At 40.9% G+C, this 144,179-nt stretch overlaps 3 protein-coding genes and 1 non-coding gene across 5 annotated transcripts; 1 reads left to right on the forward strand and 3 right to left on the reverse strand.

Annotated features, from left to right (window-relative positions):
* Positions 1–4,297: 4,297 nt before the first annotated feature.
* On the reverse strand, positions 4,298–4,418 carry LOC139760036 (U5 spliceosomal RNA). The gene has a single exon (XR_011715212.1). It is a non-coding gene; the product is annotated as a U5 spliceosomal RNA (small nuclear RNA).
* Positions 4,419–5,772: 1,354 nt separating this feature from the next.
* Positions 5,773–72,672, reverse strand: LOC139759794 (DGAT1/2-independent enzyme synthesizing storage lipids). Of its 2 annotated transcripts, XM_071682260.1 has the most exons (8): positions 72,540–72,672; positions 70,503–70,604; positions 40,602–40,740; positions 37,946–38,055; positions 37,390–37,557; positions 8,837–9,030; positions 7,915–8,049; positions 5,773–7,205 (listed from the first exon to the last, which is right to left on the reverse strand). In XM_071682260.1, the coding sequence occupies exons 2-8, from the start codon at positions 70,573–70,575 to the stop codon at positions 7,032–7,034; spliced, it is 993 nt and encodes a 330-aa protein (XP_071538361.1). In that variant the 5' UTR covers positions 70,576–70,604; positions 72,540–72,672; the 3' UTR covers positions 5,773–7,031. The 2 variants fall into 2 exon arrangements, with proteins under 2 accessions (XP_071538361.1, XP_071538362.1); XM_071682261.1 differs by lacking the exon at positions 72,540–72,672 and having other exon boundaries at positions 40,602–40,751.
* Positions 72,673–74,098: 1,426 nt separating this feature from the next.
* Dpck (Dephospho-CoA kinase) lies at positions 74,099–87,590 on the forward strand. The gene is made up of 6 exons (XM_071682262.1): positions 74,099–74,455; positions 76,291–76,362; positions 76,871–77,002; positions 79,078–79,165; positions 81,152–81,304; positions 86,866–87,590. Exons 1-6 carry the CDS (start codon positions 74,344–74,346, stop codon positions 86,999–87,001), a joined length of 693 nt encoding a protein of 230 aa, XP_071538363.1. The 5' UTR covers positions 74,099–74,343; the 3' UTR covers positions 87,002–87,590.
* A 6,331-nt stretch (positions 87,591–93,921) lies between these two features.
* On the reverse strand, positions 93,922–108,669 carry LOC139759796 (anamorsin homolog). Its single transcript, XM_071682263.1, has 3 exons — positions 108,560–108,669; positions 106,282–106,391; positions 93,922–102,751 (listed from the first exon to the last, which is right to left on the reverse strand). Exons 2-3 carry the CDS (start codon positions 106,372–106,374, stop codon positions 102,011–102,013), a joined length of 834 nt encoding a protein of 277 aa, XP_071538364.1. The 5' UTR covers positions 106,375–106,391; positions 108,560–108,669; the 3' UTR covers positions 93,922–102,010.
* Positions 108,670–144,179: the final 35,510 nt, after the last annotated feature.

A 144,179-nucleotide genomic window follows, 5' to 3' on the forward strand; every position in this document is an offset into this window, starting at 1 on the left:
TCAAACATACCCATTTTTGCTTTCCGAGATAATGTTCTCGACTTCCACACATTTTTCAAGGCTCCCAAAATTTTCGCCCCCTCCCCCACCCTATGATCCACTTCCGCTTCCATGGTTCCATCCGCTGACAGATCCACTCCCAAATATCTAAAACACTTCACTTCCTCCAGTTTTTCTCCATTCAAACTCACCTCCCAATTGACTTGACCCTCACCCCTACTGTACCTAATAACCTTGCTCTTATTCACATTTACTCTCAACTTTCTTCTTCCACACACTTTACCAAACTCAGTCACCAGCTTCTGCAGTTTCTCACATGAATCAGCCACCAGCGCTGTATCATCAGCGAACAACAACTGACTCACTTCCCAAGCTCTCTCATCCCCAACAGACTTCATACTTGCCCCTCTTTCCAGGACTCTTGCATTTACCTCCCTTACAACCCCATCCATAAACAAATTAAACAACCATGGAGACATCACACACCCCTGCCGCAAACCTACATTCACTGAGAACCAATCACTTTCCTCTCTTCCTACACGTACACATGCCTTACATCCTCGATAAAAACTTTTCACTGCTTCTAACAACTTGCCTCCCACACCATATATTCTTAATACCTTCCACAGAGCATCTCTATCAACTCTATCATATGCCTTCTCCAGATCCATAAATGCTACATACAAATCCATTTGCTTTTCTAAGTATTTCTCACATACATTCTTCAAAGCAAACACCTGATCCACACATCCTCTACCACTTCTGAAACCGCACTGCTCTTCCCCAATCTGATGCTCTGTACATGCCTTCACCCTCTCAATCAATACCCTCCCATATAATTTACCAGGAATACTCAACAAACTTATACCTCTGTAATTTGAGCACTCACTCTTATCCCCTTTGCCTTTGTACAATGGCACTATGCACGCATTCCGCCAATCCTCAGGCACCTCACCATGAGTCATACATACATTAAATAACCTTACCAACCAGTCAACAATACAGTCACCCCCTTTCTTAATAAATTCCACTGCAATACCATCCAAACCTGCTGCCTTGCCGGCTTTCATCTTCCGCAAAGCTTTTACTACCTCTTCTCTGTTTACCAAATCATTTTCCCTAACCCTCTCAGCCATATATACATATATATATATATATATATACATACACATACATACGCACATATACACACACACACACATATATATATATATACATATGAAAAATGTATTATTGACTGGTTGGTAAGGTTATTTAATGTATGTATGACTCATGGTGAGGTGCCTGAGGATTGGCGGAATGCGTGCATAGTGCCATTGTACAAAGGCAAAGGGGATAAGAGTGAGTGCTCAAATTACAGAAGTATAAGTCTGTTGAGTTTTGCTGGTAAATTATATGGGAGGGCATTGATTGAGAGGGTGAAGGCATGTACAGAGCATCAGATTGGGGAAGAGCAGTGTGGTTTCAGAAGTGGTAGAGGATGTGTGGATCAGGTGTTTGCTTTGAAGAATGTATGTGAGAAATACTTAGAAAAGCAAATGGATTTGTATGTAGCATTTATGGATCTGGAGAAGGCATATGATAGAGTTGATAGAGATGCTCTGTGGAAGGTATTAAGAATATATGGTGTGGGAGGCAAGTTGTTAGAAGCAGTGAAAAGTTTTTATCGAGGATGTAAGGCATGTGTACGTGTAGGAAGAGAGGAAAGTGATTGGTTCTCAGTGAATGTAGGTTTGCGGCAGGGGTGTGTGATGTCTCTATGGTTGTTTAATTTGTTTATGGATGGGGTTGTTAGGGAGGTGATTGCAAGAGTTTTGGAAAGAGGGGCAAGTATGAAGTCTGTTGGGGATGAGAGAGCTTGGGAAGTGAGTCAGTTGTTGTTCGCTGATGATACAGCGCTGGTGGCTGATTCATGTGAGAAACTGCAGAAGCTGGTGACTGAGTTTGGTAAAGTGTGTGGAAGAAGAAAGTTAAGAGTAAATGTGAATAAGAGCAAGGTTATTAGGTACAGTAGGGTTGAGGGTCAAGTCAATTGGGAGGTAAGTTTGAATGGAGAAAAACTGGAGGAAGTAAAGTGTTTTAGATATCTGGGAGTGGATCTGGCAGCAGATGGAACCATGGAAGTGGAAGTGGATCATAGGGTGGGGTAGGGGGCGAAAATCCTGGGAGCCTTGAAGAATGTGTGGAAGTCGAGAACATTATCTCGGAAAGCAAAAATGGGTATGTTTGAAGGAATAGTGGTTCCAACAATGTTGTATGGTTGTGAGGCGTGGGCTATGGATAGAGTTGTGCACAGGAGGATGGATGTGCTGGAAATGAGATGTTTGAGGACAATGTGTGGTGTGAGGTGGTTTGATTGAGTAAGTAACGTAAGGGTAAGAGAGATGTGTGGAAATAAAAAGAGCGTGGTTGAGAAAGCAGAAGAGGGTGTTTTGAAATGGTTTGGGCACATGGAGAGAATGAGTGAAGAAAGATTGACCAAGAGGATATATGTGTCGGAGGTGGAGGGAACGAGGAGAAGTGGGAGACCAAATTGGAGGTGGAAAGATGGAGTGAAAAAGATTTTGTGTGATCGGGGCCTGAATATGCAGGAGGGTGAAAGGAGGGCAAGGAATAGAGTGAATTGAATCGATGTGGTATACCGGGGTTGATGTGCTGTCAGTGGATTGAATCAGGGCATGTGAAGCGTCTGGGGGCAAACCATGGAAAGCTGTGTAGGTATGTATATTTGCGTGTGTGGACGTGTATGTATATACATGTGTATGGGGGTGGGTTGGGCCATTTCTTTCGTCTGTTTCCTTGCGCTACCTCGCAAATGCGGGAGACAGCGACAAAGGAAAAAAAAAATATATATATGGGCAACCATATATATATATATATATATATATATATATATATATATATATATATATATATATATATATATATATATATATATATTATCCCTGGGGATAGGGGAGAAAGAATACTTCCCACATATTCCTTGCGTGTCGTAGAAGGCGACTAAAAGGGAAGGGAGTCGGGGGCTGGAAATCCTCCCCTCACGTTTTTTTTTTTTAATTTTTCCAAAAGAAGGAACAGAGAAGGGGGCCAGGTGAGGATATGCCCTCAAAGGCCCAGCCCTTTGTTCTTAACGCTACCTCGCTAACACGGGAAATGGCGAATAGTACGAAAGAAAGAATATATATATAATTATATCCCTGGGGATAGGGGAAAAAGAATACCTCCCATGTATTCCCTGCGTGTCATAGAAGGTGACTAAAAGGGGTGGAAGTGGGGGGTTGGAAATCCTCCCCTCCAGTTTTTACCTTTCTAAGAGCAGGAACAGAGAAGGGGGCCAAGTGAGGATGTTTTCCTCTAAGGCTCAGTCCTCTATTCTTGACACTACCTCACTAATATGGATAATGGTGAATATGTATAAAAAAAATTTAATCATCTACCTAAAATTATCCCAGGATGAAAGCATGAGCTTGGTGTTACCTAAGACCATTCTAAAGGCTCCTGCAGCCCAAGTCTGCACCACTACCAGTAGTAAGAAATGTAGACTCCTGTCAAGTGAAAAGATCTTTAACATGACTGTACTCCTAATGGTACTGCCTTGCCAAAGGTGATTTTCACTCGCTGTACAACCCCGAGCAGGAAGAGTTTGGTAAAACACACACACAGAAATATATATATATATATATATATATATATTATCCCTGGGGATAGGGGAGAAAGAATACTTCCCACGTATTCCCTGCATGTCGTAGAAGGCGACTAAAAGGGGAGGGAGCGGGGGGCTGGAAATCCTCCCCTCTCGTTTTTTTTTTTTTTTTTTTTTTTTTTTTAATTTTCCAAAAGAAGGAACAGAGAATTGGGCCAGGTGAGGGTATTCCCTCAAGGCCCAGTCCTCTGTTCTTAACGCTACCTCGCTAATGCGGGAAATGGCGAATAGTTTGAAAGAAAAGAAAGAAAGATATATATATATATGGAGCTGTGGTTTCAGTACATTACATATGACAACTAGAAATGAGTGTGAAGAAATGTGGCCTTTTTTGCATGTTTTCCTAGCGCTACCTCATAGAAACAGAGGGTAGTGATACCGTTTCCTGTGTGATGGGGTAGCAACAGAAATGGATGAAGGCAAGCAAGTATGAATATGTACATGTGTATATATGTATAAGGACGTATTTGTGTTTATAATGATATGTATATGTATGTATATGTGCATGTATGGGCATTTATGGATATATGTATGTGTATATGAGTGGATGGGCTATGCTTCGTCTGTTTCCTGGCACTACTTTGCTGATGTGAGGAATAGTGATTAATTACAATAATATAATAAAATTATGAGTTGTTCACCTCCATGGAAATCTTTTGTAAAAGGCAAAAGATTTATGCATTTCTATCAATCCTATAAATGAAGCAAAGATCCTCCCAATATAGTCCCACCTCCATATCCATGGCATTCAGTTCTATGCAAAAGTAAAAGACCCCTCCCATCAAAACTGCTCTATAACTAACCACAAGCCCCGAGAAGAAATAAAAAGTTATCCCACCTCACACTGCCGTAACCTGTACTCATGCATACCCAACCCCAAATAAATCTAACAGTGACAGTACACATACATATTGAAATATCACAACAGGCACTAAACAACCACCTCTCAACACAGTCTTAAATTCCAATCCACCATACATACACCCATCAGAAACCACACTCCCGATACAAATATGAGTCAAACTTTCCCACTTACACTCCAGACATCACTCATCTTTACAACACTACAAACAAAAAGTTTCATTATATCCCCAGACACTTCATGTCCAATTATACAATTACCATAAAGATGGCAAAGAGCATTTAATACTAAATTGCCTAACACTGCATAAAGATGCACATACAATACCACAACACATGATGAACTGTGATCTCAACTGGTGGACATGGCCAGCTTCCTGAGTGCTGCAGGAGCCTTATTAGGATAGAAGGGACTCTTGGAACATGAAGTAAGTATATAGGTGTTATCAGACTCCACCTGCATGAGGTTGAACAGTGAAAAAAAAAGTCACCTTTGACAAGGCTGTATCACTGGGAGTAGAGACCTGTCAAAGAACTTCTCATTTCAAAGGAGTCATCATTTTCCTGAAAAAGGAAGTAGTGCACTGCAGAAGCCTCTGGAAAGGAAGTCCTGGATAACACTAGGACCCTTTCTAAGAGGAGGCCTGAACACATGAGCAGGCCAATATGTAGTTGGAAGGACAGTAGTGGGTGGGGAAAGCTAGTGTTCCCCATGAAAGAGACTGTGGGCTAGAAGGTCCTAAACCTGATATTCTACCTAGAAAATACATAGTTGCAAGCCAAACTGCAGTGGAGAAAAATAAACTTATACCAGCAAAATTTCTGAATTCTACAAGTCCAATATTAAGAAAAGGCTTGAACTCTATATTTACTAAGAAGAATTATTTCCCACATAAAACTGTTTTCATCATTCCTCCTTTAAACACAAATGAAGTCCTAAAATTACTTAACAGAAGTAGTAACTATTATAAACATTTCCATAAAATAGCAAAAACTAGCTTTGTAAGAATAAACATTAACATAGCACACCTTAACATTTGAAAATGGATTATGATCCAACTCTCCTTACCAAAAGAGGCTAAAATTTGTTCACTTATTTTTCAATTTTTCTCTAGTTATCATAAGGGAGATAAAATACATTCTCCTCTGAACTCTTAATTCTATAACTGGGTTCTTAAAAAAAACATATAATGAAACAACAGTAAATCCCTAGAAAGTTTTTATCCTGGTCCTAAGCTCTAAACATAAAAGATAAAAAATATGGTGCTCTATGGAATGATGCTTGGATTGTACACTTCTGTTACCCACTGTATCATGTAGGCCACAGCTCATGAAAGAAATGATCATATACAGCTTGATTAATTCTCATTCACCTCTTCAAGTACTATAATGATGAATATACAAAAAGCTCATTCACAGAATTAATCAACAGGATCTACCTGAAGCTATCCATAGAAAGTCACTCCCTCTATATCGCAGTTTCAAATTCCATTTACACCAATTTTCATACTGATAAGTAAAACATGAGCAGACACATAGATATGGCATAGTTTTAACAGTGAATTTCATAGTAAACCCCTCATAATAAAACCAGTCTGCTTCTGAACAAAACTTCTGGAAGGGCACACTATGCACCACATTTCTATAGGTATGACATGGAATTGCTCCCAGTGGAAAATGCATCTACTGATTTTTTGGCTGGAAGAAATTATTACATCATATGACAGTAAATTCATGAAAGTCTCATACTGTACACTTCTTACAAGTATGATTTATTGGTTTTCACAGGTGGGAACTTAGAAAACTTGACTCAATAATGTAACTGTGAAGTGCATTATGAGGATCAACTTGATTGCAAAGCCTAGCTAACATCCAAAGTTGCATCTTATGAATAATAACTTTTGAAGAGATAACTTTTTAAACACCACCATAAAGATAATGCAATTCAGTTCACCTATTCTCAATGTATTCTCAACATACCTATCATCCTAGAAAATATGAAATTCTTATGTCTGTCAAAACAGAAGGATAATACCCCAATAGTATAAGTGGCTCTTCCATCTTTGATCACATTCTGAACACCCATTGTGGAAAATTCTTAATGACAATTGATACTCAAAAAGTTTGCAATATTTACGCAGTGATAGCAATTCCAGACAAACTAAAGCTATGCACTCTGTGGAGAATACTGCACAAATAATGCATGATCAAAAGCAATTCATTTAAGAAAATTATTATACATCATCTTTTTCTTAAAATACATATTATGCTAAGTAGTACGGCACTTTTCTTGGAGAGATGAGGTATGTATTTGTTTAGTCAAGAGATGTAGTACTGGCAATTCTTTCATGCTATCAACTAAATATCCTTATAATGTATATCAAAACAAACTTCATGAGGAGAATTCAGAAGTTAACCATTTTATGATAATCCTTAACTTGCTCCAATATAAGACTCTTTGCTATCAGTCTCGTTTGGGGTTTTCATATACCCTAGCTAATAAAGCTCTAAATATATTACCTGGAAGTTTCTGGTTTTCCTGAATAAGTTTATCCAGTGCCTCCCGTACTCTTTCAGCTAGTTCTTCTGGTGTCTCCCCAGGTTTTTGGTATATTGGTTTTCCAAGATGAGTCCGCATCTGAGTAAAAAAGGCTGCTAAAAACATGGTTAATGATAGAGTAAATTATGATTTTTGTTCATTCCAAAGGAATAAATTCAGTTACAGCTGTAACCCAAATACACCAAAGTCAGCAGTCAGATATTTGAAAATCTGACTACACATCATCTAAACAGAAAAGGGTGATACTGCATCCTAATACAAAGTTCAAAACCATTACTCTACTAACAAGTTAGCATGATCACTCTCAGTATTCTGAAAAACTACTACACTTAAGATATCCGACTTATTAAGTTGTTCAACTTCAGGGAGTTCATAAAGACACTTTTACATTCATAAACTAAAACAGAGTTCATATGGGGGTCTTAGGTACTAGTTAGGACTAGGAAGTCCTTTCTCTTGAAACAAATGCATGTTTCTTGGAACTTTAAAATTGTGCCACTTTTTACTGTACCACTCTGACTATAAGCTGGAGAACATGTAATTATCTGTACATTCAAGAGTACCAAAGTGGTTTAAGCCAACCGGTGCATGAATTCTAGAAAAGTCAGTTTTCTAAAGATCTTACAGGTTACCTATTTATTCTGAAAGCATCGATACCCACCAAATATGCTTGTCTAAAATGCTAAATACTACAACACTAGAGAACTATCTCAAACAGAATGAAGGATAAGGAAAAGTTGTTGTTAATGAATCAAAAATGGTCAAGGTGCCCCAGTAATTTACTTACCTTCACGGGAAATCCTCCATATATTGGAGCACAAGGAAACCTCAACTTCTCATACAAGGCTATCCAGAGCTTTTGTGGCCAGGATACAGTGCGGAAGGCTTCTCGCAAGTTTTCGCTGAACATTGGAACAATAGGCTGGGAAAATAATGAGGGAAAAATCATTCATATTAGTGATACACAGCAGTTTTACAAATACTGTTTAAAGGGACCTCTGGGCTACACTCCCTGGAAAATTTTGCAAAAAGTACACTTGCCACTGCAAGATATGACCCATTACCATTGTGGACCATTTTCTCAACATTCAAAGGTAGTCAGGACATTATGTATAAATCTTTATACTGTTTTTACACAGAACCCTGTAAATACTGTTTATGTATATGTACATGCAGTCATCTGGGAAAGGACCAGTTCTGTACATATACATCTGCACATGTTCTGCCCATTTATAAATAGGCTGGCGCTTTTTAGCTACATTACAGTCATATAAAAACAATACAGTTTCTATGATAAGATAATGTCTCTCAAGAATATTAACGTGATAAGATAATGTCTCTCAAGAATATTAATGTGATTGGCACAGGAAACAAATGGAAAACTATTAGTTAGGAAATATGGACAACATGGGAGCAAAGATAAAAGTAGAGTGAACTAATTAAGCCCCTAATTAACAACCATATGACATGTCTGCGAAAGAAAATTTGACCTGGGGGCAGGGTAACTGTTCATTCTCAGCTTCATTTTTCATTCTAAGCCTTCTTATTACCCATATCCACAAAAATATTGACTTGGGCACTAGCTCATAATGGCTCATTAAGTTCTGAGAAAATGTATATACTTTCAGTAGATGAAACTGTTATTCTGAATCCTGTGCAGACCTACCATCTACTATATGCTTCCAAATGCAGATCTCCCCATAGCTTACCGAATTTGCCCCAATTGCCACTTTAGCAAATCCTGTTCGCTTGCCCCACATAAGCTGGTAGTTATGATCTGAGAATTGTGCCTCCCGCACACCTCCAGGAGAGATCGAGAGAATATGATCCTCTGACAGTGTTTGAATGCATGAACTAACAGTCCCTGGGGTGATGTCAAAGGCTTCAAGAATAACCCTCCAACCTGAAAATGATAGGGAAAACCTTTAAAACTTGATTAAAATTAAAAAATAAGTTAATGAGCCTAATACCTACTATATGATGGACTATCTCCATGATATCTCAGAACAGCTGGATTCAAGCATCTTCTCACATGACTGCCTTCTGAACTTCTGAACTGCTTATAATTCATTTACATTTTTTCTCCCTGATCTCCAAATAGTCTCGAATATTCCAATATCCATATCAACATTTGCTTTAATTAACCTCGTCCATTTCTGGAGAGAAGGGCAATCAATTTGACATACCATATTGTTTGGGGTTAGTTCAATGGCTTTAGTATGAATACCTGCAACTACATTTCATTCTAAAATAATCTCTATAGCAATACATCTAATCTTTTCCTTCCCTAACCCCTAGCACTGTATCATCAGTCTAATCATACATCAATAATCCATCTCCTACTTTAAAAACAAAGCACTTTGAGCAGAAAGCTTAAACACAAGACACAGATATACCCATATTACTTGTAACAATTTCCTGCACCTCACTTTTCACTTGGTCCTCCTACCTCATCTCAGGTCTATTCCAAATTCCACTCATCTTACTTCATTACACTTTAACTGTCAACAATGAAGCACCATAATGTTGTTAACCTTCCCACATCTACTTCCTTCTCCTCTGCAGTCCGTCCCATGAGCATGAGATTCTTCCAATCCTATTCATTTGGTGAGGAAGCACCTGCCTTCACACCACCCTTATGAATGACCCGAAGGTATTTGCGGCAGCCCACTCATTATACAAGCATACGCTATGCCAATCAGTATTCACCATCAGAATTAAGTCATCAACCCACTTCTTATGTGATGCTCAGGGTACAACATTTCTTTAGGATACCGTGTGCAGCCAGACATAACAGTCATTGAGTTCACAGATCAACATCCTTTTCTTACATTTTATTGATCATTCAGTTATTCTGATATTACTGTTAAGATAATTAAAAAGTTTCAGGGCCTATTTCTCAATGGATCCTGGGATGCAACCTCTTAAACATCTTCCAAACACTTGTATTCTTCCCTTGTAAGTACCACCCAAGCACCTCTCTTTTCTCTCGCTAAAAACTTTTCTTCTTCAACCACACTTCAACTAGGTTACATTCCATCACTGGACCTTTGGCATTAATGGACACCCCTTCCCCCCTACTAGTCCCTTAAACTGAGGATTTACTGTAAATACATAAATGTACGTATTTAGGGAAGCAGTGAAGGCTTGCACAAAAGATGCTTGTGGCATGAGAAGCATGGGAGGTGGGTTGATTACAAAGGGTAGTGAGTGGTGGGATGAAGAAGTAAGCTTATTAGTAAAAGAGAAGAGAGAGGCATTTAGATAAGTTTTGCAGGGAAATAGTGCAAATGACTGATAGATGTATAAAAGAAAGAGGTAAGAAGTCAAGAGAAAGCTGCAAGAGGTGAAAAAGAGGGCAAATGAGAGTTGGGGTAAGAGATTATCATTAAATTTTAGGGAGAATAAAAAGATGTTTTGGAAGGAGGTAAATAAAGTGCGTAAGACAAGAGAATAAAATGGGAACATCAGTGTAGGAGGCTAATGGGGAGGTAATAATGAGTGGTGGTGATGTGAGAAGGAGATGGAGAGTGTATTTTGAAGGTTTGTTGAATGTGTTAGATGATAGAGTTGCAGATATATAGGGTGCTTTGGTCGAGGTGGTGTGCAAAGTGAGAGGGTCAAAAAGAATGGTTTGGTAAACAGAGAAGAGGTAGTGAAAGCTTTGCGGAAGACGTAAGCCGGCAAGGCAACAAATTTGGATGGTATTGCAGTGGAATTTATCAAACAAGGGGGTGACTGTATTGTTGACTGGTTGGTGAAGATATTCAATGTATGTATGGCTCATGGTGAAGTGCCTGAGGATTGGCAGAATGCATGCATAGTGCCATTGTACAAAGGCAAAGGGGATAAAGGTGAGTGTTCAAATTGCAGAGGTATAAGTTTGTTGAGTATTCCTGAGAAATTATATGGAGAGTATTGATTCAGAGGGTGAAGGCATGTACAGAAGCATCAGAATGGGGAAGAGCAGTGTGGTTTCAGAAGTGGTAGAGGATGTGTGGATCAGGTGCTTGCTCTGAAGAAGGTATGTGAGAAATACTTAGAAAAACAAATGGATTTGTATGTAGCATTTATGGATCTGGAGAAGGCATATGATAGAGTTGATAGAAATGCTCTGTGGAAGGTATTAAGAGTATATGGTGAGGGAGGCAAGTTGCTAGAAGCAACGAAAAGTTTTTACAGAGGATGTAAGGCATGTGTACGAGTAGGAAGAGAGGAAAATGACTGGTTCTCCTCAGTAAATGTCAGTTTGCAGCAGCAGTGCGTGATGTCTCCATAGCTGTTTAATTTATTTATGGATGGGGTTGTTAGGGAGGTGAATGCAAGAGTTTTGGAGAGAGGGGCAAGCATGTAATCTGTTGTGGATGAGAGGGCTTAGGAAGTGAGTCAGTTGTTCGCTGATGATACAGCGCTGGTGGCTCATTCAGGTAAGAAACTGCAGAAGATGGTGACTGAGTTTGGTAAAGTGTGTGAAAGAAGAAAGCTAAGAGTAAATGTGAATAAGAGCAAGGTTATTAGGTACAATAGGGTTGAGAGACAAGTCAATTGGGAGGTAGGTTCAAATGGAGAAAAACTGGAGTAAGTGAAATTTTTTAGGTATCTGGGAGTGGATTTGGCAGTGGATGGAACCATGGAAGCGGAAGTGAGTCACAGGGTGGAGGAGGGGGCGAAGGTTCTGGGAGCATTGAAGAATGTGTGGAAGGTGAGAACATTATCTCGGAGCAAAAATGGGTATGTTTGAAGGAATAGTGGTTCCAACAATGTTATATGGTAGCAAGGCGTGGGCTATAGATAGGGTTGTGCGGATTTTGGTGGATGTGTTGGAAATGAGATGTCTGAGGACAATATGTGGTGTGAGGTGGCTTGATCAAATAAGTAATGAAAGGGTAAGAGAGATGTGTGGTAATAAAATGAGTGTGGTTGAGAAAGCAGAAGAGGGTGTATTGAAATGATTTGGTTACATGGAGAGAATGAGTGAAGAAAGATTGACAAAGAGGATATATGTGTCAGAGGTGGAGGGAAACAGGAGAAGTGGGAGACCAAATTGGAGGTGGAAGGATGGCGTGAAAAAGATTTTGAGTGATCGGGGCCTGAACATGCAAGAGGGCGAAAGGCGTGCATGGAATAGATGTGGTATACCAGGGTTGACTTGCTGTCAATGTATTGAACCAGGGCATGAGAAGCATCTGGGGTAATCATTGGAAAGTTTTGTGGGGCCTGGATGTGGAATGGAAGCTGTGGTTTTGGTGCATTACACATGACAGCTAGAGACTGAGAGTGAACAAATGTGGCCCTTGTCGTCTTTTCCTAGCGCTACCTCGCACATGTGCGGGGGAGGGGGGTGTCATTTAATGACTGGCATGGTGGCGATGGGAACGAATAAAGGCCGCAAGTATGAATTACGTACATGTGTATATATGTATATGTCTGTGTATGTATATATATGTATACGTTGAAATGTATAGGTATGTATATGTGTGCGTGTGGACGTGTATGTATACACATGTATGTGGGTGGGTTGGGCCATTCTTTCGTCTGTTTCCTTGCGCTACCTCGCTAACGCAGGAGACAGCGACAAAGTATAAATATAATATAATATATACATAAACATATATATATCTATTTATATATTTTGCTTTGTCGCTGTCTCCCGTGTTTGCGAGGTAGCGCAAGGAAACAGATGAAAGAAATGGCCCAACCCACCCCTATACATATGTATATACATACACGTCCACACACGCAAATATACATACCTATACATCTCAATGTACACATATATATATACACACACAGACACATACATATATACCCATGCACACAATTCACACTGTCTGCCTTTCTTCATTCCCATTGCCACCTCGCCACACATGGAATACCATCCCCCTCCCCCTCATGTGTGCGAGGTAGCGCTAGGAAAAGACAACAAAGGCCCCATTCGTTCACACTCAGGCTCTAGCTGTCATGCAATAATGCCCGAAACCACAGCTCCCTTTCCACATCCAGGCCCCACACAACTTTCCATGGTTTATCCCAGACGCTTCACATGCCCTGATTCAATCCACTGACAGCACGTCAACCCTGGTATACCACATCGATCCAATTCACTCTATTCCTTGCCCTCCTTTCACCCTCCTGCATGTTCAGGCCCCGATCACTCAAAATCTTTTTCTCTCCATCTTTCCACCTCCAATTTGGTCTCCCACTTCTCCTCGTTCCCTCCACCTCCGACACATATATCCTCTTGGTCAATCTTTCCTCACTCATTCTCTCCATGTGCTCAAACCATTTCAAAACACCCTCTTCTGCTCTCTCAACCACGCTCTTTTTATTTCCACACATCTCTCCTACCCTTACATTACTTACTCGATCAAACCACCTCACACCACATATTGTCCTCAAACATCTCAGTTCCAGCACATCCACCCTCCTGCGCACAACTCTATCCATAGCCCACGCCTTGCAACCATACAACATTGTTGGAACCACTATTCCTTCAAACATACCCATTTTTGCTTTCCGAGATAATGTTCTCGACTTCCACACATTCTTCAAGGCTCCCAGGATTTTTGCCCCCTCCCCCACCCTATGATTCACTTCCACTTCCATGGTTCCATCCACTGCCAGATCCACTCCCAGATATCTAAAACACTTTACTTCCTCCAGTTTTTCTCCATTCAAACTTACCTCCCAATTGACTTGACCCTCAACCCTACTGTACCTAATAACCTTGCTCTTATTCACATTTACTCTTAACTTTCTTCTTTCACACACTTTACCAAACTCAGTCACCAGCTTCTGCAGTTTCTCACATGAATCAGCCACCAGCGCTGTATCATCAGCGAACAACAACTGACTCACTTCCCAAGCTCTCTCATCCACAACAGACTGCATACTTGCCCCTCTTTCCAAAACTCTTGCATTCACCTCCCTAACAACCCTATCCATAAACAAATTAAACAATATATAAATATTCATACAAATTCATACTTATTTGCCGTCATCCATTCCCGATGCGACCCAGCAATACAAGAAAGAGCACAAGTGCATAAAAGAAAAGAAATATTGTAAAATATACATTTTCTTCTTCTCCTCCACATCTGACAGCTGCCTACATCAGCAATGTAGCACTAGGAAACAGATGACAAAAGGCCACATCCTATTATATCCATACTCGAGCTGTCATGTGTAATGCACCAAAACACCGCTCCCTATCCACATCCAGGCACCACACACCTTTCTATGTTTTACCCTAGATGTTTCACGTGCCCTGCTTCATTCCATTGACAGCACACTGAAGTCAACATGCTGATGTATATTACATCCGTATATCTATTTTTATCCGTATATTTAAAGGAGGTAAGGGAAGTGGGGGAGGAATGGGATGTATATAGGGAAGCAGTGATGGCTTGCGCAAAAGATGCTTGTGGCATGAGAAGCGTGGGAGGTGGGTTGATTAGAAAAGGTAGTGAGTGGTGGGATGAAGAAGTAAGATTATTAGTGAAAGAAAAGAGAGAGGCATTTGAACGATTTTTGCAGGGGAAAAATGCAGATGAATGGGAGAGGTATAAAAGAAAGAGGCAGGAGGTCAAGAGAAAGGTACAAGAGGTGAAAAAGAGGGCAAATGAGAGTTGGGGTGAGAGAGTATCATTAAATTTCAGGGAGAATAAAAAGATGTTTTGGAAGGAGGTAAATAAAGTGCGTAAGACAAGGGAGCAAATGGGAACTTCAGTGAAGGGGGCTAATGGGGAGGTGATAACAAGTAGTGGTGATGTGAGAAGGAGATGGAGTGAGTATTTTGAAGGTTTGTTGAATGTGTTTGATGATAGAGTGGCAGATGTGGGGTGTCTTGGTCGAGGTGGTGTGCAAAGTGAGAGGGTTAGGGAAAATGATTTGGTAAAGAGAGAAGAGGTAGTAAAAGCTTTACGGAAGATGAAAGCCGGCAAGGCAGCAGGTTTGGATGGCATTGCAGTGGAATTTATTAAAAAAGGGGGTGACTGTATTGTTGACTGGTTGGTAAGGTTATTTAACGTATGTATGATTAATGGTGAGGTGCCTGAGGATTGGCGGAATGCTTGCATAGTGCCATTGTACAAAGGCAAAAGGGATAAGAGTGAGTGCTCAAATTACAGAGGTATAAGTTTGTTGAGTATTCCTGGTAAATTATATGGGAGGGTGTTGATTGAGAGGGTGAAGACATGTACAGAGCATCAGATTGGGGAAGAGCAGTGTGGTTTCAGAAGTGGTAGAGGATGTGTGGATCAGGTGTTTGCTTTGAAGAATGTATGTGAGAAATACTTAGAAAAGGAAATGGATATGTATGTAGCATTTATGGATCAGGAGAAGGCATATGATAGAGTTGATAGAGATGCTCTGTGGAAGGTATTAAGAATATATGGTGTGGGAGGCAAGTTGTTAGAAGCAGTGAAAAGTTTTTATCGAGGATGTAAGGCATGTGTACGTGTAGGAAGAGAGGAAAGTGATTGGTTCTCAGTGAATGTAGGTTTGCGGCAGGGGTGTGTGATGTCTCCATGGTTGTTTAAATTGTTTATGGATGGGGTTTTTAGGGAGGTGAATGCAAGAGTTTTGGAAAGAGGGGCAAGTATGCAGTCTGTTGGGGATGAGAGAGCTTGGGAAGTGAGTCAGTTGTTGTTTGCTGATGATACAGCGCTGGTGGCTGATTCATGTGAGAATCTGCAGAAGCTGGTGACTGAGTTTGGTAAAGTGTGTGAAAGAAGAAAGTTAAGAGTAAATGTGAATAAGAGCAAGGTTATTAGGTACAGTAGGGTTGAGGGTCAAGTCAATTGGGAGGTAAGTTTGAATGGAGAAAAGCTGGAGGAAGTGAAGTGTTTTAGATATCTAGGAGTGGATCTGGCAGCGGATGGAACCATGGAAGCGGAAGTGAATCATAGGTTGGGGGAGGGGGCGAAAATTCTGGGAGCCTTGAAGAATGTTTGGAAGTCGAGAACATTATCTCGGAAAGCAAAAATGGGTATGTTTGAAGGAATAGTGGTTCCAACAATGTTGTATGGTTGCGAGGCGTGGGCTATGGATAGAGTTGTGCACAGGAGGGTGGATGTGCTGGAACTGAGATGTTTGAGGACAATATGTGGTGTGAGGTGGTTTGATCGAGTAAGTAATGTAAGGGTGAGAGAGATGTGTGGAAATAAAAAGAGTGTGGTTGAGAGAGCAGAAGAGGGTGTTTTGAAATGGTTTGGTCACATGGAGAGAATGAGTGGGGAAAGATTGACCAAGAGGATATATGTGTCAGAGGTGGAGGGAACGAGGAGAAGTGGGAGACCAAATTGGAGGTGGAAAGATGGAGTGAAAAAGATTTTGAGTGATCGGGGCCTGAACATGCAGGAGGGTGAAAGGCGTGCAAGGAATAGAGTGAATTGAAACGATGTGGTATACCGGGGTCGACGTGCTGTCAATGGATTGAACCAGGCATGTGAAGCGTCTGGGGTAAACCATGCAAAGCGTGTGGGGCCTGGATGTGGAAAGGGAGCTGTGGTTTCGGTGCATTATTACATGACAGCTAGAGACTGAGTGTGAACGAATGGGGCCTTTGGTGTTTTTCCTAGCGCTACCTCGCACACATGAGGGGGGAGGGGGTTGTTATTCCATGTGTGGCGAGGTGGCGATGGGAACAAATAAAGGCAGACAGTATGAATTATGTACATGTGTATATATGTATATGTCTGTGTGTATATATATGTATACATTGAGATGTATAGGTATGTATATTGTGCATGTGTGGACATGTATGTATATACATGTGTATGTGGGCGGGTTGGGCCATTCTTTCGTCTGTTTCCTTGCGCTACCTCGCTAACGCGGGAGACAGCGACAAAGTAAAATAAATAAATAAATAAAATATTTATTCTACTTAGAGAGAATGAGTTCGGAAAGAATGACAAAGAGGATATATGTGTCAGAGGTGGAGGGAACAAGGAGAAGCAGGACACCAAATTGGAGGTGGAAGGATGGAGTAAAAAAAAGACTTTGAGTGATCAGGGCCTAAACATACAGGAGGGTGAGAGGCGTGCAAGAAATAGAGTGAATTGGAATGATGTGGTATACCAGGGTCGACGTGCTGTCAATGGACTGAACCAGGGAAACAATGCTGCTTCCTGTGGGGTGGGGTAGCAACAGGAATGGTTGAAGGCAAGCAAGTATGTATATGTACACATCTGTGTATGTGTGTGTATATATATCATTTTCATCAACTTATTATACTTTGACACTGTCTCCCGTGTTAGCAAGGTAGCACAAGGAAACAGATGAAAGAATGGCCCAACCCACCCAAATACATATGTATATACATATACGTCCACACATGCACATATACATACCTATACATTTCAACGTATATATACACAAACATATACATATATACACATGTACACATTCATACATGCTGCCTTCATCCATTCCTGCCACCACCCTGCTACACATGAAATGATACCCACATCCCCCTGCATGTGTGTGAGGTAGCGCCAGGAAATGACAACAAAGGCCACATTCGTTCACACTCAGTCTCTAACTGTCCATGTGTAATGCACTGAAACCACAGCTCCCATCCCACATCCAGGCCCCACAAAACTTTCCATGGTTCACCCCATACGTTTCACATGCCCTGGTTCAATACATTGACAGCATGTCAACACCAGTATACCACATCATTCCAATTCACTCTATTCCTTGCACACCTTTCACCTTCCTGTATGTTCAAGCCTCGATCACTCAAAATCTTTTTCATTCCATCCTTCCACCTCCAATTTGCTCTCCCACTTCTCTTTCCCTCCACCTCTGACACATATATCCTCTTTGTCAATCTTTCCTCTCTCATTCTCTCCATGTCACCAAACCATTTCAAAACACCCTCTTCTACTCTCTCAACCACACTCTTTTTATTATCACACATCTCTCTTACCCTTTCATTATTTACTCGATCAAACCACCTCACACAACATATCGTCCTCAAACATCTCATTTCCAACACATCCACCAAAATCCGCACAACCCTATCTATCTCCAATGCCTCACAACCATACAACATTGTTGGAACCACTATTCCTTCAAACATACCCATTTTTGCTCTCTGAGATAACGTTCTCGCCTTCCACACATTCTTCAACGCTCCTAGAAACTCTGCCCCCTTCCCCACCCTGTGACACACTTCTGCTTCCATAGATCTATCTGCTGCCAAATCCACTCCTAGATATCTAAAACACTTCACTTCCTCCAGTTTTTCTCTATTTATACATATCTCCCAATTTACTTGTCCCTCAACCCTACTGAACCTAATAAAAATGCTCTTATTCAAATTTACTCTCAGCTTCCTTCTTTCACACACTTTACCAAACTCAGTTACCAACTTCTGCAGTTTCTCACCCGAATCAGCCACCAGTGCTGTATCATCAGCGAACAACAACTGACTCACTTCCCAAGCCCTCACATCCACAACGGACTGCATACTTGCCACTCTCTCTAAAACTCTTGCATTCACTTCCCTAACAACCCCATCCATAAACAAATTAAACAACCATGGAGACATCACACACCCCTGCCGCAAACTGACATTCAATGAGAACCACTCACTCCCCTCTCTTCCTACTCATAAACATGCCTTACATCCTCGATAAAAACTTTTCACTGCTTCTAGCAACTTACCTCCCACACCATATACTCTTAATACCTTCCACAGAGCACCTCTATCACTGAAAGCAAACACCTGATCCACACATCCTCTACCACTTCTGAAACCACACTGCTCCTCCCCAATCTGGTGCTCTGTACATGCCTTGACCCTCTCAATCAATACCCTTCCACATAATTTCCCAGGAATACTCAACACACTTATATCTCTGTAATTTGAACACTCACCTTTATCTCCTTTGCCTTTGTACAATGGCACTATGCATGCAGTCCGCCAATCCTCAGGCACTTCATTATGAACCATTCATATAGTGAATATCCTAACCAACCAGTCAACAACACAGTCACCCCCTTTTTTAATAAATTCCACAGCAATACCATCTAAACCCTCTGCCTTGCTGGCTTTCATCTTCTGCAAGACTTTAACTACCTCTTCTCCATTTACCAAATCATTCATTCTGACCCTCTCACTTCGCACACCACCTCCACCAAAACACCCTATATCTGCCAGTCTATTGTCAAACACATTCAACAAACCTTTTGTGGCCTTTTGTCCTTTCCTAGCATTACCTTGTGGAGGGAGGGGGATGCTATTTCATGTGTGGAGGGGTGGTGACGGGAATGATTAAAGGCAGCAAGTATGAATTATGTGCATGTGTATATATGTATATGTCTGTGTATGTATATGTATACGTTAAAATGGATAGGTATGTATATGTGCATGTGTGGGCGTATGTATATATATGTGTATGTGGGTGGGTTGGGCCATTCTTTCGTCTGTTTCCTTGCGCTACCTCACTAACGTGGGAAAAAACGACAAAGTATATAGTAAAAAAAAATTCATACATGCTGCCTTCATCCATTTCCGCCGCCACCTCGCCACACATGAAATGATGCCCCCTCCCCCCACATGCATGCGAGGTAGTGCTAGGAAAAGACACCAAAGGCCACGTTTGTTCATACTCAGTCTCTAGCTGTCATGTATAATGCACTGAAACCACAGCTCCCTTTCCACACCCAGGCCCCACAAAACTCTCCATGGTTTACCCCAGACACATCACATGCCCTGGTTCAATCCATTAACAGCATGTCCACCCCGGTATACCACATTGTTCCAATTCACTCTATTCCTTGAACGCCTTTCACCCTCCTGTATGTTCAGGGCCTGATCGCTTAAAATCTTTTTCACTCCATCCTTCCACCTCCAATTTGGTCTCCCACTTCTCTTTCCCTCCACCTCTGACACATATATCCTCTTTGTCAATCTTTCCTCACTCATTCTTTCCATGTGACCAAACCATTTCAATACATCCTCTTCTTTTTTTTTTTTTTTTTTTTAATACTTTGTCGCTGTCTCCCGCGTTTGCGAGGTAGCGCAAGGAAACAGACAAAAGAAATGGCCCAACCCCCCCCCCATACACATGTATATACATACATCCACACACGCAAATATACATACCTACACAGCTCTCCATGGTTTACCCCAGACGCTTCACATGCCTTGATTCAATCCACTGACAGCACGTCAACCCCGGTATACCACATCGCTCCAATTCACTCTATTCCTTGCCCTCCTTTCACCCTCCTGCATGTTCAGGCCCCGATCACACAAAATCTTTTTCACTCCATCTTTCCACCTCCAATTTGGTCTCCCTCTTCTCCTCGTTCCCTCCACCTCCGACACATATATCCTCTTGGTCAATCTTTCCTCACTCATTCTCTCCATGTGCCCAAACCACTTCAAAACACCCTCTTCTGCTCTCTCAACCACGCTCTTTTTATTTCCACACATCTCTCTTACCCTTACGTTACTTACTCGATCAAACCACCTCACACCACACATTGTCCTCAAACATCTCATTTCCAGCACATCCATCCTCCTGCGCACAACTCTATCCATAGCCCACGCCTCGCAACCATACAACATTGTTGGAACCACTATTCCTTCAAACATACCCATTTTTGCTTTCCGAGATAATGTTCTCGACTTCCACACATTCTTCAAGGCCCCCAGAATTTTCGCCCCCTCCCCCACCCTATGATCCACTTCCGCTTCCATGGTTCCATCCGCTGCCAGATCCACTCCCAGATATCTAAAACACTTCCTTTCCTCCAGTTTTTCTCCATTCAAACTCACCTCCCAATTGACTTGACCCTCAACCCTACTGTACCTAATAACCTTGCTCTTATTCACATTTACTCTTAACTTTCTTCTTCCACACACTTTACCAAACTCAGTCACCAGCTTCTGCAGTTTCTCACATGAATCAGCCACCAGCGCTGTATCATCAGCGAACAACAACTGACTCACTTCCCCAGCTCTCTCATCCCCAACAGACTTCATACTTGCCCCTCTTTCCAAAACTCTTGCATTTACCTCCCTAACAACCCCATCCATAAACAAATTAAACAACCATGGAGACATCACACACCCCTGCCGCAAACCTACATTCACTGAGAACCAATCACTTTCCTCTCTTCCTACACGTACACATGCCTTACATCCTCGATAAAAACTTTTCACTGCTTTTAACAACTTTCCTCCCACACCATATATTCTTAATACCTTCCACAGAGCATCTCTATCAACTCTATCATATGCCTTCTCCAGATCCATAAATGCTACATACAAATCCATTTCCTTTTCTAAGTATTTCTCACATACATTCTTCAAAGCAAACACCTGATCCACACATCCTCTACCACTTCTGAAACCACACTGCTCTTCCCCAATCTGATGCTCTGTACATGCCTTAACCCTCTCAATCAGTACCCTCCCATATAATTTACCAGGAATACTCAACAAACTTATACCTCTGTAATTTGAGCACTCACTTTTATCCCCTTTGCCTTTGTACAATGGCACTATGCACGCATTCCGCCAATCCTCAGGCACCTCACCATGAGTCATACATACATTAAATAACCTTACCAACCAGTCAACAATACAGTCACCCCCTTTTTTAATAAATTCCACTGCAATACCATCCAAACCTGCTGCCTTGCCGGCTTTCATCTTCCGCAAAGCTTTCACTACCTCTTCTCTGTTTACCAAGTTGTTAGAAGCAGTGAAAAGTTTTTATCGAGAATGTAAGGCATGTGTACATGTACGAAGAGAGGAAAGTGATTGGTTCTTAGTGTATTTTGGTTTGTGGCAGGAGTGTGTGATGTCTCCATGGTTGTTTAATTTGTTTATGGAAGGGGTTGTCAGGGAGGTGAATGCAAGAGTTTTGGAAAGAAGGGCAAGTATGCAGTCTGTTCTGGATAAGAGAGCTTGGGAAGTGAGTCAGTTGATGTTCACTGATGATACAGCACTGGTGGCTGATTCATGTGAGAAACTGCAGAAGATGGTGACTGAGTCTGGTAAAGTGTGTGAAAGAAGAAAGCTGAGAGTAAATGTGAATAAGAGTAAGGCTATTAGGTAGAGTAGGGTTGAGGGACAAGTCAAATGGGAGGTAAGTTTGAATGGAGAAAAACTGGAGGAAGTGAAGTGTTTTAGATATCTGGGAGTGGATTTGGCAGCGGATGGAACCATGGAAGCGGAGGTGAATCATAGCGTGGGGGAGGGGGCGAAAGTTCTGGGAGCGTTGAAGAATGTGTGGAAGTCGAGAACATTATCTCAAAAAGCAAAAATGGGTATGTTTGAAGGAATAGTAGTTCCAACAATATTATATGGTTGCGAGGCATGGGCTATAGATAGAGATGTGCGGAGGAGGGTGGATTTGCTGGAAATGAGATGTTTTAGGACAATATGTGGTGTGAGGTGGTTTGATCGAGTAAGTAATAACAGGGTAAGAGAGATGTGTGGTAATAAAAAGAGTGTGGTTGAGAGAGCAGAAGCGGGTGTTTTGAAATGGTTTGGTTGCATGGAGAGAATGAGTGAGGAAAGATTGACAAAGAGGATGTATGTGTCAGAGGTGGAGGGAATGAGAAGTGGGAGACCAAATTGGAGGTGGAAAGATGGAGTGAAAAAGATTTTGAGTGATCGGGGCCTGAACATGCAGGAGGGTGAAAGGCATGCAAGGAATAGTGAATTGGAATGCTGTGATATACTGGGGTCAACGTGCTGTCAATGGATTGAACTAGGGCGTGTGAAGCATCTGGGGTAAACCATGGAAAGTTCTGTGGGGCCTGGATGTGGAAAGGGAGCTGTTGTTTCAGTGCATTATACATGACAGCTAGAGACTGAGTGTGAACGAATGTGGCCTTTGTTGTCTTTTCCTAGCACTACCTCATGCACATGCGAGGGGAGGGTGTTGTTATTTCATGTGTGGCGGGGTGGCGATGGGAATGAATAAAGGCAGACAGTATGAATTATGTACATGTGTATATATGTGTACATGTGTGTGTGTGTATATATATATATATACATTACGATGTATAGGTATGTATATTTGAATGTGTGGACGTGTATGTGGACATGTGTATGTGGGTGGGTTGGGCCATTCTTTCATCTGTTTCCTTGCGCTACCTCGCTAACGCGGGAGACAGCAACAAAGCAAAATAAAAAAAAAAAAATATATATATGTATCATCCCTGGGGATAGGGGAGAAAGAATACTTCCCACGTATTCCCTGCGTGTCGCAGCAGGCGACTAAAAGGGAAGGGGGAAGGGGGCTGGAAATCCTCCCCTCTCGTCTATTTTTTTTTTTAATTTTCCAACAGAAGGAACAGAGAAGGGTTGGCCAGGTGAGGATATTCCCTCAAAGGCCCATCCTCTTTCTTAATGCTACCTCACTAACGCGGGAAACGGCGAATAGTATGAAAGAAAGAATATATTTATTATTTATTTTGCTTTATCGCTGTCTCCCGCGATAGCGAGGTAGCGCAAGGAAACAGACGAAAGAATGGCCCAACCCGCCCACATACACATGTATATACATACATGTCCACCCATGCACAATATACATTACCTATACATCTCAATGTACACATATATATACACACACAGACATATACATATACACACATGTACATAATTCATACTGTCTGCCTTTATTTGTTCCCATCGCCATCCCGCCACACATGGAATAACAACCCCCTCCCCCCTCATGTGTGCGAGATAGCGCTAGGAAAAACACCAAATGCCACATTCGTTCCCACTCAGTCTCTAGCTGTCATGTAATAATGCACCGAAACCACAGCTCCCTTTCCACATCCAGGCCCCACAAACTTTGCATGGTTTACCCCAGACGCTTCACATGCCCTGGTTCAATCCACTGACAGCACGTCGACCCCGGTATACCACATCGTTCCAATTCACTCTATTCCTTGCACGCTTTTCACCCTCCTGCATGTTCAGGCCCCAATCACTCAAAATCTTTTTCACTCCATCTTTCCACCTCCAATTTGGTCTCCCACTTCTCCTCGTTCCCTCCACCTCTGACACATATATCCTCTTGGTCAATCTTTCCCCACTCATTCTCTCCATGCGACCAAAGCATTTCAAAACACCCTCTTCTGCTCTCTCAATCACACTCTTTTTATTTCCACACATCTCTCTCACCCTTACATTACTTACTCGATCAAACCACCTCACACCACATATTGTCCTCAAACATCTCATTTCCAGCACATCCACCCTCCTGCGCACAACTCTATCCATAGCCCACGCCTCGCAACCATACAACATTGTTGGAACCACTATTCCTTCAAAACATACCTATTTTTGCTTTCCGAGATAATGTTCTCGACTTCCACACATTCTTCAAGGCTCCAAGAATTTTCGCCCCCTCCCCCACCCAATGATTCACTTCCACTTCCATGGTTCCATCCGCTGCCAGATCCACTCCCAGATATCTAAAACACTTCACTTCCTCCAGCTTTTCTCCATTCAAACTTACCTCCCAACAGACTTGACCCTCAACCCTACTGTACCTAATAACCTTGCTCTTATTCACATTTACTCTTAACTTTCTTTTTTCACACACTTTACCAAACTCAGTCACCAGCTTCTGCAGTTTCTTACATAAATCAGCCACCAGCGCTGTATCATCAGCAAACAACAACTGACTCACTTCCCAAGCTCTCTCATCCAAAACAGACTGCATGCTTGCCCCTCTTTCCAAAACTCTTGCATTCACCTCCCTAACAACCCCATCCATAAACAAATTAAACAACCATGGAGACATCATACACACCTGCCGCAAACCTACATTCACTGAGAACCAATCACTTTCCTCTCTTCCTACATGAACACATGCCTTACATCCTCGATAAAAACTTTTCACTGCTTCTAACAACTTGCCTCCCACACCATATATTCTTAATACCTTCCACAGAGCATCTCTATCAACTCTATCATATGCCTTCTCCAGATCCATAAATGCTACATACAAATCCATTTGTTTTTCTAAGTATTTCTCACACACACTCTTCAAAACAAACACCTGATCCACACATCCTCTACTACTTCTGAAACCACACTGCTCTTCCCAAATCTGACGCTCTGTACATGCCTTCACCCTCTCAATCAATACCCTCCCATGTAATTTACCAGGAATACTCAACAAACTTATACCTCTGTAATTTGAGCACTCACTCTTATCCCCTTTGCCTTTGTACAGTGGCACTATGCAAGCATTCCGCCAATCCTCAGGCACCTCACCATGAATCATACATACACCATGAATCATAACCTTACCAACCAGTCAACAATACAGTCACCCCTTTTTTAATAAATTCCACTGCAATGCCATCCAAACCTGCTGCTTTACCGGCTTTCATCTTCCGTAAAGCTTTTACTACCTCTTCTCTATTTACCAAATCATTTTCCCTAACCCTCTCACTTTGCACACCACCTCGACCAAGACACCCCACATCTGCCGCTCTATCATCAAACACATTCAACAAACCTTCAAAATACTCACTCCATCTCCTTCTCACATCACCACTACTTGTTATCACCTCCCCATTTGCCCCCTTCACTGAAGTTCCCATTTGCTCCCTTGTCTTACGTACTTTATTTACCTCCTTCCAAAACATCTTTTTATTCTCCCTGAAATCTAATGATACTCTCTCACCCCAACTCTCATTTGCCCTCTTTTTCACCTCTTGCACCTTTCTCTTGACCTCCTGCCTCTTTCTTTTATACCTCTCCCACTCATTTGCATTTTTTCCCTGCAAAAATCGTTCAAATGCCTCTCTCTTCTCTTTCACTAATAATCTTACTTCTTCATTCCACCACTCACTACCTTTTCTAATCAACCCACCTCCCACGCTTCTCATGCCACAAGCATCTTTTGCGCAATCCATCACTGCTTCCCTAAATACATCCCATTCCTCCCCCACTCCCCTTACCTCCTTTGTTCTCACCTTTTTCCATTCTGTACTCAGTCTCTCCTGGTACTTCCTCATACAAGTCTCCTTCCCAAGCTCACTTACTCTCACCACCCTCTTCACCCAAACATTCTCTCTTCTTTTCTGAAAACCCCCACAAATCTTCACCTTTGCTTCCACAAGATAATGATCAGACATCCCTCCAGTTGCACCTCTCAGCATATTAACATCCAAAAGTCTCTCTTTCGTGCATCTATCAATTAACACGTAATCCAATAATGCTCTCTGGCTATCTCTCCTACTTACATACGTATACTTATGTATATCTCGCTTTTTAAACCAGGTATTCCCAATCACCAGTCCTTTTTCAGCACATAAATCTACAAGCTCTTCACCATTTCCATTTACAACACTGAACACCCCATGTATACCAATTATTCCCTCAACTGCCACATTACTCACCTTTGCATTCAAATCACCCATCACTATAACCCGGTCTCGTGCATCAAAACCACTGACACACTCATTCAGCTGCTCCCAAAACACTTGCCTCTCATGATCTTTCTTCTCATGCCCAGGTGCATATGCACCAATAATCACCCATCTCTCTCCATCAACTTTCAGTTTTACCCATATCAATCGAGAATTTACTTTCTTACATTCTATCACATACTCGCACAACTCCTGATTCAGGAGTAGTGCTACTCCATCCCTTGCTCTTGTCCTCTCACTAACCCCTGACTTTACTCCCAAGACATTCCCAAACCACTCTTCCCCTTTACCCTTTAGCTTCGTTTCACTCAGAGCCAAAACATCTAGGTTCCTTTCCTCAAACATACTACCTATCTCTCCTTTTTTCTCATCTTGGTTACATCCACACACATTTAGACACCCCAATCTGAGCCTTCGAGGAGGATGAGCACTCCTCGCGTGACTCCTTCTGTTTCCCCTTTTAGAAAGTTAAAATACAAGGAAGGGAGGGTTTCTGGCCCCCCGCTCCCGTCCCCTTTAGTCGCCTTCTACGACACGTGAGGAATGCGTGGGAAGTATTCTTAATCCCCTATCCCCAGGGATAGGGGATTAAGAATATATATATATATATGTATATATATGTTAATGTGCTGAGAGGTGCAACTGGAGGGATGTCTGATCATTATCTTGTGGAGGCTACGGTGAAGATTTGTATGGGTTTTCAGAAAAGAAGAGTGAATGTTGGGGTGAAGAGGGTGGTGAGAGTAAGTGAGCTTGGGAAGGAGACCTGTGTGAGGAAGTACCAGGAGAGACTGAGTACAGAATGGAAAAAGGTGAGAACAATGGAAGTAAGGGGAGTGGGGGAGGAATGGGATGTATTTAGGGAATCAGTGATGGATTGCACAAAAGATGCTTGTGGCATGAGAAGAGTGGGAGGTGGGTTGATTAGAAAGGCTAGTGAGTGGTGGGATGAAGAAGTAAGAGTACTAGTGAAAGAGAAGAGAGAGACATTTGGACGATTTTTGCAGGGAAAAAATGCAATTGAGTGGGAGATGTATAAAAGAAAGAGACAGGAGGTCAAGAGAAAGGTGCAAGAGGTGAAAAAAAGGGCAAATGAGAGTTGGGGTGAGAGAGTATCATTAAATTTTAGGGAGAATAAAAAGATGTCCTGGAAGGAGGTAAATAAAGTGCGTAAGACAAGGGAGCAAATGGGAACTTCAGTGAAGGGCGCAAATGGGGAGGTGATAACAAGTAGAGGTGATGTGAGAAGGAGATGGAGTGAGTATTTTGAAGGTTTGTTGAATGTGTTTGATGATAGAGTGGCAGATATAGGGTGTTTTGGTCGAGGTGGTGTGCAGAGTGAGAGGGTTAGGGAAAATGATTTGGTAAACAGAGAAGAGGTAGTGAAAGCTTTGCAGAAGATGCGGCAAGGCAGCAGGTTTGGATGGTATTGCAGTGGAATTTATTAAAAAAGGGGGTGACTGTATTGTTGACTGGTTGGTAAGGTTATCTAATGTATGTATGACTCATGGTGAGGTGCCTGAGGATTGGCGGAATGCGTGCATAGTGCCATTGTACAAAGGCAAAGGGGATAAGAGTGAGTGCTCAAATTACAGAGGTATAAGTTTGTTGAGTATTCCTGGTAAATTATATGGGAGGGTATTGATTGAGAGGGTGAAGGCATGTACAGAGCATCAGATTGGGGAAGAGCAGTGTGGTTTCAGAAGTGGTAGAGGATGTGTGGATCAGGTGTTTGCTTTGAAGAATGTATGTGAGAAATACTTAGAAAAGCAAATGGATTTGTATGTAGCATTTATGGATCTGGAGAAGGCATATGATAGAGTTGATAGAGATGCTCTGTGGAAGGTATTAAGAATATATGGTGTGGGAGGAAAGTTGTTAGAAGCAGTGAAAAGTTTTTATCGAGGATGTAAGGCATGTGTACGTGTAGGAAGAGAGGAAAGTGATTGGTTCTCAGTGAATGTAGGTTTGCGGCAGGGGTGTATGATGTCTCCATGGTTGTTTAATTTGTTTATGGATGGGGTTGTTAGGCAGGTGAATGCAAGAGTTTTGGAAAGAGGGGCAAGTATGAAGTCTGTTGGGGATGAGAGAGCTTGGGAAGTGAGTCAGTTGTTGTTCGCTGATGATACAGCGCTGGTGGCTGATTCATGTGAGAAACTGCAGAAGCTGGTGACTGAGTTTGGTAAAGTGTGTGGAAGAAGAAAGTTAAGAGTAAATGTGAATAAGAGCAAGGTTATTAGGTACAGTAGGGTTGAGGGTCAAGTCAATTGGGAGGTGAGTTTGAATGGAGAAAAACTGGAGGAAGTGAAGTGTTTTAGATATCTGGGAGTGGATCTGGCAGCGGATGGAACCATGGAAGCGGAAGTGGATCATAGGGTGGGGGAGGGGGCGAAAATTCTGGGGGCCTTGAAGAATGTGTGGAAGTCGAGAACATTATCTCGGAAAGCAAAAATGGGTATGTTTGAAGGAATAGTGGTTCCAACAATGTTGTATGGCTGCGAGGCGTGGGCTATGGATAGAGTTGTGCGCAGGAGGATGGATGTGCTGGAAATGAGATGTTTGAGGACAATGTGTGGTGTGAGGTGTTTTGATCGAGTGAGTAACGTAAGGGTAAGAGAGATGTGTGGAAATAAAAAGAGCGTGGTTGAGAGAGCAGAAGAGGGTGTTTTGAAGTGGTTTGGGCACATGGAGAGAATGAGTGAGGAAAGATTGACCAAGAGGATATATGTGTCGGAGGTGGAGGGAACGAGGAGAAGAGGGAGACCAAATTGGAGGTGGAAAGATGGAGTGAAAAAGATTTTGTGTGATCGGGGCCTGAACATGCAGGAGGGTGAAAGGAGGGCAAGAAATAGAGTGAATTGGAGCGATGTGGTATACCGGGGTTGACGTGCTGTCAGTGGAGTGAATCATGGCATGTGAAGCGTCTGGGGTAAACCATGGAAAGCTGTGTAGTTATGTATATTTGCGTGTGTGGACGTATGTATATACATGTGTATGGGGGGGGTTGGGCCATTTCTTTCGTCTGTTTCCTTGCGCTACCTCGCAAACGCGGGAGACAGCGACAAAGTATAATAAAAAAAATAAAATAAAAATGTATATATATATGTATATATATATATATATATATATATATATATATATATATATATATATATATATATATATATATATATATATATATATATATATATATATATATATTTTTTTTTTATACTTTGTCGCTGTCTCCCGCGTTTGCGAGGTAGCGCAAGGAAACAGACGAAAGAAATGGCCCAACCCCCCCCCATACACATGTATATACATACGTCCACACACGCAAATATACATACCTACACAGCTTTCCATGGTTTACCCCAGACGCTTCACATGCCTTGATTCAATCCACTGACAGCACATCAACCCCGGTATACCACATCGCTCCAATTCACTCTATTCCTTGCCCTCCTTTCACCTTCCTGCATGTTCAGGCCCCGATCACACAAAATCTTTTTCACTCCATCTTTCCACCTCCAATTTGGTCTCCCTCTTCTCCTCGTTCCCTCCACCTCCGACACTTATATCCTCTTGGTCAATCTTTCCTCACTCATTCTCTCCATGTGCCCAAACCACTTCAAAACACCCTCTTCTGCTCTCTCAACCACGCTCTTTTTATTTCCACACATCTCTCTTACCCTTACGTTACTCACTCGATCAAACCACCTCACACCACACATTGTCCTCAAACATCTCATTTCCAGCACATCCATCCTCCTGCGCACAACTCTATCCATAGCCCACGCCTCGCAACCATACAACATTGTTGGAACCACTATTCCTTCAAACATACCCATTTTTGCTTTCCGAGATAATGTTCTCGACTTCCACACATTCTTCAAGGCCCCCAGAATTTTCGCCCCCTCCCCCACCCTATGATCCACTTCCGCTTCCATGGTTCCATCCGCTGCCAGATCCACTCCCAGATATCTAAAACACTTCACTTCCTCCAGTTTTTCTCCATTCAAACTCACCTCCCAATTGACTTGACCCTCAACCCTACTGTACCTAATAACCTTGCTCTTATTCACATTTACTCTTAACTTTCTTCTTCCACACACTTTACCAAACTCAGTCACAAGCTTCTGCAGTTTCTCACATGAATCAGCCACCAGCGCTGTATCATCAGCGAACAACAACTGACTCACTTCCCAAGCTCTCTCATCCCCAACAGACTTCATACTTGCCCCTCTTTCCAAAACTCTTGCATTTACCTCCCTAACAACCCCATCCATAAACAAATTAAACAACCATGGAGACATCACACACCCCTGCCGCAAACCTACATTCACTGAGAACCAATCACTTTCCTCTCTTCCTACACGTACACATGCCTTACATCCTCGATAAAAACTTTTCACTGCTTCTAACAACTTTCCTCCCACACCATATATTCTTAATACCTTCCACAGAGCATCTCTATCAACTCTATCATATGCCTTCTCCAGATCCATAAATGCTACATACAAATCCATTTGCTTTTCTAAGTATTTCTCACATACATTCTTCAAAGCAAACACCTGATCCACACATCCTCTACCACTTCTGAAACCACACTGCTCTTCCCCAATCTGATGCTCTGTACATGCCTTCACCCTCTCAATCAGTACCCTCCCATATAATTTACCAGGAATACTCAACAAACTTATACCTCTGTAATTTGAGCACTCACTCTTATCTCCTTTGCCTTTGTACAATGGCACTACGCATGCATTCCGCCAATCCTCAGGCACCTCACCATGAGTCATACATACATTAAATAACCTTACCAACCAGTCAACAATACAGTCACCCCCTGTTTTAATAAATTCCACTGCAATACCATCCAAACCTGCTGCCTTGCCGGCTTTCATCTTCCGCAAAGCTTTCACTACCTCTTCTCTGTTTACCAAATCATTTTCCCTAACCCTCTCACTTTGCACACCACCTCGACCAAAACACCCTATATCTGCCACTCTATCATCAAACACATTCAACAAACCTTCAAATTACTCACTCCATCTCCTTCTCACATCACCACTACTTGTTATCACCTCCCCATTTGCGCCCTTCACTGAAGTTCCCATTTGCTCCCTTGTCTTACGCACTTTATTTACCTCCTTCCAGAACATCTTTTTATTCTCCCTAAAATTTAATGATACTCTCTCACCCCAACTCTCATTTGCCCTTTTTTTCACCTCTTGCACCTTTCTCTTGACCTCCTGTCTCTTTCTTTTATACTCAATATATATATATATATATATATATATATATATATAAATATATATATATACGAATAAAGTGTATATGAACACGCACCTTCATAGAACATACAAACCTCCAACAGCCAGGATCGAACCTGGGACCCCTTGTGCAAGAGGCAGGCATGCTAACCGCTAGGCTAAGGGAATGTATAATAGGAAACAACTATTCGAAATACTAAGTACTCGAATACCCTTGTCTCACAATGGTGAGCAACGGGGTCTATCGGTTGTTTCCGAACAGAACACACAGCCAGCTGATAGCGTTTTACCGAACCTAACTGTACAACGCGGAGTTATATGAATACGAATAAAGAGTATATGAACGCGCACCTTCATAGAACATACAAACCTCCAACAGCCAGGATCAAACCTGGGACCCCTTGTGCAAGAGGCAGGCATGCTAACCGCTAGGCTAAGGGACTGTATAATAGGAAACACCTATTCGAAATACTAAGTACTCGAATACCCTTCGTCTCACAATGGTGAGCAACGGGGTCTATCGGTTGTTTCCGAACAGAACACATAGCCAGCTGATAGCGTTTTACCGAACCTAACTCCACGTTGTACAGTTAGGTTCGGTAAAATGCTATCAGCTGGCTATGTGATCTGTTCGGAAACAACCGATAGACCCCGTTGCTCACCATTGTGAGACGAAGGGTATTCGAGTACTTAGTATTTCGAATAGTTGTTTCCTATCATACAGTCCCTTAGCCTAGCAGTTAGCATGCCTGCCTCTTGCACAAGGGGTCCCAGGTTCGATCCTGGCTGTTGGAGGTTTGTATGATATATATATATATATATATATATATATATATATATATATATATATATATATATATATATATATATTTTTGCTTTGTCGCTGTCTCCCGCGTTTGCGAGGTAGCGCAAGGAAACAGACGAAAGAAATGGCCCAACCCACCCCCATACACATGTATATACATACATCCACACACGCAAATATACATACCTACACAGCTTTCCATGGTTTACCCCAGACGCTTCACATGCCCTGATTCAATCCACTGACAGCACGTCAACCCCGGTATACCACATCGATCCAATTCACTCTATTCCTTGCCCTCCTTTCACCCTCCTGCATGTTCAGGCCCCGATCACACAAAATCTTTTTCACTCCATCTTTCCACCTCCAATTTGGTCTCCCTCTTCTCCTCGTTCCCTCCACCTCCGACACATATATCCTCTTGGTCAATCTTTCCTCACTCATTCTCTCCATGTGCCCAAACCACTTCAAAACACCCTCTTCTGCTCTCTCAACCACGCTCTTTTTATTTCCACACATCTCTCTTACCCTTACGTTACTTACTCGATCAAACCACCTCACACCACACATTGTCCTCAAACATCTCATTTCCAGCACATCCATCCTCCTGCGCACAACTCTATCCATAGCCCACGCCTCGCAACCATACAACATTGTTGGAACCATATATATATATTTTTTTTTTTCAAACTATTCGCCATTTCCCGCGTTAGCGAGGTAGCGTTAAGAACAGAGAACTGGGCCACTGAGGGAATATCCTCACCTGGCCCCCTTCTCTGTTCCTTCTTTTGGAAAATTAAAAAAATTGAGAGGGGAGGATTTCCAGCCCCCCGCTCCCTCCCCTTTTAGTCGCCTTCTACGACACGCAGGGAATACGTGGGAAGTATTCTTTCTCCCCTATCCCCAGGGATGATATATATATATATATATATATATATATATATATATATATATACACATATATGTGTGTCTGTTTGCATGTGTGTGTGCGTTTGTGTGTCAGCTTGTAGGATTTCTTGTTTAAATGAAAATTATATATTACCATGTTTTTCTAGTGGTATCACATCTTACATTTGCAAGCCTATTTTCTGTTTACTTATCCTGATTTATCATACATTTATCACATAAGGCAATAATAAAAAATTCATATTGTTGGTTCAGTGGTATGACCAACAATAAATCACATTTTACAGTAATACTGGAACAACTAATTGATACTTAAGTCTCTCCCTCTCCTCTGCCTCCCTACCTCTCCTTCCAAGAATATCCCTTTTTCCCCTTTGTGTGGTTAACCTAGGCCTATATATGGTAATACTGGAAGGATTCAGTTGGCTCATTCATGGTAAAAAAAACTGCTGGCATTACTGAGTGACTGGCAGTTGGCATTATGACACTGTTGTGTCTCTTCTGTCACGTCTCCCCCTCTCATCTTCCAAGTGTACCAACTTTCTTCTGTTTCGGTTGTTTTTGATCCTTTCTAATAGGCTTTTAAGCATATCGCTCCACAGAGGAAAGTTACAAAAGAGGCAGGTACTAGAGCAATACTGCCATTCTGTAGTACGAATACTGGCCGAGGAGAAATAAAAACTGGTCATGGATGCCTCACCCAATTGTTTCCAAAATTCAGACCTAGAAGCAGGGAAGAGTCTGGTATATGGCAACTGTTTTTTCAAAAAACAAATTGTTAAGAGCTACCTGATGACAAAGATCAACCCATCATATTCGTGGATAAGACGTCTCACCCAATAGGTTCTAAAACTCAGATCTAGCAGCACGGGAGAGTCTGTTATATAGAAAAAGTCTTTTCACAAAACCAAAGTGTTGGGAGCTACCTGATGGTAAAGATCAACCACTCATGTTCATGGATAAGTGGGTTGATCTAATAGCCCATGATAACAAGCAAGCTCCCTGCTTCAACCAATATACCATGACATATTGGGGAAGGGACCATCCCAAATGATAAAAAAATTGAAGTAATCCCTTGCACAGACCAACAGTTCTTCCTTAAAATGGGGGTTCAAATAGACTTTTTTTCTGGGGCATCTTTGGCTGTGGTGTCTGTACCTTTTTTGATGTCAATGCACAAATCGAGATCATCTCTCTTCCCTAAGGCTTGCTACTGATTGTAGCACAGCTCTGAAGCTGCAGGAGCCCCTGGAAAAGGAGTCCAGGGGTTACATAATAATTATAATAATAATAATAATAATAATAACAATAATAATAATAATAATAATAATAATAATAATAATACATGCAGGAGGGTGAAAGACATGCACAGGATACAGTGCACTGGAGCAATGTGGTATACAGGGAGCGACGTGCTATAAATGGACTAAGTCAAGGTGTACGAACCAGCTGGGGGTACCAAGAAAAGGCCTGGTTGTGGACAGCAGGCTGTGGTTTTGATGCATTACACATGACAGCTAAAAAATTTCTTTGTCTGTTCCTGGTGCTACCTTGCTACTGCAAGGAAATTCGATGAAGTATAAAAAAAATATAATAATAAGTACAGGGACAGTTGAAACATTTGTTCTGTTCTTGGTTTAGAGTTTCTAGAATGAAATTTACCTTTTCCCTTAGTTATTCTTCTGGGAAAAGTTCTTCATAGCTAAAAAGTATTTACGGTTTAGTAACACAGTTAGCCTATAAATGGGCCAATTATCTCAATGCATACATAAGGTCCTTTTTTAAGGCCACCTCAGCTTTGTAAGACCTCAGCCTCATATCTTGTTCTCTGAATTTATATGTATGATTTTTCTCAAGCCTTCTACAGGCAAAAGTTTGGAGTATGCCAACATATGACTTTTTACATAACAACTGCCATTATATTCATATCAGCACCAATCAGTCTGAAATAAACTTATCCTCCTTGAAAAATCTGATGTCTCGAAAATGACTTACACCTTATGTTTAAAGTTCTTCCTCAGCCTGTATCACAACATGATAAGGCTAGATACACAGCTGACTCTTGAAAGTGCCCTTCATGAACCCCTATCTCTAGGTTTGATGTTATCCCAGAAGCAGCTGCTGACTGGACAAGAGTGGAGGAGGGTATACAATGAGAGGACAGTTCCTAGCACCTTCGGGTCACATATAAGGGGTGAGAAAAGGCTGATGCCTCTACAATGAGTAAGGAAAGTAGGAAGTATCCTGAGCCATGTAATTCCAGGAATATATCTCATGCTCATTAGGAAACTTTCTTTGTTAGAAAAGATTTTACAGTTTTAAAAACCTAAACATTTTCATGAGCCCAAACCCTTCAATAAAGCACATTTGTGTATATCATAAACTCATAATACCAAATATCTATCAAGATCAAGTATGCCTTACTCAGTCTATTCTTTAAATCCATCACCTCCCTCTTAAAAGTATGTTTCTGTACATCTGCATTGTATTTACAGCTTGACAATATATTGTCTTGTTTGTATCTCATGTACAGTATGCTATCCAAAATTTTTAGAGCTGTTACCATTTCTTTCAACACTGCAGGTAAAAAGAAAAACAGTAAACCCTAACAAGAAATCCTTGTATTCACAGCCAGAAAATATGTTCTCTAAGTCTGGTTTGTAACTCATGTATGTTATCCAAATTAGTAGCTATTACCAATACTTACAACACTACTGGTAAAAATGAACAACAGTGAACCCTAACAAGAAATGCTTGAGCCAACAAGATACATGTGCTTGTCAGTGATGGTGACTGGCTTGAAACAAAATTACTTATGGGTGGATCTTCAAATAACTCTGCATCAAGCAGAGGACCTAGTCTTTACAATGCTCAAGCATAAGTTATCTGTCTAAATGTCTATGGTATATCTAATCACTTTTCCATGCATTTCAAGCTGTGTAGTACATGTAGGATCTCCCTTAAGCATTCACATACTGACTACGTTCACATATTTGTGTCAAGATGTAACAAAAAGATGTGGAACATTTGTATAAATAATCTTGCAAAATGGTCTGACTATTAAGTTGCTGTAGGAGTCTTCACTCGATCAAACTAAGGAACGGGCTGAATAGAGTATGTATGAAGTCAGTGTATGTAAGAAATAAGAGCAGAGTGTTTATTATAAATTAAAGACAATATAAGTCAATCTCCCTCATCCTGAATGTATTTGTGCAAATGGCATATTTCAAAATATTTTCATATAGTTTACCACCAATGCTGTGTCTCTGTATAAAATAAAACAAGTTCAACAGAAGAAGAAACTGTCATCTTCATGTCTTCCTCTCTTATGAGAAGTCAAACATGTAGCACACACATATCCCCCACCCACTTAGTGCTGGACCTGGCCAACACAAAGTTTATAATATAACCTCCTGTGCACATTACTTCTGAATACAGAGTAATCATTTCACTAAGGAAAAATACTTTCTTTCAGAGTGTATGGTGAAATTTCTGGTCCATCCCCGCTCTTTATGGGTTAACCTGTTCAAGAAACAATTACAATAACTATTTCAATGGTATTTTCTTGTGTCTGAAATCATTATAGTGAACTACATTATTCAACACTCTCCTTATCAGATCATTTACATAAATCAGATTCACCATCACATATTCCCTTTAAAGATATGGTACAGATGATTATATATTCTGCTCTTTACTAATGTAAAACCTATTCCTTGAAAGATACGGTACAGATGATTTCATATTCTACTTTTATTAGTACTTTATATTTCACTTTTATCACTACAAACCAACTGTAAATGACAAATATGAACTCCCACCTATATATGAAATGTAAGACCTGAGCATCTGCAAACAGCCAACTAACCTGGCACTTTCTCTAAGAACCTGTCTCCCACGCAGTGTATCAGCCGCCCTTTTACGATGATAGTTCGGGCAACCAGGTAGTAGACATCAATGGGAATGGCACCATGATAGTAGATAATGAGGCAGCGACCATTATCAGGAAGGTTCTCCAAACCCTTTACATCATACCCTATTATGATACATTCTTATACAATAAACAGCACAGGCTTGGAAGAAACAGCATGATATACATCATTATTCACATGAATCTTAAAACCCAGGGATGTCTAAATCATTTGATTATCATAATCTGCAGCACACTTTTTTCAATTATATCATATCTATTCATTAAATCAAAATTTATAAAATATATTTTCATATTAGAAGATTAATGATGTCATTAATTTGAGAAAGCATACAGCGAACTAAGTATATCCACACCAGTACAATATTACAGTACCACAGATAAGTAAAATAATGATGAGCCATATTAACCATGTAAAGAAGTGGTTAGATTTATCTCCAGTAAGTATGATCACTTTATTTTCTATGCTAAGTATCCTTGCAATACTATTTACCATGCCATATGTAGCCATGAGCATCCCATACAAGAGATATCAGGTAACGGCCCCCAGCCCAAGGGTCGCGGTGCTCCAGCGTTTCATGCAGGACATCATACACATTCTTTCTACAAAATAAAAGGATAAGGGTAATCTAGAATTACTTTCACTAACTTTTAAAGTCAAAAGCAGCCAAAAAGACAAAGGCTTCTTTGTATGTATTTTCTCTATCATATATTTCTACAAGTTTACAAAAGAGTGCATTTCACTAATCACATAGGTAATCCTCTTTCATTATGATACTTACTCAAACTAATACTTCACCTACGACCAAAAGCATAATCACAAGTTACTCCTATGTGTCTTTCCAAGTACTGTCTATATATTGTTAACCTACCCACCTAAAAACAGTTGAATGCAAATACTAATTACAGTTTTGTCACTTATTCATTGCAACACTGGTAACACTGCAACTGAGAAGTCACCCTCAATGGGTTTATCAGCAGAGAGATGAGCAGAGTAATGTTGAAGACCTAGAAAGAGCCCATTTTACTCTGATCCTGGAATGCAGTCTTGAAGCTGTAAGAGCTCCATAAAAGGAATCCTTGTGTTGGATAATTAACTAACTCAAACATATCCGTCTGAGCTACATTTTGTGTACTTTCTTTCATCTTTTGCCCCTTGTGAGTACTTGCAAAGGAAACTTACATTCTTTTCACACATCACTCACCTTAGTGCACATAGACAAAGCCTGTTCCACTTTTAAGACAGTAATACCCAAAAAAAAAAAACCCAGTGTAATATTCCAAATAAAGCTGTTACCTTCTCTGACAAAGATATATAAAGAGCCAGCAATCAGAATGTTTGAGGATGGTGCATACATGATACAAACAGATATATTTAGAGAAAACTCTTATCAGTATTCATTTATCTTTAATTAGATTTCACACATTTTAATATTCATATTTAAAACAATTCCACAGTAAATAGTGCATTCTAGTTTTACACTTCTACTAACAGCAGCTTATAAAACTTATAATTCTGTACATTATGCGATTCATAATCTTAAAATTTTGCTACACTTATTTGATTCTTGATACTATATATGCAGTGATACCCTTCCAAACCATTTTATTCTATACCAACCAGAAACCACCAATTCATAAGTGGAAATAAAAAGTTTACCACTGTTTCACACTTCAGCAACCTATATTTAATGATACCCACTCACCTAACAGAGTACCTAAACCCACATAAAAACTTTATTAAAAAAGCACTAAACAACTGTCATCCCTATCCAGTCTTAATGAACACTCTACCTGACAGATTCCCATCTTATACTACGCTCCCTAAGCATTTACTGATTACATTACTCGTCTGTGGTCTGCACATTATTTACATATCCAACATTACAAACACTGTTTCAATATAACACAAGAAGGACCCCTCATAACCAGGATACAATTTACAAACTGAAGACACTAGCCACTCCTCAACTGTTCTAAACACCCTTTGAAGACATGCCCACTTCACTTCTTGATCTGTGGTACCGTCCAGTTGACATGGCCAGTTCCCTGATAACTGAAAGGGATCCTGAGGTAGGAGGGTAAATTAAGGTTCACATTTTGTTCATTTATCCACAACTAAAGAACTCTAGTGCTGCTAATTAGCCTTTAGTGCCTCATCATTAACAGGCCACTGGTAGAGGGCAGGTCTAGTGCAGTGTTTGCATAGGTAACTTTTTTCTTTTTTCTTTTAAACTATTCGCCATTTCCCACGTTAGCGAGGTAGCATTAAGAACAGGTAACACCTGTACTAATTTTTCTTATTCTTTCTTTCTCTACTTTCCTTTCCTTCTTATATCATCTGGGCTACTTCAATGTCTGGGCAGAAATCATTCATATCACATGTATTTTTTTTCTTGGAATGAACTAAGAAAGATTCTTTGGTATATTGGTTACCCACAGCCACCAACAGAAATATGAGGGTAAGATGAGTAAAGGAACTGCCTCTTCTCACACTGATTTTCATTATCTTTTACTCTGATCACAATATCAATGGAACGCATCACAGTTTTGCTTATACTGTAATCTGCACAATCCCTAAAAGGGTACTACGGGACATCCCTGCCCTTTGCCTCTCTGCAATGTTCTTTACTATAGGTGGTTTTTCCCTACCTGAAGTCCTCAAAAGAAAAGTAAAAATGGAATCCTCCCCAAACACTATATCTCAACTGTTAATCACCTCCACACCATCTTGTTGACTTAATGACAATGCTTGAAATATTTGCTGAAAAATTAACATTTTTGGTATGGCTTACACAGAAGTAGATACTACTTGTCAGCACTGCTAATGAAGAATGCATAAATGATGCAGACTGCTTCAGTGATTGTATGCAAGTTGGAAGGAAAGGATAGCATGGCAAGACAGCATGAAATATCAGTGAAAAAGAACTGTAGAGGAAGAGAAAAGGGAAAATGAAAATATTTGAGGGATGCGTATAAAATGTGGGGCAAATCACTAAATACTAATTAGTATGGGTGTAAATGTGGCAAAATATAGCCAAAATAATGCTTCTATGAGTAACCAAACTCAAATGATGTACAACTATCAAATCTACAGAAAAAATGAATAACTAAGATATAAACTATTATTTCAGAGAACATTTTCTCACCTCCTCTGGTATATGTATAGTAGGAATGCAGAGAAGTAAAGCAAAATCAGTATCATGGATGGCAAGATGAACACCACTAGGATGGCAGGGTAGACAAGAGACCATACCCACTGCAGATACAGCAAGTCCAGCTGATGGCCTGTAATGATACTAGATTTCATGATTCTATTAAATGAATGTAATTGCCAAATCAAGTCTCACTACCCCAAGGATCTTCTTTGGTAGCAAACATATTTCTTTTTGTTCCTCTAAATAATGACTATGGTAAAAACTAGAGGATAACAAGTCCCCTTCATGGGCATCTGAATCATCAAATGCAAACAAAGAAACAAAAGTCAATACTACAGACTATAGGATCATCATTTACTCAAAGTTTCTACTGAATTGTGATTTCCTAAAAACATTATCACTCTAACTTCAACAACTCCATGTATATTTAGTCAATATTCACAAGAAGATTCCCTTCTGTACCTAAAGAAGTAACTCTCAAGAATTGCTTCATGTACAACCTAGATTTTCCCTTCAAGGCCTTTGTGGCTGAAAATGCACAGTTGCTGTATGTGTTATTTGTCTTGTTAATCCAAATTAGTACAAATCTTTAATCATTGCATTTTCTTTTTCCGTTTCATAATTCTCTCTATATCTAAAATTTGGGTTGGCCTTGATGTGGACTTCTGTCCATAACTGGAGCCTTAACTGCGTAATAAATATATACACATGTACATATTCATTCTTGCTGCCTTCATCCATTCCTGCAGCCATCCTGCCACACATGAAATAGCCCCCCCCCCATGTGCGGTAGCGCTAGGAAAAGACAAAAAGGCCAAATTCGTTCACACTCAGTCTCTAGCTGTCATGTGTAAAGCATCGAAACTACAGCTTCCTTTCCACATCCAGGCCCCACAAAACTTTCCTTGGTATACCCCAGATGCTTCACATGCCCTGGTTCAATCCATTGACAGCAAGTAAACCCCAGTATACCATATCATTCCAATTCACTCTATTCCTTGCATGCCTCTCATCCTCCTGTATGTTCAGGCTCGATCACTCAAAATCTTTTTCACTCCATCCTTCCACCACCAATTTGGTCTCCTGCTTCTCCTCGTTCCCTCCACTTCTGACACATATACCCTCTTTTCAATCTTTCCTCACTCATTCTCTCCATGTGACCAAGCCATTTCAGCACACCCTCTTCTGCTCTCTCAACCACACTCTTTTAATTACCACACATCTCTCTTATCTTTTCATTACTTAATCAAACCACCTCACACCACATATTGCCCCCAAACATTTCATTTCCAACACATCCACCCTCCTTCACACGACCCTATCTATAGCTCATGCCTCGCATCCATACAACATTGTTGGAAACACTTTTCCTTCAAACATACCAATTTTTTCTCTCCGAGATAATGTTCTCGCCTTCCATCCATTCTTCAATGCTCCTAGAACCTTTGCCCCCTCACCCACCCTGTGACTCACTTCCGCTTCCATGATTCCATCCGCTGCTAAGTCCACTCCCAGATATCTAAGACACTTCACTTACACCAACTTTTCTCTATTCAAACTTACATCCCAATTAACTTGTCCCTCAACCCCAATGAATCTAATAACCTTGCTCTTATTCACATTTACTCTCAACATTCAGCTTTCACACACTTTTCCAAACACAGTCACCGACATCTGCAGTTTCACACTTTAATTAGCAACCAGGGCTGTATTATCGGCAAACAACAACTGACTCACTTTCCAAGCCCTCTCATCCCCTTTCTCCAAAACTCTTGCATTTATCTCCCTAACCACTCCATCCATACACAAATTAAACAGCCATATATATACATTTATTTATTTATTTATTTTGTTTTGTCGCTGTCTCCCGCATTTGAAAGGTAGTGCAAGGAAAAAGACGAAAGAAATGGCCCAACCCACCCCACATACACATGTATATACATACACGTCTACACACTCAAATATACATACCTATACATCTCAATGCACACATATATATACACACACAGACATATACATATATACAGCTCATGTACATAATTTATACTGTCTGCCTTTATTTATTCCCATTGCCACCTTGCCACACATGGAATAACATCTCCCTCCCCCCTCATGTGTGCAAGGTAGCGCTAGGAAAAGATAACAAAGGCCCCATTCGTTCACACTCAGTCTCTAGCTGTCATGTACTAATGCCCGAAACCACAGCTCCCTCTCCACATCCAGGCCCCACACAACTTTCCATGGTTTACCCCAGATGCTTTACATGCCCTGATTCAATCCATTGACAGATCGTCGACCCCGGCATACCATATCGATCCAATTCACTCTAGTCCTTGCAAGCCTTTAACCCTCCTGCATGTTCAGGCCCCGCTCACTCAAAATCTATTTCACTCCATCCCTCCACCTCCAATTTGGTCTCCCACTTCTCCTCGTTCCCTCCACCTCAGACACATATATCCTCTTGGTCAATCTTTTCTCACTCATTCTCTCCATGTGCCCAAACCATTTCAAAACACCCTCTTCTGCTCTCTCAACCACGCTCTTTTTATTTCCACACATCTCTCTTACCCTTACATTACTTACTCGATCAAACCACCTCGCACCACATATTGACCGCAAACATCTCATTTCCAGCACATCCACCCACCTGCACACAACTCTATCCATAGCCAGCGCCTCGCAACCATACAACATTGTTGGAACCACTATTCCCTCAAACATACCCATTTTTGCTTTCCGAGATAATGTTCTCGACTTCCAAACATTCTTCAAGGCTCCCAGGATTTTCGCCCCCCTCACCCACCCTATGATTCACTTCCACTTCCATGGTTCCATCCGCTGCCAGATCAACTCCCAGATATCTAAAACACTTCACTTCCTCCAGTTTTTCTCCATTCAAACTTACCTCCCAATTGACTTGACCCTCAACCCTACTGTACCTAATAACCTTGCTCTTATTCACATTTACTCTTAAATTTCTTCTTTCACACACTTTACCAAACTCAGTCACCAGCTTCTGCAGTTTCTCACATAAATCAGCCACCAGCGCTGTATCATGAGCGAACAACAACTGACTCACTTCCCAACCTCTCTCATCCACAACAGACTGCATACTTGCCCCTCTTTCCAAAACTCTTGCATTCACCTCCCTAACAACCCCATCCATAAACAAATTAAACAACCATGGAGACATCACACACCCCTGCCGCAAACCTACATTCACTGAGAACCAATCACTTTCCTCTCTTCCTACACGTACACATGCCTTACATCCTCGATATAAACTTTTCACTGCTTCTAACAACTTGCCTCCCACACCATATATTATTAGTACCTTCCACAGAGCATCTCTATCAACTCTATCATATGCCTTCTCCAGATCCATAAATGCTACATACAAATCCATTTGCTTTTCTAAGTATTTCTCACATACATTCTTCAAAGCAAACACCTGATCCACACATCCTCTACCACTTCTGAAACCACACTGCTCTTCCCCAATCTGATGCTCTGTACATGCCTTCACCCTCTCAATCAGTACCCTCCCATATAATTTCCCATGAATACTCAACAAACTTATGACTTTGTAATTTGAGCACTCACTCTTATCCCCTTTGCCTTTGTACAATGGCACTTTGCAAGCATTCCGCCAATCCTCAGGCACCTCACCATGAATCATACATACATTAAACAACCTTACCAACCAGTCAACAATACAGTCACCCCCTTTTTTAATAATTTCCACTGCAATACCATCCAAACCTGCTTCCCTGCTGGCTTTCATCTTCCGCAAAGCTTTTACAACCTCTTCTCTGTTTACAAATCATTTTCCCTAACCCTCTCACTTTGCACACCACCTTGACCAAAACACCCTATATCTGCCACTCTATCATCAAACACATTCAACAAACCTTCAAAATAATCACTCCATCTCCTCACATCACCACTACTTGTTATCACCTCCCTATTAGCCCCCTTCACTGAAGTTCCCATTTGCTCCCTTGTCTTACGCACCTTATTTACCTCCTTCCAGAACATCTTTTTACTCTCCCTAAAATTTAATGATACTCTCTCACCCCAACTCTCATTTGCCCTCTTTTTCACCTCTTGCACCTCTCTCTCTCTCTCTCTCTCTCTCTCTCTCTCTCTATATATATATATATATATATATATATATATATATTTTTTTTTTTTTTTGCTTTGTCGCTGTCTCCCGCGTTTGCGAGGTAGCGCAAGGAAACAGACGAAAGAAATGGCCCAACCCACCCCCATACACATGTATATACATACGTCCACACACGCAAATATACATACCTACACAGCTTTCCATGGTTTACCCCAGACGCTTCACATGCCCCGATTCAATCCACTGACAGCACGTCAACCCCGGTATACCACATCACTCCAATTCACTCTATTCCTTGCCCTCCTTTCACCCTCCTGCATGTTCAAGCCCCGATCACACAAAATCTTTTTCACTCCATCTTTCCACCTCCAATATATATATATATATATATATATATTATCCCTGGGGATAGGGGATTAAGAGTACTTCCCACGTATTCCCTGCGTGTCGTAGAAGGCAACTAAAAGGGGAGGGAGCGGGGGGCTGGAAATCCTCCCCTCTCGTTTTTTTTTTTTTTTATTTTCCAAAAGAAGGAACAGAGGGGGGCCAGTTGAGGATACTCCAAAAAAGGCCTAGTCCTCTGTTCTTAACGCTACCTCGCTAACGCGGGAAATGGCGAATAGTTTAAAAGAAAAGAAAGAAGAATATATATATATATATATATATATATATATATATATATATATATATATATATATATATATATATATATATATGTATATATATTTGTTGAATATGTTTAATGACAGAGTGGCAGATATAGGGTGTTTTGGTCGAGGTGGTGTGCAAAGTGAGAGGGTTAGGGAAAATGATTTGGTAAATAGAGAAGAGGTAGTAAAAGCTTTACAGAATATGAAAGCCGGCAAGGCAGCAGGTTTGGATGGTACTGCAGTGGAATTTATCAAAAAAGGGGGTGACTGTATTGTTGACTGGTTGGTAAGGTTATTTAATGTATGTATGACTCATGGTGAGGTGCCTGAGGATTGGCGGAATGCTTGCATAGTGCCATTGTACAAAGCCAAAGAGGATAAGAGTGAGTGCTCAAATTACAGAGGTATAAGTTTGTTGAGTATTCCTGGTAAATTATATGGGAGGGTATTGATTGAGAGGGTGAAGGCATGTACAGAGCATCAGATTGGGGAGGAGCAGTGTGGTTTCAGAAGCGGTAGAGGATGTGTGGATCAGGTGTTTGCTTTGAATAATGTACGTGAGAAATACTTAGAAAAGCAAATGGATTTGTATGTAGCATTTATGGATCTGGAGAAGGCATATGATAGAGTTGATAGAGATGCTCTGTGGAAAGTATTAAGAATATATGGTGTGGGAGGCAAGTTGTTAGAAGCAGTGAAATGTTTTTATCGAGGATGTAAGGCATGTGTACGTGTAGGAAGAGAGGAAAGTGATTGGTTTTTAGTGAATGTAGGTTTGTGGCAGGGGTGTGTGATGTCTCCAAGGTTGTTTAATTTGTTTATGGATGGGGTTGTTAGGGAGGTGAATGCAAGAGTTTTGGAAAGAGGGGCAAGTATGAAGTCTGTTGTGGATGAGAGAGCTTGGGAAGTGAGTCAGTTGTTGTTTGCTGATGATACAGCACTGGTGGCTGATTCATGTGAGAAACTGCAGAAGCTGGTGACTGAGTTTGGTAAAGTGTGTGAAAGAAGAAAGTTAAGAGTAAATGTGAATAAGAGCAAGGTTATTAGGTACAGTAGGGTTGAAGGTCAAGTCAACTGGGAGGTAAGTTTGAATGGAGAAAAACTGGAGGAAGTAAAGTGCTTTAGATATCTGGGAGTGGATCTGGCAGCGGATGGAACCATGGAAGCGGAAGTGAATCATAAGGTGGGGGAGGGGGCAAAAATCCTGGGAGCCTTGAAGAATGTGTGGAAGTCGAGAACATTATCTCAGGAAAGCAAAAATGGGTATGTTTGAAGGAATAGTGGTTCCAACAATGTTGTATGGTTGCGAGGCGTGGGCTATGGATAGAGTTGTGCGCAGGAGGGTGGATGTGCTGGAAATGAGATATTTGAGGACAATATGTGGTGTGAGGTGGTTTGATCGAGTAAGTAATGTAAGGGTAAGGGAGATGTGTGGAAATAAAAAGAGCGTGGTTGAGAGAGCAGAAGAGGGTATTTTGATATGGTTTGGGCACATTGAGAGAATGAGTGAGGAAAGATTGACCAAGAGGATATATGTGTCAGAGGTGGAGGGAACAAGGAGAACTGGGAGACCAAATTGGAGGTGGAAAGATGGAGTGAAAAGATTTTGTGTGATCGGGGCCTGAACATGCAGGAGGGTGAAAGGCAGGCAAGGAATAGAGTGCATTGGATCGATGTGGTATACCGGGGTTGACGTGCTGTCAGTGGATTGAATCAGGGCATGTGAAGCGTCTGGGGTAATCCATGGAAAGTTGTGTGGGGCCTGGATGTGGAAAGGGAGCTGTGGTTTCGGACATTATTCCATGACAGGTAGAGACTGAGTGTGAACGAATGGGGCCTTTGTTGTCTTTTCCTAGTGCTACCTCGCACACATGAGGGGGGAAGGGGATGATATTCCATGTGTGGCGAGGTGGCGATGGGAATGAATAAAGGCAGACAGTGTGAATTGTGGGCATGGGTATATATGTATGTGTCTGTGTGTGTTTATATATGTGTACATTGAGATGTATAGGTATGTATATTTGCGTGTGTGGACGTGTATGTATAAACATTGTGTATGGGGGTGGGTTGGGCCATTTCTTTCGTCTGTTTCCTTGCGCTACCTTGCAAACGCGGGAGACAGCAACAAAGCAAAATAAATATAAATATTTTATTTATATTTTGCTCTGTCGCTGTCTCCTGCGTTAGCGAGGTACCGCAAGGAAACAGACGAAAGAATGGCCCAACCCACCTACAAACACATGTATATACATACACGTCCACACACGCAAATATATATTCCTATACATCTCAATGTACACATATATATACACACACAGACATATACATATATAGACTTTTTTTTTTTTTAAACTATTCGCCATTGCCCGCGTTAGCGAGGTAGCATTAAGAACAGAGGACTGGGCCTTTTTTGGAATATCCTCACCTGGCCCCCTCTGTTCCTTCTTTTGGAAAATTAAAAAAAATACGAGGGGAGGATTTCCAGCCCCCCGCTCTCTCCCCTTTCAGTCGCCTTGTACGACACGCAGGGAATACGTGGGAAGTATTCTTAATCCCCTATCCCCAGGAATAACATATATACACATGTACATAATTCATACTTGCTGCCTTTATTTGTTCCCAACGCCACCCCGCCACACATGGAATAACATCCCCCTCCCCCCTCATGTGTGCGACGTAGCACTAGGAAAAGACACCAAAGGCCCCATTCGTTCACACTCAGTCTCTAGCTGTTATGTAATAATGCACAGAAACCACAGCTCCCTTTCCACATCCAGGCCCCACACAACTTTCCACGGTTTACCCCAGACACTTCACATGCCCTGGTTCAATCCATTGACAGCACGTCGACCCCGGTATACCACATCCTTCCAATTCACTCTATTCCTTGCACGCCTTTCACCCTCCTGCATGTTCAGGCCCCGATCACTCAAAATCTTTTTCACTCCATCTTTCCACCTCCAATTTCGGTCTCCCACTTCTCCTCATTCCCTCCATCTCTGACACATATATCCTCTTGGTCAATCTTTCCTCACTCATTCTCTCATGTGCCCAAACCATTTCAAAACACCCTCTTCTGCTCTCTCAACCATGCTCTTATTATTTCCACACATCTCTCTTACCCTTACATTACTTACTCGATCAAACCACCTCACACCACATACATATATATATATATATATATATATATATATATATATATATATATATATATATATATATATATATATATATCCTCGATAAAAACTTTTCACTGCTTCTAACACCTTGCCTCCCACACCATATATTCTTAATACCTTCCACAGAGCATCTCTATCAACTCTATCATATGCCTTCTCCAGATCCATAAATGCTACATACAAATCCATTTGCTTTTCTAAGTATTTCTCACATACATTCTTCAAAGCAAACACCTGATCCACACATCCTCTACCACTTCTGAAACCACACTGCTCTTCCCCAATCTGATGCTCTGTACATGCCTTCACCCTCTCAATCAATACCCTCCCATATAATTTACCAGGAATACTCAACAAACTTATACCTCTGTAATTTGAGCACTCACTCTTATCCTCTTTGCCTTTGTACAATGGCACTATGCACGCATTCCGCCAATCCTCAGGCACCTCACCATGAGTCATACATACATTAAATAACCTTACCAACCAGTCAACAATACAGTCACCCCCTTTTTTAATAAATTCCACTGCAATACCATCCAAACCTGCTGCCTTGCCGGCTTTCATCTTCCGCAAAGCTTTTACTACCTCTTCTCTGTCTACCAAATCATTTTCCCTAACCCTCTCACTTTGCACACCACCTCGACCAAAACACCCTATATCTGCCACTCTATCATCAAACACATTCAACAAACCTTCAAAATACTCACTCCATCTCCTTCTCACATCACCACTACTTGTTATCACCTCCCCATTTGCGCCCTTCACTGAAGTTCCCATTTGTTCCCTTGTCTTACGCACTTTATTTACCTCCTTCCAGAACATCTTTTTATTCTCCCTAAAATTTAATGATACTCTCTCACCCCAACTCTCATTTGCCCTCTTTTTCACCTCTTGCACCTTTCTCTTGACCTCCTGTCTCTTTCTTTTATACACCTCCCACTAAATTGCATTTTTTCCCTGCAAAAATCGTCCAAATGCCTCTCTCTTCTCTTTCACTAATAATCTTACTTCTTCATCCCACCACTCCCTACCCTTTCTAATCAACCCACCTCCCACTCTTCTCATGCCACAAGCATCTTTTGCGCAATCCATCACTGATTCCCTAAATTCCCATTCCTCCCCCACTCCCCTTACTTCCATTGTTCTCACCTTTTTCCATTCTGTACTCAGTCTCTCCTGGTACTTCCTCACACAAGTCTCCTTCCCAAGCTCACTTACTCTCACCACCCTCTTCAACCCAACATTCACTCTTCTTTACTGAAAACCCATACAAATCTTCACCTTAGCCTCCACAAGATAATGATCAGACATCCCTCTAGTTGCACCTCTCAGCACATCAACATCCAATAGTCTCTCTTTCGCACGCCTGTCAATTAACACGTAATCCAATAACGCTATCTGGCCATCTCTCCTACTTACATACGTAAACATATGTGTACATGTAGGAAGAGAGGAGAGTGATTGGTTCTCAGTGAATGTAGGTTTGTGGCAGGGGTGTGTGATGTCTCCATGGTTGTTTAATTTGTTTATGGATGGGGATGTTAGGGAGGTGAATGCAAGAGAAATGGAAAGAGGGGCAAGTATGAAGTCTGTTGGGGATGAGAGAGCTTGGGAAGTGAGTCAGTTGTTGTTCGCTGATGATACAGCGCTGGTGGCTGATTCATGTGAGAAACTGCAGAAGCTGGTGACTGAGTTTGGTAAAGTGTGTGGAAGAAGAAAGTTAAGAGTAAATGTGAATAAGAGCAAGGTTATTAGGTACAGTAGGGTTGAGGGTCAAGTCAATTGGGAGGTAAGTTTGAATGGAGAGTAACTGGAGGAAGTAAAGTGTTTTAGATATCTGGGAGTGGATCTGGCAGCCGATGGAACCATGGAAGCGGAAGTGGATCATAGGGTGGGGGAGGGGGCGAAAATTCTGGGAGCCTTGAAGAATGTGTGGAAGTCGAGAACATTATCTCGGAAAGCAAAAATGGGTATGTTTGAAGGAATAGTGGTTCCAACAATGTTGTATGGTTGCGAGGCGTGGGCTATGGATAGAGTTGTGCGCAGGAGGATGGATGTGCTGGAAATGAGATATTTGAGGACAATGTGTGGTGTGAGGTGGTTTGATCGAGTAAGTAACGTAAGGGTAAGAGAGATGTGTGGAAATAAAAAGAGCGTGGTTGAGAGAGCAGAAGAGGGTGTTTTGAAATGGTTTGGGCACATGGAGAGAATGAGTGAGGAAAGATTGACCAAGAGGATATATGTGTCGGAGGTGGAGGGAACGAGGAGAAGTGGGAGACCAAATTGGAGGTGGAAAGATGGAGTGAAAAAGATTTTGTGTGATCGGGGCCTGAACATGCAGGAGGGTGAAAGGAGGGCAAGGAATAGAATGAATTGGATCGATGTGGTATACCAGGGTTGACGTGCTGTCAGTGGATTGAATCAGGGCATGTGAAGCGTCTGGGGTAAACCATGGAAAGCTGTGTAGGTATATATATTTGCGTGTGTGGACGTATGTATACACATGTGTATGGGGGTGGGTTGGGCCATTTCTTTCGTCTGTTTCCTTGCGCTACCTCGCAAACGCGGGAGACAGCGACAAAGGAAAAAAAAAATATATATATATATATATTCTTTTCTTTCAAACTATTCGCCATTTCCCACATTAGGAAGGTAGCGTTAAGAACAGAGGACTGGGCCTCTGAGGGAATATCCTCACCTGGCCACCTTCTCTGTTCCTTCTTTTGGAAAATTAGAAAAAAAAAACAAGAGGGGAGGATTTCCAGCCCCCAGCTCCCTCCCCTTTGAGTCGCCTTCTACGACACGCAGGAAATACGTGGGAAGTATTCTTTCTCCCCTATCCCCAGGGATATATATATATATTTTTTTGTATTATTTTGCTTTGTCGCTGTCTCCCGCATTTGCGAGTTAGCGCAAGGAAACAGACGAAAGAAATGGCCCAACCCACCCCCATACACATGTATATACATACACGTCCACACACGCAAATACACATAACTATACATCTCAATGTACACATATATATATACACACACAGACGCATACATATATACACATGCACACAATTCACACTGTCTGCCTTTATTCATTCCCATCGCCACCTCACCACACATGGAATACCATCCCCCTCCCCCCTCATGTGTGCGAGGTAGCGCTAGGAAAAGACAACAAGGGCCCCATTCGTTCACACTCAGTCTCTAGCTGTCATGCAATAATGCCCGAAACCACAACTCCCTCTCCACATCCAGGCCCCACACAACTTTCCATGATTTACCCCAGACGCTTCACATGCCCTGATTCAATCCACTGACAGCACATCAACCCCGGTATACCACATAGATCCAATTCACTCTATTCCTAGCCCGCCTTTCACCCTCCTTCATGTTCAGGCCCCGATCACTCAAAATCTTTTTCACTCCATCTTTCCACCTCCAATTTGGTCTCCCACTTCTCCTCGTTCCCTCCACCTCCGACACATATATCCTCTTGGTCAATCTTTCCTCACTCATTCTCTCCATGTGCCCAAACCATTTCAAAACACCCTCTTCTGCTCTCTCAACCACGCTCTTTTTATTGCCACACATCTCTCTTACCCTTACATTACTTACTTGATCAAACCACCTCACACCACACACTGTCCTCAAATATCTCATTTCCAGCATATCCACCCTCCTGCACACAACTCTATCCATAGCCCACGCCTCAAAACCATACAACATTGTTGGAACCACTATTCCTTCAAACATACCCATTTTTGCTTTCCGAGATAATGTTCTTGACTTCCACACATTCTTCAAGGCTTCCAGGATTTTCGCCCCCTCCCCCACCCTATGATTCACTTCCGCTTCCATGGTTCCATCCGCTGCCAGATCCACTCCTAGATATCTAAAACACTTTACTTCCTCCAGTTACTCTCCATTCAAACTTACCTCCCAATTGACTTGACCCTCAACCCTACTGTACCTAATAACCTTGCTCTTATTCACATTTACTCTTAACTTTCTCCTTTTACACACATTACCAAACTCAGTCACCAGCTTCAGCAGTTTCTCACATGAATCAGCCACCAGCGCTGTATCATCAGCGAACAACAACTGACTCACTTCCAGAGCTCTCTCATCCACAACAGACTTCATACTTGCCCCTCTTTCCAAAACTCTTGCATTCACCTCCCTAACAACCCCATCCATAAACAAATTAAACAACCGTGGAGACATCACACACCCCTGCCGCAAACCTACATTCACTGAGAACCAATCACTTTCCTCTCTTCCTACACATACACATGCCTTACATCCTCGATAAAAACTTTTCACTGCTTCTAACAACTTGCCTCCCACACCATATATTCTTAATACCTTCCACAGAGCATCTCTATCAACTCAATCATATTCCTTCTACAGATCCATAAATGCTACATACAAATCCATTTGCTTTTCTAAGTATTTCTCACATACATTCTTCAAAGCAAACACCTGATCAACACCCACTTCTGAAACCACACTGCTCTTCCCGAATCTGATACTCTCTACATGCCTTCACCCTCTCAATCAATACCCTCCCATATAATTTACCAGGAATACTCAACAAACTTATTATATTTTATTATTTATTATACTTTGTCGCTGTCTCCCGCGTTTGCGAGGTAGCGCAAGGAAACAGACGAAAGAAATGGCCCAACCCACCCCCATACACATGTATATACATACGTCCACACACGCAAATATACATACCTACACAGCTTTCCATGGTTTACCCCAGACGCTTCACATGCCTTGATTCAATCCACTGACAGCACGTCAACCCCGGTATACCACATCGATCCAATTCACTCTATTCCTTGCCCTCCTTTCACCCTCCTGCATGTTCAGGCCCCGATCACACAAAATCTTTTTCACTCCATCTTTCCACCTCCAATTTGGTCTCCCTCTTCTCCTCGTTCCCTCCACCTCCGACACATATATAATCTTGGTCAATCTTTCCTGACTCATTCTCTCCATGTGCCCAAACCACTTCAAAACACCCTCTTCTGCTCTCTCAACCACGCTCTTTTTATTTCCACACATCTCTCTTACCCTTACGTTACTCACTCGATCAAACCACCTCACACCACACATTGTCCTCAAACATCTCATTTCCAGCACATCCATCCTCCTGCGCACAACTCTATCCATAGCCCACGCCTCGCAACCATACAACATTGTTGGAACCACTATTCCTTCAAACATACCCATTTTTGCTTTCCGAGATAATGTTCTTGACTTCCACACATTCTTCAAGGCCCCCAGAATTTTCGCCCCCTCCCCCACCCTATGATCCACTTCCGCTTCCATGGTTCCATCCGCTGCCAGATCCACTCCCAGATATCTAAAACACTTCACTTCCTCCAGTTTTTCTCCATTCAAACTCACCTCCCAATTGACTTGACCCTCAACCCTACTGTACCTAATAACCTTGCTCTTATTCACATTTACTCTTAACTTTCTTCTTCCACACACTTTACCAAACTCAGTCACCAGCTTCTGCAGTTTCTCACATGAATCAGCCACCAGCGCAGTATCATCAGCGAACAACAACTGACTCACTTCCCAAGCTCTCTCATCCCCAACAGACTTCATACTTGCCCCTCTTTCCAAAACTCTTGCATTTACCTCCCTAACAACCCCATCCATAAACAAATTAAACAACCATGGAGACATCACACACCCCTGCCGCAAACCTACATTCACTGAGAACCAATCACTTTCCTCTCTTCCTACACGTACACATGCCTTACATCCTCGATAAAAACTTTTCACTGCTTCTAACAACTTTCCTCCCACACCATATATTCTTAATACCTTCCACAGAGCATCTCTATCAACTCTATCATATGCCTTCTCCAGATCCATAAATGCTACATACAAATCCATTTGCTTTTCTAAGTATTTCTCACATACATTCTTCAAAGCAAACACCTGATCCACACATCCTCTACCACTTCTGAAACCACACTGCTCTTCCCCAATCTGATGCTCTGTACATGCCTTCACCCTCTCAATCAATACCCTCCCATATAATTTACCAGGAATACTCAACAAACTTATACCTCTGTAATTTGAGCACTCACTCTTATCCCCTTTGCCTTTGTACAATGGAACTATGCACGAATTCCGCCAATCCTCAGGCACCTCACCATGAGTCATACATACATTAAATAACCTTACCAACCAGTCAACAATACAGTCACCCCCTTTTTTAATATATTCCACTGCAATACCATCCAAACCTGCTGCCTTGCCGGCTTTCATCTTCCGCAAAGCTTTCACTACCTCTTCTCTGTTTACCAAATCATTTTCCCTAACCCTCTCACTTTGCACACCACCTCATCCAAAACACCCTATATCTGCCACTCTATCATCAAACACATTCAACAAACCTTCAAAATACTCACTCCATCTCCTTCTCACATCACCACTACTTGTTATCACCTCCCCATTTGCGCCCTTCACTGAAGTTCCCATTTGCTCCCTTGTCTTACGCACTTAATTTACCTCCTTCCAGAACATCTTTTTATTCTCTCTAAAATTTAATGATACTCTCTCACCCCAACTCTCATTTGCCCTTTTTTTCACCTCTTGCACCTTTCTCTTGACCTCCTGTCTCTTTCTTTTATACATCTCCCACTAAATTGCATTTTTTCCCTGCAAAAATCGTCCAAATGCCTCTCTCTTCTCTTTCACTAATACTCTTACTTCTTCATCCCACCACTCACTACCCTTTCTAATCAACCCACCTCCCACTCTTCTCATGCCACAAGCATCTTTTGCGCAATCCATCACTGATTCCCTAAATACATCCCATTCCTCCCCCACTCCCCTTACTTCCATTGTTCTCACCTTTTTCCATTCTGTACTCAGTCTCTCCTGGTACTTCCTCACACAGGTCTCCTTCCCAAGCTCACTTACTCTCACCACCCTCTTCACCCCAACATTCACTCTTCTTTTCTGAAAACCCATACAAATCTTCACCTTAGCCTCCACAAGATAATGATCAGACATCCCTCCAGTTGCACCTCTCAGCACATTAACATCCAAAAGTCTCTCTTTCGCACGCCTGTCAATTAACACGTAATCCAATAACGCTCTCTGGCCATCTCTCCTACTTACATAAGTATACTTATGTATATCTCGCTTTTTAAACCAGGTATTCCCAATCATCAGTCCTTTTTCAGCACATAAATCTACAAGCTCTTCACCATTACCATTTACAACACTGAACACCCCATGTATACCAATTATTCCCTCAACTGCCACATGACTCACCTTTGCATTCAAATCACCCATCACTATAACCTGGTCTCGTGCATCAAAACCACTAACACACTCATTCAGCTGCTCCCAAAACACTTGCCTCTCATGATCTTTCTTCTCATGCCCAGGTGCATATGCACCAATAATCACCCACCTCTCTCCATCAACTTTCAGTTTTACCCATATTAATCGAGAATTTACTTTCTTACATTCTATCACATACTCCCACAACTCCTGTTTCAGGAGTATTGCTACTCCTTCCCTTGCTCTTGTCCTCTCACTAACCCCTGACTTTACTCCCCAGACATTCCCAAACCACTCTTCCCCTTTACCCTGAGCTTCGTTTCACTCAGAGCCAAAACATCCAGGTTCCTTTCCTCAAACATACTACCTATCTCTCCTTTTTTCACATCTTGGTTACATCCACACACATTTAGGCACCCCACTCTGAGCCTTCGAGGAGGATGAGCACTCCCCGCGTGACTCCTTCTTCTGTTTCCCATTTTAGAAAGTTAATACAAGGAGGGGAGGATTTCTGGCCCCCCGCTCCCGTCCCCTCTAGTCGCTTTCTACGACACGCGAGGAATACGTGGGAAGTATTCTTTCACCCCTATCCCCAGGGATAATATACATATATATATACATATACACATACACACACATACACATACATACGCACATATACACACACACACATACATATATGTACATATGAAAAATGTAAGAAATAATTTAGAAAACTGAAACTTCTAGCTTGAAATGAATGAAAAAAATGAATGTCACATAATGGTTCAACCTCTGGCTATGGAAAAAGGAAATGTATAATTTATTTACTCAACAAACTTATACCTCTGTAATTTGAGCACTCACTCTTATCCCCTTTGCCTTTGTACAATGGCACTATGCACGCATTCCGCCAATCCTCAGGCATCTCACCATGAGTCACACATACATTAAATAACCTTACCAACCAGTCAACAATACAGTCACCCCCTTTTTTAATAGATTCCACTGCAATACCGTCCAAACCTGCTGCCTTGCCGGTTTTCATCTTCCGTAAAGCTTTTACTACCTCTTCTCTGTTTTCCAAATCATTTTCCCTAACCCTCTCACTTTGCACACCACCTTGACCAAAACACCCTATATCTGCCACTCTACTATCATCAAATACATTCAACAAACCTTCAAAATACTCACTCCATCTCCTCCTCACATCACCACTACTTGTTATCACCTCCCCATGAGCCCCCTTCACTGAAGTTCCCATTTGCTCCCTTGTCTGACGCACTTTATTTACCTCCTTCCAAAACATCTTTTTATTCTCCCTGAAATTTAATGATACTCTTCACCCCAACTCTCATTTGCCCTCTTTTTCACCTCTTGCACCTTTCTCTTGACCTCCTACCTCTTTCTTTTATACCTCTCCCACTCATTTGCATTTTTTCCTACAAAAATCGTCCAAATGCCTCTCTTTTCTCTTTCACTAACAATCTTACTTCTTCATCCCACCACTCACTACCCTTTCTAATCAACCCACCTCCCACGCTTCTCATGCCACAAGCATCTTTTGCGCAAGCCATCACTGCTTCCGTAAATACATCCCATTCCTCCCCCACTCCCCTTACCTCCTTTGTTCTTACCTTTTTCCATTCTGTACTCAGTCTCTCCTGGTACTTCCTCACACAAGTCTCCTTCCGAAGCTCACTTACTCTCACCACTCTCTTCACCCCAACATTCTCTCTTCTTTTCTGAAAACCCCCATAAATCTTCACATTCGCCTCCACAAGATAATGATCAGACATCCCTCCAGTTGCACCTCTCAGCACATTAACATCCAAAAGTCTCTCTTTCGTGCGTCTATCAATCAACACATAATCCAATAACACTCTCTGGCCATCTCTCCTACTTACATACGTATACTTATGTATATCTCGCTTTTTAAACCAGGTATTCCCAATCACCAGTCCTTTTTCAGCACATAAATCTACAAGCTCTTCACCATTTCCATTTACAACACTGAACACTCCACCTATACCAATTATTCCCTCAACTGCCACGTGTAGGAAGAGAGGAAAGTGATTGGTTCTCAGTGAATGTAGGTTTGTGGCAGGGGTGTGTGATGTCTCCACGGTTGTTTAATTTGTTTATGGATGGGGTTGTTAGGGAGGTGAATGCAAGAGTTTTGGAAAGAGGGGCAAGTATGAAGTCTGTTGGGGATGAGAGAGCTTGGGAAGTGAGTCAGTTGTTGTTCGCTGAAGATACAGCGCTGGTGGATGATTCATGTGAGAAACTGCAGGAGCTGGTGACTGAGTTGGTAAGGTGTGTGAAAGGATAAAGTTAAGAGTAAATGTGAATAAGAGCAAGGTTATTAGGTACAGTAGGGTTGAGGGTCAAGTCAATTGGGAGGTAAGTTTGAATGGAGAAAAACTGGAGGAAGTAAAGTGTTTTAGATATCTGGGAGTGGATCTGGCAGCCAATGGAACCATGGAAGCGGAGGTGAATCATAGCGTCGGGGAGGGAGCGAAAATTCTGGGAGCAATGAAGAATGTATGGAAGTTGAGAACATTATCTCGGAAAGCAAAAATGGGTATGTTTGAAGGAATAGTGGTTCCAACAATGTTGTATGGTTGCGAGGCGTGGGCTATGGATAGAGTTGTGCGCAGGAGGGTGGATGTCCCGGAAATGAGATGTTTGAGGACAATATGTGGTGTGAGGTGGTTTAATCGAGTAAGTAATAATAGGGTAAGAGAGATGTGTGGAAATAAAAAGAGTGTGGTTGAGAGAGCAGAAGAGGGTGCTTTTGAAATGGTTTGGTCACATGGAGAGAATGAGTGAGGAAAGATTGACAAAGAGAGTATATGTGTCAGAGGTGGAGGGAGCGAAGAGAAGTGGGAGACCAAATTTTAGGTGGAAAGATGGAGTGAAAAAGATTTTAAGTGATCGGGGCATAAACATGCAGGAGGGTGAAAGGCATGCAAGGAATAGAGTGAATTTGAACGACGTGGTATACCGAGGTCGACGTGCTGTCAATGGATTGAACCAGGACATGTGAAGTGTCTGGGGTAAACCATGGAAAGTTGTGTGGGGCCTGGATGTGGATAGGGAGCTATGGTTTCAGTGCATTATTACATGACAGCTAGAGACTGATGAGTGTGAACGAATGGGGCCTTTGGTGTCTTTTCCTAGCGCTACCTCGCACACATGAGGGGGAGGGGGTTGTTATTCCATGTCTGGCGAGGTGGCGTTGGGAACAAATAAAGGCAGACAGTATGAATTATGTACATGTGTATACATGTATATGTCTGTATGGGTATATATATGTGTACATTGAGATGTATAGGTATGTATATTTGCGTGTGTGGACGTGTATGTATATACATGTGTATGTGGGCGGATTGGGCCATTTTTTCGTCTGTTTCCTTGCGCTACCTCGCTAACGCGGGAGACAGCGACAAAGCAAAATAAAATAATAAAAAAAAAACATAATTTATACTGTCTGCCTTTATTCATTCCCATTGCCACCTCGCCACACATGGAATAACCCCCCCTCCCCCCTCATGTGTGCGAGGTAGCGCTAGGAAAAGATAACAAAGGCCCCATTTGTTCACACTCAGTCTCTAGCTGTCATGTAATAATGCATCGAAACCACAGCTCCCTTTCCACATCCAGGCCCCACACAACTTTCAATGGTTTACCCCAGACGCTTCACATGCCCTGGTTGAATCCATTGACAGCATGTCGACCCCGGTATACCACATCATTCCAATTCACTGTATTCCCTGCACCCCTTTCACCCTCCTGCATGCTCAGGCCCCGATCACTCAAAATCTTTTTCACTCCATCTTTCCACCTAAAATTTGGTCTCCCACTTCTCCTCGTTCCCTCCACCTCTGACACATATATCCTCTTGGTCAATCTTTCCTCACTCATTCTCTTAATGAGACCAAACCATTTCAAAACACCCTCTTCTGCTCTCTCAACCACACTCTTTTTATTTCCACACATCTCTCTTACCCTTACATTACTTACTCGATCAAACCACCTCACACCATACATTGTCCTCAAACATCTCATTTCCAGCACATCCACCCTCCTGCGCACAACTCTATCCACAGCCCACGCCTCGCAACCATACAACATTGTTGGAACCACTATTCGTTCAAACATACCCATTTTTGCTTTCCGAGATAATGTTCTCGACTTCCACACATTCTTCAACGCTCCCAGAATTTTCGCCCCCTCCCCCACCCTATGATTCACTTCCGCTTCCATGGTTCCATCCGCTGCCAGATCCACTCCCAGATATCTAAAACACTTTACTTCCTCCAGTTTTTCTCCATTCAAACTTACCTCCCAATTGACTTGACCCTCAACCCTACTGTACCTAATAACCTTGCTCTTATTCACATTTATTCTTAACTTTCTTCTTTCACACACTTTGCCAAACTCAGTCACCAGATTCTGCAGTTTCTCACATGAATCAGCCACCAGCGCTATATCATCAGCGAACAACAACTGACTCACTTCCTAAGCTCTCTCATCCACAACAGACTGCACACTTGCCCCTCTTTCCAAAACTCTTGCATTCACCTCCCTAACAACCCCATCCATAAACAAATTAAACAACCATGGAGACATCACACACCCCAGCCACAAACCTACATTCACTGAGAACCAATCACTTTCCTCTCTTCCTACTACACATGCCTTACATCCTCAATAAAAACTTTTCACTGCTTCTAACAACTTGCCTCCCACACCATATATTCTTAATACCTTCCACAGAGCATCTCTATCAACTCTGTCATATGCCTTCTCCAGATCCCATAAATGCTACATACAAATCCATTTGCTTTTCTAAGTATTTCTCACATATATTCTTGAAAGCAAACACCTGATCCACACATCCTCTACCACTTCTGAAACCACACTGCTCTTCCCCAATCTGATGCTCTGTACATGCCTTCACCCTCTCAATCAGTACCCTCCCATATAATTTACCAGGAATACTCAACAAACTTATCCCTCTGTAATTTGAGCACTCACTCTTATCCCCTTTGCCTTTGTACTATGGCACTATGCAAGCATTCTGCCAATCCTCAGGCACCTCACCATGAATCATACATACATTAAATAACCTTACCAACCAGTCAACTATACAGTCACCCCATTTTTAATAAATTCCAGGGCAATACCATCCAAACCTGCTGCCTTGCCGGCTTTCATCTTCCGCAAAGTTTTTACTACCTCTTCTCTGTTTACCAAATCATTTTCGCTAACCCTCTCACTTTGTACACCACCTCGACCAAAACACCCTATATCTGCCACTCTATCATCAAACACATTCAACAAACCTTCAAAATACTCACTCCCTCTCCTTCTCACATCACCACTACTTGTTATCACCTCCACATTAGCTCCCTTCACTGAAGTTCCCATTCGCTCCCTTGTCTTACGCACTTTATTTACCTCCTTCCAAAACATCTTTTTATTCTCCCTAAAATCTAACGATACTCTCTCACCCCAACTCTCATTTGCCCTCTTTTTCACCTCCTGCACCTTTCTCCTGACCTCCTGCCTCTTTCTTTTATACATCTCCCACTCATTTGCATTTTTTCCCTGCAAAAATCGTCCAAATACCTCTTTCTTCTCTTTCACTAATAATCTTACTTCTTCATCCCCCCACTTGCTACCCTTTCTAATCAACACACCTCCCACTCTTCTCATGCCACAAGCATCTTTTGTGCAAGCCATCACTGCTTCCCTAAATATATCCCATTCCTCCCCCACTCCCCTTACCTCCTTTGTTCTCACCTTTTTCCATTCTGTACTCAAGTCTCTCCTGGTACTTCCTCACACAAGTCTCCTTCCCAAGCTCACTTACTCTCACCACTCTCTTCACCCCAACATTCTCTCTTCTTTTCTGAAAACCCCTACAGATCTTCACCTTCGCCTCCACAAGATAATGATCAGACATCCCTCCAGTTGCACCTCTCGGCACATCAAAATCCAAAAGTCTCTCTTTCGCAAGCCTGTCAATTAACACATAATCCAATAATGCTCTCTGGCCATCTCTCCTACTTCCATACATATACTTATGTATATCTCGCTTTTTAAATATATACATTTATATATATAATTTTTCTTTTCAAACTATTTGCCATTTCCCGCATTAGCAAGGTAGTGTTAAGAACAGAGGACTGGGCCTCTGAGGGAATATCCTCACCTGGCCCCCTTCTCTGTTCCTTCTTTTGGAAAATTAATAAAAAAAAAACAAGAGGGGAGGATTTCCAGCCCCCTGCTCCCTCTCGTTTTAGTCGCCTTTTACGACACGCAGGGAATATGTGGGAAGTATTCTTTCTCCCCTATCCCCAGGGATATATATATATATATATATATATGTATATATATATATATATATATATATATATATATATATATATATATATATATATATATATTTATATATATATATATATATATATATATATATATATATATATATATATATATTTTTTCTTTTTTTGCTTTGTCGCTGTCTCCCGCGTTTGCGAGGTAGCGCAAGGAAACAGATGAAAGAAATGGCCCAACCCACCCCCATACACATGTATATACATATGTCCACACACGCAAATATACATACCTACACAGCTTTCCATGGTTTACCCCAGACGCTTCACATGCCCCGATTCAATCCACTGACAGCACGTCAACCCCGGTATACCACATCGCTCCAATTCACTCTATTCCTTGCCCTCCTTTCACCCTCCTGCATGTTCAGGCCCTGATCACACAAAATCTTTTTCACTCCATCTTTCCACCTAAAATTTGGTCTCCCTCTTCTCCTCGTTCCCTCCACCTCCGACACATATATCCTCTTGGTCAATCTTTCCTCACTCATTCTCTCCATGTGCCCAAACCATTTCAAAACATCCTCTTCTGCTCTCTCAACCACGCTCTTTTTATTTCCACACATCTCTCTTACCCTTACGTTACTTACTCGATTTAAACCACCTCACACCACACATTGTCCTCAAACATCTCATTTCCAGCACATCCATCCCCCTGCGCACAACTCTATCCATAGCCCACGCCTCGCAACCATACAACATTGTTGGAACCACTATTCCTTCAAACATACCCATTTTTGCTTTCCGAGATAATGTTCTCGACTTCCACACATTCTTCAAGGCTCCCAGAATTTTCGCCCCCTCCCCCACCCTATGATCCACTTCCACTTCCATGGTTCCATCCGCTGCCAGATCCACTCCCAGATATCTAAAACACTTTACTTCCTCCAGTTTTTCTCCATTCAAACTCACCTCCCAATTGACTTGACCCTCAACCCTACTGTACCTAATAACCTTGCTCTTATTCACATTTACTCTTAACTTTCTTCTTTCACACACTTTACCAAACTCAGTCACCAGCTTCTGCAGTTTCTCACAGAATCAGCCACCAGCGCTGTATCATCAGCGAACAACAACTGACTCACTTCCCAAGCTCTCTCATCCACAACAGATTTCATACTTGCCCCTCTATCCAAAACTCTTGCATTCACCTCCCTAACAACCCCATCCATAAACAAATTAAACAACCATGGAGACATCACACACCCCTGCCGCAAACCTACATTCACTGAGAACCAATCACTTTCCTCTTCCTACACGTACACATGCCTTACATCCTCAATAAAAACTTTTCACTGCTTCTAACAACTTGCCTCCCACACCATATATTCTTAATACCTTCCACAGAGCATCTCTATCAACTCTATCATATGCCTTCTCCAGATCCATAAATGCTACATACATATATAATATATATATATATATATATATATATATATATATATATATATATATATTTTTTTTTTTTTTTTTTTTTGCTTTGTCGCTGTCTCCCGTGTTTGCGAGGTAGCGCAAGGAAACAGACGAAAGAAATGGCCCAACCCACCCCCATACACATGTATATACATACGTCCACACACGCAAATATACATACCTACACAGCTTTCCATGGTTTACCCCAGACGCTTCACATGCCCCGATTCAATCCACTGACAGCACGTCAACCCCGGTATACTACATCGCTCCAATTCACTCTATTCCTTGCCCTCCTTTCACCCTCCTGCATGTTCAGGCCCCGATCACACAAAATCTTTTTCACTCCATCTTTCCACCTCCAATTTGGTCTCCCTCTTCTCCTCGTTCCCTCCACCTCCGACACATATATCCTCTTGGTCAATCTTTCCTCACTCATTCTCTCCATGTGCCCAAACCATTTCAAAACACCCTCTTCTGCTCTCTCAACCACGCTCTTTTTATTTCCACACATCTCTCTTACCCTTACGTTACTTACTCGATCAAACCACCTCACACCACACATTGTCCTCAAACATCTCATTTCCAGCACATCCATCCTCCTGCGCACAACTCTATCCATAGCCCACGCCTCGCAACCATACAACATTGTTGGAACCACTATTCCTTCAAACATACCCATTTTTGCTTTCCAAGATAATGTTCTTGACTTCCACACATTCTTCAAGGCTCCCAGAATTTTCGCCCCCTCCCCCACCCTATGATCCACTTACGCTTCCATGGTTCCATCCGCTGCCAGATCCAATCCCAGATATCTAAAACACTTCACTTCCTCCAGTTTTTCTCCATTCAAACTCACCTCCCAATTATATATATATATATATATATATATATAATGGATCTGGAGAAGGCATATGATAGAGTTGATAGAGTTGATAGAGATGCTCTGTGGAAGGTATTAAGAATATATGGTGTGGGAGGAAAGTTGTTAGAAGCAGTGAAAAGTTTTTATCGAGGATGTAAGGCATGTGTACGTGTAGGAAGAGAGGAAAGTGATTGGTTCTCAGTGAATGTAGGTTTGCGGCAGGGGTGTGTGATGTCTCCATGGTTGTTTAATTTGTTTATGGATGGGGTTGTTAGGGAGGTAAATGCAAGAGTTTTGGAAAGAGGGGCAAGTATGAAGTCTGTTGGGGATGAGAGAGCTTGGGAAGTGAGTCAGTTGTTGTTCGCTGATGACACAGCGCTGGTGGCTGATTCATGTGTGAAACTGCAGAAGCTGGTGACTGAGTTTGGTAAAGTGGGTGGAAGAAGAAAGTTAAGAGTAAATGTGAATAAGAGCAAGGTTATTAGGTACAGTAGGGTTGAGGGTCAAGTCAATTGGGAGGTGAGTTTGAATGGAGAAAAACTGGAGGAAGTGAAGTGTTTTAGATATCTGGGAGTGGATCTGGCAGCGGATGGAACCATGGAAGCGGAAGTGGATCATAGGGTGGGGGAGGGGGTGAAAATTCTGGGGGCCTTGAAGAATGTGTGGAAGTCGAGAACATTATCTCGGAAAGCAAAAATGGGTATGTTTGAAGGAATAGTGGTGCCAACAATGTTGTATGGTTGCGAGGCGTGGGCTATGGATAGAGTTGTGCGCAGGAGGATGGATGTGCTGGAAATGAGATGCTTGAGGACAATGTGTGGTGTGAGGTGGTTTGATCGAGTGAGTAACGTAAGGGTAAGAGAGATGTGTGGAAATAAAAAGAGGATGGTTGAGAGAGCAGAAGAGTGTGTTTTGAAGTGGTTTGGGCACATGGAGAGGATAAGTGAGGAAAGATTGACCAAGAGGATATATGTGTCGGAGGTGGAGGGAACAAGGAGAAGAGGGAGACCAAATTGGAGGTGGAAAGATGGAGTGAAAAAGATTTTGTGTGATCGGGGCCTGAACATGCAGGAGGGTGAAAGGAGGGCAAGGAATAGAGTGAATTGGAGCGATGTGGTATACCGGGGCTGACGTGCTGTCAGTGGATTGAATCAGGGCATGTGAAGCGTCTGGGGTAAACCATGGAAAGCTGTGTAGGTATGTATATTTGCGTGTGTGGACGTATGTATATACATGTGTATGGGGGTGGGTTGGGCCATTTCTTTCGTCTGTTTCCTTGCGCTACCTTGCAAATGCGGGAGACAGCGACAGAGCAAAAAAAAAAAAAAAATATATATATATATATATATATATATATATATATATATATATATATATATATATATATATATATATATTTTTTTCAAACTATTTGCCATTTCCCGCGTTAGCGAGGTAGCATTAAGAACAGAGGACTGGGCCTTTGGGGGAATATCCTCACCTAGCCCCCTTCTCTGTTCCTTCTTTTGGAAAATTAAAAAAAAAAAGAAAGAAAGGGGAGGATTTCCAGCCCCCTGCTCCCTCCCCTTTTAGTTGCCTTCTACGACACGCAGGGAATACGTGGGAAGTATTCTTCCTCCCCTAACCCTAGGGATATATATATATTCTTTTCTTTTTTCTTTCGTACTATTCGCCATTTCCTGCGTTAGCGAGGTGGCGTTAAGAACAGAGGACTCGGCCTTTGAGGGAATATCCTCACCTGGCCCCCTTCTGTTTCCTTGCGCTACCTCGCCAATGCGGAAGACAGAGACAAAGCAAAATAAATAAATAAAAATAAATCCTCCCCTCCTTGTATTTTTTTTTAACTTTCTAAAATGGGAAACAGAAGAAGGAGCCACGTGGGGAGTGCTCATCCTCCTCGAAAGCTCAGATTGGGGTGCCTAAATGTGTGTGGATGTAACCAAGATGTGAAAAAAGGAGAGATAGGTAGTATGTTTGAGGAAAGGAACCTGGATGTTTTGGCTCTGAGTGAAACGAAGCTCAAGGGTAAAGGGGAAGAGTGGTTTGGGAATGTCTTGGGAGTAAAGTCAGGGGTTAGTGAGAGGACAAGAGCAAGGGAAGGAGTAGCAGTACTCCTGAAACAGGAGTTGTGGGAGTGTGTGATAGAATGTAAGAAAGTAAATTCTCGATTAATATGGGTAAAACTGAAAGTTGATGGAGAGAGATGGGTGATTATTGGTGCATATGCACCTGGGCATGAGAAGAAAGATCATGAGAGGCAAGTGTTTTGGGAGCAGCTGAATGAGTGTGTTAGTGGTTTTGATGCACGAGACCGGGTTATAGTGATGGGTGATTTGAATGCAAAGGTGAGTAATGTGGCAGTTGAGGGAATAATTGGTATACATAGGGTGTTCAGTGTTGTAAATGGAAATGGTGAAGAGCTTGTAGATTTATGTGCTGAAAAAGGACTGGTGATTGGGAATACCTGGTTTAAAAAGCGAGATATACATAAGTATACGTATGTAAGTAGGAGAGATGGCCAGAGAGCGTTATTGGATTATGTGTTAATTGACAGGCGCGCGAAAGAGAGACTTTTGGATGTTAATGTGCTGAGAGGTGCAACTGGAGGGATGCCTGATCATTATCTTGTGGAGGTTAAGGTGAAGATTTGTATGGGTTTTCAGAAAAGAAGAGTGAATGTTGGGGTGAAGAGGGTGGTGAGAGTAAGTGAGCCTGGGAAGGAGACTTGTGTGAGGAAGTACCAGGAGAGACTGAGTACAGAATGGAGAAAGGTGAGAACAATGGAAGTAAGGGGAGTGCGGGAGGAATGGGATGTATTTAGGGAATCAGTGATGGATTGTGCAAAAGATGCTTCTGGCATGAGAAGAGTGGGAGGTGGGTTGATTAGAAAGGGTAGTGAGTGGTGGGATGAAGAAGTAAGATTATTAGTGAAAGAGAAGAGAGGCATTTGGACAATTTTTGCAGGGAAAAATGCAATTGAGTGGGAGATGTATAAAAGAAAGAGACAGGAGGTCAAGAGAAAGGTGCAAGAGGTGAAAAAGAGGGCAAATGAGAGTTGGGGTGAGAGAGTATCATTAAATTTTAGGGAGAATAAAAAGATGTTCTGGAAGGAGGTAAATAAAGTGCGTAAGACAAGGGAGCAAATGGGAACTTCAGTGAAGGGCGCAAATGGGGAGGTGATAACAAGTAGTGGTGAAGTGAGAAGGAGATGGAGTGAGTATTTTGAAGGTTTGTTGAATGTGTTTGATGATAGAGTGGCAGATATAGAGTGTTTTGGTCAAGGTGGTGTGCAAAGTGAGAGGGTTAGGGAAAATGATTTGGTAAACAGAGAAGAGGTAGTAAAAGCTTTGCGGAAGATGAAAGCCGGCAAGGCAGCAGGTTTGGATGGTATTGCAGTGGAATTTATTAAAAAAGGGGGTGACTGTATTATTGACTGGTTGGTAAGGTTATTTAATGTATGTATGACTCATGGTGAGGTGCCTGAGGATTGGCGGAATGCATGCATAGTGCCATTGTACAAAGGCAAAGGGGATAAGAGTGAGTGCTCAAATTACAGAGGTATAAGTTTGTTGAGTATTCCTGGTAAATTATATGGGAGGGTATTGATTGAGAGGGTGAAGGCATGTACAGAGCATCAGATTGGGCAAGAGCAGTGTGGTTTCAGAAGTGGTAGAGGATGTGTGGATCAGGTGTTTGCTTTGAATAATGTATGTGAGAAATACTTAGAAAAGCAAATGGATTTGTATGTAGCATTTATGGATCTGGAGAAGGCATATGATAGAGTAGACAGAGATGCTCTGTGGAAGGTATTAAGAACATATGGTGTGGGAGGCAAGTTGTTAGAAGCAGTGAAAAGTTTTTATCGAGGATGTAAGGCATGTGTACATGTAGGAAGAGAGGAAAGTGATTGGTTCTCAGTGAATGTAGGTTTGCGGTAGGGGTGTGTGATGTCTCCATGGTTGTTTGTTTATGGATGGGGTTGTTAGGGAGGTGAATGCAAGAGTTTTGGAAAGACGGGCAAGTATGAAGTCTGTTGGGGATGAGAGAGCTTGGGAAGTGAGTCAGTTGTTGTTCGCTGATGATACAGCGCTGGTGGCTGATTCATGTGAGAAACTGCAGAAGCTGGTGACTGAGTTTGGTAAAGTGTGCGAAAGAAGAAAGTTAAGAGTAAAAGTGAATAAGAGCAAGGTTATTAGGTACAGTACGGTTGAGGGTCAAGTCAATTGGGAGGTAAGTTTGAATGGAGAAAAACTGGAGGAAGTAAAGTGTTTTAGATATCTGGGAGTGGATCTGGCAGCCGATGGAACCATGGAAGCGGAAGTGGATCATAGGGTGGGGGAGGGGGCGAAAATCCTGGGAGCCTTGAAGAAAGTGTGAAGTCGAGAACATTATCTCGGAAAGCAAAAATGGCTATGTTTGAAGGAATAGTGGTTCCAACAATGTTGTATGGTTGCAAGGCGTGGGCTATCTATAGAGTTGTGCGCAGGAGGATGGATGTGCTGGAAATGAGATGTTTGAGGACAATGTGTGGTGTGAGGTGGTTTGATCGAGTAAGTAACGTAAGGGTAAGAGAGATGTGTGGAAATAAAAAGAGCGTGGTTGAGAGAGCAGAAGAGGGTGTTTTGAAATGGTTTGGGCACATGGAGAGAATGAGTGAGAAAAGATTGACCAAGAGGATATATGTGTCGGAGGTGGAGGGAACGAGGAGAAGTGGGAGACCAAATTGGAGGTGGAAAGATGGAGTGAAAAAGATTTTGTGTGATTGGGGCCTGAACATGCAGGAGGGTGAAAGGAAGGCAAGGAATAGAGTGAATTGGATCGATGTGGTATACCGGGGTTGACGTGCTGTCAGTGGATTGAATCAGGGCATGTGAAGCGTCTGGGGTAAACCATGGAAAGCTATGTAGGTATGTATATTTGCGTGTGTGGACGTGTATGTATATACATGTGTATGGGGGTGAGTTGGGCCATTTCTTTCGTCTGTTTCCTTGCGCTACCTCGCAAACGCGAGAGACAGCGACAAAGCAAAAAAAAAAAAAAAAATATATCTATTTATTTACTTTGCCCTGCCTGCTGTCTCCTGTGTTAGCGAGGTAGCGCAAGGAAACAGACGAAAGAATGGCCAAACCCACCCCCATACACATGTATATACATAAGCGTCCACACACGCAAATATACATACCTATACATCTCAATGTATACATATATATATATCCACAGACATATACATATATACACATGTACATAATTCATACTGTCTGCCTTTATTCATTCCCATCGCTACCTCGCAACACATGGAATAACATCCCCCTCCCCCCTCATGTGTGCGAGGTAGCACTAGGAAAGACAACAAAGGCCCCATTCGTTCCCACTCAGTTTCTAGCTGTCATGTAATAATGCACCGAAACCACAGCTCCCTTTCCACATCCAGGCCCCACAGAACTTTTCATGGTTTACCCCAGATGCTTCACATGCCCTGGTTCAATCCACTGACAGCACGTCGACCCCGGTATACCACATCGTTCCAATTCACCCTATTCCTTGCACGCCTTTCACCCTCCTGCATGTTCAGGCCCCGATCACTCAAAATCTTTTTCACTCCATCTTTCCACCTCCAATTTGGTCTCCCACTTCTCCTCGTTCCCTCCACCTCAGACACATATATCCTCTTGGTCAATCTTTCCTCACTCATTCTCTCCATGTGACCAAACCATTTCAAAACACCCTCTTCTGCTCTCTCAACCACTGTAGTACCCCTACTTAAAAAGCAGTGGTCCTGTAAAGGAGTTAGCTGACTCAGATATGCAAACCAATCAAATGTTTGAACAAAAATATACAGTTCAAACAAGTATGCGATATGATAGAGAATACTTGGCTTAAAGAGATAGTGTTACACAGTAAACTAAAAATACAAAATCATAAGAGTATGTGACACCAATGTAGCTCCAACTAACCAATGAAAGCACTTGTGGCTGATGTTATATTCATCACCAGGGAGCAGAGGCTTGCTTTATCATCACAGTTCATTGTTGCTGGGCCAGTTATCTGCACTTTATCTGCAAATGTTAATACATTATTTAGTGAAGCTACTGAATGTAAGGGATAATCTATATACACTAACCTTGGACACTTACAAACTGAATGTTTTTTACATACTTTTAAATATCAATTTAAAGTGACACTGGAGTATATTAAACTTATATGACTAAATAATGAAATAATACAAGATATTCTGGAAAAAAATTACCTCATGTGAATTCTGAGATAAAGTTACAACATCCACAATCTCAAGACCTGGACATTCCTTTTTTTTTTTACTTTCCAAATTCTGGACAATACAACAGTTTTCACAGCCAAGGCCTAGATCCATGTAAAGCCTATACAGAAGCTATCACTTTACTTTTGTTTTTTAAGAAAAATAGCATATATTGTGCACATGTAGCATTATGAAAAAGAAAATATAGAGTGAAAAGGGTGAACATTGAAGAATGAAAACTGCTTCTCTCTAAGGTAGTGTCGTGTGAGCTTTAGGAGTCTCTAAAGATCCCTAGGGGTAAGAAATCTCTACCTTCTTGCCTTCTGATGAGCTCACTACCTCTTAATCCTCATTTACAATCCATTCAGCAGTAATGGCCTATGTTCATATCTATATAGAATGCACAGGCATTCTATACTTCATTCTATGACCAACAAAGAACCAAAGGAAAATCAAATTGCTCAATACTTTAATCTTACGACATTGCGGACCTAAACATGACTCTGATGCCTGTTCCTTTGGAACCTCCCTCAAATGGGTGTTCACAGAATAAGAGTCGCCATAACTGATGATTCCCAGTGCTGCTTCATAGCCTTTAGTGCCACACCCTTACTTAGCAAGGCCACTGGCAGAGGGCAACTTCAGCACAGTGTTGTCAGAAGCTCCTACCTAATGTTCCTGCCAATTACTATTACCTACTGTATCTACCTGACGTAGATAAACATTTCCTCTCTCTCTAAATCATTTATACTGATAAAAGTACACTGCTATGTGTTTCACACAAATCCATTTTATTTCTACAATACCCCTACAATGGATCTTAATCAACAGTCCAAAATAAAGTAGTTCACAGTATAGTCTAATCCACCAGTAACAACTAATGCACAAAATACTGCTGACAGGAATAATAACCAATGTGTTAATTTTTCATTTTTCATTTACTTCATTAATCAACCAAAATTTTCCCCTATATTCAAAATCCTCATCCTTATTGTCTTATCCAATACCACAGCATAACATGAGATGCTCAAAAAAAAAAAAGTCAAAGCATTACCAGGATCCGTGGGGAGAGTCATCACATAAGGACACATACCTAGAAGGAAAATGTGTAACAAAAGTAATCCAACCTAACGGTCATTCATACCACAGATGGGTACTGGGGTACGTAAAGTCTAATACCGTAAACATTATTCCAATGCTGCTATCTAATTACATGAGTATATTCAGTGCTCCTCAGAATGCGTAACAAATCGTAGTTAATTCCTAATGTAAGGTTAGTCTATCAATTATGTTGAAGTGAGGACTGCTCGACACATTTGCCTGTAAGGCAGCTGTCATCTTGGGCACCATTAGCACTATGGCCTCCATAACACAATAGCCTCTGTGGTGACTTGGTGAGTCTAAACATTTGGTAAGGCTTGGCAATGGACCAGGATAGAGCTATCTAAACAATGTACTATGGGATTCCGAAAACACTTCGGCCCCCGTTGGGCCGTACATCAAGCACAGGCATTCTATATTTCATTCTATGACCAACAAAGAACCAAAAGGAAAATCAAATTGCTCAATACTTTAAACTTACGACGGTGCGGACCTAAACTTGACCTGAACAGACTGGTCTAATACCAAGTCGCGCGACGATAACTTAATAATGACTATTTCATATCTAATACACTGTAAATCCTTCTTTATCATACACGACATTTCTTGGAATAAGCTTTCCCACAACACCTACCAAATAACTGCAACAGTTGTGGCTGGTGACAGCTATCTTAACATTTCCGACGGGGTTTAAAACCGGAACATGACGAAATCCCAGACGTAGCAACACCTGAGTTGACAAACATTCCCCAGTAGCCCGAGCCTGGGTGCGTTTCTACAACGGTAATCCGGATTTCCTTCGAGATTCTGGATTTCAACTTTAGCTTTTGAGATGTGGAAAGATATAAATGGAGAATATCATCTCACCCAAGTACATTTAAAATTGGAATACTTTCTACTCTGTAGTCTCTCTTTCGAGAATCTAGAAGGTTATTTTTTTTTATGATAATTGGAACTACGATTTATATTTTGAAGATCATGCTGTAAATTATCAAAACACATCAATAAACAAAGGACAGGCACGGCAATATTTTTCCATTTCTTTATGGAATAAAACAGTTTCAGTATCCATCCCTCAAAATCAAAAAATACAATCCTTGAAATAAACTGCGTAGTTCTCTGAGTACATGCAGGTCATCCCTGCTCTTAAATTAAGCTTTCCGCTTTCTTAATTGCCAACCAATCAATTCTACAAATGATAGCTTATGCCGTTGCAACTACCCAGTTTCCTCAAAAACAACTTACGCAAATGATTTCTTACACTATTGATCTTTACACATCCACTACAGTTCAGATGCAAGATAAATTATTGATTACTTGTTTTGTGAATTTAGGGTTACATGTCCGTAGAGTTATCATGATGTTCTCTTTAGTTAGTGAGATGTGGGCCTTACGTTTAAAAACCTTCCATCACTTTTTGTGAAAGTCTTTGTACAATATGGGCTATAAAATCATACAAATTTTTACATTAGGGTGTCGGTTGTAAAACGAAGACTTTCATGTTAATGAAATATGAGTAATTCTGCAGCTTTCCGTTTCCCCTTTTTCACGACCTCGGTATCATCAACAAATATATTTGAATAGATGTCCAATCCATTAGGTATGTAATTAACAAAGAGAACAGAAATGGTCACAGGACAGAGCCATGCGGCACGCTACTGGTAGCCTATTTAAAGTCTCAACCATTTCGAGACGGCTCCCTACATGTGTCTTTTGTCCTTTTTCCACAAAGATAAGACGTGAACATGTGGTTTCTTAAGGCACTTAAGTCCCTCAAATTATCTCAGGAACCCACTTAAACTATGGTTATGGGCAAGAAGGACATTTGGAGCGATACTGTAACGGTACATTGATAAAGTTCTTTCGTTTATGAAAGTTTTATTCATTTATCGCTTGGTTTTAGTAAAGTGAAAGTAATCAAGTTAGACAAATTCCATCAATCGTGATCACATATCTACAAGATCTTACAAGTGCATAGATGACAAATGACGAATACAGTTTATAATCTTTTTAATATGTATGCAGCATAGTTTAAATATCCCATTGTTCTTCTTTCGTCATTTAATAGTAAATGCTTATCATCATAAATGACAAAGAAAAAACTATTAAATGACTGTCACCATAAATGGCAAAGAAAAACTGAGTTGTTTTCTGTTTGATTTGTTAATGAATTTTAGGCACTTTACCGTCCATCACAACAAAGATCAGCTGATCTCCATCAACATCTTTGTAGTCGTGTCTGCCATAACTTACTGAAAGGAAGTCGATGAAATATATCATATGATTGCATTCAAATTGTACATAACGATATCTGGCCTGATTAAGCATTCAGTTAGCCATTAAATATAGCGTCATACCTAAGAAATCGGCTGTAGTGAAAGCATTTACATTCGACCTACATTTTAAAAGCCAGTGTCCATATTTTACATCAAGTGAACATGTTCCTCGTTGGGCTGACTGGTGGTATAGCAACGGGCAAGAGTACTGTTAGTACCATGATCCAAGAGATGGGAATACCAGTGGTTGATGCTGACCTCATCGCTAGACAAAGTTAGTGGTCTATAAGGATTTTAAAATCTTAACCCCAGGGGGGATGGTTAGTGAGCTCGCCATGTAGGACAAACGCTGGTTATTCCGTTTTCATTATTAATTTCATGATTAATTTGTCATTATCAGTAATTTATCATTTATTTTTTTCTTGTAATTGGTAGGGTAAATGGTATTATGCCGAATTTACTTTATTTGTCTTGAGCCACCCCTAATTGACGTTCTTTAGATGAAAATTTTTTCACACATATGTACAAAAAATAATGCTACTGAGTAAAAGACGACTTTCAAAATAACGAAGCCAGTGGAAGTCATTAGAGAGCTCTTATTTGTTACCATTTTGAAGTGGAAAGAAGTGTCGAGTTAAAGCAGTTTAACCAAGATTAGGGTATTGTGAAAATTAATTGACTGATCCCACTTACACTGTACTGAGTAATAGGTAGAATGCATCTTCATGAACACCATTTTATTCTTTTATGTTTCGGTTATTCACTACATTGGCCAAAAGCTACTGATTTTGCAGGGGCCATGTCGGTTCATCAGAATATCAATAATATTTTTGATCCCTGGATAGGGGTTCTAATCTGACATGAGACTGTGTTAGATGCAGATACTTAAATTTTCATCAATTTCAAATGTATCCCTGGATGGGGGTTCTAATCTGACATGAGACTGTGTTAGATGCAGATACTTAAATTTTCAACAATTTCAAATGTTTATAGGTTATGTTACACCAGCTAATGTTAGAGCAATGCTGTCTAGTATAGATGTGGTTATATATCACCCATTATGAAAGCATTTCTGTAAATCAAGCTAGAATATCATCTTTTTATATTGTTCTCGTCACCTCTAGGGTGACTTTAGACTAAGTTATGGGCAAAAAAGTAAATTCCATGAAGATTTTAATTAGTTTTGGTAAAGTTGCACTCCTCTGACCCACGTAACTCACTTTTCTTTCAGCCTCACCCACATGTGGACTACTGGCATTCTGTTCACAAGCACAGTCTCTCTTTGTCGTACATAACACTTAACATCATTGAACTCATACTTCATTCTTTGTAACTAGATTTTCCTGCAGTGAGCACTGTGTACTAGCCCTCCCATTTGGCAAGATGGTAGGAGCAGTAGATAAAGTAGTAGGCAGGGACATTAGGTAGACTTAGTAGGAAGGAGCATTAGGTAAAAGTCAGTATGAACATTAGGTAAGAGCCTCTACAATGTGCTACAGTTGCCCTCTGCTAGTGGCCAGTTACGTGTGAGGCACTAAAGGCTATGACTGAACACTGGAAGTCTCTGGTTATGGAGACTTTACTACCATGACCACCTCCTTGAGGGAATTTCAGTTGGAACAGGCATCAGAGATAGATAGATATAAGCATTTAATTAACCAGTAGTACCAGTGAAGTTGAGTTGGGTTCTGTTACCATTTCTGTTTGCATAACAACTCATTAAAACTGATACAGTCATATACCAGTATATGGTGAAGTTTGATGAATGTACATTGATAAATAGCAAGTTATATATCTCATAGAGGGTTTTGTTTGAAATTAAATCTCAAGAAACATGAACTGTTTGCATTACAAAAGCTATATGTTTCTTCATCCTTTTTCGTAATCCTAATTTCAAGAAGAAACATGAGCTGTGAAAATCAGAAGTTCAGACAAGTATAATCTAATACCACTGTAGTAAAGAAAATAATGCTTTTAGTTGCCTTAACATAAGAAAGTTGAAGCTTGAAAGCAAACTATCTCGTATATTTTGTATTTCTTAAGTGGACATAGATTCTGTATATCATATTCCTAACTCTGTCTCCCTAACATAATCTTTGTCATTGACAGTTGTGGAGCCAGGTAGAAAGGCATGGAAGATGATCCAAGCAGCATTTGGAGATGAAGTGTTCTTAGATTCCGGTAGGTATGAGTGGAATGAACAGAAAATGCTTGATTCATCATTATATCTCATTTTCTATCAAAATATAGTGAATTGATTATATTAGATGATGGGTGTAAAGTTCATGCAGAGTGCCAACACATTCCATCAATATGAGTTAATATGTTGTATTTTTTCATTTTCATAAGATTTACATAATATCCATATATTTATCAATACCTTTGAAGACCAGCAAACTAAGTTCACTGATTAGGAGTTCCTCTGAAATTATTTGTAGCTTATTCACTGGAGAACTGGGAAAATCAGAGCTTAGATCTAGGTTAATCATCTTAGTTTCCTATCTGCTTCAGAAAAGGTTTTACTCCCATCCTGAATTTTTTACTGAATTATTGTAATTATCAGTAGTAACACTATTTCTTAACAAAAGCTGATCTACAGGATTATGTGAATGCATGTTTAATGGTAGTGATGCTTACAAAATATCATGTAGAAGAGAAATCCAAGTAACAAGTACTTTATTTCTGACAGGAGATATTGACAGAGAGAAGTTGGGCAAAATAGTGTTTTCAGATAAAGAAAAGCGACGGACCATCAACAAGATCACGCATCCTGAGATATATGGTGAAATACGACGTCAAGTCTTCCACTACTTCTTGAAAGGTTATATAAAGCCTTGAATTACTAATAATTAAGTATTTGAAGCTGTAGAAAGCAAAATTTTGTGTGTGAAAGTACTGAAATAAAGTACAACAGAAGTACAATACAATTATTGCCATGCAGGCTTTCCTCAGTGGCAGCAGGAGCTTAAAAAGAGAAGTGAGCGATGGGGTATTAGCAAACTTCATTAAGAACAGGAAAATGTTCTGGAGGAAGGTGAATAGTGTAAGAAGAACAAGGGAACAAATTCTTGTGATGAGGTGATGGGGAAGACTACTGGTAAGAGGCAAAGAACAGGTGAAAAAGAGAAGTGAGTATTTTTAAGGACTGTTAAATGTGTTAGATGATAGGGCGATGGACAGAGATTATTTGGGATGAGATGGTATATAGAGCGAGAGATGAGATGGTATTTGGACCAAGAGTCATGGCAAATTTTGAAGAGAGAGGAAGTGATGAAAGCCTTACATTAGGTGAAGTGTGATTAAATGGCAGGAGCAAATGGGATTACAGTTGAATTTCTCAAAATAGAAGGTAACAGTGTTGTTGATTGTTAATCATTATTGTCATTGCATTACAGCCTAAGGTGAAGGGGGCTGAGGACTAGCAGAATGCCTGGATAGTGGTAATATATGAAGCCATAGGGTGCAAAACTAACTTCTTGAATTACAGTCTGTTAAGTAAACCTGGTAAAGTGTATGGGAGAACACTGATTGACATGATGTCAAGATCTTTACCACTATTTCCCTCTATCTCCAGTTTTGTCTTCCCATTTTTATTGTCCCCTTCTACTGTGACATATATCCTCTTTGTCAACCCCTTCCCACTCATTTCCTCCATATGTCCAAACCATTTCAGCACACCCTCTTCAGCTTTCTCATCCACACTCACTTTACTTCCACACCTCTCTTTTACCCCTTCATCACCCACTCAATCAAACCACCTCACACAACACACTGTTCTCAAACACCCAACCTCCAGCACATCCACCCTCCTCCCCGCAGCCTCATCTATAGCTCGTGCCTTGCATCTACACAACATTGCTGAGAGCTCTATACCCTTAAATACACCCATTTTCACCCTCACAGACAATGTTCTCTCCTTTCACACATTCTTCAGTGCTCCCAGCACCCTCACTTTTTTTTTTTTTCATAACTACCTGGACTCCTTTATAAGAAAGTACTGGTGTAAACCAGCTCTCTCCAGGAGCCCAAAGCTGCACGCCTTTTCATGTGACCTCATGCAGGTGGAATTATACTGGAATCTACCTACATGAAATCACCTCTGCTGAGGTTGTATCATTGTCATTGAATGAAAGGGGTACAGATCCTATAAAGGGACTTCTCACTCTAAAGAAGTCCATCATTTCCATGCTACTGATTGTAGTGGACTTAATGTTTCTGTTTTGGATCCTAGGATGAGTTTCATAAAGAAAAATTCTTGGAAGCTAATTAATGTGTTAAATTTCTTTGCTCTTAATACTTTACTTCATTCATATTTCCAGATTCATGTAACTTACCTTCTTGTCACTAACTTCTCAAACATCTTGCTCCACAAAACCCCATTATTATTAGTTAGCAGTACTTAGTGGTTTAACATATATGATATAGTATGTCACATTGAAATCCCATTATTTTATCTAATCAGAAAATTAATACTTATTGTAAATGGTTAATTTTTTTTTTTTTCCAAAAGAAGGAACAGAGAAGGGGGCCATGTGAGGATATTCCCTCAAAGGCCCAGTCCTCTATTCTTAACGCTACCTCGCTAATGCGGGAAATGGTGAATAGTATGAAAAAAAAAAGTGGTTAATGCTTAGGAAGTTTGAGGAGGGCTTTTAACATGCAGTGAACTATCACACTTTGACTTTCAACTGATACCCATTAATATTAATTTCTTAGAAGAATGCATTCATAAGCAACAGTGGTACAAAGTATACCACTATTCTGTATTATGAAAATAATTAGAGAGAAGATAGCTTTATACACGCTGAAGTTGTGAAAAAATTGTGTCAAGCATCTTCTATGACTCATTAAAACTTAATTTCATATTAGTTTTAACTTTTTGTTTCATATTTTCAGGGGAGCAGTTTGTGGTCTTAGATCTTCCACTCTTGTTTGAGAGCAATAAAGTTGCATCTTATTTATACAAGACCATTGTTGTCTCATGGTAAGCTGATGATTCAAACATTCAAAGCCTTTTGTTAGTGTTTGCTGTACTTTAATACTATTAGATAATGTCAGTGTATTATGCTTGTTTACAAACCCATATATAATGTTATACAATCCCAGGAATTCTTTTATAGTGCTCCTGCAGCTGTAAGGCTGCACTCTATACAGGAGCAGGGTAACAATGGATTCTTTTGGAGTAAAAAGGACCTTGATGAGACTGTACACCTTTCTGTCCACTGAGAATGATACAGCCTCGCTGAAGGTAGCTTCTCACTTTTGGTGTAACCACTAGGAAATGGAGTTCAGTAACACCCCCATATGATTTTCTTAAGATGTACAACCCCATGACCTCTCACAGGGTTCTTGCAGCAACAATGCAACATTGCATTCAGCAGGAGGGAAATATTGGACTTCTTTGGAGATACAAGATCCCTAACAAGATTGTTCTTTTTGTCAAATGACAGTGATACAGTCTTTTCAAACATTAGTTTTCCGCTTGTGACATCAGCCATGTGATCATTAGTGTAAACAACTGTTAATCCACAGTGTACTGTATTGCCAGCATTTTTTTAATTTTGTTTTTTTGGTATTTTTACATCCCATCATGTTTGCAAAACGCCCATCTGTGTCTCCTGCCTCTGATGAGAAGAGGAAGGCAATTACTCTTGAGATGAAATTAAAGATAATTGCTCAGCAAAGAAACACTTTAGTATAAAAGAAGCTTTGTGTTCAATGATTTTGTCCAACTGTAGGCTAATGTAAGTGTTCTGAGAATGTTTAAGGTAGGTTAGGCTAAGCTATGATGTTTAGGTTAGATGTACAGTATTAAATGAATTAAATGTATTTTGACATGTTATTTTCAACTTACAATGGATTTATCTGAACGTAACATCATTGGAAGTGAAAGAGGCTTATATATATATGGTGAAATTGCAATTCAGTAAGAGTTCACATAATTTTATTCAACATGTAAGTTTTCTATACATGCAACACTACATGTTTCACATAGATATAATCTGCCTCATCAGGTGCAAACAGTTCATAAAGTTTTTTAAATCTCAACACTACCAAAAAAATTCTAAGTTGGGATTTAAAAAACTTTATGAATTGTTTGCATCTGATGAGACAGATTGTCTCCATGAAACATGTAGTGCTGCATGTATAAAAAATCACACTGAATAATATTATACTACTAAATTGCGATTTCACCTTTATGACTATCTCTTCAAAGAACTTCTCACTCCAAAGGAATTTAATTTCCCCTGCTACTGGAAGTAGTGCAGCCTGTGGCTGCAAGAACCTTTAGAAAGGTCCTGGGTAATACAAAGGCTCTTTCACAGAAAACGGTCCTGATGCGGGAAACAGTGATTAAGTATAATATAATATATACATTTATATGGACCTTTCTTTTATACTTGTTTGCCATTTCCCTCATTATTGAGGTTAGCACCCAGAACAAAGATATGGCCTCATTGCTCACATTAACTCTCTAGCTGATATGCATAATGCACTAAAACTAGAATCTCATGTCCACAACCAGGTCTCACAGATCCATCTTTGGTTTACCCAGACTGTTGCTATGCCCTGGTTCAAGGTCATTTAGATCACACCAGCAGAATGTGATTCTGTACAAATGAAGAGGTACAAGGACACAATTGTTGCACCAGAATGCACAGTTCATCTGTTTGTCACATTTGACTACCATTGGAATTAGTATGACCATTCTTTTGCAAAATTCACATTCTTTAAAGTTTGTGTCAATAATTTATATAATAAGAAAAGAGAATTTCTAACTTTTATGTGCATCAATACCCTCCAGCAAGTTCAGCAAGTTTTGTTTTTGCAAATTGAGATGAATAAGCCCAAACTGGTAGAGTTCTCAGTTATTCATTTGGAATCAAAGCTAAGGGATTAGTGTCGATTTGATGCATGTTGCAATTCTCTTGAAATACCCATGAAATTACAAAATTCATTTTATTTGCAGTGAAGATGAGATACAGTTAGATCGCCTGATGGCACGAAAACAGTTCAGTGAAAAGGAAGCTATAGCCCGCATTGAAGCTCAGATGCCTCTTGAGAAAAAGTGCAGTATGGCAAACATCATCATTGAAAACTCTGGAAGCTTGGGAGATACCAGGTTAGTAACTGAATGCAGATTATCTTTAGATGTTAAAGATGCAGATTATCTTTAGATGTTAAAGATGTGCAAGGTACCTTACCTAGTTTTAATCTATTGCAACATGTGTGAAGTGTGCCATGTCCAGGTGATAGTAAACTAGAAATGCTTGTTCATTAAGAATTATTTAGCTTTTTACTCTAAAGAATAATTTTATATATAGAACAAGTGTAATATGATTTCCACAAAGCCTAGAAAAAAATTATTGTTTAGGTAGCATGAAAAACTGATGGGTCAAGTACATTCCTTTTAAAGCAATAGTTAGGAAGGATAGCATTGAAATGTGTAACATATTTCAGTTTGTTTTGTCCTTTGCATGCCTCATAACATCCTGCATGTTCAGGCCCCAAAAACAAAGCATTTTTCACTCCATGCTTTCCCTCTTTTTCTTGTTCCCACCACTTCTTAAATGTATACTTTTAATCATCCTCTCCATATGTCCAAAAAATTTCAGCACTTCCTCTTTAGCTTTCACATTCATACTCCTCTTACTATGACACCTTTCACCCTATCATTTCTTAATTGATCAATGCTTCTCACACCACATTTCATTTCCATCACATTCACCCTCTAATGTACTTTGTCATCTGTAGCCCACACCTCGGATCCAGATAACACTCTCATGACTACTATAACTTCAAACATTCCCATCTTTACCATCACAGAGAATAACCTCTTTTTCCACACATTCCTCTATGTTCCCAGACCTTCACCTCCTCACTCACCCTTGAAGCTCATTTCAACTCTATTCCATGACACATCCACTCTTCTGTGTATCTATCTCTCTATCTCTTTCAAGGGGGTAGCCACAGCAGTATCTCTGATACCCGTTCCCACTTGGAACTCCTTCAAGGGGGTAGCCACAGCAATAAAGTCTCCATAACTAGTGAACTCTAGTGTCGCTCCTTAGCCTTTCGTGCCTCACCCTTAACAGGCCACTGGCAGAGAGCAACTCGAGTGAAATGTTTGCAGAAGCTCCTAACTAATGTCCCTACTAACTACATATACCTAATTTTTGTACCTAATGCTTCTGCCTCAATGTTCCTACCATATGGTAATTGCCAAAAGGCAGGGCTTGCGCATATTGCTCACTGCAGGAAAATGTAGATATACAAGGAATGAGCTGTGTGAGTTAAGGGTTGTCAAGTTTTATGTATGACAAGGAGAGATTGTATGTCTATGAACAGAATGCCATTAGTCCATGCATGGGTGAGGGAGCAAGAAAAGACAGCTAACTGGATCAGTGTGCAAATTGACAACCACTGAAGTGCTGGCTCACTATGCAGCCATCACTGTCCTCTCAATACCCAGACAATTAGAATTGGTAATATACCTGGTCATTGGCTGCTTACCAGTTACTACCTACTAAAACTACTTTACCATATTTGCCATCACAGACAATAACCTGTTTCCACTTATTCCTTAGTGTTCCCAAGACCTTTACCTCCTCACTCATCCAGTCTCTCATTTCAGCTCTATTCCATGTCACGTTCTTTCATAGGCAACTAAAACACTTCCCTTCCTCCAAGTTCTCTCCATTCAAATTTGCACAAACCTGTCTTGCCCCCCCCCCACCCCCCACACACACACACACACACACACACACACACACACACACACACACACACACACCACCACCACCACCACCACCATAAACTGTATTCCAGTTTTGGTCCCCAAACTATAAAAAAATTAGGAAAAATTAGATGCTTGACAAAAAATGGTCCCATCCCTTAGAAATCTGGCATACAAAGAGAGACTAAAACAGTTGGATCTCTTCTTCCTTAAAAAATGTAGGCTTCGTGGCAACTTAATGCAAGTGTTCAAAATTCTGAACAAGTTCGATAACGTAAATCATGAACATCTTTTCGAAATACAAGAAAATACAGTCACCAGGACAAATGGAATAAAACTCATAGCTAAAAGATGTAGTACAGACATGGAAAGAAGCTACTTTTGCTCTAGGTGCTTTGAACACTGGAAAAAGTTACCACCAGACGTAGTGAATATCAAGACTATAAATACCTTCAAAAATTGTTTACACAAATATCTTATAAATTCAGCTATACTCTCTGAAAAACACCAGAAATAAACTGTATAAACAACAGCAGTAATAGGGACAGTAGAAGGCAAATGTGCAGGAGCAGGAAGTTGGTGATAGCTTAAAAAAAAAGCTGAGCGGAATTACATTTTCTTGTCGAGTTAAACTCCATTTTTTTCAGACAACCCAGTCGTGGACCAACCATGCCTCCTGTTGTCTGTCTTTCTCATGTAAACAATTTTGCATTCACCTTCCTCTCCACCCCATTCATTAACAGATTAAATAGACATGGTGATCACACACCCCTGAAGCAGACCTACCTTTACCAAAAGCCACACACCCTTCTCTCTTTCTATTCTCACATATTTATAAATTATCCCTGGGGATAGGGGAGAAGGAATACTTCCCACTTATTCTCTGTGTGTTGTAGAAGGCAACTAAAAGGGGAGGGAGCGGGAGGCTGGAAATCCTCCCCTCTCATTTTTTAATTTTCAAAAAGAGGAACAGAGAAGGGGGTCAAGTGAGGATATTCCCTCAAAGGCTCAGTCCTCTAATCTTGACGCTACCTTGCTAATGCGGGAAATGGCGAATAGTATGGATGAAACATATTCATAAATGTTGGTGCTGAGGATTTGAATATAAGAGTGAGAGATGTGGCAGCATGGTTTTCAACAAAATTGCACATCTGACAAAATTACTTGATTTCTTTTGTGATATAACCAATATTATTAATGAAAGTAAAGCAGTTGATATCATCTGTTTAGATTTTCAGACATCATTTGATAAAGTTCTGCATCAAAGGTAACTAGTGATTAACTGGTTAGATGAAATAAGTGGTGTGGCAGAGGGATCAGTCTTAGAACTGGTTCTCTTTCTCTTATACATCAATGTAGATAACTGATGGCATTGTAAGATATCAAAATTTGCAAACAGTACTAAGTTGGGAAGTAAATCTAGAAAGAAATGGAATGTATGTAGCTAGAAACTGATGGACTTGGTTCACAGGTGGCAAACGAATTTAAACATCAGTAACTGCAGTTTTAAAAATTGCTAATTACAGTATTAATTGTTGAAATGCAAAAGGTAAAGGAGGAAAAAGACCTTTGTCTAGTAATTTCAGGTGACCTAAAACCATGTAAGCAGTGTAGAGAAGCAGTAAAAAGGTCAAAGTTCATAGATTCACTGAGAGGGTTTTTTAATTTAAGTTTAGGGAAATCAGTCTTACTCTTTACATTAATTGGTGTATTTTCATCTTGAATTCTATATTCAGTTTGGTCACTCTAAGAAAAAAGATGTAGACAGAATAGAGTACAGCATCAAGCTACAAAAGATGGTTCCAGGACTGAAAAACAAATCCTGTGAGGGCCAATCAAATGACTTTATTTTATAAAGTATAGAGAAGAGAAAGTTAAGAGTTGATACAGTACAGGTATTCAGAATTACGAAAAGCTTCAATAAGCTCACTTCGACATGCTAACAATTTCACTTGTACCTTAAATGATGTGAAGTACTTTTTCTTCAACAGGTTTGTTGATTTTTTTTTTTTTTTTTTTTTTTTATACTTTGTCGCTGTCTCCCGCGTTTGCGAGGTAGCGCAAGGAAACAGACGAAAGAAATGGCCCAACCCCCCCCCATACACATGTATATACATACGTCCACACACGCAAATATACATACCTACACAGCTTTCCATGGTTTACCCCAGACGCTTCACATGCCTTGATTCAATCCACTGACAGCACGTCAACCCCGGTATACCACATCGCTCCAATTCACTCTATTCCTTGCCCTCCTTTCACCCTCCTGCATGTTCAGGCCCCGATCACACAAAATCTTTTTCACTCCATCTTTCCACCTCCAATTTGGTCTCCCTCTTCTCCTCGTTCCCTCCACCTCCGACACATATATCCTCTTGGTCAATCTTTCCTCACTCATTCTCTCCATGTGCCCAAACCACTTCAAAACACCCTCTTCTGCTCTCTCAACCACGCTCTTTTTATTTCCACACATCTCTCTTACCCTTACGTTACTCACTCGATCAAACCACCTCACACCACACATTGTCCTCAAACATCTCATTTCCAGCACATCCATCCTCCTGCGCACAACTCTATCCATAGCCCACGCCTCGCAACCATACAACATTGTTGGAACCACTATTCCTTCAAACATACCCATTTTTACTTTCCGAGATAATGTTCTCGACTTCCACACATTCTTCAAGGCCCCCAGAATTTTCGCCCCCTCCCCCACCCTATGATCCACTTCCGCTTCCATGGTTCCATCCGCTGCCAGATCCACTCCCAGATATCTAAAACACTTCACTTCCTCCAGTTTTTCTCCATTCAAACTCACCTCCCAATTGACTTGACCCTCAACCCTACTGTACCTAATAACCTTGCTCTTATTCACATTTACTCTTAACTTTCTTCTTCCACACACTTTACCAAACTCAGTCACCAGCTTCTGCAGTTTCTCACATGAATCAGCCACCAGCGCTGTTGATATATGCAATAATTTACCAATTAAAGTCATTGAAAGCATTACCTAAGATACTTTCAAGAACAGACTTGCTGAATATTTGAAGTCCATGACTGACATTATTACCGCCTTAGTTACAAGTAAATTTCATAGGTTTTTCTCTTGGAAACTAATCTGTGAGTTTCATCATGAAATCTTCCACTATCACAAACAGTCTTGAAAGGACCCAGTGGTATGTTGCTGTTTGAATAACCTTTATATTCTAAGATATATATTTTGTAAATATTTTAGATATTGTTCAACTCCATACCACATATTAGTAACACTTGAAAACATTCATTTAGCGTATAGGTACTCTGTTCTTCACTTTCACAACAATTTCCTTGTTTCCTAAATTCTTTAATGCATCTTTACTTTTCACCATCTATGATTTTGTTAATCTAAATTCCACAGTTTTAAACTCCATTTTCTCTGTCTTAATATTCACTGTCATTCTGATTCTTAAAAACCAAGTTTCACACATGTTTGGTACATCAGAGCGCCTGATCAATGGCAGACTTCTCAGCTCTTAGTTTTACCCCTAATATCATTCCAGTGGCTTCCAGCAACTTGGTCTTTCATTTTTATTTTCCATACATACTTTATCCCCATTAAGTCAGAGTGAAGAGGAGGGTGAAAGAGTGTAAAGTTAGATCATGGATGAGGTAGAAGGATAGAAGTGTGAACATGTGTGAGAGAGATGCAGATATTCAGAAACACAAACTCATCTGTTTTTATTATTCTCCAAAATACTGGGCTATAAATGCAGTTAATGCCATATATTGTGAAGATAAAAACAATAATTTTATTCTAGTTTCAAAATGAAATATCAAAAACAAAATTTTCTCAACTCTTCAAGAGAATTTCAAATAGAACATCCCATTCTTTCATGACAAAATGTATGTATTTTCTGCCTGTCACTGATATTTATCCAGGACTGTATAGTTAATTTTTTCTACAGAAAGCAGGTTGAGGACATCATCAGGCTTTTGAGGTCCTCCAGACACCATATCTACAATCGTGTTGTTTATGGAGGAGGCTTGACTATCTTTTTGTGTCTTTTATCATTTTTAATATATTCACTTTTTTTCACATAATGTAAGTATAAAGCTGAAACTGAGTTCAGGATAGTAAAGCAACAAAAAAGTGCAATGTAAAAATTCTGTAAATATCATTTTTGAGAATAATGTATGTGTGAATTGCACTGTAAGCTGTATCCAGTGATAAAACATGCATTTATTATTACGAAAATATGAAACTGTGTTAGTTTTCTGTTTATACAAATAATGAATGCTTCTAATCAAGAATGCAGATTTTGTTGAATGTATGTTTGATTTGTAATATGTATAGTGATATATTCAGTTATTTTAATAGACTGACATCCTTGATGCACTTTCTTGGAGAAATAGTTTATATCTTTTTCCCTTTTGATCATTTCTTTTTTATCTTTTTATATTATTGTATGGCTTTTTAGTTGTTTGATTTTTTACTATAATATTTATGAGGATTTTCAGTATTTTTTACATATTTTCGTTTTATCTTATAGCTTTCTTGGTCATACTATAAAATTTTTAGATCCTTAAATGCAAACTATAGATAAAGGATGTTAATGCTGTGATTAAAAGAATATTTCACCATCCGTAGAGAATTGTTTTATATATAAAAAGAATAAAAAACTATTCTGGCTTTAATTTTTTTCTATATGTATACCCAACTCATTTAATGGACTTCAGAGATATCACTTCAGTTCAATAGACCTTGCCACAGTATTCATGTTCTGACATGTGATCTTATATCAAGGCATGAGATTTTTGGAATGACAAGAAGGAAGTTGAATTAGATGGCCAAATTTAGGTTAGATTATGTCAGGTGGTTAGATTAGATTATGTTTTGTTGGTGTAAGAATGTAAAAATAAGGTTTGATAGATATTGTTTTCAGGTTACTATAGGCTAGAGTGAGTTAAACGTGCAATGATACTGCTCCTATGCCTTTTTAGATGTCTCAATCCTATGCAAACGGCAAGCCCGACTAATAAAAGCAGAAATCTTTAAATTGTTCCAAATGACCAGCAACCATTTTCAAGGTAATTAGTACCTGTGTAAATACAACTTCCCTGCATCTAAATTCAGCCCTAAATGGATCCACCATCTTGTTTTGTGTTAGATTAATTGTTCATAATGGAAAACACAAAGGTTAGGTTAGAGGGTAAAAGCCACCTGTCAGCTCTATGCTGTCAAGGCTTAGGGGACTCCCTTATTCTCTTGCCTTATTGGGAAGCAAAAAGTAATACAACTTCATCAAATGGTAAAGCCATTCTTTTATGGGTATGGTGCACAGTACTGAAAAATCTGATGCTCAATACTGCCAAAAAAAATCCTTTTTTAGGGGAAAAAGTAAAACATACTGAAGACGAGACCCATAACCATATCTTTCAAGATTTTCAATCTTGTCTTGTAATATGAAACAAGAAAGCTAAAGATTACTCTTAGCATAGCACATGAGGCATCTAGCAACTACATTGGTTCAATTTCACCACATTCTTTACATGTACAAAAAAGAAGCTTTGATGCAACTACCATGTGGAGATACTGAACAAATACTCTCCAGTTCTTATATTTAATCCCAAAAAGATGTACCCACAACAGCATCAAACTTTTTGAACTGTGGACAACATTGCCTGAGCACTGCAAGAGTCCTACAGAAGGGGGTCCTGTGCCAGGAAGGTAGGATGTTAAGAACAGGTGAGTTTTGGGGAGGTGTTCTAATCTCAAAATTGTACTGTATGAATACTTGTTTGTGTCAGCTTATGGCATTTCATCCCTTAATAAAAGAAGATTTTATCCTGTTTAGATAGGTTTATCAAACTTGGGGATACTTCATCATTATGCTACTAAAGATTAATCCAGGTAAAATGGCAAAATGAACTTATGAGCAAAATTTTTCTCGGTCCATTTATTCTGTCTACCAGTATATCTATCCATATCTCTTGATGCCAGTTTCCACCTACAACTACCTCATGAGGGTGGCTACAGGAAGTGTCTCCATAACTAGTGAACTCCAGTGTTGCTCCTAAGCCTTAAGTATCTCGCCCTTAACAGGCTCCTACCTAATGCTCATGCCTGATGTTCCTTCCTACTGCTTCTACCTTATATTTTACCTACTGTTCCAGCCCAAATATTCCTACCTGCTGCTTCTGTCTATTGCTCCTACCACTTTGCAAAAAGGCAGGGCTAGTGCATACTGCTCACCAAAGGGAAAAATCCTGTTATGAAGAATGAGCTCTGTGAGTTAAGTGTTGTCAATTGTTATGCATGACAAGGAGAGATTATATGTTTGTGGAGAGAATGCCTGTAGTCCATATGAAGGTGAGGCAGAAAGAGAAGACACTGGGTCAGAGGAGTGCAACTTGACAACCACTAAAGTGCTGGCTCATTACACAGCCTTCACTAACCCTCCCAATACCGTGTGGCTAGTACTGGTAATATACCTCACTGGTCACTGGCTGCCTTCCATCTAACTACTTTATCATCATTCCAAATATAAATTAATGAAATGGATCAGACACATGAGTGACCCTTTTGTTGGGAATACTTGTAGAGCTTGGTTATCCAGCCTAACACCACAAGCTAGCAACAAAGGCAGGGATGCCCAACTCCTTGAGTAAGCATGCTACTTTGCTATCCTATATGAATTTTTTTTAGTTATATTTTCCTTCAGTGTAACTCAAGAGATGAAACATTTGTCTTTTCCTATTACCCTCATAGAAGTTTAAATGTCATGAGATATTTAAACATTAATTTTAGTTATGTTTACATTTTATGAGTTACATAGCAGAGACATGCTATTGCCAACTGTCATGCAATTAATGATGCAGGGTAGCTCAAACCACAGTACCAAAGATATCATTAAGCAGATCTGATTGACCTTGAGATTCAGAAACTTTCAAGTAAATCATTAAATAATAACAAAGAGTGAGAAGAAACATGAGTAGTCATGAAGCAATAAACAAGAGAAACTGCCACATTATAAAATTCCATCTCGGATTTACAATACAAATGCCATCCATAAGTCATTCAGTACTAGATGTAGTGGGGCAGTCACTATGAATAACAGTACAACTAAAAACTGTCTATATAGTAGCTTTCACAAGCAATATAAACATTATAAATGCTGCTGATGAGCCTGACAACATGGGCCATGAAACAACTCAAGTCATGGACACAGGCAACTGTAGATGCATTCATACCTGAATCACCAACCCCATCATTTATGACCTTCAAGCCTACAGACTAATTAAACATATTAGCTTCTCAAACCTTTCCCTAATACACACTCATTAATTTACAGGACATGCATAAATATCTTTGCAAAATTTGGAAAAAACACCACTTGCTATGGTAACTTTACTATTCACATCACCCTATCTTCATACACCTTTTCTCTTGAATAGCTGGTGTGTAATTTCTTTGTTAGGAGCTGTGACTAGGCAGCTCACAAAGAGCATAAGTTGAGTGCTCTTAACTTTGTTAGGTAGTTCAGCTCTTAGTAACAGGGCCCATCTACCTCACATGGACAAGAATCCTTACAATGTGTCCTAATTTTGCTGGGAGCAGAAACAAATCATGAATGGGAAAAAGGAGGACCAATTTACATCATCAACAGTGTTGCTTCTTTGGATAATAATGATCCAGTATTCCACAATCTGATATAACAGATTATGCAATGTTCTGTCTCCCTTTTGCTCCACACCTCAATTAAATCAATTTCATTGTATGTTAAATGATACTGGGTAACAAATTTAATGTAATAATCTATAATTCACTGCTTTAATACTCAGAAAGGAATTTTCTCAACTCACAACCTGCAGTGGACTTAGGAGTGTATACTTCATATGACTTAGCTATGTATGAAATGAAGGGAACTAATATGTATTCAAAAGGTGTAATGAGAGGAGGAATTTTTTTCTTTTTACTGTATTTTTCTAAGACTTTCTCTGTGAATCATAAAACTCAGACACTTACCATTACCTAATTCTAAGTAAATGACAGAATAAAGTCAAACAATTTTATCAACATGCTTTTTCTATGGTGACAATTTTACTTAAACTAATGACTTATTCTTTCATATGCTCTCATTTTAAATCGTTGGGAGTCACTTTCTCCATGGACATCTCCATGGACGGTTGCATTCCAATGTATTTAAAGAAATGGGCTAATTTAATTTCGAAAAATAAAATTAAAAACTGGAAAGTGACCACACAGCACAGGACAACATACCAATACTAGAACAGAGAATATTGTGACACCTGTTTGATATCTATATCCATCCAACATTTTCTCTGTTCTACTGGTACAGCCCTACACAATATACAACAGTGAAGAAATAATACCATCTTTATTAATGTAAAACTGAACCTGAAAATATGGCCTACCTGCCGATAATTAGCCATCCTGTTGTATAGCAGTAGTGATACAAGATACAGATGTGATAATACAAGTTTAACCCTTTTGCTGCATCAAGTGAATGTATCCACTCACACATCTATTCCCATTAATGATGGCAACTGGGCTTACCCCACTGCTTCAGAAAAAATTTTCGCTTTACTCTGACAAATGGAAATACACCCTACATCTTTGAAAAACCCATCTCTGAGTAATAACAAACTCACATGTTTGTATAAAGTCACCAGCTGACCAATCACATGGTAAGCTTATCTCTTCCTGTGTTTTTAAGGTTGGCATTACTGATTTTGTAAGTTATGAATATATTCAATACTAAAATAACTATCTAGGCTAAGGAAATGTTTTATTTTAGAGGAGCATGTGGTATGAACAGCTAGAACAAAAAATGAGGGTGTATATAGGATTTTGTATGACAGGGAATGCAGATGGAAAGAATAATGGAATTGTAGAATGTGTAAAGCATAACACCTTGAGGTGGTTTGGACATGTGAAAAGAATACAATATGGGAAGTTTAGAATTATATTTATTTTTTGTTTTGCTTTGTCGCTGTCTCCTGCGTTTCCGAGGTAGCGCAAGGAAACAGACGAAAGAAATGGCCCAACCCACCCCCATACACATGAATATACACACACGTCCACACACACAAATATACATACCTATACATCTCAATGTACACATATATATACACACACAGACACATACATATATACCCATGCACACAATTCACATTGTCTGCCTTTATTCATTCCCATTGCCACCTCGCAACACATGGAATAACATCTCCCTCCCCCCTCATGTGTGCGGGGTAGCGCTAGGAAAAGACAACAAAGGCCTCATTCATTCACACTCAGTCTCTAGCTGTCATGCAGTAATGCCCGAAACCACAGCTCCCTTTCCACATCCAGGCCCCACACAGCTTTCCATGGTTTACCCCAGATGCTTCACATGCCCTGATTCAATCCACTGACAGCACGTCAACCCTGGTATACCACATCGATCCAATTCACTCTATTCCTTGCCTGCCTTTCACCCTCCTGCATGTTCAGGCCCCGATCACTCAAAATCTTTTCCACTCCATCTTTCCACCTCTAATTTGGTCTCCCACTTCTCCTCGTTCCCTCCACCTCCGACACATATATCTTGGTCAATCTTTCCTCACTCATTCTCTCCATGTGCCCAAGCCATTTCAAAACACCCTCTTCTGCTCTCTCAACCACGCTCTTTTTATTTCCACGCATCTCTCTTACTCTTACATTACTTACTCGATCAAACCACCTCACACCACACATCGTCCTCAAACATCTCATTTCCAGCACATCCACCCTCCTGCGCACAACTCTATCCATAGCCCACACCTCGCAACCATACAACATTGCTGGAACCACTATTCCTTCAAACATACCCATTTTTGCTTTCCGAGATAATGTTCTCGACTTCCACACATTCTTCAAGGCTCCCAGGATTTTCGCCCCCTCCCCCACCCTATGATTCACTTCCGCTTCCATGGTTCCATCCGCTGCCAGATCCACTCCCAGATATCTAAAACACTTTACTTCCTCCAGTTTTTCTCCATTCAAACTTACCTCCCAATTGACTTGACCCTCAACCCTACTGTACCTAATAACCTTGCTCTTATTCACATTTACTCTTAACATTCTTCTTTCACACACTTTACCAGACTCAGTTACCAGCTTCTGCAGCTTCTCACATGAATCAGCCACCAGCGCTGTATCATCAGCGAACAACAACTGACTCACTTCCCAAGCTCTCTCATCCACAACAGACTTCATTCTTGCCCCTCTTTCCAAAACTCTTGCATTCACCTCCCTAACAACCCCATCCATAAACAAATTAAACAACCATGGAGAGATCATACACCCCTGCTGCAAACCTACATTCACTGAGAACCAATCACTTTCCTCTCTTCCTACACGTACACATGCCTTACATCCTCGATAAAAACTTTTCACTGCTTCTAACAACTTGCCACCCACACCATATATTCTTAATACCTTCCACAGAGCATCTCTATCAACTCTATCATATGCCTTCTCCAGATCCATAAATGCTACATACAAATCCATTTGCTTTTCTAAGTATTTCTCACATACATTCTTCAAAGCAAACACCTGATCCACACATCCTCTACCACTTCTGAAACCACACTGCTCTTCCCCAATCTGATGCTCTGTACATGCCTTCACCCTCTCAATCAATAACCTCCCATACAACTTACCAGTTTAGAAAGAGTGTATAATAGTATGATTAAAGGAGTTGGAGTTAAGGAAGCCCTCCTGTGACATGGGGAAATAGAGTGAAAGAGTACTGGAGAGAGAAAAATGGCAGAACATGTGGAATGGTGTGTGTGAGGGAGGCAAGTAAGAACAGGGGTAAGTGAAGACTTTTGCCATGGCCATCCCCTTGATTGGAGTTCCCAGAAGGAACAGGCATCAAAGATATAGAGTTTGATAGAAGAATCTATGCTCTGATGTACTATTATATGCCCAACATTTCATAAAAAACCGCTAAAATGTAGATTATGAAATGCATACAGTTTTCACTCATAATTTATTCAGAGTCCACATGTACAATGTTTGAATTCAGATGCTTCTTTATCGGCAAGTTATAAATGTTACTCTATCCTGAAATAGTCATACAGATGTGTTGTGTACCATTAAGTGCAAATATAATCCAGAAGTTATGGAAAGTGTAAGCCACTCACTGTGCAGTGCTTATTTACATTCAATCAGCTGACTGATTATGCAGAGAGTAACCATTTAACTCTTGTGTCATTTAATGCTTGCAATTACTTATTTGTACTGTCTGGGGAAGGAATTTTACACTTGTAGGGCCATATCTCTTTAAAATTCTCTATTATCATACAATTTCTTAATTCTAAGTATGCTGTCTGTATCAACCATATCTTCATTCTTTTTCATTCACCCACCACTCATACTACAGAAGTAATTCTTTACATTTCTTACAAAGTTTCTTGTTTAAATTCATATTACATTCTCAAGTTGTTCTATGCTTACAACTCATGAAGGCTGCATCATTAGTCCATTTTAAAAATCAAAGGGTGTAATTAGGTCATTGTCACTCTTCTCTCTTCCTTGGTGGGCAAATTTAAGGCCTCTAGCCCTCCTTTAACTTAGTTCTCAATTTCTGTTATCAACTTTGTATTAGCTCTTCATACTTCTCTATGGACAGTGACCAAACTTCAGAAAGATTTTGTATTTTTGGCTTTATGTAAAATATGAAAGCTTTTCTGAACATGCCAGCAGACAGTTCGACACCTAAACTATTCCTCTAATGTGGGACTCGGTGACAAGCTTGGGATGAAGTCAACTCCCAAGTCCCTCTCACATAAAAATCTGAAGCTTATTTCTTGCTTTACTTACCATTTGCTTAGGTTGAATTTCATCAACCATGTAACTTTGAGTCACTTTTGATTTCCCTTTAGTGTTGATTGTGATGTTATGAATTTATTAGTCAGCTATCTGTGTGCTACTATATATCAAATAAGCTTAATCTTCCCTTTTCTACTGATATAAGGCAGAAATTTTAGAACAAATCGTTACAGAAAGTGTTTTTATGTTACCTGTAATTGTCTCCAAAATGTTTTGTTTTTCCATTCCAGTCATGAGTATCAAGAATAAGGTGCTGCAACAGATGTAGAAATTGAAGCTATTTTGGCAAAGTCTAAGAGTGAGAGTGAGTTTGAGGACATTGATGAGGGATAATTGGGTGATTAGGAGTATACACTTGATTTGCTTCCATCAACAACCTTAGCTGCACCAGGTCTAGTACACAAGTAACATAATAAAGAGAATTCAAGCTAAAACCTCTCAGATGCAGCTGCCATCTGACTGAAGTGAAACATTTGATATATTTTGCGACAGGTATCAACTTTTAGATTTAGGACATTAGCCATATTTTTCATTAAATTTCGAAGGTATCCAGGGGTCAACATGCTGTTGATGGATGGAACTAAGGAATATGAAGTGGCCAGGGTAAACCATGGGAAGGTCTAATGGGCCTAGTTGTCAACAGGGAGCTGAGGTTTTGGTGCAGCTAAAGAATGGATATGAGAGAATGCAAAGTTTCATCATCTGTTCCTGTTGCTATCTTGTTAACACAGGAAACAGTGATCAAGTACGAAAAATCATAATGTACATAATACAGTATTCTAACTGAAAGTGGATGGAGAGAGATGGGTGACTATTGGGGCCTATGCACCTGGGCATGAGAAGAAAGATCATGAGAGGCAAGTGTTTTGGGAGCAGCTGAGTGAGTGTGTTTGTAGTTTTAATGCACGAGACCGGGTTATAGTGATGGGTAATTTGAATGCAAAGGGGAGTAATGTAGCAGTTGAGGGAATAATTGGTGTACAAGGGGTGTTCAGTGTTGTAAATGGAAATGGTGAAGAGCTTGTAGATTTGTGTGCTGAAAAAGGAATGGTGATTGGGAATACCTGGTTTAAAAAGCGAGATACACATAAGTATATGTATGTAAGTTGGAGATATGGCCAGAGAGCATTATTGGATTACGTGTTAATTGATAGGTGCATGAAAGAGAGACTTTTGGATGTTAATGTGCTGAGAGGTGCAACTGGAGGGATGTCTGATCATTATCTTGTGGAGGAGGTGAAGATTTGTAGAGGTTTTCAGAAAAGAAGAGAGACTGTTGGGGTGAGGAGAGTGGTGAGAGTAAGTGAACTTGGGAAGGAGACGTGTGTGAGGAAGAACCAGGAGAGACTGAGTGCAGAATGGAAAAAGGTGTGACCAAAGGACATAAGGGGAGTGGGGGAGGAATGGGATGTATTTAGGGAAGCAGTGATGGCTTGCGCAAACAATGCTTGCGGCATGAGAAGTGTGGGAGGTGGGCAGATTAGAAAGGGTAGTGAGTGGTGGGATGAAGAAGTAAGATTATTAGTAAAAGAGAAGAGAGAGGCATTTGGATGATTTTTGCAAGGAAATAGTGCAAATGACTGGGAGATGTATAAAAGAAAGAGGTAGGAGGTCAGGAGAAAGGTGCAAGAGGTGAAAAAGAGGGCAAATGAGAGTTGGGGTGAGAGAGTATCATTAAATTTTAGGGTGAACAAAAAGATGTTTTGGAAGGAAGTAAATAAAGTGCATAAGACATGAGAAGAAATGGGAACATCGGTGAAGGGGCTAATGGGAAGGTAATAACAAGTAGTGGTGATGTGAGAAGGAGATGGAGTGAGTATTTTGAAGGTTTGTTGAATGTGTTAGATGATAGAATGGCAGATATAGGGTGTTTTAGTCGAGGTGGTGCGTGAAGTGAGAGGGTCAGGGAAAATGATTTGGTAAACAGAGGAGAGGTAGTGAAAGCTTTGCAGAAGATGAAAGCCGGCAAGGCGGCGGGTTTGGAGGGTATTGCAGTGGAATTTATTAAAAAAAAGGGTGTGACTGTGTTGTTGACTGGTTGGTGAGGATATTCAATGTATGTACGGCTCATGGTGAGCTGCCTGAGGATTGGCGGAATGCATGCATAGTGCCATTGTACAAAGGCAAAGGGGATAAAAGTGAGTGTTCAAATTACTGAGGTAAAAGTTTGTTGAGTATTCCTGGTAAATTATATGGGAGGGTATTGATTGAGAGGGTGAAGGCATGAACAGAACATCAGATTGGGGAAGAGCAGTGTGGTTTCAGAAGTGGTAGAGGAGGTGTGCATCAGGTGTTTTTGCTTTGAAGAATGTATGTGAGAAATACTTAGAAAAACAAATGAATTTGTATGTACCATTTATGGATCTGGAGAAGGCATATGATAGAGTGGATAGAGATGCTCTGTGGAAGATATTAAGAGTATATGGTGTGGGAGGCAAGTTGCTAGAAGTAGTGAAAAGTTTTATCGAGGATGTGAGGCATGTGTACGAATAGGAATACAGGAAAGTGATTGGTTCTCAGTGAATGTCGGTTTGCGGAAGGGGTGTGTGATGTCTCCATGGTTGTTTGATTTGTTTATGGATGGGGTTGTTAGGGAGGTGAATGCAAGAGTTTTGGAGAGAGGGGCAAGTATGCAGTCTGTTGTGGATGAGAGAGCTTGGGATGCGAGGCAGTTGTTGTTCGCTGATGATACAGCGCTAGGTGGCTCATTCGGGTGAGAAACTGCAGAAGCTGGTAAATGAGTTTGGTAAAGTGTGTGAAAGAAGAAAGCTGAGAGTAAATGTGAATAAGAGCAAGGTTATTAGGTACAGTAGGGTTGAGGGACAAGTCAATTGGGAGGTAAGTTTGAATGGAGAAAAACTGGAGGAAGTGAAGTGTTTAAAAAAATAGAAGCAGTGAAAAGTTTTATTGAGGATGTAAGGCATGTGTACGAGTAGGAATACAGGAAAGTGATTGGTTCTCAGTGAATGTCAGTTTGAGGCAGGGGTGCGTGATGTCTCCATGGTTGTTTGATTTGTTTATGGATGGGGTTGTTAGGGAGGTGAATGCAACAATTTTGGAGAGAGGGACAAATATGCAGTCTGTTGTGAATGAGAGAGCTTGGGAAGTGAGGCAGTTGTTGTTCGCTGATGATACAGCGCTGGTGGCTCATTCGGGTGAGAAACTGCAGAAGCTGGTGACTGAGTTTGGTATAATGTGTGAAAGAAGAAAGCTGAGAGTAAATGTGAATAAGAGCAAGGTTATTAGGTACAGTAGGGTTGCGGGACAAGTCAATTGGGAGGTAAGTTTGAATGGAGAAAAACTGGAGGAAGTTAAGTGTTTTAAATATCTGGGAGTGGATTTGGCAGCAGATGGAACCATGGGAGCGGAAGTGAATCATAGGGTGGGGGAGGGGGCGAAAGTTCTGGAAGCGTTGAACAATGTGTGGAAGTCGAGAACGTTGTCTTGGAAAGCAAAAATGGGTACGTTTGAAGGAATAGTGGTTCCAACAATGTTATATGGGTGCGAGGCGTGGGCTATAGATAGAGTTGTGCGGAGGAGGGTGGATGTGCTGGAAATGAGATGTTTGAGGACAATATGTGGTGTGAGGTGGTTTGATCGAGTAAGTAATGAAAGGGTAAGAGTGATGTGTGGTAATTAAAAGAGTGTGGTTGAGAGAGCAGAAGAGGGTGTATTGAAATGGTTTGGTCACATGGAGAGAATGAGTGAGGAAAGATTGACAAAAAGCATATATGTGTCGGAGGTGGAGGGAACGAGGAGAAGTGGGAGACCAAATTGGAAGTGGAAGGATGGAGTGAAAAAGATTTTGAGTGATTGGGGCCTGAACATGCAGGAGGGTGAAAGGCACGCAAGGAATAGAGTGAATTGGAACGATGTGGTATACCAGGGTCAACATGCTGTCAATGGATTGAACCAGGGCATGTGAAGCATCTGAGGTAAACCATGGAAAGTTTTGTGGGGCCTGGATGTGAAAAGGGAGCTGTGGTTTCGGTGCATTATACATGACAGCTAGAGATTGAGTGTGAATGAATGTGGCCTTTGTTGTCTTTTCCCAGTGCTACCTCGTGCACGTGCGGGGGAAGGGGTTGTCATTTCATGTGTGGCAGGGTGGCGATGGGAATAAATAAAGGCAGCAAGTATGAATTATGTACATGTGTATATATGTATACATCTGTGTATGTATATATATGTATACGTTGAAATGTATAGGTATGTATATGTGTGTGTGTGTGTGTGGACGTGTATTATGTACATGTGTATGTGGGTGGGTTGGACCACTCTTTCACGTTTACTTGCGCTACTTCACTAATGCGGGAGAAAGCGACAAAGTATAATGTAACATATATTATAATGCTGCATTTTGTATCGTCATTATAATATACTCTGAAGCATAGATAAAAATCAAAGTCCATAGCAATTAACAATTTTTCCTTAAATATTTGTTATTTTTTTCTTACATTTGTATCATTATGCGACACATAATGGTTTTAAAATCTGTTTCTTTACAATACGTGACTTTTGCTGTTTATCAGCTCAAATGGGTAAATCTATTTACCATTGATGGAAGAAAAATTACTCATACATTTTGTCATTTTTGGATGTAAATCAGCATTTTCCTCTCTTAATCATGATTTTAAAAAAGTTTACCACCGAATATAGAAAATATACCTCCTTTTGATATTGGGATAATAACATAAAATGTCAAATAAATAATATCACACCTCGCAAACGCGGGAGACAGCGACAAAAAAAAAAAAAAAAAAAAAAAGAAATTTGATGAGTTATCGACACTTTCCAGGCACACCACTAAAAATCATTTTCTTAGCAAAAGGGTTAAACAATCACTTTCTACTTTACAGCAGGGTGGCTAACTCTCATTAATAAATAAATAGATTTTTTTTTTTTTCCCAAAAGAAGGGACAGAGAAGGGGGCCAGGTGAGGATATTCCCTCAAAGGTCCAGTCCTCTGTTCTTAACGCAACCTCGCTAATGCGGGAGATGGCGAATAGTATGAAAGAAAAAAAAGAAAAGATATTTACTGCATAATCATCCATATTTCTGCACATATACTTTCTTATTGCACTGTTCAAACTCATTCTGTCCTGGAGACTTGCAACTAAATCACATATTTCACTATTTCACATGTGCACGTGATTTCCAGAGGGTTTATGTACCTAATTCACTCCATGAAAATCAGGATTGGAATCAATGATGACAAATGGGTAAATGCTGATTCCTTTTTCCACAGATAATACTTAACATACCGTAGTTCAAAGAAATATTATCAGTAACACAAATATGCAAGTTAGGTTTGATATTACACATTCCTAGTTAAATACGCAGCCAAAACTTTTACTGATTAACTTAACTTCTCAAGGGCTTTCAAGCTGTTAACCATTATCTTTGTTATTAATAAATTTTCAACCCACGATAAAAGATCCTAAACCATATTCAAGAGGGTGGTATCAAAAGGAATTCTTATGAACCAGATTATATTTCTCTCATTATTATGTGTAACAAATTTCAACAAATCAGTCTCTACAGAATACTCACAACTCTTCAGCAAGAATCCTTACTTACATGAACCATATACCTAAATTACATTCGCATGGGTACAAGAAAATAAAACTAAAACTACTATTTGTAAGGAAAAATAAATATAGCATTCTTAAACAACCTAGAAAATATATCCTGGATTTATATGCATCAACTGAATCAATGAATTCAGTTCAATGATCATTACATACTGAAAAGCTTTCACAAAAGACTTAGCAGTACATTCAATGCTCACTACAGAGTACTAGTACATGAATAAATACTACAAAACTCAGCTGTATATATATATATTTATATATGAGAGAGAGAGAGAGAGAGATGAAGAAGTGCCAAAATCATTGGACATTTGGAAAAAATGAGTGAGGAAAGGTTGAAAAAAACAGGATATATGTGTAAGAAGAGGGGGTGGGGGGGACAAGAAAGGAAGACTAAATTGGAGATGGAAGGAGAGACAGAAAAAGATTTTGAGTGCTTAGAGCTTGATCATGCAAGGGTTGAAACGTGAGCAGAGGATTGAGTGAAATGGAGCAATATAGTATACTAGAGGCTGCTGTAAATGGGCTGAACCAGTGCATATGAAGCACCTGGGGTAAAGCATAAAAAGGTCCATCGGGCTGTGGTTTCAGTGCATAACACATCACAGCTATAGAATGGATGTGAGCAAATGACGTTTTTCTTCATCTGTTCCTGGTGCTACCTTGCTAAATGGGAAACGGCAAACAAGAATGAAAATATCTATATTTGGACTACTTTCAATAGTACAAAAAAAGATGGACTCCTCTGGAGTGAATTTTTTGACAAGACTTTACTCTCAGTGATACAGCATTACCATGGTGTAACCTCAAGCAAGCAGAATCCAGTGACACCTTTCCACACACACACACATACATATATGATGATCACACTTGTCCGTGATGATAGTATGAAGGTGAAATCACACTTCAGTAATTTTTCTTTACATGTGGCACGACATGTTTCAAAGAGACAATTCACCTCAGCAAGTGCCAGTACTGAGCAAAGTTATAAAAATCCCAATATCACACTTGTTATGATTTAAATAACTTTGTTAAGCACTGGCACCTGATGAGGTGGATTGTCTCCATGAAACATGTGCCACATGTATAGAAAAATTACATGTTAAATAAAAATTGTGTGAACTCCTACCGAGGTGCGATTTCATCTTCACACACACACATATATATATATATATATATATATATATATATATATATATATATATATATATATATATATATATATATATATATATATTTTTCAAGAGGTTACAAAGGTGCACATGATCTAGTATATGCATAATACCACATGGAAAATGAAACACTATAAGTTTCCAAGAGAACTTTTGTGTAATGATCACATTGTCAGGGGAGATACAAGAATGAAATGGAAGACATAGAACAGTCAATTGATATACAAGGAAGAGACGTAGCTAAGACTGCCTGTTCTGCATCTTCTATCTCATTCTTGTAGCTCCCTTGATGATGTGGTCATTATACAAAAGCGTACTTGGGAACTTACCGTGAATATTTTCATTCTATAGCATAAAAGTTACCCATGTCTAAGTAAATGGACTATTAAATTATCTGGATAGCCAAGCCTATCATATACTGGGTTTCAGACATATGAGGTACTGACATAACTCTTGTGATGCATATCCTTTATGTAGTGTCCTGAAGAGTGCTGTCTGTAAGTTTCACCTTTTCTCCTGGTTTAAATGCTGGTGACCCCAAGTGGGGACAAGCAGCACACCTGAAGGCATCACCAAGATAACAAGTACCACAGGCTGATTTAAAGTCTTTCTTGTTTTCTTCAACTTTTTGCATATTCTCAACATCTAATTCTTCTTTAAGACCACAAACACAGTTCTTACAAGCTTTGCGTTTTCCTGTAGTTCTACAAACCTTCAGACTTTGGGGATCTGGTCGGGTCAAGTCCTCTTCTGTGAGTAAGTCATCTGGGTCAGCCAGATCAATGTCATCATCCAAGTCAATGTTCCAGGTCCCAGCAGATTGCTTTTCTGTAGGTGGTTTTGCAAATGACAGCTTCATAGCTGAACCAACTTCAAAATTGGGCTTTTTACATGTCACTTCAACAACTGGTGCAACCAGATTTCTCTTTTGTTCATCTGTAAGATTCGCACTCTTTGGTTCTGATATGGAGGTGAAACCTGCAAGTTTCATATTAGATTGAGTAGTGCTGATGTCTGTTGTTCTGACAATTAAACATCCACTGGGTTTAAGGATGCGAAGAATTTCACCTAAAATGCTGACAGAACACTGGAATGTGAAAGGAGAGAGAACTCCAGCCAAAACACAATCAAAGGAACTTGCTTGATGGCTGGAGGTCACTAACATGTCAGAGTTCTCAACTGCTACCTTTCCTTCATTTCCAACTGCAGACTGAAAGTATAAAAAAAAGCAGAGGATAAAATATCCCCTTTACATTAATGCCATCCTCATATTGTAATACACAATATCAAAAATGGATAACTAACCCCATGCACAAACTTTCAAAGAATAAAGTTTACTGTTTCTAAATTCATGAGTACAAATACACTGTTCAAAGCATAGTCACAAACATGAAATAGCACAACATAAAATATTTCACAGGTGTACAACATACTTGCAGCGTGAGTACATTTAATTACATTTATTGAATACAAGTATGCATACTTACTGTGAATATGTAAGTTTTTCAAGCAATGAATATGAGTGCCCATTCACAGGAACACAATAAGAATATAAGTTAATTACGATATGCTTTTTAGATTGTAAGTATAAGCTTTAAGACTCATGTTTTAAATCTGAATATAAATATTGAATCAATCAGGAGAAACCATGGGAAGGTCTGTGGGGCCTAGTTGTGAATCGGTGGCTCTGGTTTCAGTGCATTACATGTAACAGCTAGAGTGGACGTGGGCAAATGAGGCCATTTCATCATTTGTTCCTTGTACTACCTTGATAACACAAGAAATGGCAAATGTGTATAAATGAAAAGGAAATAAAGAAAAACAGTTATATCTAAGTCATAATATACACAGCAAAATATCAAAAAAAATTTTTCAAACATATTTGCCATTTCCCACATTAGTGAAGTAGCGTCAAGAGCAGAGAACTGAGCCTTAGAAGGAATATTCTCACCTGGCCCCCTTCTCCACTCCTTTTGGAAAATTAAAAATGAGAGGGGAGGATTTCCAGCCCCCCTGCTCCCTCCCCTTTTAGTCACCTTCTATGACATGCAGGGAATATGTGGGAAGTGTTCTTTCTCCCCTATCCCCAGCGATAACAGAAATATTGTGTCATTATAATGTAACCATACGACCCTTTCACAAGGTTCCTGCAACTTCAAGTCCGTGCTCTACAAGGAAATGGGGTAGGAGAGGGAAGATGGCTCTCAAGGCACTATACTCTTTTTCCACCTGCTGACAATGATACAGCCTTATCAAAAATCACTTCTTGTTTTTGGTGCGAGCACTTGCAAGTGGAGTCCACTGATACCACAGAAATGTATAAATTGTTTAATAAAAATCCGTATATTTTCACAGCATAGATATAACAAAACTGGTCAAAGTGCCATCATCCTTTTTTCCAAAACAATCTACAAATTAGTGTTCACAGGCCTCTCATTTATGTTTCAAAGAAGAAATATGTTTAAAACTCTGGTACACCATGAAAAGAAATATATATCTGCTATAGCTTCAGTGTAAATCACATTTTGCTTTTCAAATTCAAAATACTGCTTGAAATGGAAAAACTGTATATGCGCAACTAGTTACAAATCTAGAAAAAAAATTAGATTCATTTTTTCCATTTCTGTCTTAATTCATAATCACAATAGCAGGAACAATTCCAGAGATACATGACACAAAGTATTTAATGCTATATGACTGTTTTAAATTTGATATGAATGAGCGTATTCTAAATGAAATCACAATGTGAGGTGTGGCAATGTGGTAAATCCTACAGTGTGAAGACTGCCATTTGACAATTACTCTATTCCAGTCACCACTGAATTCTGACAGTTATATCAGTTTTAAGGTTAAGCAAAGAAAGGACAAGAGCACAGAATAAGAAAATATACTAGGAGAAATCTAATTTTGATTACAAGTACAAATAATTAAACATTATGAATATGAGTATGAACATTCAAAATGGTACTTGCGCTTGTCTGGTGTATAACAAAAGAACAAATGTTATACATATAAGGATATCAATGAATTACATCATCATACAACAAGCGTTATACAATAAGTCACTAGAAAAAGATATCATGCATAGAATACAATCAGATAGCAACTCCTCCCAAAGAAAAAAAAAGATATAACCACACACCAAGTGTTACACAAAAAGAAACATGATCACAGAACAAGTAATATTTGCATAGTACATGTGTGTAACTTGAGAAAAAGTGTTATCTCCAGGAGAATATGATTACAGAGCAAAATTTACTGCAAATAAGTGATAACACTTAACTCAAACAGCTCATTCTTTGTAACTCTACATTTTCCTGCAGTGAGCATTGGAAAAATGGTAACAGGAGAGAGTAGCAGTAGGTAGGGACATTTAGGCAGGAGCATTAGGTAGTAGCAGTCAGGAGAACATTAGGTAAGAGCCTCTACAAACACTGCACTAAAGTTGCCCTCTGCCAGTGGCCTGTCAAGGGTGAGACACTAAAGGATAGGAAGCAGCACTGGAGTTCACTAGTTATTAAGAGTCTATAGTCATGATCACCCCCTTCAGGGAGTTCCAGTTGGGAACAGGCATCAGAGATACAGATAGATAGATAGGTACATAGGATATGACAAAATAAGTTTCATATATAGAGGAATACATTAAAAAAAAAACTCAAGGTATTTCTATTGAAAATGTAGCCCCAGCTGAATTGCTCATTCAACCATATGTCCATCCTCACTTACACCCAGTAAGTGAACAACCCATTAACTTCAAAACTGGTGAGTTCTATAGCTCCTATATGTAAACATTAGGTGAAGCTATATACAATCTCATTAACAAACCATTGACCTACTAGCTTTGGATGTATAACCTTCCACATTGCAATCAACACTTATAAAACTACCCCATTTAACATTCAGAGGACACTGACATACTCTAGGATTCCAGCCCGCTTACAATGCCCCTGGGTTATCTATATTGCCAAAACTGGAAGGATCAAATGACACCTAGAAATCCTCAGCACAAGCCATGTTACTGAAGTCCCCTTTAGATATCTTTAGCCAGTGCCATTTTATCAAGATTTCTGTTAAAACCTTGTTCACAATTACCAACAGCAGCTACCCAAGTTGCATGTAAGCTTGACGACTGGCTTCTGAACAGAGTTTGGAAGGAGTTGACAAAAAGATGGACCACCCTGTATGAAGCTGAATAGGCTAACCATTTAAAGTAATTCCTCTGTGATTACCAGTGCAGTTAACTTTGTGTAACACGTGTCTTTAATTCTTTTATTTTGTAACCCTGGCTTTGTGTTCAATGTCATCGCCCATTTGTAAATAGAAATAATATCCCTTGGAATCTTCATCAAGTTTGAATTATGATTGTATTATAATCGTGAATTTCGAAAAATTATCTCCCTATGTACAAATTGTCTACCTGTTAAAGCCTCTGTCAATCTTGCTCTAACCACTCCAGATCCATACCTGAACACATATCATTATGTAAAATCAAGCATTCTACATAAAGGAATCTAACATAATGTATTACACAATGCAGGATGGAATGCAAAAAACAAACATGCTGCACAAAAGATATAATCACTACAAATGTTATAATACGAGGGATATACCTAGAAAACATGTTACACACCCATGCACATAAAGAAAACATAAGCATTACACACAGATGAATATAATCAGAAAACAGGCATTAAAGGATATAACAACAAAATAAACATTATATATTGAAGGATTACATACCTTAAGTTCTCCAACACAAGTCTGTAGTTCCTCGGCATTAAGTGGATCTCCCCAGAGAATTAATATTCGCTGGTGAGGTTTAATGCCAAACATCTTTGAGGTTAGTTCAACTGTAAGTATATTGAGGTTAAGAATAAGATTATAAGGACACATAAGATCTACTACAATTTTACACTATTAAGTATAATGAAAATTCAAGAAAGCCAACTCTCCTTTCATTTTTTACTGCTGTAACTTAGAGGACTGTTGATGAAATGCTTTAATATTCTTTCAAATAATGTTCTTTGGCACTTTATATTTCTGAATTATGAATAGGTCAAACACATGAATATCAAAGGTTTTTGCTTCTAGGTGAATAGCTATGGGTTTCAATACAGCTCTCTAAAAAGTATCATAATTGTAGACTTACACTGAGGTTTAGTAACTTAACAGATCGACAAAACAACACATACAAAACTCACAAAACTATACCTGTATAAAAAGAACCCATGATTTGTAGCAACTACATAAATATTTACTAGTATTCACACTGGTCACAGTCACACCTCACATTTAATTGTCACTTCCCTACCTCGTTTAATGCATTTTCATCACAGGTCAAATTCTAAAGATCCATAATCTTCAGGAAAAAGCAACATTCAGATTTTGAATTTTATCGATTTCAGAAATAAGTTCACATACCGTGGTCTAAGCACACCAGATTTAAAATCCTTTTGTATACCTGGTGATGAATATATGGTATATTTGATATATACCAACATAATGGCACCTGTTGTCTCCTGTTACATTTTGAGTAATGTTCACTATAAGAGGTAATGTTTATTCCCTGGTAACAACTTGAAGTTTTTGAATGAAAGATGAATTGTGCACTAAATTCATTTGGCAGGGATTGAACTACAAGCAACCATTACTCACCACATGACAAAAGGCAAGATACCCCATTATGTTAGTATATGTTGAGTATGATATTCAATTTTGAGGTTCATTACTGTTAGGAGAAGTTATGTGATATATTCATACATTCTGTTCACTGAAGCAAGTGTTTCACCTTAATCAGTCCCATTTTTACCCTGACCTTCATAACCCTCTCCATTCTCAACTTTGCATCAATGATAAGAAATAGTTACCCAAATCATGCTTCACCAATCTTACTATACTCTCCATACAAAACTCCATCGAACAAACTGTGATTATTCACCATTCCAAAATAATTATCCAAATCATGCCCCACCAATCTTATCATACTCTTTACACAGAACTCCATCATACAAACAGTGATTATTCACTGTTTCAATGTGCCGCTAATCTGAAAGTTCACCATGTTCATTCTCTCACAACATAACGAAGTTTACATTGGAAGTGATTTTGTTGAATTCCCTGGCATGTCACTTACTTTAACATGGTTAAATTCGCATTTTCCCCCTATTTTCAGAGCCCTTCCCACAATAAACATATCTAATACCATAGAATCATAGACAGAGGAATTATACGAGTTTAGCTACTCACTGATACTAGCTTTGGAAAATGAGTAACTCTGTTCTGCAACAGTAAAGTCTTCAGAGACCATGTCAAAAGTGGTCAAAATTTTCATCCTTTTCGATACTGTAATACTTTACATTCATACACACGTCGCCAAACATAGGAAACAGATGATCAACAACAGTACATCAATCTCATACTAATTTAATTCTGCTAATCACTCCTGTTCCTAATTGAGATTTCTAAGGTGTTATCCTGCTTTCCCATTATATATAACGGTAACATTCCTGATTTTCATGGCCCTCACCACTATCACCTTACTAGGTATCTAGTTTCATACAAAAAAGTTAAATTCACCATATCACACGCCTTAGTTATTGTTCCCTAAATAATATATTACATTTTGGAACAAAACTAATTCAATATCTAAAAACCAGTTTGGATGCGTAGGTAATCTGGTAATCTTCCTTATTGGTAACTTTGATACGGTCGCAGATCACCACGTTCACCCATTTTGATTGATTTACGTGATCGCTGAAGCCTATCTCTATGTCATAAGTTTCTATATCTGTTGGTTGGTTGGTTATCTGGGCATTAGGGTTATCAACTGCCGGGTTCATTTAAGTCATCATGAAGTTATACATAACGAAAACTTCGATCGCCCTCTTCCAATTCTCATTTCAACGACCATTAACAATCTCACAACATACGTTGTCCCTTATTCTTTGTGCTATCACCAAGTAATACAGATCAAACGCTAAAAAGTCCATACACAACCTCAAACTGTTGTTCAACTCACATTCTTTTTCTGCGTGATGATCAACCTCCGCCTGATTTGTTTTGTTTTCTATGTCGGCGTTGAGTCAGCAAACACTTACAGGGAACAACAAGCTGGCGATCAAAACCGCCACTGAACCAGCGAACATACCCAGCGAATACTTAATCTAGCGATCACATCCACCTCACAGCTTAGATACAGAAGCAAATAATTCAATAATATTTTGAGTATGCTGGTGTGAATGGGACTTTTATAGACACACCTGATGAATCTCTTTTTAGCGTGCTGAGTAGGAAGTTCCTGTTTTATTCTACCACACTGGAATTGGGGTGGTAATGTGTTTTGGAGTGGTCGTCTGAGAACATGGCTTTACAAGTATCTAATCCACCCATGACGCCTTAAGCAAGCAGCAGGGAATTAAGCTCCCCAGCCCTTACTAAACTGCGGAGATTAGCAACCTAATTCAATATACATCAATACCCATTACCTCAACTTTGCCTGAATGCAAATGCACAAGGGATAGGAATTATTGTACACAGGTAGTCCACGTACGATAACAGACAATGAAAATGGAAAGGGAGGACTCGGAAGATGTGGGAAGCGATGACCTTAAACAAACAATTTATCTTGGACATAAATAGAAGTCGACCGCAGGTTCCCCCTAAACAAATGCCATCAACCTCCATGTATCCTTTGATCTCTTACTCATGAAGTCCCCTACATTCACCTTGGTTATTACATTCGAGAAACACTGTAGATTATACACCATATTGGCTTAAACACAGGAGAAAAGTAGAGAATCTGTTGATGTAGTGTGAGGGAAATTGGAATGGAACTTCGGCAACGCGTGAGGCTGGCCAAGGATGGGAGAAGATGACCCTCAGAGCCACACTCACTGGTCACCACCAACACTGGACAACGTTAACCACAATACTCGCCCATCACCACCGCTACCACACACCTCACCCATCACTACAACCAGGGCTATGGTGACTACAAGATGCTCGCGGGTTGTAGAGAAAGACATGACCAGTGATGAGACGTGGCCTATGTTGTTATAAGGTTAAATAATAGAATGTAGGTGTTGTTTGCCTCTGGTGTATATATCGTACGAATATCAATTGAACTTATGATGGAAGTGTGCTGTCTGCGTTCCTGTCTGGCTTGGGTTCGCTTAATGCAAGGGTTAATGATGTGTAATACATTAGACCTGATTAGTAATGTTATCTTAACAGTGCATATATTGCACTTGAAAAAAGTTAGAAGCCAAGTATCAGCAGTCCATATATTGCACTTGAAAAAAGTTAGAAGCCTATTATTAGCAGTCCACATATTGCACTTGAAAAAAGTTAGAAGCCAAGTATTAGCAGTCCACATATTGCACTTGAAAAAAGTTAGAAGCCAGGTATTAGCACTCCATATATTGCACTTGAAAAAAGTTAGAAGACAAGTATTAGCAGTCTATATGTTGCACTTGAAAAAAGTTAGAAGCCAAGTATTAGCAGTCCATATATTGCACTTGAAAAAAGTTAGAAGCCTAGTTATTTATATCTAATACTGTCCACTTTACGAAACACGTCATATTCAGCCAATTCTCTCAGAAGATAACCCTCATGCACAACAGATGTAAGATTTCTTAAAGATAACAACGGTATGAGTCATCCCCCTTCGTACATTTTGCTATATACTATCACAATGGTTACCTAAGATGCCATCCCTACGAAACTGAAAAAAAAAAACTTTTCCAATTAGCATTTCAACCATTCCTGAGAGAGAGAGAGAGAGAGAGAGAGAGAGAGAGAGAGAGAGAGAGAGAGAGAGAGAGAGAGAGAGAGAGAGAGAGAGAGAGAGAGAGGCGGTGTCGCGGCCATAAAATTGAACACGGTAAAAAAAAAAAGAAAGAAAGAAAAAAAAGACAATTTGGAGGACTCCCGCAGTCCTGACGAAATTTACATAATAGCAATACCAGGTTAGGAATGACAGCCTGGGGGGACCCTTCCTCCCCCGAACCCCACGCTACACTTGGGTGTATCTCACTAACACCTGTAGGTGTAGTTTGGTCATTCAGGAAGGCCTTGGAACACTCGACCATGCCTTGGGTACACCGTGGAACAAAAAAAGGAAACCCTCTGTCTCACAGCTATGTCGCTCGCACGCAGAAATGTACCTAAGGACATTCAGGTATGTTAAGTATATCTCGTGTTCATCTTGCGGAAAGAAGTATAATCGGAAGTCCGGTAACAATATATATATATATATATATATATATATATATATATATATATATATATATATATATATATATTTTTTTTTTCTTTCTTTCATGCTATTCGCCATTTCCCGCGTTAGCGAGGTAGCGTTAAGAACAGAGGACTGGGCCTTTGAGGGAATATCCTCACCTGGCCCCCTTCTATGTTCCTTCTTTTGTGTGGCGGGGTGGCGACGGGAATGAATATAGGTAGACAGTATGTATATTTGCGTGTGTGGACGTATGTATATACATGTGTATGGGGGTGGGTTGGGCCATTTCTTTCGTACACAGCTTTCCATGGTTTACCCCAGACGCTTCACATGCCCTGATTCAATCCACTGACAGCACGTCAACCCCGGTATACCACATCGCTCCAATTCACTCTATTCCTTGCCCTCCTTTCACCCTCCTGCATGTTCAGGCCCCGATCACACAAAATCTTTTTTACTCCATCTTTCCACCTCCAATTTGGTCTCCCTCTTCTCCTCGTTCCCTCCACCTCCGACACATATATCCTCTTGGTCAATCTTTCCTCACTCATTCTCTCCATGTGCCCAAACCATTTCAAAACACCCTCTTCTGCTCTCTCAACCACGCCCTTTTTATTTCCACACATCTCTCTTACCCTTACGTTACTTACTCGATCAAACCACCTCACACCACACATTGTCCTCAAACATCTCATTTCCAGCACATCCATCCTCCTGCGCACAACTCTATCCATAGCCCACGCCTCGCAACCATACAACATTGTTGGAACCACTATTCCTTCAAACATACCCATTTTTGCTTTCCGAGACAATGTTCTCGACTTCCACACATTCTTCAAGGCTCCCAGAATTTTCGCCCCCTCCCCCACCCTATGATCCACTTCCGCTTCCATGGTTCCATCCGCTGCCAGATCCACTCCCAGATATCTAAAACACTTCACTTCCTCCAGTTTTTCTCCATTCAAACTCACCTCCCAATTGACTTGACCCTCAACCCTACTGTACCTAATAACCTTGCTCTTATTCACATTTACTCTTAACTTTCTTCTTTCACACACTTTACCAAACTCAGTCACCAGCTTCTGCAGTTTCTCACATGAATCAGCCACCAGCGCTGTATCATCAGCGAACAACAACTGACTCACTTCCCAAGCTCTCTCATCCCCAACAGACTTCATACTTGCCCCTCTTTCCAAGACTCTTGCATTTACCTCCCTAACAACCCCATCCATAAACAAATTAAACAACCATGGAGACATCACACACCCTGCAGAAGCTGGTGACTGAGTTTGGTAAAGTGTGTGGAAGAAGAAAGTTGAGAGTAAATGTGAATAAGAGCAAGGTTATTAGGTACAGTAGGGGTGAGGGTCAAGTCAATTGGGAGGTGAGTTTGAATGGAGAAAAACTGGAGGAAGTGAAGTGTTTTAGATATCTGGGAGTGGATCTGTCAGCGGATGGAACCATGGAAGCGGAAGTGGATCATAGGGTGGGGGAGGGGGCGAAAATTTTGGGAGCCTTGAAAAATGTGTGGAAGTCGAGAACATTATCTCGGAAAGCAAAAATGGGTATGTTTGAGGGAATAGTGGTTCCAACAATGTTGTATGGTTGCGAGGCGTGGGCTATGGATAGAGATGTGCGCAGGAGGATGGATGTGCTGGAAATGAGATGTTTGAGGACAATGTGTGGTGTGAGGTGGTTTGATCGAGTGAGTAACGTAAGGGTAAGAGAGATGTGTGGAAATAAAAAGAGCGTGGTTGAGAGAGCAGAAGAGGGTGTTTTGAAATGGTTTGGGCACATGGAGAGAATGAGTGAGGAGAGATTGACCAAGAGGATATATGTGTCGGAGGTGGAGGGAACGAGGAGAAGAGGGAGACCAAATTGGAGGTGGAAAGATGGAGTGAAAAAGATTTTGTGTGATCGGGGCCTGAACATGCAGGAGGGTGAAAGGAGGGCAAGAAATAGAGTGAATTGGAGTCATGTGGTATACAGGGGTTGACGTGCTGTCAGTGGATTGAAGCAAGGCATGTGAAGCGTCTGGGGTAAACCATGGAAAGCTGTGTAGGTATGTATATTTGCGTGTGTGGACGTGTATATGTACATGTGTAGGGGGGGGGGGGTTGGGCCATTTCTTTCGTCTGTTTCCTTGCGCTACCTCGCAAACGCGGGAGACAGCGACAAAGTATAAAAAAAAAAAAAAAAAAAAAAAAAAAAATATATATATATATATATATATATATATATATATATATATATATATACATATAACGTGATATATGTTTCAGAATTCACCTCATGCAGTAATTTTTTTGACCACCTGATGTTCGGAAAAATGGTGTCTGGTTGTGGGGTGAACGCGTGAAAATTGGTCATCCTTTTTACTGTCGCTGGTCTCACTAGGGGCTCCTGGCGAGCTGCCTTTGAGGAATCGGGTCTGGAGTTTTTATGTACAGCGATAAATTCATAGATACACAGATAAGCACAGCCCAACTTCGCTCTCCAGATGTCGGACAGTTATTTGTTTTTGCGAAGGGAAGTGCTCATCACGTAAGCAAGAGGGATGGAAATTCAAGGTGTAAATAACAAGAGAAATTTAGCACAACTGGAGTTGGAGGGAGGGAGGGAGGAGGTACGGTTCGTTTCGATTGAGGAGGCTGATCTAAAGCGACGGGTGACGCACGTATGTATTAAGAAAACAGTCGTAATTTAGATTTTAGTTGGTTAACGTTCAGGCACGAATGTAAAATCATTAATATGAGACTTAGTGGATAGCTTACGAGTCCTACAAATCAATTTGAAAAGCATTATTGTACGACAAGGAGGTTCCTGGTGCTAGGTTTTCTGCTGGGAATTCAAAATTATTACGATGGAGGAAATTTCCCTTCTCTCTACACTCTGGTAAGATTTGCCACTGAGAGATACGAAGCAAATTATACCATAGTACTTATTATACAGACAAGGAGTCGTCTCCTGAGCAAGGTGCAATTAATCGCAAGAATACATTATTTACTCTCACGAACAATATGCTTTCCTGGGAGATCGGATTAATTTCTTCCATTACATTTTCTAACCTTATTTTCCTTTCCTTTCCTTTCATGCATGATTAGGCTATGTTTTGCTAGCGCCGTGTCTCTAAGGGAAAAGCCCAACCCGTGTGGCATGGTGTTTAAACTCTAACATAAGCATGTTTATTTAACTGTTTTCAAATGGGGTTCCGCAAGCATCGTTCAAGGATTCCACGAAGTTCTGTGACAATAATGAAATATTATGGAAACCCAGTTAGTTCGTAATTCATAAATGGAACTTTTCTAACTTGAGCTTAGCTAATATTTGCCAAAACATCACGAAGCCTTTTAAATTTTGCGTAAGAAAGGGGAAAGAATAGTTGGAGAAGACTGGGGTTCCAGAAAAATAATATTACGTGTTCCTCCAGCAGGAAAAGACTGAAAAAAGTTTGATCCCACCCAAAGACTTATTTCATGAGGATATGAAGCAATTCGCAAGGCACAAATGTTTATAATCTAACCCATAACCCACCTCTCGGGGTTGTGGAAGCAACACAAATACTTTACCTATAACCTACGAGGCCACGACGAACCTCTCGAAGATGTGAACCGACTTGAAAGGTACAATGTGTATGTGATCCAACCTCCGACACACCTCTCGAGGACGTAAAGCAATCTGCAGAGCATGATATATATAATAATAATCAAACCCACTCCACGCCTCTCGAGGATGTAGAGCAATTTGCAAGGCATAATGTCTAATATACTCTAACCCACGACGCGCCTCTCGAGAACGTAAAGCAACTCGGAAAAGGCCGCAGTGTTTACGACGTGACTTACGACGCGTCTCTCTCGGGGGATGTGAAGTAACTCAGCCGGGCACATTTGTTTACGACGCTCTCGACCTGATCGCACCAGAACGTGCAATTATAAGACGAGCCAGGCTTTCAGCGCGGGGTAAAGGGAACATGTCAGTGGGGGGGAAATGTGCGTGGCATATAATTAGAAAGTTCTCTGGAACACACTCAAACAGCGTGCTCGACTCAAGCATCAAATGACTGACTCTTTAGCTCGTCTCGTGCCCATAAAGCGACAGAAATGATGGTAAAAAGCCTCGTGTATTCCGAGCGCAGCGGACATGTTTACGGTACAGCACAGTGTTTACGACTGAGATTATCATGTACCAAGATATCTACATATGTTCTTTATAACTCCCAACAGCCTGCGACTGACCACCATTTACAAAAGAGACAGACTAAAGCAATATTTCATTGAGTCGTAAATCAGGTATACGCTGGTTATTCTGGTGTTGAAGGTCGATAGATAATTTGTTTGACTTGTAAACACACAGAGGGATTATCATGCACACAGGCGCTTAACATAGAGTAACTGTGAAAATTTAGAATGGTTAGGAGGTACTAGATGTAGTATGTGAGATAGATAGAGCTTATACATAGGAAAACTGATTTAAGATAGTGTGTAGAGGGTGTCTGTGGCCAAAGGTCATTTGTATAATTGAGAGTATAAGAAAAATTGATTGAGTATGCATGATTAAAGTAAGCATCTGAAGCCTTGTGATTATATATATATATATATATATATATATATATATATATATATATATATATATATATATATATATATATATTGGAAAGAATCAAAATTTTGGGCGTGATCAAGATATTCCTATGAGTCCACGGGGAAAATGAAACACGATAAGTTCCCAAGTGCACTTTCGTGTAATAATCACATCATCAGGGGAGACACAAGAGAGAAATATAAGTCATTTGATATATATCGAAGAGAGCGAAGGTTCTGGAATCGTTGAAGAATGTGTGGAAGTCGAAAACGTTATCTCGGAGAGCAAAAATGGGTATGTTTGAAGGAATAGTGGTTCGAACAAAGTTATATGGTTGTGAGGCGTGGGCTATAGATAGGGTTGTGTGGAGGAGGGTGGATGTGTTGGAAATGAGATGTTTGAGGATAACATGTGGTGTGAGGTGGTTTGATGGAATAAGTAATGAAAGGGTAAGAGATGTGTGGTAATAAAGAGTGTGGTTGAGAGAGCAGAAGAGGGTGTATTGAAATGGTTTGGTCACATTGAGAGAATGAGTGAGGAAGATTGACAAAGAGGATATATGTGTCAGAGGTGGAGGGAACGAGGAGAAGTGGGAGACCAAATTGGAGGTGGAAAGATGGAGTGAAAAAGATTTTGAGCGATCGGGGCCTGAACATGCAGGAGGGTGAAAGACGTGCAAGGAATAGGGTGAATTGGAACGATGTAGTATACCGGGGTCGACGTGCTGCCAATGGATGAGTCAGGGCATGTGAAGCGTCTGGGGCCATGGAAAGTTTTGTGGGGCCTGGATGCGGAAAGGGAGCTGTGGTTTCGGTGCATTACAAAAGACAGCTAGAGACTGAGTGTGAACGAATGTGACCTTTGTTGTCTTTTCCTAGCACTACCTTGCGCGCGCACGGGGTGTGTATGTCATTTTCATGTGCGTCGGGGTGGCAACGAGAATGGATGAAGGCAGCAAGTATGGATGTGTACATGTGTATATATATATGTATATGCCTGTGTATGTGTATATGTATGTATACGTTGAAATGTATAGGTATGTATATATGCTTGCCATTTCCCGCAAAAATGAGGTAGCGTTAAGACCATATGACGGAGCCTTAAAAATCCTCACTTGGCTCCTTGCTCTGTTCTTTCTCTTGGAAAGTAATATGGGAAGGGAGGATTTCCAGCCACCCACTCCCGCCCCTTACAGTCACCTTCTACGACACGCAGGGAATCATCGGAGCATAATCCCGTCAAAGGACTTCTCACTCGAATAAGAGTCCATCCTTTCACTCCTGCTGATTGTAGCGCATCCTTCGGATGGCAGGAGCCCTTAGGAACTTCTAAGGCGAAATCCCCTCAACGTATTATGCCTGAAATAGAGAATGCGAGTCTTTTACCTGTAATATACCGTGACCTCGGCCCCTTAATGTATCATCATTGAATCAGGACTGTCTGATAAAAGTGGGATGACTTTATCTGAAATTTCAGGTAAACAGTTGTTTTCGAGCGCGGGGTGGCGGGCGCACCCAAAGCAACGCCGGGTCGCGTTCACAACGGCACCAAATTATTCTGAAAGACAACACACATCACCATCACATCTAATTTATGGATGGGCTGAGGTTGGCGTTCGCTCACAAAGCCTCCTCAGAATCTCACCGGCTGAGATAAATATGATAATGTAGCCCACGTGTCTTTCACCTTGTAATCAAGCCCACCAATTCCATCCTCCCCTTCGCACTTACTCCATTCTCATTGGTCGACTGGGTCCAGGGATTAGATGCGAATGTATTCGGGAACTCAGAAGGCTGTGTAGGTTTCGACCAGTAAGAATCAAGTCGTGGAAAATAGCGAGTTATGAATGGCTGGAGCTTTCGTGATCCCGGCACCCGTGGTCATGACAGCCGAGTTATGGATGGCCTCCCTTATCCCTTATGGTCAACCCCTTTATAGCGGCAGGTTTTTTTTTCATGTGGTCGAAGTCAAAGAATAAGAAGAAAATGACTTGTGTAAGATGAGGACATGTATGAGTAGTGAGTACCGTCTGACTCATGGGTAAGACGTTAGTCTGACTCATGAATGATAAAGGTTTTGTTCATTTTAAGCCAGCAGCCCCTGCATAACAACGAAATACAATAAGACATTAACTATATACAGTAATGCTTTATGTAAAGTTAAGTTTTGTGAGGCATTTTCCCCGGTATATGTTTCCCCGGATCAATGACTTATTTTTATTCAAATCATGTAAGGAAGAAATTGCTTGAAATATCAAACTTACTAAAGTACGGTAAGACCCTAGAGTACGACGGTACGACTCTTGAGTACGACGGTACAACTCTTGAGTACGATGGTACGACTCTTAAGCACGACGTTACGACCTTTGAGTACGACGGTGCGACTCGAGTGCGATGGTACGACTCTCGAGCACGACGTTACGACCTTTGAGTACGACGGTACGACTCTTGAGTGCGATGGTACGACTCTTGAGTGCGATGGTACGACTCTTCAGCACGGCGTTACGACCTGTGAGTACGACGGTACGATTTTTGAGTACGATGGTAGAAGTGATACAATGGCGTGACCTTTGACCATGCCCTTGAGGGCCAGACTAATGGTCACGCCATCATACCATCGTGTGGTCTAGGGTTGTGCCGTTGTGTCCTGGGGGTCGTATCAAGGTTCGTAACATCTTGCTCAATTGTCGTACCGTCGTGGTGAAGGCTTGTACCGTCGTGCGCGCGTGCGTCGTACCGTCGTGGTGAAGGCTCGTACCGTCGTATGCGCGTGCGTCGTACCGTCGTGGTGAAGGCTTGTACCGTCGTATGCGCGTGCGTCGTACCGTCGTGGTGAAGGCTTGTACCGTCGTATGCGCGTGCGTCGTACCGTCGTGGTGAAGGCTTGTACCGTCGTATGCGCGCGTGCGTCGTACCGTCGTGCTCAAAGGCCGTGTCGTAGCACTCAAGCATATAACGATATCGTTGAGAAAGCCAACATTAATAGAATATTCTATAGCAGATACGATGAACCTTATTCACATCTCGAAGTAAGGTTGGCGGGGCAATGTTTATAACAGCTTCTACTGCTGCTATGGCGGGTTCTACGCGTACTCTCGCTACAATTGCTATCATTATATTAATGTTCTCGCTGCCGCCACTACTACTACTACTACTACCACTACCACTACTACTACTATAAGACCGAGTACGCCTGCTGCTGCCGTAACATACCAGTGTGTTACTTCACTTCAAACAAAAAGAAAATTACTTATACTTTTCGTTGGGTTTAAGGGGCCGTTTTCTACAATCGTCGTACATTTCTTTTTAAAGATTGTCCTGTTTGCTTTTATTTGTCTTCTTAGCTTCTATCCTGTTTCGGTAATAGAAAAACGCTAAATATAATTTCGTATCTCTACGTGCAATACGGGACTAATATAGCAATATTTAGATCTAAATTTGCATAGCAAATTTTGGCAATATGAATTATCCAGACGTGGAAAGAAAACGGTTGTTCTGTTGACTTCAAGTGGGGAAAAAAAAAATAGCTCTTCACTTTAGCTTTTACAGCTGAGGGCAAGGTTTAATCCTAAACCTGGCTCTGTCAAGCCACAGAGCCATCCACTAGAGCCTTGTTAAAGTATATAAGGCTCTATCCCAAGACTCTAAAGGCTAGCTGGCCGTGGGCGCCAGCCTCCCAGTCAAAGCGGCCAAAACTGGGCTAAAGGAGCATGACAGCACGCTTGGCATGCATTGACACCAAAGGCCAAAGCGCGACGGTGGCCTCGTATTATCATCCTTCTGGTCCCCGCGCGTAAGGGCGGGTATATCGCCACCGTCTCGTGTCTAGGATCATATATACGATGACCTTTCTCAAATCCTTGTTCTATGGAAGAAGTTCTACAAAGGCCTTTTCACCAACCGAGGTGGCAATAATGGTTCCTCCGTCAACCGGGGTTACGGGTGGTAATCACCTCGGCCACCGGTGTACGCCCCTGTGCATGGCCAAATGCGGACCTGGGTTAAAGTGTCGTTGAATTTCATTGCAAAAGTATCAGTTGTCGGTGAGTCGCCATGCAGATAATCCCCAACAAGAGAGGCATATAAACACTCCTGAATGCTGGACAATATGACCCAATCTGACACCTCATTTAAAATCAAATGGCCAATCAGGTTTTAACGAACCTCTCTGAAAGGAGAAATTGCTTAAGAAAAGAAAAAAAAAAAAGATTGGATAATGATAAAGACTGCTTCTCTATTTCTACGTAGGTGCATTTTGGTTCATATGTTTTTTCTATATGTGTACATAAATATATGTTTCGTTTGTGTATGTGCTCACCCACGTACGCATATGAGTGTTACATATACGCCCCGGGTATGCATGCGTATTTACGCGTGTGTAATCTCACTTTCAGTGATAACGCAAGTGTTGCTTACGCGAATTTGAAATGGAATGCAATAACACTGAACAGGAGTATGGTAATATTATGTTCTAGATTTAAGAAGATAAGAAGTATTACGTGTTCTACATCCTTCTTTTGCTAATATCAAAGGTATATCAAATACTATAGACATATATATCATACTTTGTCGGTCTCCCGCGTTAGCAACGTAGCGCAAGGAAACAGACGAAAGAATGGCCAACCCACCCACATACACATGTATATACATACATGTCCACACACGCACATATACATACCTATACATCTCAACGTATACATATATATACACACAGGCATATACATATTGGAGTACATAATTCATACTGTCTGCCCTTATTCATTTCCGTCACCACCCCGCCACACATGAAATGACAACCCCCTCCCCCCGCATCTGCACGAGGTAGCACTAGGAAAAGAAAACAAAGGCCACATTCGTTCACACTCAGTCTCTAGCTGTCATGTATAATGCACCGAAACCACAGCTCCCTTTCCACATCCAGGCCCCACAAAACTTTCCATGGTTTACCCCGGACGCTTCACATGCCCTGGTTCAATCCATTGACAGCAAGTCGACCCCGGTATACCACATCGTTCCAATTCACTCTATTCCTTGCACACCTTTCACCCTCCTGCATGTTCAGGCCCCGATCACTCAAAATCTTTTTCACTCCATCTTTGCACCTCCAATTTGGTCTCCTACTTCTCGCTTCCTCCACCTCCGACACATATATCCTCTTTGTTAATCGTTCCTCACTCATTCTCTCCATGTGACCAAACCATTTCAAAACACCCTCTTCTGCTCTCTCAACCACACTCTTTTAATTACCACACATCTCTCTCACCCTTTCATTACTTACTCGATCAAACCACCTCGCACCACATGTGTCCTCAAACATCTCATTTCCAACACATCCACCCTACTCAGCACAACCCTATCTCTAGCCCACGCCTCACAACCATATAACAGTGTTGGAACCACTATTCCTTCAAACATACCCATTTTGCTCTGTGCGATAACATTCTCGCCTTCCACACATTCTTCAACGCTCCCAGAACCTTCGCCCCCTCCCGCACCGTGTCACTCACTTCCGCTTCCATGGTTCCATCCGCTGCCAAATCCACTCCCAGATATCTAAAACACTTCACTTCCTCCAGTTTTTCTCCATTAATACGTACCTTCCAATTAACTTGTCCCTCAACCCTACTGTACCTAATAACCTTGCTCTTATTCACATTTACTCTCAGCTTTCTTCTTTCACACACTTTACCAAACTCAGTCACCAGTTTCTGCAGTTTCTCACCTGAATCAGCCACCAGCGCTGTATCATCAGCGAACAACAACTGACTCACTTCCCAAGCTCTCTCATCCAGAAAAGACTGCATACTTGACCCTCTCTCCAAAACTCTTGCATTCGCCTCCCTAACAACCCCATCCATAAACAAATTAAAAAACCATGGAGACATCACGCATCCCTGCCGAAAACCGACATTCACTGAGAACCAATCACCTTCCTCTCTTCCTACTCGTACACATGCCTTACATCCTCGATAAAAACTTTTCACTGCTTCTAACAACTTGCCTCTCACACCATATATTCTTAATACCTTCCACAGAGCATCTCTATCAACTCTATCATATACCTTCTGCAGATCCATAAATGCTACATACAAATCCATTTGCTTTTCTAAGTATTTCTCACATACCTTCTTCAGAGCAAACACCTGATCCACAAATCCTCAACCACTTCTGAAACCACACTGCTCTTCCCCAATCTGATGCTCTGTACATGTCTTCACCCTCTCAATCAATACCCTCCCATATAATTTACCAGAAATACTCAACAAACTTATACCTCTGTAAGTTGAGCACTCACCTTTATCCCCTTTGCCTTTGTACAATGGCACTATGCACGCATTCCGCCAATCCTCAGGCACCTCACCATGAGTCATACATACGTTAAATAACCTTAACAACCAGTCAACAACACAGTCACCCCCTTCTTTAATAGATTCCACTGCAATACCATCCAAACCCGCTGTCTTGCCGGCTTTCATTTTCCGCAAAGCTTTTACTAAATCTTCTCTGTTCACCAAATCATTTTCCCTAACCCTCTCACTTTGCACACCACCTCGACCAAAACACCCTATATCTGCCACTCTATCATCAAACACATTCAACAAACCTTCAAAATACTCACTCCATCTCCTTCTCACATCACCACTACTTGTTATCACCTCCCCATTAGCCCCCTTCACTGATGTTCCCATTTGTTCCCTTGTCTTACGCACTTTATTTACATCCTTCCAAAACACCTCTTTATCCTCCCTAAAATTTAATGATACTCTCTCACCCCAATTCTCATTAGCCCTCTTTTTCACCTCTTGCACCTTTCTCTTGACCTCCTACCTCTTTCTTTTATACATCTCCCACTCATTTGCATTATTTCCCTGCAAAAATCGTCCAAATGCTTCTCTTCCTTTCACTAATAATCTTACTTCTTCATCCCATCACTCACTACTCTTTCTAATCTGCCCACCTCCCACGCTTCTCATGCCACAAATATCTTTTGCACAAGCCATCACTGCTTCCTTAACTACATCCCATTCCTCCCCCACTCTCCTTACGTCTTTTGTTCTCGCCTTCATATATATAAAGAGGGGGCAAGTATGAAGTCTGTTGGGGATGAGAGAGCTTGGGAAGTGAGTCAGTTGTTGTTCGCTGATGATACAGCGCTGGTGGATGATTCATGTGAGAAACTGCAGAAGCTGGTGACTGAGTTTGGAAAAGTGTGTGGAAGAAGAAAGTTAAGAGTAAATGTTAATAAGAGCAAGGTTATTAGGTACAGTAGGGTTGAGGGTCAAGTCAATTGGGAGGTGAGTTTGAACGGAGAAAAACTGGAGGAAGTGAAGTGTTTTAGATATCTGGGAGTGGATCTGGCAGCGGATGGAACCATTGAAGCGGAAGTGGATCATAGGGTGGGGGAGGGGGCGAAAATCCTGGGGGCCTTGAAGAATGTGTGGAAGTCGAGAACATTATCTCGGAAAGCAAAAATGGGTATGTTTGAAGGAATAGTGGTTCCAACAATGTTGTATGGTTGCGAGGCGTGGGCTATGGATAGAGTTGTGCGCAGGAGGATGGATGTGCTGGAAATGAGATGTTTGAAGACAATGTGTGGTGTGAGGTGGTTTGATCGAGTGAGTAACGTAAGGGTAAGAGAGATGTGTGGAAATAAAAAGAGCGTGGTTGAGAGAGCAGAAGAGGGTGTTTTGAAGTGGTTTGGGCACATGGAGAAGATGAGTGAGGAAAGATTGACCAAGAGGATATATGTGTCGGAGGTGGAGGGAACAAGGAGAAGAGGGAGACCAAATTGGAGGTGGAAAGATGGAGTGAAAAAGATTTTGTGTGATCGGGGCCTGAACATGCAGGAGGGTGAAAGGAGGGCAAGGAATAGAGTGAATTGGAGCGATGTGGTATACCGGGGTTGACGTGCTGTCAGTGGATTGAATCAAGGCATGTGAAGCGTCTGGGGTAAACCATGGAAAGCTGTGTAGGTATGTATATTTGCGTGTGTGGACGTATGTATATACATGTGTATGGGGGGGGGTTGGGCCATTTCTTTCGTCTGTTTCCTTGCGCTACCTCGCATATATATATATATATATATATATATATATATATATATATATATATATATATATATATATATATAAATATATGAGGCTCAGACGTCCTCCGCCCGTGTACATTACTGTCAATAAAGTAGTGGGAGCCTAGGATTATTTTACACTGCCACATGCAACCAAAAGCCTAGCCACGTCTGTTGCCCCCATGGCTATCACAGCACAGCTCGCTAGTGAGAGAAATTATATGAAGATAAAAGGAAACTTCAGCTTAATACTGAGATGCTTCAAATGGCGAAACACAGAATGGAAAATAAAACATAAAATGAGAATGATAAGACTAAAAAGATGGACAAAAGTGAATAGAATACTATTCACTGTGGAGCATAACAAACGAAATGATTAAGTTGATGGATATATATATAATCGTGCGAAACATTCAAAAAGAGATGAAACAAACGGAGAAAGTAGCGGGACGAAACATTTATTTATGGAACAAAACGAAGGAAACAGCAATGGAACTCAACGAAATAATTTCAAAGTTATGGAACAAAAGGAAACGAAAATCTTGGATAGAACACGACGAACTAATGTACGAAACTGACCTTGGAAAACAGCGTTACAGGAACTAATGCACGAAACTGACCTTGGAAAACTGGCGTTGCCACAAATTCATAAAGTGGTGGAAGAATAAACAGCACGAAAATACTGTTATATACAAAATAAGTTAACGCAGGACGGTTACCCTACCTCACCTAAGTGGCACTATGTATAACGACTGAACATTACACATCATACATAAGGTGTCGACTCATTTCTAACAATAACTTATATAAAAGAGAAAACGTCGTATCATTCAAAGATGCATTTTGGATTTCCTTCAATCCAAATTACGTTCCGTAAACTAAGATTTCTGCACATAGTAAGGTCAGACCAGACGTGATGATTACACAGGTCAGGTCTTCGTTGGTATGGTAATTAGAGAAGTTATTTAACAGGCCTGGCGCCAGATTACAGCCTGGGCTTTATTTACGACGTAACCCACAGATTTAGAAATGATAACGTTGGTCAAGTTGTACATGTGAATGTGTGTTGCTCCGTCTTTGCTCCTACACACACACACACACACACACACACACACACACACACACACACACTCACACACACACCCAGTCTAAGGCATTTATCGACCAGTGCCGAGGGGAGGATGAACACCTGGGTTGGCTCTTGGGCCACCTGCCACGCCCAGGACTCGAACCCGGGCTGTCTTGTGTGTGAATCATGGAATGGAATTCAACAGTGAATCTCTTCACACTTAATGGCCATTAAATTCACTACTTTTTTTTTTTACTTCACTTGTTCCTTCCATCTACTGTTCCTATGCATGATAATTCTTAGTGCTCCTATTAGATTTGTGATTCTTCGCGTCATTTATAATTACTCTCAAGCTTACTTCCAGCTTGTGCTTTAGCTGGTCCGCCCATCGTTTTCTTTAAAACTATTGAGGAATTGAAAAGTTGAAATTATGCTATATTCCCCTCTCCTCTAACGTAAGCAAGTCCAATGCTGTTGTCTTCTCCCGTAGTTTAAAATCACATAATTAAAAAAGTATAAAGAAATACTGATTATCAAACATAGAAAGTATATAAATAAATACTGATTACGAGATAGAGAAAGTATATAAAGAAATACTGATTATGAGACAAAGAAAGTATAAAGAAATATTATGAGACAGAGAACCGACATACCTAATACAACATTTTTCCCCCCCAATTTTCTTCATACAAAATTTATTTACAGAAACACTTCATCGAAGTGGACTCCAATGAGTCGAGGGCGACAGCTGGGCAACATGAGCAGTGAGTACATGAAAGGTATTAGAAACATCTGCAACACCTGAGGGGAAAAAAGTCCTCTGTTTTTTTTTTCTTTTTTCCGAAGCATTGGTCGTAACTTGATGTTGACGGCCTTAAACGACCCGGGCAATGGAGAAGCCCGAAAAACCACGCGTATACCCGACAAACCCGGAGGAAAACAGAAGGGTCGCCATGGAAAAAAGTATACTAAGGTCCACATACAAGACTTGACCCAACATCAAATCACTTTTGAGGATGAAAATAGTAATCCTTATTCTTTAATAAAATTTACATTTAAATTCTAAATATATATTGACTTGCTTACTAATAAAATGCTACGTATTTTGAGGTTTTTGTGTAAATGATTTACATATGGTCACGCAGGACGACGAGCGGGCACGGTGAGGCAAGGCGAGTGTCTGGGCTGCTGATGCATGCCAGGAATGCACACGGTAATGGAGTTCTGAAACCTTACGAGGCCGTTTAGGATAATCAAGATTTTTATAATATTAAAAGATAAAAGAACTCAGAGAGAACAAAAATATAAATGTGCATTAAAAGATAACTTCGAGAACACAAATATAAAAGTGCATTAAAAGATAACAGAACTTATGGAGAACAAGAATATAAATGTGCATTAAAATATAACTTCGAGAACACAAATATAAAAATGCATTAAACGATAACAGAACTTATAGAGAACAAAAATATAAAAGGGCATTTAAAGATAACAGAACTTAGAGAGAACAAAAATATAAAAGGGCATTAATAGATAACAGAACTTAGAACAAAAAATAAAAGTGTATTTAAAGAGAGGATATTTATACACTATTTTTTTTTTTCCAATTACGAAGGTTATAATGATATAATGTCAGCTGAAGACGAAACATTCGACGCGTGTCCCTAAGATTATATTTATGGAGTTGCTTTCACCTCCACTTGCTATTTACGCACTCCATATCGTGAGATCATCTCAGCAAAGCAAAATACTTTGTCTCAATAGATGTAAATTGCTTTTCCGAGAAGCGTTGTCCAGCACACCTTGAACCCTTGCCTAATGTTCGCTGACTCTCTTCACCTCCTCAGCAACTGCTTTTTTCCTCATCTCACTAAAAAAATAATAATGATACTATTATTATCACTAAAAAATAATATTATTATTATTATCATTATCTCTGTCAGGCAGACAATCTAACTTTTTTTTCTTATCTCTAAAAAATAATAATAATAATATCATCACTGAAAAAAATAATAATACTATCATCACTGAAAAAAATAATAATACTATCATCACTAAAATAATAATTACATTATCATTATCTCCGTCAGGTAGACAATCTAAATTTTTTTTCTTATCTCACTAAAAAAATAATAATATCTTCGTTGGAAAAACAAACCCACCTGTTCCTAGCTTCCCTTATACTTCATCTTATAATTTTTTCAGGTTCCTTTGTATTCATATTTCCTTAATATACACTTTGTCCTTACATAAAGAAGTTCTCACCTCTACCCATTAAAAAATGTACTTACCTTAGATTAAGGGAAACACACACACACAGGTTATGCTTCGCTATATATGTGTATGTAATTTTGGGCTATTTTAATACATTTTCATTTTCGGAATAAAGTTGGTTCGGATTATTACGATCACAATTACGACGGATACTTTCTAGGCCTTAGGATCGTGCTTGTCAACTAGGATCGTACCACTAGGTTGAAGTGGTCGTACCGTCGTGCTCAAGAATCGTACCGTCATATTCAAGGATCGTTCCGTCGTGGACAAGGGTGGTACCGTCGTGCTCAAGGGTCGTACCGTCGTCGTGCTCAAGGATCGTACCGTCGTGCTCAAGGATCGTACCGTCGTGCTCAAAGGTCGTACCGTCGTGCTCAAGGGATCGTACCGTCGTGCTCAAGTATCGTACCGTCGTGCTCATGCATCGTACCGCCGTGCCCAAGCATCGTACCACCATACTTTAGGATGGTACCGTCGTGCTCAAGGGTCGTACCGTCGTGCCCAAGGGTCGTACCGTCGTCCTCAAGCATCGTACCGTCGTAAAGACCCTGGAATCAGTCAGGGCCTTGTTAACAGCCCATTCCAGCAGCGAACTGTTGGCGGGCGGTGGGTGGTCTGTGGGCGGCTAATGATGTGTCTGGGTGGTCTGTGGGTGGCTGGTGATGTGTTTGGGTGGTCTGTGGGCGGCTGGTGATGTGTCTGGATGGCCTGTGGGTGGCTGGTGATGGGTCTGGATGGCCTGTGGGTGGCTGGTGATGTGTCTGGGTGGTCTATGGTCGGGTGGTAACACGTCTGGCAGCCACAGGCAACGTGTGGTCGACAATTTGACGACCTTACCTGAATAGGATCTACCCTTGGCAAAGGCCGATCGGACCTTATGTAAATGCTGGCTAAGACCTTGATCAAGGGATGACCAGTTCGAGATAGAGGGATGATGACTCTCGCTCCGGATAATGTCTGAGGAGAGAAATTCTAGACGAAAAAAAGAGAAAAAGGGCCGACTGAGTCGTGGATAAAAGGGAAGGTTGGGCAAAATCCTGGTCTCTGATGTGTGAGAGAGAGAGAGAGAGAGAGAGAGAGAGAGAGAGAGAGAGAGAGAGAGAGAGAGAGAGAGAGAGAGAGAGAGAGAGAGAGAGCCCGGGGCCCGTGTTACCACCAAGAGCCACTTCCCCCTTACCCCCACTTAGTTATACCAACAGACGAGGCTGGACTGTGGTAATAAGTTATGTGGTATTATCATTACAAGGGAGACGGTACGGCACGAACCACGAGGTGCCCTGGGTGTGTGTGTGTGTGTGTGTGTGTGTGTGTGTGTGTGTGTGTGTGTGTGTGACCTTCATGCTCAAGGGAGGGTATATGTCTTGTCTCTTCTGTCTCGCCCCTAACTCCTCCTTCTAATCTCCTGACTATGACATCATCTCCGTGTTTGGGGAAGTTGAAAACGCCATTTTTCTTTGGTGGGCGTGCGTGCGTGCGTGCGTCGTGCGTGCGTGTGTGTGTGTGTGTGTGTGTGTGTGTGTGTGTGTGTGTGTAGCCCTGTTCCGCCTCCATCACACAGGATGTGTTCTGATGAACTAACACCTACGTCGCCCCCCCTCCTCCTGCTCGTATCTATGTACCCGAAGCCTCGGGCCTCATCCACCCTAGGTGCAAGGTATCCAATGCGACGCCACCTGCAGGCGCTCCCTCCAACGCCAGACCAAGGAAGGACCCGGCCTCCTGTGGTACACCACGTCTGAGTATTTCCCTCCAACTCCTCCAACCTAGCCATCGACCCTCCTCTGTTAAACCCTCCAACCTAGCCACCCACGCTCCTCTGTTAAACCCTCCAACCTAGCCACCCACGCTCCTCTGTTAAACCCTCCAACCTAGCCACCGACCCTCCTCTGTTAAACCCTCCAACCTAGCCACCCACGCTCCTCTGTTAAACCCTCCAACCTAGCCACCCACGCTCCTCTGTTAAACCCTCCAACCTAGCCACCCACGCTCCTCTGTTAAACCCTCCAACCTAGCCACCCACGCTCCTCTGTTAAACCCTCCAACTCCTCCAACCTAGCCACCCACGCTCCTCTGCTAAACCCTGTTCGAGTCGAGCTTAGCATTAACATCCCCCCAACAGCAACACAAACTCTGGCAACTGGTGCTGTGTTGCCAGCTGCGTTTCTCTATATCTCTCCTCGCAAAACACACACACACACACACACACACACACACACACACACACATACGACACACACACACACACACACACACACACACACACACACACACGACACAGACCTCCCCGTCTGTGTTTTGACCTTACAGCAATACAACAGCTGGCCATTATTAATGTCAACGAATGCGCTTTCCACGGTTAGAGGATTTCCAAGAAACATTATACAATAATTCTCCGGCGTCGCAAAATATACGAAACGGGGAAGATATACGTATTTGTGGGGTGGAGAGAATGGGTTACGTTGTGTGCCGAGGTGGCTGTCAAAAGTTGGTTGAAGCGAATGTTACGTGTGAACATTTCTATCGTCTTTAGATCTGTGTGTACAGGACGACAGAGGTGTGCACCACGCCCTCCCTCCCAGCACAGTGCAAACAGGTAATTCATCAAGAGGTACAGTGAAAATCGGTAAATACAGAGAGTTAATTACAAATGAATGGGGTCCTGCGAATGTTAAGAGTTCCTCACTGTACACTAGAAATGGGTAACGAAATAGATGGGGGTCCAACGAGTGGAAGACTCCTTCCCCGTATAGCACATCTGCTTATCACACACACACACACACACACACACACACACACACACACACACACACACACACTGGCGTACCAGGCAGGGGTACAGAGGAGGCTGCATCGGTGGGTTAACGATCCCTCGATGGTTACAGTACAGAGGTAGGTCGCCCTGTATCTGGCCCAAGTGCTTCTTCAGGTTTTGGGCCAACGTTCCTGGAGCTCCTCTTTTCCCTCACTCTCGGTAACGACTGACGAGGGTAATAAACTAAGCAGAGACATGTTGGAAGTCTCCAAGAACATAATTAACTGTGAGGATGATAAATAATAATCCTAGGTTTCTTAATTCTATGTAGAAATACCTTTATTTCTTTTTTCCCCCCCTGACGTATCCTTGTATTGTACGTTCTGTATTTCAAGTGTTGATGTATCTTTCTACCATACGACATTCTGTATCTACTGTGACCACTGTAGTAACAATGATCATCCATACCGGGGTCGGTTGTGATGGTCTCTGACCACGTTCATGCACCATGTAGGGCCTGAGCTGTCGTACCAGGCACATGGTACAACACCAGCGCGGGAGGCAGCCGAGGTGCGCGAGAACGGATCCCTCACACCAGGAAGGCGAGGACACTGGTTCGATAACTCAGCAAACCGGGGGTAAACCTTGGCTTTGCCCCAGACGCAACACGCGATTCAGCTAAAGATGCCCGCTCGACTGCACTCCTCTCATAGACTGTTTACTTCCTCGTCCTTCAATATGTGCGTATATCAAACGTTTACGACGCTCCCTACTAAGTTATATGGAGGTAAGCTTAAGACACTCCTTAAGTTGCTGTCTGGCAAGATTACGACACTCTAAGTTCCTGTACAGTAAGCTTAAGACACTCCTTAAGTTGCTGTGTGGCAAGATTACGACACTCCAAGTTCCTGTACAATAAGCTTAAGACACTCCTTAAGTTGCTGTGTGGCAAGATTACGACACTCCAAGTTCCTGTACAATAAGCTTAAGACACTCCTTAAGTTGCTGTGTGGCAAGATTACGACACTCCAAGTTCCTGTACAATAAGCTTAAGACACTCCTTAAGTTGCTGTGTGGCAAGATTACGACACTCCAAGTTCCTGTACAATAAGCTTAAGACACTCCTTAAGTTGGCGCACAGCTAAGTCTACGACACGTCTAAAGCTGCTGTACAATAAGCTTTCGACACTCCTTAAGCTTCAGTACAATAAGCTTACGACACTTTTTAAACTGCTTTACGACAAGCTTGGAATTCTGTCTGCTGCAAAATTTTCAGCGATAATCCCTGTGCAGGTTTTTCTTCACACTCCGTCTCTGTTTCCAGGTATATAAGATACGTGAGGCTTACTGTACAGTGTACACTATATGCGAACAATTTGTACGGTAAGACAGGAATTATGTTCACATATCATTGGGTTCGTACGAAATTATGGTATAATTTTCAATTATATAACCCTTGGATCTCCCTCCGTTTTTTTTTTCTTCTTCTTCTTCGGGGCTCCATTAGCTTTAAAGGCTGCGCTACAAACAGTAGCAGGTAAGCGAATGGACCTCTCTGTAACGCGTTCTTGGTGACCACTCGCTTGCAATCTCACGTAGAGCCCCATAACACCTATATATATATATATATATATATATATATATATATATGTAGGTTTGCGGCAGGGGTGTGTGATGTCTCCATGGTTGTTTAATTTGTTTATGGATGGGGTTGTTAGGGAGGTAAATGCAAGAGTCCTGGAAAGAGGGGCAAGTATGAAGTCTGTTGGGGATGAGAGAGCTTGGGAAGTGAGTCAGTTGTTGTTCGCTGATGATACAGCGCTGGTGGCTGATTCATGTGAGAAACTGCAGAAGCTGGTGACTGAGTTTGGTAAAGTGTGTGGAAGAAGAAAGTTAAGAGTAAATGTGAATAAGAGCAAGGTTATTAGGTACAGTAGGGTTGAGGGTCAAGTCAATTGGGAGGTGAGTTTGAATGGAGAAAAACTGGAGGAAGTGAAGTGTTTTAGATATCTGGGAGTGGATCTGTCAGCGGATGGAACCATGGAAGCGGAAGTGGATCATAGGGTGGGGGAGGGGGCGAAAATTTTGGGAGCCTTGAAAAATGTGTGGAAGTCGAGAACATTATCTCGGAAAGCAAAAATGGGTATGTTTGAAGGAATAGTGGTTCCAACAATGTTGTATGGTTGCGAGGCGTGGGCTATGGATAGAGTTGTGCGCAGGAGGATGGATGTGCTGGAAATGAGATGTTTGAGGACAATGTGTGGTGTGAGGTGGTTTGATCGAGTAAGTAACGTAAGGGTAAGAGAGATGTGTGGGAATAAAAAGAGCGTGGTTGAGAGAGCAGAAGAGGGTGTTTTGAAATGGTTTGGGCACATGGAGAGAATGAGTGAGGAAAGATTGACCAAGAGGATATATGTGTCGGAGGTGGAGGGAACGAGGAGAAGAGGGAGACCAAATTGGAGGTGGAAAGATGGAGTGAAAAAGATTTTGTGTGATCGGGGCCTGAACATGCAGGAGGGTGAAAGGAGGGCAAGGAATAGAGTGAATTGGAGCGATGTGGTATACAGGGGTTGACGTGCTGTCAGTGGATTGAATCAAGGCATGTGAAGCGTCTGGGGTAAACCATGGAAAGCTGTGTAGGTATGTATATTTGCGTGTGTGGACGTGTGTATGTACGTGTGTATGGGGGTTGGGCCATTTCTTTCGTCTGTTTCCTCGCGCTACCTCGCAAACGCGGGAGACAGCGACAAAGTATAAAAAAAAAAAAAAAAAAAAAAAAAAAAATATATATATATATATATATATATATATATATATATATCTTCTTTCTTTTAAACTATTCGCCATTTCCCGCGTTAGCGAGGTAGCGTTAGGAACAGAGGACTGGGCCTTTTTTGGAATATCCTCACCTAGCCCCCTCTGTTCCTTCTTTTGGAAAATTAAAAAAAAAAAAACGAGAGGGGAGGATTTCCAGCCCCCCGCTCCCTCCCCTTTTAGTCGCCTTCTATGACACGCAGGGAATACGTGGGAAGTATTCTTAATCCCCTATGAGTCCACGGGGAAAATGAAACACGAAAAGTTCCCAAGTGCACTTTCGCGTAATAATCACATCATCAGGGGAGACACAAGAGAGGAATATAACAGTCAGTTGATATACATCGAAGAGACGAAGCAAGGACGCCATTTGGTAAACATGTGATTGTCCAAAACATACAACGAGCGTTCATAAACTTATCATTTTACAAATCTTATCAACAATAAAGTTATCTAATTTGTACAGACCATCACTAATATTAAGATTATAATTCTTTGTGTATTTAATAATAGAAGATTCAATGATATTTCTCTTGGTAATAGAGTTAGAGTTAACAACTGAGATGGCGTTACTCCAGTCAATACAATGATCATAGTTTTTAACAAGATTAAACAAGGCATTTGATTCTTGTCCCGTTCTTATACTATATTTATGTTGCTTAAGTCTAACAGAAAGATCCTTACCAGTCTGACCAACATAAAATTTATCACAGTTTCCACAAGGAACTTTATAGATGCAACCAAGAGAATTTTCTGGTGAATTCCTGATTAAGATATTCTTTATAGTATTATTGTTGCTAAAGGCAACATTTACATTAAAGGATTTAAGCAACATGGGAAGCAAAGTGAAATTATTATCAAAAGGGAGAACTAAAAGATTCTTGGTGTCAATGGAAGGTTTAGGCTCAACTCTATAAAATGATTTCTTTGCTAACTTAAGGGATTTATCAATGAAAGTTCTAGGGTACTTTAACTTAGATCCAATAGAATATATCTTCTCAAACTCATCATCAATAAACTCTGGACCGCAAATACGTAATGCCCTTAGGAACATAGATTGAAATGATGATAATTTAACTGTCATGTTGAGATGAGTACTAATGGATATATGAGCATACATTGGTGGGTTTTCTGTATATGCTAAGCTTAAACTTGTTTCCTTGTCTATGGATCATGCAATCTAAAAATGGTAACATACCATTACTTTCATTTTCTACAGTAAATTTGATGGAAGGTACTAAATTGTTAAGTAAGGGGAGAAATATTTGTAAATTTTCATTTGTTGGCCAAACACAAAGAACATCATCTACATACCTAAACCAAATTGCATTAGAAGGTAAGATATTCCTTAGTAATTTTGTTTCAAAAAATTCCATATAAAGATTACTTAGTACAGGTGAAAGAGGGTTACCCATTGCCATACCAAATTTTTGAGCATAATAATCTCCATTAAATTGAAATACACAGTCTTTTATACACAATTTTATCAGTTCAGTGAAATTAGACTTTGAAACAGGTAATTGAATATCATCCAAGACATCAAATAAATATTCTAAAAGGTCATCACTTACGCCCTTGCCAGGTAGGTCAGGTACGAAAGATTAGGTCAGTCGCTAACTTCACTACACCCTTACCTTAAAGCCCTTGAAGTTTAAGTTATAAAAGATTAGGTCATTTAGCTATCTTCACTACACCCATAATTCACTAACGCCCTTGCCAGCATTTACTATCTTCACTACTCCCATAGTTCACTAACGCCCTTGCCAGCATTTACTATCTTCACTACACCCATAATTCACTAACGCCCTTGCCAGCATTTACTATCTTCACTACACAAAAATTCACTAACGCCCTTGCCAGCATTTACTATCTTCACTACACACATAATTCACTAACGCCCTTGCCAGCATTTATTGTCTTCATTACACCCATAATTCACTTACGCCCTTGCCAGCATTTACTATCTTCACTACACCCATAATTCACTAACGCCCTTGCCAGCATTTACTATCTTCACTACATCCATAATTCACTGACGCCCTTGCCAGCATTTATTGTCTTCACTACACCCATAATTCACTTACGCCCTTGCCAGCATTTATTATCTTCACTACACCCATAATTCACTTACGCCCTTGCCAGCATTTACTATCTTCACTACACCCATAATTCACTCACGCCCTTGCCAGCATTTACTATCTTCACTACACCCATAATTCACTAAAGCCCTTGCCAGCATTAATTTTCACTACACCCATAATTCACTAACGCCCTTGCCAGCATTTACTATCTTCACTACACCCATAATTCACTAACGCCCTTGCCAGCATTTACTATCTTCACTACACACATAATTCACTAACGCCCTTGCTAGCATTTATTGTCTTCACTACACCCATAATTCACTTACGCCCTTGCCAGCATTTACTATCTTCACTACACCCATAATTTACTTACGCCCTTGCCAGCATTTACTGTCTTCACTACACCCATAATTTACTTACGCCCTTGCCAGCATTTACTATCTTCACTGCACCCTCACCTTCACTTATGTCCTTGCCAGGTAGGTCAGGTACAGAAGATTAGGTCAGTCGCTGACTTCACTACACCCTTACCTTAAAGCCCTTCAAGTTTAGGTCAGTTATAAAAGATTAGGTCGTTTACTATCTTCACTACACCCTCACCTTCACTTACGCCCTTTTCGGGTAGGTCAGGTACACTCAATTCTCATTATAAGCTAGTGGGTGGTGATTCAGAGGTTTGTGGCATATCTTCACTACACCTATTCTCCTTACATAACTCCACTACTCCTATTCTCCTAAGATAACTCCACTACTCTTGACGGACCTTGCCTAAATTTGCATCTGGGATATTGTGGTGTATTCGTTGCTCACACACACACAAAAACATGAATCACCGAGATGGCTTTCGTCACCAAACCAGTCATCGAGAGTGGCTTCAAACCTGAAGAAATCGACATTGCTCTGCCACTGTGTCTCGATGTCTCCTTCAGCGACATAGACTCTGAGATTGATAGCTCATCTCCCGAAGCATCCCCCTCCCTTGATGAGGTCGACGTAGATGCAGGGCCATCTTCCTCCCTCCCCTTCCACCATTACATCTCCATCTTCCAGCTGCATCGTTACGCCAAACGATTGGCTCAGGTTAAGACTGAGCGCGAGAAGAGGAAGTGGAGAATACCTCGTGTTTCACAAGAAAGTTTGGAATATGAGACAGTGTGCAAGAGAAACCCTACCCGGCCTAAAGCACTTAAAAGTGTTCCTAGAGAGAGAAGCCAGCAGGAGAAAATATGTTGAGTTCCTTTTGATTTTCTCTGATGCAGAGGTGGAGGAAAGAGACTGAGAGATCAGGGGAAGAAGAAAACTATTTGTTTCCAGTCGATGGTGATCTCTTTGAAGAGGAGGAAATGGGATATCTCTCCCCTTGCATGTTCGTTCAGAATGATAATAGTGGTGGTTTTGTTATCTCTGTCTCACTCAAGCTTATGTTGAGCCTCCTTGTCAGAGAAGGAGACTCCAACGAAATCAGAGGAAAGCATCGGTTGCGATACGTCTCAGCTTCTCTCACACTTGAGAGTTCCTTCAGAGGACAAGACTACGTCTAAAAGGGATCAGGAGATCCCTCTCCGAGGAGCATATTGGACTTGGACAACGAGACTTACCTGTTTTGAAGAAGACATTTTCTGTTGCTTTCAATACGAGATGTACCGATGGAAAGGAGAGTGCGTCTCCCAACGTATGAACTTAGAGATTTATTGCGGAGGGGGGGAAAAAAAAAACTTTTGAAATTAAATTTTGAATACATATATATGTTTATGTGATTGTGTCAATGATATACTTTAGTATATATATATATATATATATATATATATATATATATATATATATATATATATATATATATATATATAAAACTATATTTATAAACTTTATGTATGTGAACTTTAGAATATAATATAAGATATATATATATATATATATATATATATATATATATATATTATTTTCATTTATCTTTTTTTATTTTCCAAAGGAAGGAACAGAAAAGAGGTCCAGGTGAGGTTATTCCCTCAAGGGCCCAGTCGTCTGTTCCTAACGCTACCTCGCTAATGCGGGAAATGGCGAATAGTATGAAAGAAAAAAATACATATATATATATATATATATATATATATATATATATATATATATATATATATATATATATATATATATATATTTTTTTTTTTTTTTTTTTCTTTCTTTTTTTCATACTATTCGCCATTTCCCGCGATAGCGAGGTAGCGTTAAGAACAGAGGACTGGGCCTTTGAGGGAATATCCTCACCTGGCCCTCTTCTCTGTTCCTTCTTTTGGAAAAAAAAAAAAAAAATTGCGCGTGATTTGGTAAACATGTTTACCAAATGGCGTCCTAGCTTCGTCTCCTCGATGTATATCAACTGACTGTTATATTTCTCTCTTGTATCTCCCCTGATGATGTGATTATTACACGAAAGTGCACTTGGGAACTTTTCGTGTTTCATTTTCCCCGTGGACTCATAGGAATATATATATATATATATATATATATATATATATATATATATATATATATATATATATATATATATATATATATATATATATATATATATATATATTTTTTTTTTTTTTTTTTTTTCATACTATTTGCCATTTCCCGCGTTAGCGAGGTAGCGTTAAGAACAGAAAACTGGGCCTTAGAGGGAATATCCTCACCTGACCCCCTTCTCTGTTCCTTCTTTTGGAAAATTAAAAAAGAACAAGAAAGGGGAGGATTTCCAGCCACCCGCTCCCTCCCCTTTTAGTCGCCTTCTACGACACGCAGGGAATACGTGGGAAGTATTCTTTCTCCCCTATCTCTTCATGTTTTTGGGTGGAGACTTCCAAACCTCGTGGAGTAGTTGTGGGGTTTGCTTCTTTGCTGCACCCGACATAGCCATCTGGGCGTAGCTAGCTACCTGGGCTGGTGGGTCAGCCAGCATAGCTACACGCTCACTCGGTACCTGGGCTGGTGGTGGTGGAGCAGCCTTCCTTTCTTCCATAGCTACAGTCTGCCTAACGACCTGGGGTTGTGGAGCAGCCATCCTTACTACCACCCAGGTTGGTTGGGCAGCCTTCTTTCGTTTCTTTGCTACAACCTCCCTAGACACCTGGGCTGGTTGGACAGTCTTCTTTTTCCTCTTCTTGGATACAACCTGCCAACCGAATTCGTCTGCTGGTGGGTCCGTTTCTTTCATGGATACAACCTCCGTAGCCACTTGGGCTGGTCGGTCAACCTTCGGTGGCTTCTTCTTAGCTACATCATCCTTAGCCACCTACGCTGGTGGGACAGCCTTTGTTTCTTCTGTGGATGCAAACTGGGCTGGTGGGGGTAGCCTTCATTTCCATGGATACAACCTCTGTAGGCACCTGGGCTTGCCGGTCAGCCTTTGTTTCTGTATCTTCTTCTTGGCTACACCCTCTCTAGCCACTTGGGCTGGAGGTGCAGTAGCCCGTTGATCATGAACACGCCCCACTAACTCACCTATCCAACACATAACCAACACGGCCACTAGGACTCCGCACATGAGTTAGAGGTAGAAGGCCTGGAGGAGGCTGAGGTACGTTACGTGCTCCAATGGCTGGGCCACGACCTCCCGAAGAGTTAGCAAGTTCTTGAGGAGGCAGATAAACCTGAATACATGGTATACTGGCACGTTTGCCGCCGTAGGCAAAACAAACACAAAAAATCTCACTCGTGCTAAAGGGTTGTGTTGTCGTGTTCAAAGTTGAAGAAAAAAAATCGATGGAAAGTGTTGCTGTCCTCCAGCAGATAACTTCCACACTGGAGGACAGACACATCCAGGCGCACACCCTCCACCTCCCTGTCTTGGGACCTATGCACGTGCAGGCCTTCACCCCACCGGTAGAGGCGGCGGCAAACGTGCCAGTATACCATGTATTCAGGTTTATCTGCCTCGTCAAGACCTTGCTAACTCTTGGGGATATATATATATATATATATATATATATATCTTTCATACTATTCGCCATTTCCCGCATTAGCGAGGTAGCGTTAAGAACAGAGGACTGGGCCCTTGAGGGAATATTCTCACCTGGCCCCCTTCTCTGTTCCTTCTTCTTTTTGGAAAAAAAACAAAAACAAAAACGAGAGGGGAGGATTTGCAGCCACCCGCTCCCTCCCCTTTTAGTCGCCTTCGACACGTAGGGAATACGTGGGAAGTATTCTTTCTCCCCTACCCCCAGGGATTATATATATATATATATATATATATATATATATATATATATATATATATATATATATATATATGTATATATATATTTATATTTATTTTTTATTATACTTTGTCGCTGTCTCCCGCGTTTGCGAGGTAGCGCAAGGAAACAGACGAAAGAAATGGCCCAACCCCCCCCATACACATGTATATACATACGCCCACACACGCAAATATACATACCTACACAGCTTTCCATGGTTTACCCCAGACGCTTCACATGCCTTGATTCAATCCACTGACAGCGTCAACCCCGGTATACCACATCGCTCCAATTCACTCTATTCCTTGCCCTCCTTTCACCCTCCTGCATGTTCAGGCCCCGATCACACAAAATCTTTTTCACTCCATCTTTCCACCTCCAATTTGGTCTCCCTCTTCTCCTAGTTCCCTCCACCTCCGACACATATATTCTCTTGGTCAATCTTTCCTCACTCATTCTCTCCATGTGCCCGAACCATTTCAAAACACCCTCTTCTGCTCTCTCAACCACGCTCTTTTTATTTCCACACATCTCTCTTACCCTTACGTTACTCACTCGATCAAACCACCTCACACCACACATTGTCCTCAAACATCTCATTTCCAGCACATCCATCCTCCTGCGCACAACTCTATCCATAGCCCACGCCTCGCAACCATACAACATTGTTGGAACCACTATTCCTTCAAACATACCCATTTTTGCTTTCCGAGATAATGTTCTCGACTTCCACACATTCTTCAAGGCCCCCAGAATTTTCGCCCCTTCCCCCACCCTATGATCCACTTCCGCTTCCATGGTTCCATCCGCTGCCAGATCCACTCCCAGATATCTAAAACACTTCACTTCCTCCAGTTTTTCTCCATTCAAACTCACCTCCCAATTGACCTGACCCTCAACCCTACTGTACCTAATAACCTTGCTCTTATTCACATTTACTCTTAACTTTCTTCTTCCACACACTTTACCAAACTCAGTCACCAGCTTCTGCAGTTTCTCACATGAATCAGCCACCAGCGCTGTATCATCAGCGAACAACAACTGACTCACTTCCCAAGCTCTCTCATCCCCAACAGACTTCATACTTGCCCCTCTTTCCAAAACTCTTGCATTCACCTCCCTAACAACCCCATCCATAAACAAATTAAACAACCATGGAGACATCACACACCCCTGCCGCAAACCTACATTCACTGAGAACCAATCACTTTCCTCTCTTCCTACACGTACACATGCCTTACATCCTCGATAAAAACTTTTCACTGCTTCTAACAACTTTCCTCCCACACCATATATTCTTAATACCTTCCACAGAGCATCTCTATCAACTCTATCATATGCCTTCTCCAGATCCATAAATGCTACATACAAATCCATTTGCTTTTCTAAGTATTTCTCACATACATTCTTCAAAGCAAACACCTGATCCACACATCCTCTACCACTTCTGAAACCACACTGCTCTTCCCCAATCTGATGCTCTGTACATGCCTTCACCCTCTCAATCAATACCCTCCCATATAATTTACCAGGAATACACAACAAACTTATACCTCTGTAATTTGAGCATTCACTCTTATCCCCTTTGCCTTTGTACAATGCCACTATGCACGCATTCCGCCAATCCTCAGGCACCTCACCATGCGTCATACATACATTAAATAACCTTACCAACCAGTCAACAATACAGTCACCCCCTTTTTTAATAAATTCCACTGCAATACCATCCAAACCTGCTGCCTTGCCGGCTTTCATCTTCCGCAAAGCTTTCACTACCTCTTCTCTGTTTACCAAATCATTTTCCCCAACCCTCTCACTTTGCACACCACCTCGACCAAAACACCCTATATCTGCCACTCTATCATCAAACACATTCAACAAACCTTCAAAATACTCACTCCATCTCCTTCTCACATCACCACTACTTGTTATCACCTCCCCATTTGCGCCCTTCACTGAAGTTCCCATTTGCTCCCTTGTCTTACGCACTTTATTTACCTCCTTCCAGAACACCTTTTTATTCTCCCTAAAATTTAATGATACTCTCTCACCCCAACTCTCATTTGCCCTTTTTTTCACCTCTTGCACCTTTCTCTTGACCTCCTGTCTCTTTCTTTTATACATCTCCCACTCAATTGCATTTTTTCCCTGCAAAAATCGTCCAAATGCCTCTCTCTTCTCTTTCACTAATACTCTTACTTCTTCATCCCACCACTCACTACCCTTTCTAATCAACCCACCTCCCACTCTTCTCATGCCACAAGCATCTTTTGCGCAATCCATCACTGATTCCCTAAATACATCCCACTCCTCCCCCACTCCCCCCGCTTCCATTGTTCTCACCTTTTTCCATTCTGTACTCAGTCTCTCCTGGTACTTCCTCACACAGGTCTCCTTCTCAAGCTCACTTACTCTCACCACCCTCTTCACCCCAACATTCACTCTTCTTTTCTGAAAACCCATACAGATCTTCACCTTAGCCTCCACAAGATAATGATCAGACATCCCTCCAGTTGCACCTCTCAGCACATTAACATCCAAAAGTCTCTCTTTCGCACGCCTGTCAATTAACACGTAATCCAATAACGCTCTCTGGCCATCTCTCCTACTTACATAAGTATACTTATGTATATCTCGCTTTTTAAACCAGGTATTCCCAATCATCAGTCCTTTTTCAGCACATAAATCTACAAGCTCTTCACCATTTCCATTTACAACACTGAACACCCCATGTATACCAATTATTCCCTCAACTGCCACATTACTCACCTTTGCATTCAAATCACCCATCACTATAACCCGGTCTCGTGCATCAAAACCACTAACACACTCATTCAGCTGCTCCCAAAACACTTGCCTCTCTTGATCTTTCTTCTCATGCCCAGGTGCATATGCACCAATAATCACCCACCTCTCTCCATCAACTTTCAGTTTTACCCATATTAATCGAGAATTTACTTTCTTACACTCTATCACATACTCCCACATATATATATATATATATATATATATATATATATATATATATATATATATATATATATATATATATATATATATATATATATATATATATATATCCGGGGATGAATAAGTTATCTTGAGACAAATTGTTCTCACTCCTGCCACAAGACGTTCAAGTAGGTTGGCTGTCAGTCGCCCTCTTGAGGTGGTTCCCAGTTCGCCTTCTGTTCCTCCCTTGTGGTTATCTGCGGGCGAGGCTTCCCTACCCCCTCCTGCCTCTCTCCTCGCTGCTCGAGTGCTCCCAACAACCACAACACTCATGCTCCACTTCGAGGGTAACCTTCGAGTGTTTGTTTTCTTTTTCAAGAAATGCAGTCTACTCCTTCTCATTAGCTTGCGACGAATGTATATATAATTATATAACAATTCCGATGTATATACATTATGCTAGTTATACTCCGGCATTTATGCAATAGTGATTCGATGGATGAAATTGAATTTCGAGATCAGCGACGGACGAAGCAGCTTCTGTGAGGTGCATTGAGAAAATAACGTCACCCCATTGAACACCATCATGTATTACGAGTTATGTTGAACAATATCATGCCTACGTAGTGAACTACTTGGTAGTTTATTCTCTCTCTCTCTCTCTCTCTCTCTCTCTCTCTCTCTCTCTCTCTCTCTCTCTCTCTCTCTCTCTCTCTCTCTCTACCCTGTGTCTTCCTGCTTCCTCTACCCACTTGCTCCTAGCTCAGGCCAGGTGTTCCTAGGAATAGGCAACACCGCTGGCTATGATGAGTGTAGGACGTGCGGGTTAAAAAAAATGTCACATAAAAACAGGCAACAGCTCTCTCTCTCTCTCTCTCTCTCTCTCTCTCTCTCTCTCTCTCTCTCTCTCTCTCTCTCTCTCTCTCTCTCTCTCTCTCTCCGCTTCTAATGCTATAATACCCCACTGACGTCACCCCTGCTTGTGCCTTGATTAATATATATTGACTCCAGCAATACAGGCGGCAGCAGCCGCTACCACCCCCCCCCCCCCCACCTTAACCCTCACCCACGCGCGCGTCCGTTAGCCCACAACGAACACCCCCCCCCCACCCAACGCTTTTCGAAAATCCCCCCGACGTAAACTTAATCATCGTTCCCGCGTCATTTTTGTCCCGCACAGAAATACGAGCGAAAAACTCTGAAGATAAGCGACATTCGGAATTCATTTTTCGATTCATGTTTCATTGCCGTGAACGTTGCATTCAGAGCGCATCTTCCGTGCACGCAACACATCTCGAAAAACTTTGCCCAGTGCAGAGAGTTGCAACGGCTTCGCGTGCATGTCTAGCTATGGATAGAGATGACATGTCACATACTCCAGCCTAAGACAAGGGGAGGCGTTGTGTCGTAAGCTCACACCGCTGCCGCAACAATGCAAAACTATGTACCGCAGGTCAACTTCGATCGGACGCGAGGAGGCGAGGGAGGGAGGCGAGGGAGGGATGTGTATGTCCTGCGAAGCCTCACCTCCGTTGGTCGCGCCATACGACCCGGGCGACGTGATTGGCCGCTCGGTATATTAAGCTAGAGTGAGGTGAGGTGGTATGGTAGCACAGAGGACTCCTTGAGCCTTCCTCGAACACGTGTGGTGGAGGGGGGTGTGTGTGGGGGCCCGGGATAATAAGGCCCCCACACTCCTGCAAAGTTTCTCACTTGCAACGTGATCCTCGACACTTGGGTTCTCGACACCTGACACGTTGCATGGCTGCGCCTGCCGTCAGCCCTCTCTCGTCATGCAGGGCTCAGGGGTCTGGTTCAGCGGCGGATGTGTTCATTACGGCCATTGTTGCACGGACCACGCCCTCCTCCCGGTATCCATTTCTCAGTATTTTTTTTTTTTTTCTTTTACCCCTCACGTCACCCCAACACTTCTGTTACTGGTACTCCTGACCCGGAAGTTGGCATCACTGCAATTGTTCTCACTGAAGGTTCGTATATATTTTTTTTTCTTTAGTTGCTGGTGGTAATTTATCATTGATGATAAACACCACTGTTTATCCTATCGAATCTCTTATCTCTTCGTTGTTTATGGGATGACTGCTGTATTTCTTCCTTGTACCTCTCCTGATGATGTGATTATTACACGAAAGTGCACTTGTGAACTTGCGTTTCATTTCCCCGTGAAAGGCGCGCAAGGAATAGAGTGAACTGGAACGATGTGATATACCGGATTCGACGTGCTGCCAATGGATTGAAGCAGTGAATGTGAAGCGTCTGGGGTAAACCATGGAAAGTCTTGTGGGGCCTAGATGTGGAAAGGGAGCTGTGGTTTCGGTGCAATATATATGACAGCTAGAGACTGAGTGTGAGCGAATGTGACCTTTGTTGTCTTTTCCTAGCGCTACCTCGCTCGCGCGTGGGGAAGGGGGGTGCAATTTCATGTGTGACGGGGTGGCGACGAAATGGATGAAGGCAGCAAGTATGAATGTGTACATGTGTATGTATGTATATGTGTTTGTATGTATATGTCTATGTACGTACATACATGTGTATGTGGGTGGGTTGGGCCATTCTTTCGTCTGTTTCCTTG

This window comes from Panulirus ornatus, chromosome 34, assembly GCF_036320965.1.
Source record: "Panulirus ornatus isolate Po-2019 chromosome 34, ASM3632096v1, whole genome shotgun sequence".
In the NCBI taxonomy this organism is placed as follows: Eukaryota; Metazoa; Arthropoda; class Malacostraca; order Decapoda; family Palinuridae; genus Panulirus; species Panulirus ornatus.

Bases quoted from the DNA above. Each gene is read 5' to 3' on its own strand.
- LOC139759794 (XM_071682260.1), bottom strand. From the start codon at position 70,575: ATGAACTGTGATGATAAAGCAAGCCTCTGCTCCCTGGTGATGAATATA. The intron at 38,056-40,601 runs GTGAGAAAATGT...TTTATTTTGTAG, and splicing joins CTATACATATACCAGAGGAG to AAAGAATGTGTATGATGTCC. The intron at 37,558-37,945 runs GTAAATAGTATT...GTATCATAATAG, and splicing joins TCATGGCTACATATGGCATG to GGTATGATGTAAAGGGTTTG.
- LOC139759796 (XM_071682263.1), bottom strand. From the start codon at position 106,374: ATGTTTGGCATTAAACCTCACCAGCGAATATTAATTCTCTGGGGAGAT. The intron at 102,752-106,281 runs GTATGTAATCCT...TTATACTTTCAG, and splicing joins CTTGTGTTGGAGAACTTAAG to TCTGCAGTTGGAAATGAAGG.
- Dpck (XM_071682262.1), top strand. From the start codon at position 74,344: ATGTTCCTCGTTGGGCTGACTGGTGGTATAGCAACGGGCAAGAGTACT. The intron at 74,456-76,290 runs GTTAGTGGTCTA...TGTCATTGACAG, and splicing joins TGACCTCATCGCTAGACAAA to TTGTGGAGCCAGGTAGAAAG. The intron at 81,305-86,865 runs GTTAGTAACTGA...TTTTTTCTACAG, and splicing joins GGAAGCTTGGGAGATACCAG to AAAGCAGGTTGAGGACATCA.